Source organism: Glycine max, chromosome 20 (assembly GCF_000004515.6).
Source record: "Glycine max cultivar Williams 82 chromosome 20, Glycine_max_v4.0, whole genome shotgun sequence".
In the NCBI taxonomy this organism is placed as follows: Eukaryota; Viridiplantae; Streptophyta; class Magnoliopsida; order Fabales; family Fabaceae; genus Glycine; species Glycine max.
In genome coordinates, this window is record NC_038256.2 from 16,248,253 (window position 1) to 16,392,431 (window position 144,179).

General features: G+C 40.7%; 1 protein-coding gene across 1 annotated transcript; it reads left to right on the forward strand.

Moving 5' to 3' along the window:
- The first annotated feature begins 19,341 nt into the window (after window positions 1–19,341).
- Window positions 19,342–19,680, forward strand: LOC100809879 (uncharacterized). The gene has a single exon (XM_006606886.1). It carries the CDS (start codon window positions 19,342–19,344, stop codon window positions 19,678–19,680), a length of 339 nt encoding a protein of 112 aa, XP_006606949.1.
- The last annotated feature ends 124,499 nt before the right edge of the window (window positions 19,681–144,179 follow it).

Below are 144,179 nucleotides of genomic sequence, written 5' to 3' on the forward strand. Positions count from 1 at the left end.
CAGTGCTGCTCCCGAGTTTGACAGCCATCGTTTCAAGAGCGCTGAGCAACAGCAGCGTTTCGAGGCCATCAAAGGATGGTCATTCCATCGAGAGAGACACGTCTAGCTCAGGGACGATGAGTACACCGACTTTTAGGAAGAGATAGCTCACCGGCGTTGGACGTCGCTGGTCACCCCCATGGCTAAGTTTGACCCAGAGATAGTCCTGGAGTTTTACGCCATTGCTTGGCCCACAGAGGAGGGCGTGCGGGACATGCGGTCATGGGTAAGGGGCCAATGGATTCCTTTTGATGCAGACGCCCTCAGCCAGTTCCTAGGAGACCCGCTAGTGTTAGAGGAGGGCCAGGAGTGCGAGTATAGTCGGAGAAGGAACCGAGCCGATGGATTTGACGAGGAGGCCATTGCCCAATTGTTATGCATACGGGGTCAGGATTTTGCCCGGACCGCTGCCGGGAGACGGGTGCGGATCATGCACACCAGCATGACCACCTTGACTCCGATATGGATGACGTTGCTGCTCAGCAACATCCTGCCCAACGATCATAATTCCGACCTCCCTCTGCTGAAGTGTCAGCTGGTGTATGTCATCCTGACACGTGCTTAGCACAACAGAAGAATCTAGCAAAGCATCAATATCAAGGTTGTGCGCCAAGCGTGAGATCAGTGCGGTAAGCATAGCAGTTGTCTTCAGCCAGGCTCAGCGCACGACTGGCGCTAAGCTCAAATCCACTTACTCGCGCTAAGTGCGAAGATGGCACTAAGCGCAACATTGCGAATTTCGAGCCTATTTAAAGTCTGTCTTGTGCAGAATTAGGGTACAAAAATTTTACACAGATTTTTACAACATTCCAGAGCACACCACAATGCCTATTTCGGGAAAAGAGCTTTGGAGGCAGCAAGAGGAGCAACTTTTGCAGAGATACCTAGGTTTTGTAATCTCATTATTGTTGGGGTTTCTTTTGTAATGGCTGGCTAAACACCCTTGTTGGGGATTTCTAAAGAACAACTGATTTAATTACTTTAATATCTAATTGATTGTGTTTCTTGTGTTCAATGCTTCTTTCGGTGCTTAAATTATGTATGCTCTTGGTCTGAATTAGTGATGGAGGTACTCACTTCTGCAATAATCAGTTACAGAAGGTTCTGAAACAATATAATGTGACACACAAAGTAACATCACCTTATCACCCTCAGACCAATGGGCAGGCAGAAGTATCAAACAGGGAGTTGAAAAAAGTTTTGGAGAAGACGATAGCTTCTACAAGAAAGGACTGGTCCATTGAAAAAAATTTGGAAGCCTAACCCCATTTGAGCCTAGAAAGTCCTTCGGATTCAATTTTGTGTGTTCATTGCTGTATGATAAGAGATGAAATGCAAAGGTTGGAACTTGTGTTGGTTGTTTATGATGGAATAAGCCTAAATAAACACTTGAGCTTGAGTGAAACAATGACTGTGAGGTTTTGGTTGATGATCCTTCCTTGATTTCTGTCAAGCTTACTAGCTTATTTCAGCTGTGAATCTAATGCATAGCTCCTATCTTTCAAAACCTGCATCCTTGTGAGAAGTGATCGATTTAAGCATTCCATGATATTCAGCTCATATGGTTAAATTCCTTTATGAATCAGCTCATATGGTTGACCACTGTCTTTGTCACTTCAGGACAAGTGAGATGCTCTTTTTTTGCTTGAAGACAAGCAAAGCTGTAAATTTGGGGAAGTTTGTTAGTTGCCTTATATGACTAACTTTTGTATAGAAATCATTTTCCAAAATTTATATAGTTCCCCAATTTATGGTTATTTTTTAGTGATTTTTGTAAATAAATTTTGTTTTATAGATAAAGCTGTCTCTAGAATATGTCCATTGGATTTAATGATGAAATATGTGCAATTTCAGGTGAAAAAGAGGCTAAGTCATGAAGTGCCAAAAGTGACAGTTGAGCTTAGCTCATCAGTGGGCTAAGCGCGCAATAGAAGAATCTGGCAGGGCATCAGCATCAAGGTCGCGCGCTAAGGGTGAGATCAGTGTGCTAAGCGCAATAGTTGTCTTCAGCGAGGCTCAGTGCACAACTGGCGCTAAGCCCGAATCCACTTACTCGCGCTAAGCACGAGGGTGGCGGTGAACACAACGTCGCGAATTCAGAGCCTATTTAAAGCCTGTCTTGTGTAGAATTAGGGTACATAACTTTTACACAGATTTTTACAACATTCCAGAGCACACCACAGTGCCTATTTCGGGAAAAGAGCTCTGGAGGCAGCAAGAGGAGCAGCTTTTGCAGAGATACCTAGGTTTTTTAATCTCATTATTGTTAGGGTTTCTTCTGTAATGGATGGCTAAACACCCTTGTTCGGGATTTCTAATGAACAAATGATGTAATTACTTTAATATCTAATTGTTTGTGTTCCTTGTGTTCAATGCTTCTTTCAGTGCTTAAATTTTGTATGCTCTTGGTCTGATTACCCATTTGTGTGCATAGTTAGGTGACTTTAGCATTGGGAAATGTATTGTTGCCTTAGAACTTGAATGAAGTAGAATTGAAACTTGGTCTTACAAGAGGGATCTACGGATTAAGTTTTGGTTTTAAGTATGCTGTTACAATAATGTTGTTTGGTCTAAGTCTAGTCTAACAAGAGGGATCTGAGGACAAAGCTTAGGCTAAATTAGTCTAAACTTTTGTAAGCTATTTAAGCTAAGTCTAGTCCAACAAGAAGGATCTGAGGAGGAAGCTTAGTTTAAGTTAGTCTGAACCTAGGAGGGTTGTCTAAATTTAGCCTAGCCCAACAAGAGGGATCTGAGGATGAAGCTTTGATTGATTTAGTCTAACTAGGGATTGAGGTTTTGTAATTTAGGCTACAGCATAGAACACAAAAGCATGATTGATTAGAGAAACATCTTTATATACATCAGCTGGTCTGTTAGAAAGACCCAACATCTTTACCTACGACTGTCAATTTTACTTGCATTTTTAATATTTTTAGCCTAGAATTAGTTTAATTATGTTCCAAATCATCAATTATCAATGTTTCTTTCAACAATGCCTTATTCATGAATTTAACCTTGTCTTAGACTAGTTCCCTGAGTTCGATACTCGAATTCATCCATTTTAATTTTAAATACTTGATGATCAGGTGCGTTTTCCGGCAAACCGGATTTCCCTTGAACATATTTGTATAAAGAAAAAGTGGACCAAAAAGTAACTGCAGGGGAAATCCAACAAAGTATTTATGGCGTCGTTGTCGGGGAACTAGATTCAAGAAGAGTTTAGTTCAGTTTTATGGCATTGCTTTATATTTTTTCTTTTTGATTCATTGATTCTTTTGTTCATATTTTAGTTACCGTACATTCAATGTTCTTTTGAACTGGATAATTGCTGTTCTATTTTCTTGTATGCAAAAATGATCTACTGCAGGTGATTTGATTCCCATTGTTTTGGAGATTAGCGCCACTTGTAGAAGGCGTAATTCAGAGAGAATCAGAAATTTTTTGCAGGATTTAGAAGCAGCAACAACTCCAGAAGAAGAACCTTGATCTTTTGAGGCATCTTCTAGTTTTCCTGTTATAGGGCATTCTCATATAGAACCTATTGAAGACACAATTATGGCTGAAGAGCCAAGAAGAGTAACCCTGGAGGATTATTCAAGTTCTACTATGCCACAATTTTTCACTAGTATTGCACAGCCAGAAGTTGAAGCTCAGACAATTACATATCCTCCTTCTTTGATACAACTAATTCAAAATAATTTGTTCCATGGTTTACCCAATGAAGACCCTTATGCTCACTTGGCCACCTATATAGAGATATGCAATACATATTGTTGCTAGTAGTCCCTACTATTGCAATATGTTCTTCGAAGGGGATGATACCTCTAGAGACCATAAAGAGAGATATGACCACCTTGGGAATTATCACTAAAATCCCTTTTAGCTCCCTCCCATGTAGGTCCCTAAAATAGGGGCACGGAGCAAATATGTCACGTGCCACTTTTCACACTGCCATGCATGTAGTCCTAAGTGTGATGTACCCCTTTGCTTATATTTGGTTGTGAATATTGTCGTACTATGTACATCCCCGTGTTTTACCTTTCACATATGCATCATGCATGGGTTCTGTCTTGATCCCCTCTCTTTGGCAAACCAACGGAGGGTCCGTGTCACTTTCTTAAATACATACGTTGGGCACTGTGCTACCCCAAGACGTTGTATCTAAGAAGGAGACAATTTCCCGGGCTCCCGTATTCATAAATTGCATCTGTATCATATGCATTTCTTTATGCATTCATCCATTCAACCCATGATAGATGTCGGAGTTTTGATTCGCACTAGATTTTGTTTCACTTTATTAAAACATGGGATCAAGTCAAACGCCTTCGCTTAAAAAGAGGTTCTATCAAGTCAAGGTCAAGAGCCTAGGAATCACCAGTCTAAAAGAGTTAGGGCAGTTGATGGGTCAGCTCCAGTGGCAAGCTTTTCGTAAAGCTTACGGTAAAATTTGGGACCTAGCCATGGCAAAAGTCTCCACAGAGGTCATTGTCTCCCTCGCCCAATATTATGATCAGCCGTTGAGATGCTTCACTTTTGGGGACTTCCAGCTATCATCCATGGTGGAAGAATTTGAAGAGATCCTAGGATGTCCTCTAGGGGGAAGGAGACCATACCTCTTCTCAGGGTTCTATCCCTCATTAGCTAGAATTTCTAAGATAGTCCAAATCTCGGCATAGGAATTAGACCACAGAAAGCAAGTCAAAAATGGGGTGGTTGGAATACCGAGAAAATGTTTGGAGGCAAAAGCAAGAATTTTGGCAGGTAGAGGCGAATGGGCCCCGTTCATAGACATTCTCGCACTGTTAATCTTCGGAGGAGTCCTCTTTCCAAATGTGGATGGGTTGGTGGACCTAGCAGCGATCAACTTTTTTCTCACCTATCATGACCACAAGGAAAGCCCGGTTGTCGCTATGCTAGCCGACCTATATGACACCTTCGACCGAAGATGTGAGAAGAGCAGTACGAGGATTGTTTGCTGTACTCCGGCTCTTTATGTATGGTTGGTTTCGCACCTTTTTCGCCAAGAGGTGAGGCTTGCTTGCCCGCTAGAAAGCCACCATTCATGCACAGAGAAAGGAGGGGTAAATTGGGACCGACTCTTAGCAAACAAAGAAGGAGCGTCTATCAACTGGTTCCCTTGATGGAAAGAAGGAAGAACCGGGGTTCTTATTTCATGCGGAGGATTTCTGAATGCTCCCTTGATGGGGACAAGGGGTTGCATCAGTTACAATCCCGTTCTTGCTATAAGGCAACTTGGCTACCCTATGAGAGGGGCACCACTAGAGGAAGAGCCCGCGCCTGTCATTTCATGAGGTTTCAATAAGACCAACGTGGTGGCACTTCAGAAGGTTTGCAAGGCATGGGAGGTGGTGCAAAAGAAGGACAAAGAACTCAGAGGAAGTAACAATGGGCCCATCGATGGCTACCATAAGTGGTTGAAAGCCCACGTACAAGGTTTCGATTGGCTCCCGAGTTTGAGAACCGCTAAAAGGGAGGAAGTTGAGGCACCGGAGGAAGACAAAGAGGTGCAGGCCCTTAGGGCAGAACTCGAGCAAGCCCAAACAGTCAAAGAAAGGTTCAAATCAACAGATCTTAAGATCCAAAAGGAGAATGCCGAACTGAGAGATATAAATATAGCAACCACCAAAGCCTTGGAACAAGAGACCAAAACGGCTCGTAGGGAAGAGCACGGCCAGAACAAGTTCCGAGGGGCTCTGTGGGGCAGCAACAGCGAGCTTAAGCTCCAGAGAGAGGAAAGGCACCAATCACGAGTAGACAATTTGATCTTAAAAGATGAGTTGAAGATTTGCTCAAGGTCCAAAAGAAACCTGTCTTAGCGATTATATGAGACAGAGACCAACATGCTAGCCATCGTCAACAAGTACCAAGAAGAACTAAATCTAGCCACGGCCCATGAGCATAAAGTGGCGGACGAGTATGCCCAGGTGTACGCCGAAAAGGAGGCTAGAGGAAGGGTGATCGACTCGTTACATCAAGTGGCAACAATGTGGATGAACCGATTTGCTCTTATCTTGAACGGGAGTCAAGAACTTCCCCGATTGCTAGCCAAGGCCAAAGCAATGGCGGACACCTACTCCGCCCCCGAGGAGATCCACGGACTTCTCAGCTATTGTCAGCATATGATAGACTTAATGGCCCATATAATTAGAAACCGCTTGGAAGTTTGTATTGTCACTCAGATCTTGACTAGCTATAAACTTTCTGAATAAAATGAGTTTATCCCGCATTATTACTCCAAAGATCAGTGTGAATCAAATCACTCCCGCATTTTATCTCTAGCATGCATTCATATCATGCATCGCATAAGCATCTCTTCATGGCATCATAATGAACATATCGTTGCTGCATTTGTCCGTTATCATATTCTAGCATCACATTTTGCATGAGTCATTGCATCATCATGCATATGCGTTCAACATACTTTTTGTTATACAAACTGCATACCTTTTGTTTTCATGTTCGCTCATGCATGATCCTTGCATTTTCCTCTGCAAAACAAAATCAAAAAAGGGAAGCATGAAAATTCATTATGCATTCTTAGTTGCATATATTCGGTACCATGAGCCAACCATGTTGGGATCATAAACCCGTTTCACTTAAAAACAAAATGATTGAACATGGTACCTAATGCATGGTTAACTAGGAAATGATGCCCGAGTCATTCATCCCTATGAAATGTTGTTGAAGTATTGGCGATCAAAATTGCCATTCCTTGGATTATAGGGTTGAACCAAGCTCATGTTTTTACGGAAAGGTTCATCAAGTCGAGTTGAAATATGGAAGTAACCATCTTGCAAAAGTTGGGGCAAAAGATGGATCGAGTTACATCACTGCTTCGTCTACTGCCCAACACATTTAGGATTGTTGATGTCCCTGTTACTTCCAGTTTCACCTTGACAAAGATGTCATGGACCATGTTGAAAATCTAAATTGATTCAACCCCAAGTCCTGCGTAAAAATTTGCAATACTTCAACTGTGCATCATTCACATACATCCATTCTTTTCATTGGTTGCATTGCTCATTGCATTCTTTCCTTGAAAAAGAACAAACTTACTCATTGTTATCAAAAGAAAAGAACATGTTTTACGGTGCCTTTACCGAACCTGTGCTAGAGCTAGAGTAATGGGTGAAGTAAAGGAGGTGCAAAAGCAGATGAAGGCCAACATGGAGGCCATGAAAGAGAAAATGGCCACAATGATGGAGGCCATGATAAGCATGAAGAAGATAATGGAAGCCAATGTGGTTGTAGTTGCCGCTACCAACGCTTTTGCTAAGGTGAACCCGATGCCCCCATCTGGCCTCAACCAAATGAATCATCCAACCTCATCTATGGTAGGCAAAGATTTAGGAAGTACGGGCGACCCTTATTATGTGCAAATTCAAAACAAGCATGCCTTCCCACCATATGGCTTGCCTCCCAATTATACACCACCCAATGTGGCTTACACTCTCGATGAGGATGTCAATAACTCCACTCCCATACTCATTGAGAGCCGACAACCTTATCATGCACATGTCTCTCAACCCATGGGGGACACACATGAAATGCCCCACCACAATCTAGCCGACTTCGAGCCTTGCCTCGGATATGCCACTGAAGCGAAAGCAGTTGGTGGTATACCCCTACAAAACACTTTGGAGGGCCCTCAGTATCACCCACAACCACACCCCTTGCATTCCACAGCGGGTAAAAACCCTCAGGCTATGGCAGAAATGGGAGAAGTTGGATCATCTAAAGGAATGGCTCAGGGCCATTGAAGGAGGTGAAGATTATGCCTTTGCTAAACCTAGAAGAGTTGTTCCTAGTACCCAATATCATCACCCCTCCCAAGTTCAAAGGTGCCGGACTTTGTCAAGTACAAGGGGACTACTTGCCCCAAGAACCATCTAAAGATGTATTGTCGGAAGATGGGGGCTTACACAAAAGATGAGGAACTGCTAATACATTTCTTCCAAGAAAGTCTTACGGGGGTAGCTGTTACCTGGTACGCTAACTTGGAACCTTCCCGAGTCCATTCTTGGAAGGACCTAATGGTTGCCTTCGTTAGGCAGTATCAGTACAATTTTGATATGGTTCCGGATAGGATGCAACTACAGAACATGTGCAAAGAGGGGCACGAATCTTTCAAAGAATACTTCCAAAAGTGGAGAGACCTGGCAGCTCAAGTGGCACCTCAAATGATGGAGAAAAAATGATAACAATGATAGTAGACACATTACCAGTATTCTACTATGAAAAGATGGTGGGCTACACACCTTCAAGCTTTGCTGATTTAGTGTTCGCCAACGAAAGGATCGAAGTGGGTCTGAAAAAAGGCAAATTTAATCATCTTGCTTGGACGAATGAGAAAACTGGGGCAAATGAAGAGGGTGAGAATGAAGGAGAAACCCATGCAGCGACAATGTCATTACTCAGCCAATAACAAACCTTCTCCTTACCCACCACCCAGTTATCCACAAAGGCCATCCCTAAATCAACCACAAAGCCTATCTACCGCACTTCCAATGACGAACACCACCTTTAGCACAAACCAAAACACCAACCAAAAAATGAATTTTGCAGCGAAAAAGCCTATAGAATTCACCCCAAATTTCAGTGTCCTATGCTGACTTGCTCCCATATCTACTTGATAATTCAATGGTAGCCATAACCCCCGCCAAGGTTCATCAACCTCCATTTCTCCGAGAATACGACTCGAACGCAACGTGCGCTTGCCATGGAGAAGCCCTGGGGCATTCCATTGAGCATTGTAGGGCCCTGAAGTGTAAGGTGCAAGGTCTAATTGATGCGGGCTGACTGAAATTTGAGGAGAATCGTGTGTGAGTCCTGACATTGACAAGAGATGCCACACATGGGGCAATTTTGAAAGCTGTTGTTAGATGTCTCTAATGACTCATCAGGATTTTCAAGTTTATACCATTATTGTAAACCACAGTTACAATGCTAAATAAAATGGATAAATTTGATATCTTTATCCCTCATCCTCTCACAAACACATCTTTGTTTATTCAACTTTCACCGGAATGTGGGTGCAAGCCATTGGTCTGTTTACTCAAGCGACCTGCGCTCCTGAGTTTGGACTTCCAAGACCGTTCAATCAGAAATTACTCGTGCTACACATTTGGTGAAGGTGCCGTAAACAACGAGTAAAGCAGAAAAGTTCAAAAAAATAAAAAAAAAGCATTTGATTGACTATGTTTTCAAGTAAAAATATAGACGTTCATGTGACCACATTTTATCATTCTGGAAAGTTTGTCTTTTTTAAGAGAAGTGAGTTATCAAGAATAGGAGTCATTTGACTTAACCCGTCAACTGAAAAAAAAATCCTTCAACTATTTCTCGTCCTTGAAAGTCCATTTTGAGAATCAATCGCTTTTTCATTCTTCCTTGCTACAAGGTTGTGAAAACAAGACAACGATTGATACCTCATAGCCCTACACTGGGGCAATGAGGGGCACCATGCATAAACCTCAAGCAAACCTAGGGGCAGATTAGAAGTTCTCACCCAATATGTTCCCTGCTACAAGGTCATGCCGAAAGACAACGATTGGTACCTCAAAGCCTTACACTGGGGCAATGAGGGGCACCGTGCATGAGCCTCATGTAAACCTAGGGGCAGATTAGAAGTTCTCACCCAATAGGTTCCTAGGTACAAGGTCATGACGAAAGATAACAATTGGTACCTCAAAGCCTTACATTGGGGCAATGAGGGGCATCGTGCATGAGCCTCAAGTGAACATAGGGGCAGATCAAAAGTTCTCAACCATCGATGTTTTTAAACAAAAAAAAAGGGGGACAAACCCTGGAATTTCAATGGATTGATTAAACATCAAACGGCTCCATTGCCGTCACTCCAAAATGGTCAAGTGACTAAATCAAACGGAGCAAACACTCTGAGGGAGTTCCCGGAGAGATTTGCAAAAAGATAGGATGAGGTTGCAAGAATTATCACCTCTTTCAAAAGGACAGTCAATCTGTGTCATGAACATTGTACAACTTTCCATTACATTGCATTGTTTCATATGAAGTCCGCATTTACCAAATTACACAACAAAGGTTGCATGCATCTGCATCCCTAAAAAAAATCATGTTAACTGCATAGATTTCCTACATCTAATGTCCAATCTTTTGAATTTGGGATGACCGGCCCTCTCGATGAGTCTATCTCTTGCTTTCTCATAAGGGTGGACCCTTGGGTACTAGTACCTATCTTCTTCAGAGGACTACACGTCCTCGCCATCAGAGGACTGCACGTCCTCGCCATCAGAGGACTCCACATCCTCGCCTTCAGAGGACTACACATCCTCACCTTCAGAGGACTGCACCTCCTCACCTTCAGAGGATTGCACGTCCTCACCTTTAGAGGACTGCATGTCCTCACCGTCGGAGGGCTACATGCCCTCGCCTTTAGTGGGCTACACGCCCTCGCCTTTAGAGGGCTACACGCCCTCGCCTTCAGAGGACTACACGCCCTCGCCTTCAGAGGACTACACGTCCTCGCCATCAAAGGACTACACGTCCTCGCCTTCAGAGGACTGCACGTCCTCACCGTCAGAGGGCTACACGCCGTCGCCTATAGTGGGCTACACGCCCTCGCCTTTAGAGGACTACACGTCTACGCCATCAGAGGGCTGCACGCCCTCACCTTCAGAGGACTACGCGTCCTCGCCATGTGAGGGATGCACGCCTTCACCTTTAGAGGACTACGCGTCCTCGCCATCAGAGGGCTGCACACCCTCGCCATCAAAGGGCCGCACGCCCTCACCTTCAGAGGACCAAACATCCTCATCTTCAGAGGGCCAAACATCCTCATCTTCAGAGGACTACACGTCCTTATCTTCAGAGGACTACACGTTCTCACCTTCATAGGGCTACACGTCCTCACCTCCAGAGAACTACACGTCCTCACCTTCATAGGGCTACACGCCCTCACCTTCAGAGGACTACACGTCCTCGCCATCAGAGGACTCCACGTCCTCGCCTTCAGAGGACTGCACGTCCGCACCTTCAGAGGACTGCACGTCCTCACCGTCAGAGGGCTACACGTCCTCGCCTTTAGAGGACCTCATGTCCACACCATCAAAGGGTTGCACGCCCTCACCTTTAGAGGACTACGCATCCTCAGCATCTGAGGGCTGCACGCCCTCACCTTCAGAGTACTACGCATCCTCGCCATCAGAAGGTTGCACGCCCTCGCCATCAGAGGGCCGCACGCCCTCACCTTCAGATGACCAAACTAATTTCTAATTCCATCAACTATTTGTAGGGGTCGCGCCTATAAGATGCCCAGTTGACCCGGAGGAGCCCAACAGGGCCCTGGGGTTTCCAGTTCTGGTTGCGGGCCTCTGTTAGTCCTACAGGGTGCCTGTACCCCCCGGCAAGGTCATGCCATCGCGACATAGGTAGGTATGCATTATTTCCAACTAATTTCTAATGTCATCTATTGTTTGCAGGGATCACGCCCGCAGGACACCCAGTGGACCCGAAGAAGTCCAACAGGGTCCTAGGGTTTCCAACTCTGATTACGGGCCTCCGTCAGTTCTACAGAGTACCCGTCGCCCCCAGCAAGGTCATCAGGCCTCCTACTAACCGTGCTTTCATCAAGAAGTATTGCGCCCCCAGGCAGGCAGAGGGCGAGACACCACAACAGCCTGGGGATGGCCAGCAACAGGCTACAAATGCACCGCCGCCTCTTCCAGAGTCCCTCAGCTCATTCACAAAAAGGTTAGAGTATTGCCTACGACACATGGCCGACCAATAGGGGACCAAGTCCAAAGCCAAAGGTAAGCAAAGTACTAGGTCCGTGACCGACAAGTCATCAGGCGTCTCTGCTTGTTATTTGATCACTTTTGTTTCTGAAGTCATAGTAGGACACACCTAGTTGCTCATGATCCTAGGAATTTAAATAAAACAAGCACAAGCTCAGAAGGTAGTCATACCTCACAAAATATATGTATGTGTGTTTAGGTAGCAAGATACCTTGGATATGTATAGCAAACATACCTCACAATATATATATATATATATATATATATATATATGTTTAGGTAGCAAGATACCTTGGACACGCATGTATATAGGAAAATACCTCACAAAAATATACATATGTTTAGGTAGAAAAATATCTCATGGAAAAAGAAAAAGAGAAAAAAAAAGAAAAAAAATAATAATAAGTTGTCAGCTAAAAAACCAGCATGCTTTTGAAAAGAGATAACTTTCAGCTTTTCTTTGAAAAAAAAATCACTAATCATAACCAGTTTTTGAAAGAAAATGTGTATACACTTGAAGGATGAATGCTGTGAAAGTTTTCCCGAACACCCAAAATAGACTCGGATGAATGTACAAATTGATAAAAAAACATATTTTGGAAACACTAGGTTGACTAAAATAGAGAAAATGAATCCTGAGCCCTAGTATCGCATGACTATAAAAACTCGACACTTGAGTGTCCACATAGGTGCATGCATGACCAGTTTTGCATAAAATTTACCAATCATCATTTTTGCATGTGTATCATGGAAATAATGTGAGACATCCCTTTCATCCCTGGACCGCTGGCCAAACCCACACCCTGACATTTATCATGTCCAGCCGTTCTACAAGCCTTGAGCCCAAAATCCCAACTTACCATAAGCCTCGATCCAGGGTGAGAATGTCAATCCTTGCCCTCGGAAGAAAACAAAGAAAGAAAATTCCCAACCAAAAGAGGGGAGAAAGCAAAAAAAAAAGGAAAGAAAATTCTCGATCAAACATCGGAAGAAAACAGAAGAAATATACAGAAAGGTCTTTGGACCAGATAACATCTGAACAATAGAGAGTTGTCACCGAGTAAATAAGAAAAAGAAAGGAAACCGCGATCTAAAGTGGTCCTCTCCCTTTGGTTGCCAACCAAAATCCTGTGCGTTGGTGGCTTGTTCACCTCACACTAAACAAAAACAGAAAAGGAAAAGGCCAAGAACACTCAAAGCCAAATTTCCCACAAGAAACAAACCATTCCCGAGGAAAAGTCCTATTGATCCATGATCACGCATGTAATCTTTGATTTGACAGGAAATGATTTGCAAAATCAAGTTATGACATATCTATGGTTCGAAATTAGGATGAAACACTTACCTGTGTGAGATCGATACACTTTGAGTAATTTTCTTCTATTTTTATTGAACCCAGTGTTTCCTCTAAATGGTCATTTAGAAACGAAAAGCTAACATCCAAAATCTCATTTATGGTTATGAGAAGATTTCATCAGCATACTCTCCTTCCCCGGTAGACACATTTGTTTTTCATCCAAAAAAAGCATATGTTGCTCTGATTAGTTGGAAGCTTTGTCTCTTTACTAAAGCATGTTCGCATTTTAGTACAGAAAACACCGAGATTATTTTAGTCTCACAAGTTATCCAGAACTAAGTAGGTCTGAGTTCCTCATTGAGGATACGTAGGAGCAAGAGCCTTGCTTTTGTCGGCCGCCCCACAATCTCTGTCATACTGACCCTGGGGTCATGTGACGCGCAGAGACAAATTATGGTCATTCTCGCCCTTTTGTCATCCAGAGGCGGCGGGCCCGATGACATGCAGAGACAAATTATGGTCAATATGCACACCTTTTCACCATCCAGACACAGTCGTGTCCGATGGCACGTAGAGACAAATTATGGTCATTCGCCGCCCTTTTGTCATCCAGAGGCAGTGGGCCCGATGACATGCGGAGACAAATTATGGTCCCGCACTTTTCACCTTTTGTCATCCAGAGGCGGCGGGCCCGATGACATGCGGGAACCATTTGGTCCCGCACTTTTCAGCTTTTGTCATCCAGAGGCAGCGGGCTCGATGACATGCGGGAACCATTTGGTCCCGCACTTTTCACCTTTTGTCATCCAGAGGCGACGGGCCCGATGACATGCGGGGACCATTTGGTCCCGCACTTTTTTCACCTTTTGTCATCTAGAGGCGGCGGGCCCGATGACATGCGGGGAACCATTTGGTCCCGCACTTTTTTCACCTTTTTTCATCTAGAGGCGGCGGGCCCGATGACATGCGGGGAACCATTTGGTCCTGCACTTTTTTACCTTTGTCATCCAGAGGCGGCGGGCCCGATGACATGTGGAGATGAATTATGGTCATCCGCACGCTTTTGCTATCTGTAAGACTCGATGAGTGATAAACGCGCAGAGAAAAATTATGGTCATTCTACGCCCTTTGTCATTCAGGAGCAACAAGTTGAGTGATAAACGCGCAGAGAGAAATTATGGTCATTATGCACCCTTTGTCATTCAGGATGATGTGTCGGTACTGATCACTTTCAAAATTTTTGTAGGTTCCACTGGCAGGGAGATTCACCGGCCGAATGGTGTTTCGCTTGAATGAAATTAGTGTCTTATCTTTACTTCCCTTTTATCTTCAATAAAAGACAAGTAAAGAGGGGCAACTTTCATACCCTAATTTCGTCCGGGGACCATCTGTTTGTTGGGATGCGACCTTCGTTTGACCACTTCGAGGTACTTGGCACCCATCATTGTACAATCTGTGAAGTTTCGTGACATGCCGGAAGCCAAAAGAAAGCATTGTTGCACAATCCGTGAAGTTCCGTGACATGTCGAAAGTCAAAAGGAAGTGTTAATGCGCAATCCATAAAATTCCGTAACATTCTGGAAGCTGAAGAAGGGATGATTACGTAATCCGTAAGGTTTCATGACATTACGGAAAGAAAACAAGTATCGTTACGTAATTCATAAGGTTTCGTAACGTTACGGAAAAAGAATCAGCAAAAAAAGGCAAGGGGGTGTATTTAGTAAACAGAGGGGTGCAAATAGCAACCAGGCCCACTTGGGCCTTCCAGGAAGTTCCCCAGAAGGCGGTGCCTTCTGGAGGAAGCAACCTAGCTCACCTGGGCGAGCTGGGTGGCAAGCTCCTCCCTTATTTTCCTATAAATAGGGGGAGGAGGGAAGAACAAAAATGTTCAACCCTCCTGGTATCTGAGAATCACTTAAAATTAGTGAGAAAAATTGTTTTCGTGAAGAAAATCCAAGCCGAGGCGCTTCCGTAACGCTTTCGAGACGTTTCCATGGGTGATTTCGCGAAAATTTTCAACCGTTCTTCGTCGTTCTTTGTTCGTTCTTCATCGTTCTTCGGTCTTCAACCGGTAAGTTCCCAAAATCGAACTTTTCAATTCATTCTATGTACCCTTAGTGGTACTCATTTGTTTCGTGTGCTTTTATTTTTATTTCATTTACTTTCCGTACCCCCTTTTGACGTGCTTTAGTCATTTATTTAAGTCATTTTCTCGCCTAATCAAGAATAAAATAAATTTCCACCGATCATTCATATTGTAACATCTTTTAATTTCTCTTAAAATGAATTCCGACCGTTCGGTCATGCCGTAACCACGTTTAAAACAAAAAAAAGGCAAAATAATAATATACTAATAAAAAAATATCTTTTAGTAAAATAATAAAAAAAATCAATCGGACGTTTTTTCTTTGGGATTTCTCTTTCTTAATCGAATTGACTAATAACCAAAGTGAAACTAAGACTAAAACCAATTCATAAATCAAACTTTTGTCATTACCTAAAAAAGTCATTTTTAAGGTCCAAACGCCTTAAAATGGTCTTTTCCGCTTTTATTAGTTAAACGTAGATTTCTAAAAAAGCCTAAAATCAACACGCAGCTTTATTACCTCTTTTCAAAAATAACAAGAGATCATTAATGGTCCAATGCCTTAATGTTTTCTCTCCTTCCAAAGAGAATCAAAGATTGTTTAATGGTCCAACGCCTTAAATGACCTTTCATTCAATAAAAACATATTTTGCAAAAAAAAAAAGGATAAAAACAAATTAACCACTGTTTGGTTCTCAAAGAACTACGTAGGTCTGATTTCCTTATCACAATTGAGGAATACGTAGGAGCAAGGGAAACACCCTCGTCGACCACAAAAAGATAAAAAAATATAAAAGGCATAAAAAGACATAAAGATGTAAAACGGAACATAAAACAAATTGAAGTCATGTTTGCACATTTGATTAAAGGCTGTCGTCCCTTGTGACAGACGTGTGGGGTGCTAATACCTTCCCTGTACGTAAATACAACTCCCGAACCTTTCACTAAAAGTTCGTAGACCACGTCTTTTCCGGTTTTTCTGACGTTTTCCACAAATAAACGTTGGTGGCGACTCCGCGCGTATTCCTTTCTTGGAATATGCACCCGCGAGTCACGCGTTGCCCTCCCGCCGAAGGGTAGGTTGCAACACTAGCCCTGTCCTATCAAGTTCTGAGAATTAGACTAGTTTCCACTGTTGAATGATCCTAACAAAGCATGCATCTACGTGATCAAGGCAAAAGCACACTGAAATGACGTATTGATAGCACAAAGAACACATAAAACATCATTAAATAGATATACAGGTATTTACATCAAGTACCTACAAGGAAGAACCAACAGAGGATTTAGCTCTCCATATCTGGGAAGCTTCCTTTACAACAAATAGAAGAGAAAAATGAAGGATTGAAGAAATACAAGTAGTGGGGATGTCTCCTCCACCTCTAGAACCTCACAATCACTCACAGACTCATCTCATGCTCTCAGGATGGCTTCCTCTTCATGCTCTGTTCTCTGCCAGTCTTCGCACAACAAACGCTCTCAAAACTCTCTGGAACCTGGACCTTTCTCTCTCGAGAAATCTCCAAACATGCAAAAGCTTTGAGAATTGCCACTCCATTTTTTATTTCAGGCTTAAATAGGTGGCCTTGTTGGTTATTGTGCGCTTAGCCCGAATTTGGACCGCTTAGCACGCATTAGAGAATTTCGGCTTAGCGCGCGTCTTCTCGCTCAGCGGATGGACTAAAGCGGTGCATTTAGCGGGATGAGACCTCGCTCAACGAACATACACAGCTCATCCTTCTTCCAGATTCTTCCTCGCGCTCAGCCAAAAGAGTGTTGTGCTTAGCGGATGGCTCGCTGAGTCGACAGATTGGCTTAGTGAGCAGATCAAAATCAACACTTCATAAACTTGCCTAATTAACCTGAAATTGAGAGGAAATGATTATTAAATACACAAAGTGAGAGTACTAAGTATTTATTACCTATCTTTAACAAAAAGTAATTACAACACTACAAAACAACCATAAATGGGAGGAGTTAGATACAATTTTCATAGATTTCTTACACAAAAGTTAGTCGTATTCATCGACTAACAACTATGGGAAGCTGAATGATGCTAGCCGGAAGGACCATTATCCACTTCCTTTCATGGACCAGATGGTTGGAAGACTTCCAGGGCAATCCTATTATTGTTTTCTGGATGGATATTTTGGCTATAATCAGATTGCTGTAGATCCCAAAGATCAAGAGAAGACTGCTTTCACATGTCCTTTTGGTGTATTCGCATATCGGCGCATGCCTTTTGGCCTTTGCAACGCCCCGACAACATTTTAGAGGTGTATGATGGCTATTTTTTCTAATATGGGGGAAAAATGCATTGAAGTTTTCATGGAAGATTTCTCTGTTTTTGTGCCATCTTTTGAAGGGTGCTTATCCAATCTTGAAAGAGTATTACAGAGATATGAAGAGTCCAATCTAGTTCTCAATTGGGAGAAATGCCATTTTATGGTTCAAGAAGGAATAATGTTGGGGCATAACATTTCAGTAAGGGGAATAGAGGTGGGCAAGGCAAAGATCGATGTGATTGAGAAACTTCCTCCTCCCATTAATGTCAAGGGCGTGAGAAGCTTCTTAGGACATGTTGGGTTCTACAAGCGATTCATAAAAGATTTCTCAAAAGTCGCAAAACGACTTAGCAATCTATTGAATAAAGATGTTGCTTTTGTGTTTAAGGAAGAGTGTATGGATGCATTTAATGATTTGAAAACCAGATTAGTGTCTGCTCCTGTAATTACAACACCAGATTGGGGACAAGAATTTGAGCTGATGTGTGATGCAAGTGATTACGCCGGTAGGTGCAGTGCTTGGGCAAAGGAAGGGAAAAAATTTTCATGTTGTATACTACACCAGCAAGGTTCTAAATGATGCACAGGTGAACTATGCTACCACAGAAAAAGAAATGCTGGCAATTGTTTATGCACTTGAAAGGTTCAGATCTTATCTGGTAGGATCAAGAGTTGTCATCTACACTAATCATGCAACTATTAAATATTTGCTCAACATTGTTGATTCCAAACCAAGATTGAGAAGATGGATCTTGTTGTTACAAGAATTTGATTTGGTGAATCGGGATAAAAAAGGATCGGAAAATGTTGTAGCAGACCATTTGTCTAGGCTGTTAATGAAGAAGTCACATTGAAAGAAGCTAAAGTTAGAGATGAATTCCCTGATGAATCTTTATTTGTAGTGAGTGAGAGACCTTGGTTTGCCGATATGGCCAACTTCAAAGCTGCAAGAAGCATACCAAAAGACTTAAATGGGCAACAGAGGAAGAAATTTTTACATGATGCTCGATTCTATATTTAGGATGATCCACACTTGTTCAAGATAGGAGCTGACAACCTTCTAAGCAAATGTGTGACCCAAGAAGAAGCCAAGTGTATACTATGGCATTGCCATAACTCTTCATGTGGTGGCCATTATGGTGAAGGTAAGAGGGCAGCCAAGGTTTTACAATCCGGATTCTTTTGGCCCACACTCTTTAAAGATGCTCACCAGCATGTGCTACACTGTGATCAATGTCAGAGGATGGGAGCTATATCAAGAAGAAATGAAATTCCTTTACAAAATATCATAGAGGTTGAGGTATTTGATTGCTGGGGGATTGATTTTGTAGGTTCCTTCCCTTCGTCTTTTGGCAATGAATATATACTGGTGGCTATTGACTATGTTTCTAAATGGGTTGAAGCAGTGGCTACCCTACATAATGATGCTAAGACCGTGGTGAAATTTCTGAAGAACAATATTTTCTCAAGATTTGGGGTGCCCAGAATTTTGATTAGTGATGGAGGTACACACTTCTGCAATAATTAGTTACAGAAGGTTCTGAAACAATATAATGTGACACACAAAGTAACATCACCTTATCACCCTCAGACCAATGGGCAGGTAGAAGTATCCAACAAGGAGTTGAAATTTTTTTTGGAGAAGACGGTAGCTTCTACTAGAAAGGACTGGTCCATCAAATTAGATGATGCTTTATGGGCATATAGAACAACATTCAAGACTTCAATAGGCTTATCCCCATTTCAGATGGTGTACGACAAGTCTTGTCATTTACTAGTGGAGATGGAATATAAAGCATACTAGGCCTTGAAATTTTTGAACTTTGATGAAGCCGCATCTAGATGGAAGAGATGAGATTGACTGCTTATGAATCTTCAAAGTTGTATAAAGAAAAGGTTAAAAAGTATAATGACAAAACGTTGCTCAAGAAGGACTTTCAGCTAGGACAACAGGTGTTGCTTTTCAACTCAAGACTTAAATTGTTCCCTGGAAAGCTTAAATCAAAGTGGTATGAACCATTTACTATCAAGAAAGTTCGACAATATGTAGCAGTGGAGCTTTGTGATCCTCAATCTAAAGATCCTGACAGGACATGGGTAGTGAACGGACAAAGGTTGAAACAATACCATGGTGGAGCTATGGAAAGATTGAACACTGTTCTTCGCTTGGATCCTGGATAACAAGACGATGCATCAAGCTAGTGACGTTAAAAGAGCACTTACTGGGAGGGAACCCAACTTTTCTTTCCCTTTCCTGTTTTTCATTCTTATGTCTTGTATGTAGTTAGGATATCTTGCTTGTGATTGTTATTAATTTCAACTTGTTTAGTGATGAACAAGGGGTTTTAAGCTTGTATGAAGAGATAGACAGAAAAATTCTTAGAAATTTTTTGGAAATTGTCTATTCACTAAGCGCAGACCTTGCGCTAAGCGCTCAGTCTTCACGCGCTAAGTCGAGCTTGCTCATGCTATGCGCATAGACCCCTGATTGGTTGGCTGAATAGTTCAGCTAAGCGCACATCACTACGCTATGCCCCACATCTTCATGGTAATTTCACCTTAACCAGTGGGCTTAGCGTGGATGATGTGCTAAGTGCCACTTCTTCTCTGGAAAATTTTTTATTGTAGCAGCACTAAGCGCGCTATCCTATGCTAAGCCCCAGATCCATTCTGTAACTTGAGTTTTTAAGCTAGGCTTAGCGGGCTAGGAAGTGCTAAGCGCCAATCTATAACGGGTTTGGAATTCTTGGAAGTGCGCTTAGCGTGCTTGTTGCGCTAAGCCTGAACAACTCTCTATAAGTTGAAACTTGATGGTACGCTAAGCCTCGCATCTCAGGCTAAGCGCATATTGCAAAAAATATTTTGTGTTGCAGAAAGCGCTAAGGATAGCCTGCCGTGTTAATCCCCTGATGCTTATCGAACTTTACAACTTCAAGTTGGGCTTAGCCCGAGGCTAGGCTAAGCGCTTGGGTTTTAAACTCAAACGTCACGTTGGCACGCTAAGCGCAGCTGTGCGCTAAGCGTGCCATACAATTTTCAGTTTTAAAAATCAAAGGCAGAGGCACTTTGGATGTTTGTTACCTTTGCACCCAAACCTCTGCACCTTCCTAACCTTGAGCACTTGTGTACTTTCTACTTCGTGTGTATTGTTTCTCTGCATCTTCATTGCTGCATTTCAAGAACAATCTAAGTAAGTTAGCACATTTCTATTTTTATTTTTCATTCTTCAAACCTTAGGATAAATGACTTCTTGTTTTCTTAGTTGTATGTTGTTAGGTTAAGGTTAGTAGTTTTAGGGTTAGTCAATGTAGGATTTTAGGTAACTTAGAAGCCCATTTGGGGCAATGTAGCTGAAAGGGGTGAAGACCCCTATGATTTTGTCTAGGAATCGCAATCAACGCCCTAAGCGTGCTGTGCGCTTAGCCTATTCATTAGAGCTGTCAAAATTTTGGATTTCTAGATGAACGCGTTATCCCTGCTGATGAACGTAAGTGATGAGCCCGTTGAGCGCATCTGTGCGCTAAGCGAGACAAGTGTTCAAACATTAAGATTCAGGAAATTTTTGTTCAGCGCTAAGCTTGACCTGTACGGCTAAGCGCCACTTTGCTTCTGTAAGTTTTCCTTTGAATCAGGCTAAGTGCGTCTGAGTGCTAAGCCCTTGTTGTTGTTGAGCTAAGCACCCTACTGCGCTAAGCTCAACTCTCTCACTGTCTTTTAAGTTTTGTAGTAAGGCTAAGCGCGCCTTGTGCGCTAAGCCTGAGTTTCGTTCTGTTGAGGCTGAGCTAAGCGCGCCATGCTGCGCTAAGCTCCAACTCTCTTCGGTTTTGACAATTGTAGACTTAGGCTAAGCTCAGCTGTGCACTAAGCCTATTCTGCAGAAAAAATATTTTCTGTGTCTTTGAGCTAAACGCTAGTCTCCTGCGCTTAGCGCCTGAGTAAAATTTCATAAGGCGCGCTATGCTCAGCCTGCTGCGCTAAGCGCCCAATCAAAATTTCAATTTTATTTTTCTATTTTTGTGAAAATAACCTGTACTAATCTTTTGTGTTTTGTCTTATATTTTGCAGATGGCATCTAAGAAAAGGAAGGCACCTTCTACACCTACCCAAGCCAGATTTGATAGATCTAGGTTCACATCCCAAGAGGCTTGGGAGAGATACATTGACATTGTGGTACCTAGGAAGATTTTTCCTGAAAGGAATGTCATTCTCCATCACACTGAGTTTGATGAATTTACTCAAGAACTCAAGTGTAGAAACTGGCACAAGGAGTTTTATGCGAACCTCTATGACCCTGAGGATAAACCACCTAAGCAGGTGAAGGTGAGAGGTCGTTTGGTGAAATTCGATGCAGACACTTTGAACTCATTCCTGAAGACCCCAGTGATACTTGAGAAGGGGGAGAACTTTCCAGTATACCCTAGGTTCTGTCGTTCGAAGCTAGAACCACAGGAACTGGCAGCTCGATTATGCATCCCTGGAAGGGGATTCGAGTTAAACACTGATAGACTGCCATTAAACTGACCATGCTCGCTCAGACATGGAGCGTTCTTTCCTTTTCTAACCTGGTCCCTACCTCTCACACCTTGGATATCACATTAGATAGGGCCAGGTTGATTTATGGAATCATTCAGAAGATGGATATGAACCTATGCTATATTATTTCAACTGAAATTTCTCTGATCGCCCAACATGACTCTTCTAGGCTTGGGTTTCTAGCCTTAATCATTGCTCTGTGCAAGGCCAAGGGAGTCATTTCTGATTCATTTACATTGGAAAGCCTCGGTCTAGCTATTAATGTGGCTTATGTAAAGAAAAACTGCTAGAACCTAGATGACCTCTCAGTTACCTTTAGAGGGTCACACAAGGCCAAGGGGAAGAGGTCTGAGGCTCCCCCATCTTCTGAGATTCCCCCTTCCTTAGCTGCAGCACCAATTCCATCTACCCCATCTGCATCTACATTTGTTCTTCCAGCTCCTTTATATGCAGGACCCTCAAATTTTTCATTTACACCTCAGATGCTTCATTCCATGCTCCAGAGCCTACACAGGGGGCAGTCCATCATCATGCAGAGCCTTGAGGGCTTAGGCTTGCCATCCATTATGAGCATGGATGAGTTTGATCTGCAGGTGGCTTGGCCAGGAGCCTAGTCTTCTCCTTCTGGAGGGGATGGGGCCTCTATAGCGCAGGAGCCTGCTCTTGAGGAGCCAACAGCAGCAGCAGCAGAGGGGGAGGATGAGCTCACCCCTCCTGAGCCCTTTTATTTTGATGCAGATGCACACATGGATCAAGAGGAGGGGACTTCCATAGATTAGATACCTAAGCCATCTCCTGCACCTGTTCCCGAGGAGACCCAGCCAGCTACACCAGTCACGGAGCCAGAGCAGCCTATCCAGGATTCATCAGCAGTGCCAACACTGGATCTTAATGAAGATCAGCCACAGGATGAGCAGGATGTTTAAATTGTGTTTAGTTTAATTTCTGCAAAGCATGAACATTTTCAGTTCTTTAAATTTCAGTTATTTAAATTTCAGCACTTTGAGTTATTTGCTTGTACCAAAAGTGTGTTTGAACAGTGAATTGATTGGAAATGATATGCAGTGGATTGTTTGGTATGAAATGAGTGTTTGAGAATGATTTGAATGAGCAATTGTATGATTTGAGTGGATTGGAATGATTAGATAATTGTTTTGATCAAGCTTGTAGCCATTAGAAGAGAATGAGCATATGATTTGAAGTATGACTGAAAATGTTAGTCAGTTTGTCAGATTGATTCTGAAGGAATGCATTAACCGTATCTCGGTGAGAGTGTAATCCTTAAATTTTGAGAGAAACAACTATAATTTAGTACATATTTTTGCAAGAATCTCTGAAGTATGGACTGAATGCATGGAATTGAGGATGATGAAGGCCATGTTTGATTGTGATAGACACTTAGCCAAAAAGCTTACCATGTGCTTGAATGAATTATCCCTTGTACCCAGTTTGAGTTGAATGAATTATTGATTGATTGAACCCTGATCCTATACAGTGTTATCTCCTGCTACCTTGACTTAGGTTGTAGGAGACCATCATCTATAGGAAGCGTGGTTCAAAGCATATTTGTCCCAAATTTGGGGGAGTAATTATCAAGGTAAATTTGTTTCCAAATTTGGGGGAGGCACTGGGTAAGAATTGAAATGGTCAAAGTATAGAGCATACACACACTATTTCTGTATATACACATAATGCCTTTGTATATCTTGTGTTTAAAAAAAAAACTATAAATACAAATGAAATTAATAATTGTGTATGCTGCAAAATAATGAAATGAAGCTGAGTGCCTAAATAAAAGGCAAGTATGGGATGTGCATGAATGAAAAAGTGAAGGTTTATCTATGGATGAATGCTCTCCTAGAACCTAAGCTTTTGAATCCTATAAAAACCATGATTTGTTGGAAGCCTAGCCCCAGTACAAGCCTAGAAAGTCCTTCGGATTCATTTTGTGTGTTCATTGTTGTATGATATGAGATGAAATGCAAAGGTTGGGAATTTTGTTAGTTGTTTATGATGGAATGAGCCTAAACAATTGAGCTTGAGTGAAACAATGAAAGTGAGGTTGTGGTTGATGATCCTTCCTTGATTTATGCCATTCTTACTAGCTTATTTCAGTTGTGACTCTAATGTGCATGTTCCGATCTTTGAAAAGCTACATGTTTGTGAAAATCAATTGATTGAAGCAGTCCATGATATTCAGTTCATATGGTTGAATTTCTCTATGAAGCAAACACCATTTTGAGTGATCAATGTAGCTTGTCACTTAAGAACAAGTGAACTGTTCTTTCTTTGCTTGAGGACAAGCAAAACTGTAAATTTGGGGGAGTTTGTTAGTCATATTATAGGACTAACTTTTGTATAGAAAAATTTTTCCAAAACTTGTATAGTTCCCCCAATTTATGGTTATTTTGTAGTGATTTTGTAAATAAATCTTGTTTTATTGTTAAAGTTGTCTCTAGAATATTTCCATTGGATTTAATGATGAAATCTGTGCAGTTTCAGGAGAAAAAAAGGCTACGTCATGAAGTGCCAAAAGTGACAGTTGAGCTTAGCTCATCAGGGGGCTAAGCGTGCATCCACCGCTAAACGAAGCTTAAGGGTGCTTAGCGCAATAGAAGAATTTGATAGAGCATCGATATCAATGTCGAGCGCTAAGCGCGAGATTAGTGCGCTAATCGCAGCAGTTGTCTTCAGCCAGGCTCAGCGCAAGACTGGTGCTAAGCTCGAATCCACTTACTCGCGTGAAGCGTGATGGTGGTGCTAAGCACAACGTCGTGAATTCAGAGCCTATTTAAAGCCTGTCTTGTGCAGAATTAGGGTACAAAACTTTTACACAAATTTTTACAACATTCCAGAGCACACCACAGTGCCTATTTCGGGAAAAGAGCTTTGGAGGCAGCAAGAGGAGCAACTTTTGTAGAGATAGCTAGGTTTTGTAATCTCATTATTGTTAGGGTTTCTTCTGTAATGGCTGGCTAAACACCCTTGTTGGGGATTTCTAAAGAATAGCTGATGTAATTACTTTAATATCTAATTGATTGTGTTTCTTGTGTTCAATGCTTCTTTCATTGCTTAAATTTCGTATGCTCTTGGTTTAATCACCCATTTGTGAGCATAGTTAGGTGACTTTAGCATTGGGAAATGTATTGTTGCCTTAGAAATTGAATGAAGCAGAATTGAAACTTATTCTTACAGGAGGGATCTGCGGATTAAATTTTGGTTTTAAGTATGCTGTTACAATAATGTTGTTTGGTCTAAGTCTAGTCTAACAAGAGGGATCTGAGGACAAAGCTTAGGCTAAATTAGTCTAAACTTTAGTAAGCTATTTAAGCTAAGTCTAGTCCAACAAGAGGGATTTGAGGATGAAGCTTAGTTTAAGTTAGTCTAAACCTAGGAGGGCTGTCTAAATTTAGCCTAGTCCATCAAGAGGGATCTGAGGATGAAGCTTGGATTGATTCAGTCTAACTAGGGATCAAGGTTTAGTAATTTAGGCTACAACATAGAACACAAAATCATGATTGATTAGAGAAACTGTTAGACAAGTGGCCTTAGATATCTTAAGAAGGGGGGTTGAATTAAGATATCACAATCTTTTCCTAATTAAAAATTCTATGATTATTTTAACCCAAATCCCAAGATTCCTTTCAAAAATGAACTCCTAAATAATTATGCAAATTAATCTTACTGAATAGAAACGATAAGCAACAAATAATAAAAGAGTTTAAGGGAAGAAAGATTGCAAACTCAGATTTATACTGGTTGAGCCACACCCTTGTGCCTACATCTAGTCCCCAAACAACCCGCTTGAGAGTTCCACTATCTTGCAAAAGCCCTTTACAAGTTCTGAACAACACAAGGACAACCCTTCCTTTGTGTTCAGATTTCTTTACAACAAGAGACCCTCGGTCTCTTAATCCCTTTTCAGAAATAAGATGAAGAGAAGAATTGAGCACTCAAATAATTCCTTATTGAATTGCAAGTGTATTGGCCAAGGAATTTTTAAGAGGATAAGATGATTTTTCTTTTTGAGAGGATAAGACCTTTTTGTTCTGAAAAACTCTAAGCAAATCCGTGTTTCAAATCACATATAAATAGACCTTTGATGGCCTTTAAAAAATCATGTGAATAGATGTGACTCTTGGAAATTATTTTATGAAATTCTCCTCTGGTAATCAATAACAAGATTTGTGTAATCGATTACAGGCTTTAAAATTTGAATCAAAACGTTCAATAATTGCTGGTAATCGATTACCATGCATGTGTAATCGATTACACAGTGTAAAATTTGAATTCAAATTTCTAATAGTTGTTATAAATCATTTTGGCCACTGGTAATCGATTACATCCTCTGGTAATCGATTACCAGAGAGTAAATCTCTTGAAAAAGACATTCTAGCTTAAATTTCTTGGCCAAACCTCTTGTTGTTTCAATTTGGAATTCCCTCCCTAAATTACTAGAGATCTTATTGATGATGTATCTTGAATCTCTTGGATTTTTTTCTTGATCTTAACTTGAGAAGAACATGTTCATATGGCATCAAAACATCAAAGTCAAAGTATTTGCTTCTACAATCTCCCCCTTTTGGATGATGACAATTTAATTCCTGAAATCAAGATACAAGCAAAGTATATGCAAGATATAATGTTACGTTCACTCATTTCATACTCCCCCTATGTTTTGGAATTAATGATCACTTGATCAGTTGATTTCTAAGCTTCTAAACCACCCTGTTTCTCTCCCCCTTTGGCAACATCCAAAAGCCAAAGTACGTGGTAATCAACACAAGATGGAAGAATATAAATCAAATATAACTAAAGTTCACATAATAAATCATAAGTCAAAACCAAATATAATCCAATCATAAAATACTAAGTGCCAAATATCGAAAGATAACGAAAGTTCAGAAAATGTGATGCAATCCTACCCCCCAAGGGCATTGGATAGAAGACTCCAAGAAGATTGGGCCAAAAATGCAAGAGAAGGCCCTAGAGTTCTCATGAGCCTTAGGGTAGATTTCGGGCCCATGGGCTAAGTATGAGCCCAATTATCTTGGTACATATTAGATTAAGGTTTCATTAATTTTGGGCCTTGTATTTAGGGCTCCATAATGTAGGTAGGGTACCCTAGAAATATAGGATTTTTCAGCCCTTGTATTTTTGGGCACCTAGACTAGTTTTTGTATTAGGGGTAGTTTTGTAATTTTACATGCACTAAGTGGATATTTGATGTGTGTGGTTGGAAATAAATTTAATTGAATTGGTAGAAGCCTAATCCAATTAAATTTTAGAGGGGGAGGTGAGCATTTGCTTACTACACCCCATTGCCACATCATATAGTCACACTTTGTGCATGTCCTTCATGCTTTTCATGCCTCATGACACCTAAGCACACTTAGTGGAGAATCTTGGAATTGATCTTGGATTAGTGGGCTGAACCATAACTAAAATTCACTAATCATAATTAGTGAAATTTTGGCTCCAAAGTTTGGCTCCACAAATTCAATTTCAAATTCAAGTGAAATTTGAATTTCCCTCCAATTTGTGTGACACTTAGGCTATAAGTAGAGGTCATGTGTGTGCATTTTTTTCAACTTTGATCATTTGAATATTAAACTTCAGATTTCAAAGCTCATTTGGAGCACAAAATTTCGTGCTCTTCTCTCCCTCTCCCTTCATTCATCTCCTTTTTCCTCCAAGCTCTTATCCATGGCCTCCTATGGTGGTGAGCTTCTTCTAGACTCATCTTCTCCTTGAAGTGGCATCTCCTCTCTCTCTTCCTTTCTTCATTCCGCTGCCATTTATCTTCCAAGAAGCAAAGGAATCCATTGATGAAGAAGATCCTAGGCCTACAAGCTCCAATGGAGCTTGCATCATGTGGTATCAAGAGCATCTTCATCTAGGTGATGTTCTTTTTCTTCCTCTATCTTTTTGTTCGGTGAATTCTCTTTAATTCCTTGTTCTTCATCTTATTCTCCATGTATATCCTCCATTGTCTTGTGGTTTTCTTCTGTTTAGAGTAGATTCAAAAAAAAAATAAACCGATTAAATCTTAGATCTACACTTGTTCTTGCATTTCTATGGTTCAAATTTTGTAGATCTACTCTTGAATCTTGTTTTTGTGTTGATTTTAGGTTCTATCATTTTTCATTCATAATATTCTTTTGCTGAACCTTAGATCTAAATTTTCTTCCAAAATATTGATTAGAAAAAAAAACACAAAAATCTAAGTGTAAATCACTTAATCCATGTTGTCTTAGAGTCATGTTTAGTCATAGTAATTGTCACATTATGTTCTAAGTTTGTGTTGAATTTTATTTTGTTGATTGAATTCTATATACATTTGTTCATGTATTCTTGTCATTCTTAGCCTATCTTTTGAATTTTGAGTCTAATTCATGCATGTTATTTAGTTCATAACATGTTCTAAATCAATTCCTAGAAGTAGTCTTGTTCTTGAACTTTTTTTTTTGCTTTCTAAGTTTCCTACATGATGCCTATGATGAAGTTGAGTTGTGGTGCTGAGTTGTGGCTGGATTTGTGAATCAAAATAAGTCTTAAGCTCTCTTTAATTGTGTTATTCAAGATAATTGAGCATAAGCAAACACAAATTGTAACTATCCAAGCCTTAAGCAACATAAACACTACTCTTGATTTCTAGGTTGAAATCGCTGGTGCTGGCAGCTTGAACATACGAACTTGTATAAATTGCTGGGAATTGGTCACTACGTTTTTTGAGGTGAAACTTTTACTGAATTTTCTATACATCTGGACCAAAATTATAAAAAAATAATCAAGTGATTTGGATTAAAGGAAAAAATAAGAAAAATCTCACAAGTTGGCAGAAAAATCAGTGTCCAGGAAAAAAAAAAGTGAAAGGAAAGCGTGCTTGTTGTTTTGGCTCAAAATTTGTTCTATAATTGGTGCCTATTTTATACCAATCCTATTTCTGAAATTTCAATTGAAAATTATTGTGAAAACAAGTGCCAAAACTAGAGGTTTCTTCAGTCTTTTGTTTTTAGAGTTTTTCTACTCTACTCTAGAGCCATTCTAGGTTTCTCTTTGAGTCCTAGCTTGCTTTTTTGTGCTTTTCATTGCTTTAATTGTTGAATAATCCTTGGAAATTTGTCTTGTTAAAACTCTATTGGTTCTTGCTTGTCTCTTTGTTTCCTTGCTTGTGAGTTTCCATATAGGGAATTTGAAAGGAGGATTGGTGCCATATCTTGAAGAATTTGAGTCAAGAAGAAAGGGGCCAACCACCTTAAGAGCTATTGGACTAAGAAGCACTTCAAATTGAGTGAAACACTTGGATTTTTCAGCCCTTGTATTTTTGGGCACCTAGACTAGTTTTTGTATTAGGGGTAGTTTTGTAATTTCACATGCACTAAGTGGATATTTGATGTGTGTGGTTGGAAATAAATTTAATTGAATTGGTAGAAGCCCAATCCAATTAAATTTTAGAGGGGGAGGTGAGCATTTGCTTACTACACCCCATTGCCACATCATATAGTCACACTTTGTGCATGTCCTTCATGTTTTTCATGCCTCATGACACCTAAGCACACTTAGTGGAGAATCTTGGAATTGATCTTGGATTAGTGGGCTGAACCATAACTAAAATTCACTAATCATAATTAGTGAAATTTTGGCTCCAAAGTTTGGCTCCACAAATTCAAATTCAAATTCAAGTGAAATTTGAATTTCCCTCCAATTTTGTGTGACACTTAGGCTATAAATAGAGGTCATGTGTGTGCATTTTTTTCAACTTTGATCATTTGAATATTAAACTTCAGATTTCAAAGCTCATTTGGAGCACAAAATTTCGTGCTCTTCTCTCCCTCTCCCTTCATTCATCTCCTTCTTCCTCCAAGCTCTTATCCATGGCCTCCTATGGTGGTGAGCTTCTTCTAGACTCATCTTCTCCTTGAAGTGGCGTCTCCTCTCTCTCTTCCTTTCTTCATTCCGCTGCCATTTATCTTCCAAGAAGCAAAGGAATCCATTGATGAAGAAGATCCTAGGCCTACAAGCTCCAATGGAGCTTGCATCAAAATGATAACTTACAAAGTATACACGGCTTACAATAAAAGATAATAATAATCTAAAAACTAAGAAGGTGGTGGAAGGTCGAAGCACCGACGAAGATAACCCACATCCTCTTCAAGATGGGTGATGCGGGTATCCATACCATCAAAGCGACCATCCAAGGAATCAAATCGTTCACCAACATAGGTGTGGAGGCCCCGTAATTCTGAAAGAACTTCATTCATAAGGTTTGAGGAATCATCTTGTTGAGGAGGAGGAGAAGGAGTACGCTCTTCTTGTGAAGGTAACGTATCCTTCGTCAGCCATTGTCCATCACGATCCTTACGGTAACCAAATGAAGTTACTGCACCAGCACCTATAGCAAAAGATCTCTTGACTTAAACAAAACATTCATCGTCAAGAGGAATTTGAAAATGACGGAGAAAAAGGGTGACCAATTGAGGATACGGAAGAGGTGCATTTGCCCATAATGCCTTGTGCATTCGGTACCTAACCAAGTGAGCCAGTCAATCTGACGACCTGTAAGGAAAGCCCACATCAAAATCAAGTCCTCCTCAGAGGCTTGAGCCAGATTAGAAGAACGGGTGTCATACCCTAATTTCGTCCGGGGACCATTGTTTGATGGCATGCAACCTTTGCTTGACCGCTTCGAGGTACTTGGCACCCATTGTTGCACAATACGTGAAGTTCCATAACGTGCCAGAAGTCAAAAGAGAGCCTTGTTGCACGATCTGTGAAGTTCCGTAACATGCCGGAAATCAAAAGGAAGCATTGTTACATAATCCGTGAGGTTTCGTAACATTCTGAAAGCCAAAAAGGGGATGATTATGTAATCCGTAAGGTTCCGTAACATTACGGAAGGAAAACAAGTATCGTTACGGAATTCATAAAGTTACGTAACGTTACAAAAAAAGAATCAGCAAAAAAAGGTAGGGGGTGTATTTAGTAAACAGGGGTGCAAATAGCAACCAGGCCCACATGGGCCTTCCAGGAAGTTCCTCCAGAAGGCACCGCCTTCTGGAGGAAGCAACCTAGCTCGCCTGGGCGAGCTGGGTGGCAAGCTTCTCCCTCTTTTCCCTATAAATAGGGGGAGGAGGGAAGAACAAAAACGTTCAACCCTCATGGTATCTAAGGATCACTTGAAATTAGTGAAAAAAATCGTTTCCGTGAAGAAAATCCAAGCCGAGGCGCTTCCGTAACTCGTCTGAGACGTTTCCGTAAGCAAATCCGTGAAGATTTTCCACCGTCCTTCGTTCGTTCTTCGGTCTTCAACCGGTAAGTTCCCGAAATCGAACATTTCAATTCATTCTATGTACCCTTGGTGGTCCCCACTTGTTTCGCGTACTTTTATTTTCATTTCATTTACTTTCCGTACCCCCTTTTGATGTGCTTTAGTCATTTATTTAAGTCATTTTCTCGCCTAATGAAAAGATAAAATAAATTTCCATCGATCATTTGAATTGTAACATTTGTTAATTTCTATTAAAATGAAATCCGACTGTTCGGTGATGCCGTAACCACGTTGGAAACCAAAAAAGAGGTAAAATAATAATATAATAATAAAAAAATATCTTTTAGTAAAATAAAACAAAAAAATCAATCGGACGTTTCTCTTTGGGATTTTTCTTTCTTAAATGAATTGACTAATAACTAAAGTGAAACTAAGGCTAAAACCAACTCACAAAATCAAGCTTTGTCCGCAAAAAATACTGAAAAAATGTTTTAAGGTCCAACGCCTTAAACGGTCCTCTTTGCGTTTTATCGGTTAACATGGACCTTTCAAAATCTTAAAATCAACACATCACTGCCTTTTGAAAGAACTACGTAGCTCTGATTTCCTCTTCAATGGAGGGTACGTAGTAGCAAGAGCCCCGCTTTTGTTGACCTCAAAAATAAAAAAGAAATAAAAGTTTAGATATATAATTTCACACAATTCTAATCTAAGGCTGTTGTCCTTTAGGACAAACGTGAGAGGTGCTAATACCTTCCTCAAACGTAAAGATAACTCCCGAATCTGGAATATTCTTCATGACCGGTTTCCTTTGGTTTTTCTAACGTTTTCCTTTCAATAAACGTTGGTGGCGACTCCGCACATTTTCCTCCTATGGAAGACACACCCGTGAGCCTCGCCTCGCTCACCCGCAAAAGGGTAGGTTGCGATAGTTGGCGACTCCACTGGGAACTGTTTTTGTGAGTTAGGCCTATTTTAGGAAAGTGTGGAATTATGAAACTTTGTGTGTGCGTTTTTTCTTGAACTGTGTAAAAATAATAAATGTTGTCTTTTCCACATTTTTACACCGCATTCTAAGCACCCACGGGTTTGAGTTAAAAGGGGCCCTATACCCGGGTTCATGGAAATCTAAGGAGTGGAGGTGGATCTATGGTCATGCTAGGTCTTCGACTTGCTTGATAATAGTGAAACCTCGTCTAGAGCTTTCTCTCTTTATAATGTGTTGTCACTGGTATTCCATACCGTCGCAATATTATTATCTTAAGTGATGATACCTCTAGAAAACAGCCATGTGAGATATGGATCGTTGGGAGTAGTTATTAGAGACCCCTAGATATTATCCTATAGGTCCCCAAATAGGGGCATGGAGCAAGCCCGCTCTGTACCATTTGTTCTCAAGCATTCTTCTGCGAATAGCACATAAATTATAGTTTTGCAGTATATCTAGTGATATCTTGTCTCTTTAGAGTAATGCGTCACTTTTTAATGCATATGTTGGGGCGCCGCAATGCCTAGAGCGTAGTATTAAAAAGATGGATCTTTTTTGGTCTCGTATATGTAAATTACCACTTGTTTTTCTTCTTTTCATTTCATGCATGTGCATTGCATCATTCATATCAGAGCCTTGATTCACCCCTTTTTAGGTAAATGATGGGGACAAATCAAATCGAAAAAAGATTCTATCAAGTCAAGATTAAGGGCCTAGATGTCACCGGCCTTAAGGAGTTAGGGAAGTTGATGGTCAACTCCAGCGGCAAGCTGTTCGCAAAGCTTACGGAAAGATCTTAGAGTTGACCATAGCAGAGGTGTCCATAGAAGCCATTGCATCACTCACCCAATACTACGACCAGCCTTTGAGATGCTTTACCTTTGGGGACTTCCAGCTGTCACCCATGGTGGAAGAATTTGAAGAGATCCTAGGATGTCCTCTAGGGGGAAGGAGACCATACCGGTTGAAGACAAGTAGGTGAAATTAAAGTGAAAGTACACAAAACAAGTAGGGACCACCACTAAGGGTGCATAGAATGAATTGAAAGATTCGATTTCGAGATCTTACCGGTTGAAGACTGAAGAACGGTGAAGAATGATGAAGAACGATGAAGAATTTCCACATAATCGCTTACGGAAGCGTTACAAAAGCACTTTGACTCGATTTTTCTTCATGAAAACGTATTTTTTTGCCCAAAATAGCCGAAATGCATAGCTTAGGGGTCATGAACATTTTGAAACAGCCCCCCCTCCCCTATTTATAGGGAAAAAGGGAGGTGCTTGCCGCCCAGAGGCTTCTTGAGGAAGATTTCTAAGCACACCCCAATTACTAAGTTCATCCTACTTTTTGTACATTATGGAAAAGTTACAGAAGCCTTACGGAAGTGTTTCGGATTTGATTTTCATCTTTTTTCTCTTCCCTTTCACCAATGTTAAGTGAAATATGCTTACCCAAGGTTTTCGGAAATTTTACGGAAGCCACGGAAACCATTTTTCAACAACGTGGAGGAGCTTGCCGCCTAGTTGCTTCCTCCTTAAGCAACCCAACTTCCAAAATAATCCGGAAGGACCAATATTCGAATTGCTATTTACACCCCTATCTTGATAAGTTCACTCCCCATTTTTGTGTTTTAGGCCGTTTTCTTTCCGAAATCTCACAAAACTTTACGGATTCCACTGCAATGAGTGTTAAGCCTTCCGAAGCGATCAACAATGGTCCTCAGATGAAATTAGTGTGTAACAGTATATTTACACACACCCCACTTTGCTAAATACACTCCCGTTTTCATGTTTTTGACCGGTTTCTTCTCGAAACATCTCAGAACTTTACAGATTCCACAACGATGGGTGTTAAACATTTTGAGGTGGTCAAACAAAGGTCGCATGCCAACAAACAATGTTCCCCGAACGAAATTAGGGTATGACAGTTCCCCATCTTTACTTATCTTTTATTGGAGATAAAAGGGAAGTAAAGATAAGACACTAATTTTGTTTGAGCTGAATCTTTACTCGACTGGCCACTAGCGCAAATCCAAGCAGTAAAACCCGTGAAGGCATGAAGATATTGAAATACCTTTTTTTTAAAAAAAATGTACAAACAGAGGACGTCGAGTCCTACGAAGCACAAGGGAAAAGGATATTGAAGTTTTTGAGGTGAAGACATTGTCATCTTCGAAATGTGTGCGGATTATCGTATAGGGCATCTCCACATGGTACCTGACTTCTCACAGGTCGGGGTAGCAGAACTGTGTGTGTACGGATAACCACTTGGGGTATTTCCGCCTGCCACCTGACTTCACGGGTCAGGATCAATGGAAGTGCGTTTGTACAGATAACCACTTGGGTATCTCTGCATGTCATTGGACTCGCCGTCTCTGGATGACAAAGGTGCAGAAGACGATGTTAGTCTCTACGTGTCAATGGGCTCGCTTGCCCCTGGTTGACAAAGGGTGCAGATGATGACTTTAGTCTCTACGTGTCAACGACTCATTTGCCTCTGGTTGACAAAAGGTGCGGATGACCATAAGGTATCTTCGCCTGCCACCTGACTTCTCTGGTCAGGATTAACATAAATCATTTTGTACGGATAACCACTTGGGTATCTCCACCTGCCACCTGACTTCTTGGGTCAGGATTAACAAAAATCGTTTTGTACGGATAACCACTTGGGTATCTACGCCTGCCACCTGACTTCTCGAGTTAGGATTAACAGAAATCATTTTGTACGGATAACCACTTGGGTATCTCCGCATGTCATCAGACTCACCGTCTCTGGATGACAAAGGTGCAGAAGACGACGTTAGTCTCTGCATGTCAACAGGCTCGGTTGCCCCTGGTTGACAAAGGGTGCAGATGACGACGTTAGTCTCTGCATGCTACCGAACTCTGAATCTAACGAATAGAAAAAGAGTGTTTATATGGATAACCACTTGGGTATCTCCGCCTGCCACCTGACTTCTTGGGTCAAGATTAACAGAAATCGTTTATACGGATAACCACTTGTGATGTGAACCTTACGGGGCAGAACGTTTGATACAGGCTATGGAGATTTGGATGACGCCATTTCCAGTGAAGGAAGATAAGTCAGGGTAGACGCCACAAGGATTACCTTGATAAGTTTGAGATTGGTTCAACAAGGAACCCAGAGAGAAGCTCTCACCAAATTTTATCAAAATGCCGAAAGTGCCCTTTATTGAAAACAAAAACCAGTACTTATAGTGTATCTGAACAAAAAGATAAAAATAGACACGGGCCTCAAAACAGTTTAGGCCAAAAAAAATTATAAATAATAAAAAAAAATAGAACATATTTATTATGGGCCTTCAAATTAATCTGGGCCTTCAGCAACAATTAATAGTCTTGATAGTGTCTCTGCCTCTGGGCCTTCATCCTTCTCCACTTGGGCCTTCATCCTTCTCCACTCGGGGGCTTTGTCCTTCTCCACTTGGGCCTTTAGCCTGTATTTGTGGCGTCCCTAAATAATGACCGGTTTAATAGTAATGATTTAAATAACAAAAACCATGGGAATTTTTTTTTTCGTTTCTTTCTCTTTTTCACAGTAATTAAGTTCAGAAGGAAAATCATCACTATAGAGTCCTGAATGGCCAGTTCACAACTCTATTCGGAGTCATTTCTTTCTCATCATGCATAACCTCTAAAATATTTTGCTATTTCAAAATAAAAGTGTACCAGCCATCATTTTAGGTCGTCACGTGTAAAATAATAAAATAAAATACGGTCGGTAAACTCTCTTGCAAATAAAGTTTGTTAACACATTCTTTTCAAATAACAAGATTAAACATAAGTACATTCATCATCTAAAGCTGTCCAAAATATGGGAGTTTTGCAAAATACATAGTGACATCCAGAGCGAAGGTATCCATTGTGGTGGCTTCAACCACATGTATACAATCATCAAATTCCTATACAATAGGTCTACCCATACAAAAACCAAAAGAGTAAACCTAACTATTTGTACTAGATACACCCACCCCCAAAAAAGTATATAAACCTAGTCTAAGTAGCCGTTTGCTATGATGAAGAACCTCCACTAGTCAATATCTCTCCAGGACCGCTCTCCTCCGTAGAGTCTGCCTCAGATGCCGACATGACGTCCTCGGGAGAATCCACCTCAGGGAGTGGGTCCTCATCACCCTCTAGAAAGTCAAGAGCATCCACAGCAGGCTCAGGAGGTAGCTTCTCTGGGTCCTCCTCAGGGTCTTCCTCATATGACGTCACCTCTATCACTTGGACTGACTCCACTAGTCGATATGGAGTAGGTGTAGGTAATATCCACTCTACAGTGCGCTGAAGCGTGCGTGCTGGTTCCTCTGGATGTACCAATGAAGTAGCCGTGAATCGAATCGTGCCCTGGAATCGGCACCTCGCATTGCCTTAGAGGGTCTCCCAAACTCCCTCTAGGCACTCCATCTCCACTCGGTCATGGATTAATTACACTGCCATCGCGATCTACAAGAAACAAAGGAAAGGGGGTAGACTCTTTCACGAGAGATCTAACTACGGTAGCAACACAATGCGTCCCATAACTACTACATGTAATTAAAGGGTGTGCCTCAAGGCTTTTCATCTCTGGTAATCGATTACACAGCATTGGTAATCGATTACCGGAGGCCAAACTCGAGTTACACAGCTTCAGAACATGGAAACCTGCAATATGCACTGTGTAATCGATTACACATAACTGGTAATCGATTACCAGTGACCTGTTACTTTGTGTAATCGATTACACAGTATTGGTAATCGATTACCAGAGGCCTCCTCCACATACTGTCTCTATTTCTAAGCCTGGTAATCGATTACACCCTTGGTAATCGATTACCAGAGGCCATCTTAACTTCCTGACCCCATTTTTAGGCCTGGTAATCGATTACACACCCTTGGTAATCGATTACCAGAGGCCATCTTAACTTCCTGTCTTCATTTTTAAGCCTTGTAATCGATTACACACCCTTGGTAATCGATTACCAGAGGCCATATTCCAAATACCACTCAAGATTCATAGCTGGCCAGCCACCACACAAGCCTCCTTGCTTTGTGGTCTTTGTTCTTTTATCGGTTGACTGCCAAGAGCTCGCCTGTTTAGGTAGGTCACAGGTTCTCACTGACTGACTATGCCCGGGTTGGGTCGGGATTGGTCAAGCTTGGTTTTGGGCAATAGCACCCCACCTGACGTCCCCAAGGTCTCCTGACCCCCGCGACATATCTCCAGGTACCACTCTGTGGTCAACGAATAAAAGTAGGAAGACTGACTCTTCCACACTTTCTCACTTCAAGCTTGTAGGATTATGGGGTACCCGTCATATGTGGTACTAGGTGGCGATCGGGCGATGGTGCAAGTCGACTCTCCACATCCACAAATCACACATAAATCCACCATCCCCAGTTGCCCACCTTCAACTGAGCTCACGTACTGCCACGTAGCCCTTATCCTCGTTCTTCTCAACACCGGGTCCCCATTAATCCCTCCAAGCTTCCACAACATCCAAGCAATTCAACATCCAAACATCATGAACTATCAAAACCAAGAAAATAGGGCAGAGGCAGAAAACTTTGCCCAAAACACAAACCAATACCACAACTTTCCTTACTCAAATACCCCAGTAACATTCTCTTTGTTCCAATTCGTTCACCATTGGATCGACTCGAAAATTTTACTGGAGGTCCCTAGTACATAAGTTTACATTTTGACCGTTGGGATCTGCAAGAAAAAGTCCAGAACCCAATATGTAAAACCATTTCCACAACCAGCCATGCATAAGCATTTTCTGCACAAGCACAAAATTTTGCTGCACATTTCAACAACAAAATTCTGCATAATAGTGCAGATTTTCGAAATCACTCTTGCCTTCATCCAATTTTTCCCAAATTGGATCCTACATGTCCTAAATCAAGTATAAATCATATCTAAACCAAAGACAAGCTTCAGACCAAAGCAACTCAAAATCTAGGTATCTAAAACCCCTCAATTTAGTGGATTTTCAAGGTTTGAGAAGTGAAAATGAGAATGGGGTAATTTTGGAGCAAACTCTCAACTCAAACAAGTCTATAACATTAATCTAAACTCTCTCAAACTGGTTTTACGACGAAAACTCTGCCGAATCAAAATTTGACTCCTCAACACCCAATTTACCCTAGAAATGGCTCTTGCCTTCACTTTGGTCACTCATTTTCCTCCTTTGCACAGCCCAAGCTTTCCCACAGTCCTAAATGACATTTCAAACTAGGATTAACTCACTTTAACCTCCAATTACCACTAAATCCAGATTTAGCTTTTCAAACCCTCAAAGCATCACACTTTTCCACTCATATCACTACATTCTCACTTTTCAACCCTAGGTTAACTCTACCCTTCATCTCTATCAGTTTTTCCATCAGCAATTTCAGCACACAAACATCATCATAAAACCCTAAAACAGAATGGGTAAGCTTGACTCACACCCAACATGACAAGTTTAGCATTCTTTCAACAAATTTCTTCACAAATAACTATCATAAAGCATAAACCTAGTAAAACTACCCATCATATCTCCCAAACACCCCATACCCACGAAATTTATGTGAGAAGAAGTCTACCTAAGCCTGAAATTTGAAGTCCCACAACGTAGAGGTGCGCTTCACAACTCCGAAAATGGCTTCCTTTCGCGATTTGGAGCAGAAATGGTGTGCAAAGGTTGGAGCTTTGATGGAGCTTCAATGGTGAGGAAGAAGAAGGGAATGGCAACGTGAGAGAGAGAGAGGGAGAAAAGCTTCTGAATTTTTTTTTTTGGTTGAGTGAAGAGAGAGAACGTGGCTTTTTAGTTTAAAATGCTTCCTCTTTTTTTAAAAAAAAAAAAAAAGCTGTGCCACATGTCTTCTTTTGAGTGGAGCAAAAAGGGCCCACTTTTTCTCTTGATGTGACTCATACTCAGCCACAAGAAGAGAAAAATCTTACCTTTTGAAATGCTAAAATCCTGCCTCGGTTTGCATGCCGTTTCTCTGGTTCCAGTCCCTCGCGTTTCTCTGCACCTGTCGGGGCCAGTTTTCGAAAGTAAGCAATATATATATCAAAACGCTCAGAATGAAACCCCGAGCGTGGTTTAGAGGTTGGTTTTATTAAATTTTAAGTTGCACGCAAAACGATAATTTTTAGACTAATTAATTGAGAATTAATCTATAACTATCCAGTTATGGATTTCTCTTCGTTAATCAGCCTAACCCGCGTATCTTTCCCCCAATATACCTACTTCTACCAGAAGTATATATATATATATATATTCACTGAATAATACTTATATATAATCATTCAAAAAGCATCGTTTACAAAATCCCGGGTAGAAATTTCCAGGATGTCACAGTATTTGGCCAGTTTTAGGATTCTCATCATTCCCTCCTTCTTCAAAAGCATTTGCCTTCAAATGTTTAGGATCATCACCGGGTTCAAGTAACACTTCCTTTCTGTTCTTGTTGTCTTGCTTGGCATAGCTTTCATTCTTCTTTGCAATTTGCACCTTCACTTGGTCATACAATCTTTTCACATACTCAACTTTGGCCTGTGCATCCTTATGCTGAGTCTCTTGGGGCTTGTTGTTGTAAGTTGGCCTGTTAGGCAATGAAGCATCCGGAAGGAGATCAAGTTGATGTTCTATGCTTCTTGAAGGTGGCAGTCCATGAGGAATCTCATTGGGAAAGACATCTTCAAATTCCTGCAATAAGGGTTGAACACTAGGAGAAACATAAATAGTTAACTGAATAGAATTATCACCCTCTCTCTTTCTTGTGTATCACTCCATCTCTCAAGTGTATCACTCTTCCTTTTTCTATTCCTCTGTGGTGCCTCACTATTGTCTCTCTCTTGTTCTCTTTTTTCTCTCCTTTTGATTTGGTCATCACACACTTCTCTAAGGGATAGTGGTTTAAGAATAATTTTATGGTCATCGTGCTGGAAAGAAATCTTGTAGGCGAAGCCATCATGCACTGCTTTGGTGTCCTCTTCAATGTTGGCCCTCACTAGTGCCATCTCCATCTCCTTGTCCTCAACAATCAAACTTCCCTGGGATAACCTTTGGAGTCTCTGTCGCATGGTTCTACTGTAGCTAGTTGGAACATACCTATTTCGCATAACCCTTCTCATCTCAGTCCATGTATCTATCTCCCGCCCTTCTTCTCTCTTCATCTCTCTTTGATTTTTCTTCCACCAAACAAGGGCATAGTCTGAGAATGTAGCTACTGCCAACTTCACCTTCTGCTCTTCAGGATAATCATTGTAGGAGAATGCATGCTGAATCTTCATCTCCCAGTCAAGGTAGGCGTCTGGGTCACTCCTGCCTTTAAAAGAGGATACATTGAGTTTTACTCCCTCAATTCTGTCTTGCCCCTCTATTTGGTTTGATCCATCATTGACCCTTCTGTTGCCACCATAAGGTCTCCCAGCATTTGGATTCATTTGGTGCTCTAGTCCTTCTATTCGCCTATTGAGCTCTTCATTGTTACGGTTCAACAAACGTTGCATTTGTGTAGTCATCGCGTCCAGTAATAAGCGCTAAAATCCGTCCAGTTGATGATATACACCACCATTGTCACCAGCTCCTGCCATGATTAAGGAACAAAGAATTTTGCAGTAATTTAAAAAAAAAAAGATTCAGGACCTCACCACACTCTACTCACATGTGTCTCTCTTTGATGGTAGTTCACTCGTGCTTGATGCTCTCAATATAGGCTTTTGTGTAATGTATTCCCTCTTGCCTTTTACCACTCATGTTCCCTCTTAAGTTCCTGGATGGACCAAATTAGACACACAAGGTAATATAAAATGAAAGGAAAGACAATATAATTATCGCAGACTGAGTAATAGATTTGATTTGGGATAACAACTTGTACTTGATTTGGATAGCAGATTGGATTTGATTAGGATAAAAGATTAGATTTGATTTGGATAATATATTAGATTTGATTTGAATAATAGATTAGATTGGACTTGGATAATGAATTATATTTAATTTGGATAACAGATAGGATAATAGATAAGATAACAGATAAGATAACAGATATGACCAGTAAACTTCAAATGCTCATAACTTTTGCTACGGTTGTCCGTTTGAGACCCACTATATATCAAAACGCTCAGAATTCAAAGGAGAATCCAGATAAGGGGATTTGGTACACGATTTTCTGCCAAAAAAAAAAGCCTCTAACTGCCTCAATGTCGTGTTCAAAGATCAAACACCCACTTTCTTTCTTCTTCTTTTTTTTAAAAAAATTTCTGCAACCTTTTATTTTTTTTATAATGCTTTCTTTTCAAATTTATTTAGGATAATTTAGGCAATTTATTCAATAGGAAAATAGGCACATAGATTCAAGATTTCACTCAACCCCTAAATTCTTCCAGTAAGCCAAATTGCCCCCAAACAGAATTTGTAACAGAATCTTAAACAAAGTTCCAACAGATTTTTTTTGACACAAAGTCTGAAAGACACATGAAACAAGAACAAGAACACAAATAACAGAACAAGAACAAAAACCAGAACACAACAAGACGCAAACAAGAACGCAAATAACAAAAAAGGACAAAACACAAGCCTGGACAAATTACAAAGAAAAAGAATAGGATATGATAGAACCTGTATCAAGAGCCGAAGCTTTGATACCAGATGATGTGAACCTTACGGGGCGGAACGTTTGATACAGGCTATGGAAATTTGGATGACGCCACTTCCAGTGAAGGAAAATAAGTCAGAGTAGACGCCACAAGGATTACCTTGATAAGTTTGAGATTGGTTCAACAAGGAACCTAGAGAGAAGCTCTCACCAAATTTTATCAAAATGCCGAAAGTGCCCTTTATTGAAAACAAAAACCAATACTTATAGTGCATCTGAACAAAAAGATAAAAATAGACATGGGCTTTCAAAACAGTTTGGGCCAAAAAAAATTATAAATAATAAAAAGAAATAGAACATATTTATTATGGGCCTTCAAATTAATCTGCCTCTGGGCCTTCATCCTTCTCCACTTGGGCCTTCATCCTTCTCCACTCGGGGGCTTTGTCCTTCTCCACTTGGGCCTTTAGCCTGTATTTGGTCAGTTTTAGGATTCTCATCAACTTGGGTATCTCCGCATGTCATTAGACTCGCTGTCTCTGGATGACAAAGGTGTAGAAGACGACGTTAGTCTCTGCGTGTCAACAGGCTTGCTTGCCCGTGGTTGACAAAGGGTGCAGATGACGACGTTAGTCTCTGCATGCTACCTGTCATACCCTAATTTCGTCCGGGGACCTTTGCTTGATGACATGCGACCTTTCTTTGGTCCTTGTGAGGTGCTTGGCATCCATCATTAGGCAATTTGTGAAATTCCAGGACATGCCGAAAAACCAAAAAATATTGATGCACAATCCGTAAGTTTCCGTGACACACCGGAAATCAAATGGAAGCATCGTTGCATAATTAAGTGAGGTTTCGTAACATTCCGTAAGTCAAAAAGGGGATGATTATGTAATCCTCAAGGTTCCGTAACATTACGGAAAGAAAACAAGTATCGTTACGAAATTCGTAAGTTTCCGTAACTTTACGAAAAAAGAATCACCAAAAAAAAGCAGAGGGGGGTGTACTTAGGAAAAATGGGGGTGCAAATAGCACCCAGGCCCACTTGGGCCCTCCAGAATATTCCTCCAGAAGGTTGTTGCTTCTGGAGGAAGCAACCTGGCTCGCCTGGGCGAGCTGAGCTCGCCTGGGCGAGCTGGGCGGCAACCACCTCCCCTATTTTGCTATAAATAGGGGAGGAAGTGAAGAAGAAAAGGGTTCAGCCCCTTTGGCACTTCTCTCTCTTTCGAATTTGCTTGGAAAAATTGTTTCCGTGAAGAAAATCTAAGCCGAGGCGCTTCCGAAACGTTTCCGTAACGTTTTCCGTGAGGAATTTCGCAAAAGGTTTCAACCGTTCTTCGACGTTCTTCATTCGTTCTTCATCGTTCTTCGATCTTCAACGGGTAAGTACCTCGAACCAAGCTTTTCGATTCATTCTATGTACCCGTAGTGGTCCACATTATGTTTCGTGTATTTTTATTCTCGTTTTGTTTACTTTTTATACCCCCTGTTGACGTGCTTAAGCCATTTTACTTAAGTCATTTCTCGCTTAACTTAAAAATAAAATCAATTTCCACCGAACGTTTGAATTGTATTATCCGTTAACTTCGGTTAAAATGAATTCCGACCGTTCGGTCGTGCCATAACCACGTTGGAAATCAAAAAGAGGTAAAAAATAATATAATAATAAAAAAAAACATCTTTTAGTAAAATAAAGCGGAAAATCAATCGGACGTTTTCTCTTTGGGATTTCTCATTCTTAATCGAATTGACTAATAACTAAAGTGAAACCAAGGCTAAAATCAACTCGCCTAGTCAAGCTCGTCCACAAAAATAGGTTTTTGAAATTTGTCATTTCAATTTCTCACTAAGTAAAATGGATCATTTTTAAGGTCCAACGCCTTAAAATGATCACCACTTAAGTAAAAAAGAATCACTTGATAAAGAAAGAACTACGTAGGTCTGATTTTCTCATCCCAAATTGAGGAATACGTAGGAGCAAAGGGAAACACCCTTGTCGACCACAAAAAAGAAAAAAATATAAAAAGGGTATAAAGGATATAAGAACATAAAAGGGAACATAAAAAATCAAAGTCATGTTTGCACATTCGATTAAAGGCTGCCGTCCCTTGGGACGGATGTGTGGGGTGCTAATACCTTCCCCGTGCGTAAATACAACTCCCGAACCTTTCACTTAAAAGTTCGTAGATCGCGTCTTTTCCGGTTTTTCCGACGTTTTCCTCAAATAAATGTTGGTGGCGACTCCGCGCGTATTCCTTTCGTGGAACACGCATCCCGCGAGTCTCGCGTCGCCCTCCCGCCGAAGGGTAGGTTGCGACACTACCAGACTCTAAGTCTGACGTATAGCAAAAGAGTGTTTATACGGATAACCACTTGGGTATTTCCGCCTGCCACCTGACTTCTCGGGTCAGGATTAACAGAAATCATTTTGTACGGATAACCACTTGGGTATCTCCTCTTGCCACCTGACTTCTCGGGTCAGGATTAATAGAAATTGTTTTGTACGGATAACCACTTGGGTATCTGTGCATGTCATCGGACTTGCCGTCTCTGGATGACAAAGGTGGAGAAGACGACGTTAGTCTCTGCGTGTCAACGGGCTTGCTTGCCCGTGGTTGACAAAGGGTGCAGATGACGACGTTAGTGTCTGCATGCTACCGGACTCTGAGTTGGGTGGATAGCAAAATAGTGTTTATACGGATAACCACTTGGGTATCTCCGCCTGCCATCTGACATCTCGGGTCAGTATTAACAGAAATCATTTTGTACGGATAACCACTTGGGTATCTCTGCCTGCGACTTGACTTCTCAGGTCAGGATAGCGAAAGGTGGGGCAGTCGATAAAAGCGAGGCTTTTGCTTCTACGTATCATCGATTTGTGATGAGGAACTCAGACCTACGTGGTTCTTGAGAAAGCGGTGTGAGACTAAAATAGTCTCTACCACAAGATGCTGACATCACCGGAAAGGGTGCAGATGACCACATTGGTCTCTGCTTGTCAATCGGACTTGGGGTCTCCGAATGACGAGGTGAGGATAACCGTAAGGTGTCTCCGCATGCTACTAGACTCTCGGGTCGCTAGATAGAAAAGGGTGTGTGTGGGTTACCGTTGGGTGTCTCCGCATGCCACCAGACTCTTAGGTCACGGTAACAAAAGGTGGGGTGGTCGACAAAAGCAGGGCTTTTGCTCCTATGTATCCTCAATTTGTGATGAGTAACTCAGACCTATGTAGTTCTTGACTTTGTTAGACTAAAATAGTCTCAGTGTTTTTTCACTAAAATGCGAACATGCTTTAGTAAAGAAACAAAACCTCCAACAGATCGGAGCAACATATGATTTTTTGATGAAAAACAATGTGTCTATTGGGGAAAGAGAGTATGCAGATGAAATTTTCTCATAACCATAAATGAGATTTTGGATGTTAGCGTTTCGTTTCAAAACGATCATTTAAAGGAAACACTGGGTCCAACAAAATAGAAGAAAATCACTTGAAGTGTATCAATCTCACATAGGTAAGTGTTTTATCCTAATTTCGAACAATAGATATGTCATGACTTAATTTTGCAAATCATTTCCTATCAAATCAAAGATTACGTGCATGATCATGGATCAATTGGACTTTTTCGGGAATGGTGTTTTGGTGAGGAATTTGGCTCTGAGTGTTTGGGCCTTTTCCTTTTCTGTTTTTGTTTAGTGCGGGGCGAGAAAGTCGCTAGCGCACAGGATTTTGATTGGCAATCAAAGGGAGGGGACCACTTCAAGTCGTGGTTTTCTTTCTTTTCTTGTTTACTTGTGACAATTATGTATTGTTCAGATATAGTCTGGTCTAAAGACCTTTCTGTATATTTTGTTTTCTTCTGATCTTTGATCGGGAATTTTTCTTTCTTTTTTTTTTTGCTTTCTTCCAATCTTGATTAGGAAATTTATTCTTTTTCTTTCTTCCGATCTTTGATCGGAAACTTTCTTTTCTTTGTTTTCTTCTGAGGGCAAGGATGGACATTCTCACCCTGGGTCAAGGTTTATGGTAAGTTGGGATTTTGGCTCAAGGCTTGTAGAACGGCTGGACATGATATATGTCAGGGTGTGGGTTTGGCCAACGGTTCAGGGATAAAGGGGATGTCCCACATTATTTCCATGACACACATGCAACAATCATGATTTGGAAGTTTTATGCAAAACTAGTCATGCACGCACCCATGTGGACACTCAAGCATCAAGTTTTTATGGTCACGTGACACTAGGGCTCAAGATTCATTTTCCCAATTAAGTCAACCCAGTGTTTCCAAAACATGTTCTTTTATCAATTCATGCATTCATCCGAGTCCATTTTGGGTGTTCGGGAAAATTTTCACAGCATTCACCCTTCAGGTGTATACACATTTTTTTAAAAAAAAACCCTTTGTTTGGATCGGTGAATCTTTTTCAATGAAAAGTTGGAAGTTATTTCTTTTAAAAAACATGCTGGCTTTTCAGCCGAAAGATATATTTTTTGTTCTTGTTTGTTTTTGTTTTTGAGGTATTTTGCTACCTAAACATATGTATGTATGTATGTTTAGGTAACAAGATACCTTGGACTTGGTCGCCTGCTGGTCAACCACGGGTCGTAGGCAATGCTCTAGCTTTTGTAGATGAGCTGAGGGGCTTTGGAGGTGGCGGTGGTGCGTCTGTTGCTCGCTGCCGGCCATCCACAGGCTGCTGTGGTGTCTTGCCCTGCGCCTGCCTGAGGGCGTAGTACTTCTTGATGAAAGCTCGGTTAGTAGGGGGCCTGATGACCTTGCTGGGACCCCAGGGCCCTGTTGGGATCCTCCGGGTCCACTGGGTGTCGTGTGGACACAATCCCTGGAAATAGTGGATGGCATCAGAAATTAGTTGAGCCACGTGCATACTTACCTATGTCATGACAGCTCAAACCAACTAATACTTTTGCAGGGGGAGATCGGCAAATTGGTCACTGGGCAGAATGTTGCTAAGTAGCAATGTCATCCATATCTGTGTAAGAGTGGTCATGTTGGTGCGCATGATTCGCACTCGTCTCTTTGTAGCAGCTGGGTGCAATCTTGCCCTAGTATGCATAGTGGTTGCACGATAGCCTCCCTCTGGTTGTGCTTGCACAATTGGCCCTCCTCCGAGGGGGGGTGACCAAGGGACTAATGAAGGGAAACTACTGGCAACTCACTGGGGAGCGCAAGTCTCGGTTAAGCATTAAAGGCAGAGGACCTTAAGTCCACCGAAGGCGCATATGTGGAGCCCTCTAAAAGCGAGGACGTGTAGTCCTCTGAAGGCAAGGGCATGCAGCCCTCTGAAGGCGAGGACGTGCAGTTCTCTAAAGGCAAGGACGTGCAGTCCTCTAAAGTCGAGGACATGTAGCCATCTGAAGGCGAGGACGTGAAGTCCTTTCAAGGAGAGGATTTGTTGTCCTCTGAAGTTGAGGACGTCAAGTCCTTAGAAGGCGAGAGCGTGTAGCCCTCTGAAGGCGAGGACGTGTAGTCCTCTGAAGGTGAGGGCGTGCAGCCCTCTGAAGGCGAGGATATGTAGTCCTCTGAAGGCGAGGGCATGTAACCTTCTGAAGGCGAGGACGTGTAGTCCTTTGAAGGTGACGACATGTAGCCCTATGAAGGCGAGGACGTGTAGTCCTCTGAAGGTGAGGATGTGAAGTCCTCTAAAGGTGAGGACATGTAGCCCTATGAAGGCGAGGACGTGAAGTCCTCTGATGGCGAGGACATGCAGTCCTACGAAGGTGAGGGCATGTAGTCCTCTGAAGGTGAGGACGTGTAGTCCTCTAATGGCGAGGGCGTGCAGCCCTCTAAAGGAGAGGATGTGTATTCATTTGTCGTGTAGCCCTCTTAAGGCGAGGGCGTGTAGCCCTCTGAAGGCGACAACGTGTAGTCCTCTGAAGGCGAGGGCGTGTAGCCCTCTGAAGGCAAGGACGTGAAGTCCTCTGAAGGTGAGCGCGTGCAGCCCTCCGAAGGCGAGGACGTGTAGTCCTCTGAATCCAAAGGCATGTAGCCCTCTGAAAATGATGACGTGTAGTCCTCCGAAGGGGAGGATGTGTAGCCCTCTAAAGGCGAGGACGTGTATTCCACTAATGGTAAGGACGTGTAGTCCTCTGAAGGCGAGGGCATGTAGTCCTTTGAAGGCGATGACTTGTAGTCCTTTGAAGGTGAGGGCGTGTAGCCGTCTGAAGGTTAGGACGTGTAGTCCTCTGAAGGTGAGGATGTGAAGTCCTCTGAAGGTGAGGACATGTAGCCCTATGAAGGGGAGGACGTGAAGTCCTCTGAAGGCGAGGACGTGCAGTCCTATGAAGGTGAGGGCATATAGTCCTCTGAAGGTGAGGACGTGTAGTCCTCTGATGCTCTAAAGGCGACAACGTGTAGTCCTCTGAAGGAGAGGGCGTGTAGCCCTCTGATGGCGAGGACGTGATGTCCTCTGAAGGTGAGGACATGTAGTCCTATGAAGGTGAGGGCATGTAGTCCTCTGAAGTTCAGGACGTGTAGTCCGTTGATGGCGAGGTCGTGCAGCCCTCTGAAGGCGAGGACGTGTATTCATTTGCCGTGTAGCCCTCTAAAGGCGAGGGCGTGTAGCCCTCTGAAGGTGACAACGTGTAGTCCTCTGAAGGCAAGGGCGTGTAGCCCTCTGAAGGTGACAACGTGATGTCCTCTGAAGGTGAGCACGTGCAGCCCTCTGAAGGCGAGGACGTGTAGTCCTCTGAAGGCAAGGGCGTGTAGCCCTCTGAAAATGAGGACGTGTATTCATCCGAAGGTGAAGACGTGTAGCCCTCTAAAGGCGAGGACGTGTAGTCCTATGAAGGCGAGGGTGTGCAGCCCTCTGAAGGCGAGGACCTATAGTCCTCTGAAGGCGAGGGCGTGTAGCCCTTTGAAGGTTAGCACGTGTAGTCCTCTGAAGGTGAGGACGTGTAGTCCATCGAAGGCGAGGGCGTGCAGCTCTCTGAAGCCGAGGACGTGTAGTCCTCTGAAGGTGAGCACGTGCAGCCCTCTGAAGGCGAGGACGTGTAGTCCTCTGAAGGCAAGGGCGTGTAGCCCTCTGAAAATGAGGACGTGTATTCATCCGAAGGTGAGGACGTGTAGTCCTCCGAAGGCTACTGTCGCAACATGCCCTTTCGCGGGCAAGCGAGGCGAGGCTGACGGGTGCGTCTTCCAAAAGGAGGTAAATGCGCAAATTCGCCACCATCATTTATTTGTGGAAAACGTCGGAAAAACCGAAGGAAACCGGTCATAAAGAATATTCCAAGTTCGGGAGTTGTATTCACGTTTGAGGAAGGTATTAGCACCTCTCACATTTGTCTCAAAGGACAACAACCTTATTTTTAGAATTGTGGAAATTGTGTTACCTTAACTTTTATTTTCTTTTTATTTTTGAGCTCGACAAAAGCGGGGCTCTTGCTCCTACGTACCCTCTATCGAAGAGGAAATCAGACCTACGTAGTTCTTTCAAAAGGGGCGAATCAAGCGATTTTTTTACTTGGAAGGTGATCATTTTAAGGCGTTGGACCTTAAAAATGATCCATTTACTTGGTAAGAAAAACTGAGATATTGAACTTTCAAATCCTTTTTTAGTGACTTTTTTGTGGACGAGCTTGACTTTGCGGGTTGATTTTAGCCTTAGTTTCACTTTAGTTATTTAGTCAATTCAATTAAGAACGAGAAATCCCAAAGAGAAACGTTCGATAGATTTTTCCGCTTTATTTTACTAAAAGGTATTTTTGATTATTATATTATTATTTTACCTCTTTTTTTATTTTCAACGTGGTTACTGTACGACCAAACGGTTGAAATTCATTTTAACAGAAATTAACGAATATTACAAATCAAATGATCGGTGGAAATTTATTTTATTTTTTGATTAGGCGAGAAATGACTTAAATAAATGACTGAAGCACGTCAAAAGAGGGTACGGAAAGTAAATGAAAATGAGAATAAAAATACACGAAACAAATGGGGACCACCACGGGTACATAGAATGAATTGAAAAGCTCGGTTTGGGGTACTTACCGGTTGAAGACCGAAGAAAACGAAGAACGAACGATGAATGTCGAAGAACGGTTGAAAATCTTCGTGTAATTACCCACGGAAACGTTACGGAAGCGCCTCGGCTTGGATTTTCTTCACAGAAACAATTTTCCTCAGCAATATCAAGAGAATACGAAGTGCCAAGAAGGCTGAACCCCTTCCTTCTTCATTCCTCCCCCTATTTATAGCAAAATAGGGGAGGAGCTTGCCACCCAGCTCGCCCAGGCGAGCCAGGTTGCTTCCTCTTGAAGGAACCACCTTCTAGAGGAAGAATCTGGAAGGCCCAAGTGGGCCTGATTGCTATTTGCACCCCTTTTTACTAAATACACCCCCTTTGCTTTTTTTGGTTATTCTTTTTCCGTAGCGTTACGAAATTTGTATATTTTCTTTCCGTAAGGCTACGGAACCTTACGGATCATGTATTTACTCTTTTTTAGATTTCGAAGAAGTTACGGAAACTCACGGATTGCGTAACAATACTTCCTTTTGGTTTCCGCCACATTACGGAATTTCACGAATCGCGTAACCATGTTTTCTTTTGATTTCCGGCGCGTCTCGGGACTTCACATATTGTGCAACAAAGGGTGCTAAGTACTTCGAAGCGGTCAATCAAAGGTTGCATGCCATCAAGAAATAGTCCCCGGACGAAATTAGGGTATGACAGTTGCCCCTCTTTACTTACCTTTTATCGGAGATAAGAGGAAAGTAAAGAAAAAAACATTGATTTCGTCCGTCTTTGCCCTTTCCATGATTAGTTTATGACGACTCTCGTGTCTACTTCTTCTTTTTTCTGCACAACACAAAACAAAATACAAACAACAACAAAAACAACAATAACATAATATACATATATACACATGTTTGGCGAAGGAACCAATCGGGAAAATAACAAAAACCACATTTCCCAGTCACCGGAGGCTCCGCACTTGACGGTGGAGGACACATGAACAGCGCTAGGCAATCAATTCATGGGTCTCCGAAAAAAAGTGGAGAATGGAAAATTGGCAAACAACGCTAGGCAATCAATTCGCGGGGCTCCAGACTCGTTGGTGGAGGATGCATGAACGACAATCAATTCATGGGGCTCCGAATAAAGTGGAGAATGGAGAATTGGCGAACAGCGCTAGGCAATCAATTCGCGGGGCTCCAAACTCATTGGTGGAGGATGCATGAACGATAATCAATTCATGGGGCTTTGAATAAAAGTGGAGAATGGAGAATTGGCGAACAGCGCTAGGCAATCAATTCGCGGGGCTCCAAACTCGTTGGTGGAGGATGCATGAATGACAATCAATTCATGGGGCTCCGAATAAAAGTGGAGAATGGAGAATTGGCGAACAACGCTAGGCAATCAATTCGCGGGGCTCCAGACTCGTTGGTGGAGGACACATGAACAGCGCGAGGCAATCAATTCATGGGTCTTCGAACAAGATTTATTGGCAGGACCGAATGGTCCACCGGGTTTTTTCCACCTAAAAAGGAAAACATGCTTTTTGCAAAGAAAAATAAATCATTCGCGAGAGCACCATATCTTAGAGAAACAATATACTCATGCCAAGGGTAATCTTCCTTGTAACCGAAAATGAAGGGCTGGATGTCAACATTTAGCTTTTAAATGAACATTCAGGGGAAACATCGGGTTAAGCTGAAACTGGGAATAAATCACTCATAGTGTATAAAAAACTCACACAGGCAAATGTTTTACCCTAATCCCAAACCATAATTGCACCATGACTTTATTTTGCAGACGATTTCCTATCGAATCAAAGATTAACACGTACGATCACGGATCAATAGGATTTTCTCGAGGGTAGTGTTTTTGGAGAGGAAGCTGGGTGTTTCAGTCTCTTCCTCTTTGTTTATGTGGGGCGGGATATCGCCACTCGAGAATGACTTTGAATGGCAATTCGAAAGGAAGAACCACCAAAAATGGGTTTTCCTATGCCGGCAGTCACTTACCTTGCCGAAAATTTATATGGTCTGAAGATCTTCTGTTCTCTTTCTTTCATTGATCGGGAATTATTCTGTTTTCCTCCGATTTCCTTGTTACTTCCTTCGGATCTTCGATCGGGAATCCTTCTTTTCATTTTTTCCTTTTCTTTCTTTTCATTTTTTCCTTTTCTTTCTTTTTCTTTTCTTCGTTTTCTTTCTTTTCATTTCTCCTTCTCCATTCCTTTCTTTGGGAAATCGGGTTTTAGCTTTCTATTTGCTCTCCCTTGAGGAGATTCCGCTGTCCTTTGCTTCGGAGGAAAGGATGAGGATTATTTTTATAGGACAAGGTTCAAAATAGTCTAAGGTTGTGTCTCAATGGGGTCTTTTATCGTGGGAACCCGATCTTGATATCTGGGGCAAAACAAATTCGTGCGTCAAGGTGTCGGTCTCGGGCCGAACTTCCATACTATTCCAGAAGGCACGTGCAACAATGATGATTTGGAAACAACGTGAAAAATTAGTCATGGCCACAGCCAGGTGGGCACTCAAGCATCCCGTTTATGGCATTGTGATACTACAGTTGGGAATTTACACAAACAGACCCAACGTTTCCAAATTATGTTCTTTCACCAGTTCAATGAATTCATCCATTCTTATCTCGGTTATTCAAGAAAATAAACTCTTAGCGTCAGTCCCTTGTTTCCAGAAGATATGTTTGCTCTCTACGAATGATTTATGCTTCCTAACCATAACATGCCGACCTTCGAGGTCTTTCTTTCTTTTTCCTTTTTGTTTCATTTTTATGTTCACAAAAACTATACATCCATTGCCATCTACGAGAAAAACTTTTCTTTGTACATCTACATTCCTATACATGACGAACTATTTCTGTACTCACACGCATTAAAACTCGTTCTCTTTACATCAACACGGTCTATATACAAACCTTATTCATGTTCAAAGATTTCTTTTTTCGTTTTTTCAAACACACACCCGTAGTTTATACAAAAGTTTCTTTATATACATTCGTCGCTTACACACACAAGAATTTCTTTTCACACATTATTTACACACACAAAATCTTTCTATACACATTTTCTTTTAGATATATAAAAACTCTTTTCTTTTCTTTGTATACATAGGCACGACATTCGTTCACAACGCTTTATTTTTGGCATTATCATGATTTTTTGTTCATTTTATTTTTAGGACGACGTTCCTAAATGAAAAACTGTACACGGTTCCGGAATTTCAACAAACACTATTGACAACAACGAAGTAAGCACTAACGCAATAGTCCAAACAAAATATATGCACAAAACAAATGACAATCGCAACAACAAAAAACAAATGTTAGTCCCTCAAGTCATAGAAATAAAATAACATGTAATTGATAAAGGATGAAACATAAAAAGAACATGAATCTGGGGATCCCACGGTCATATGGCTCCGCATGCCACCGGTCTCTTGGGTCACGGTAACAAAAAGTGGGGTGGTCGACAAAAGCAGGGCTTTTGCTCCTACGTATCCTCAATTTGTGATGAGGAACTCAGACCTACGTAGTTCTTGATAACTGTGAGACTAAAATAGTTTCAGAGTTTTTTTCACTAAAATGCGAACATACTTCAATAAAGAGACAAAAACTTCCAACTGATCAAAGCAACATATCTTTTTTTTTGGATGAAAAACAATGTGTCTATTGGGGAAGGAGAGAATGTTGATGAAATTTTCTTATAACCATGAATGAGACCCTGGATGTTAGCATTTCGTTTCTAAACGACCATTTAGAGGAAACACTAGGTTCAACAAAAATAGAAGAAAATCACTCAAAGTGTATCAATCTCACACAGGTAAGTGTTTTATCCTAATTTCGAACCATAGGTATGTCATGACTTGATTTTGCAAATTATTTCCTATCAAATCAAAGATTACATGCGTGATCATGGATCAATAGGACTTTTTCTTGGGAATGGTTTGCGGGAATTTTGGCTTTGAGTGTTTTTGCCTTTTCCTTTTCTATTTTTGTTTAGTGTGAGGTGAACAAGTCACCGACGCACAGGATTTTGGTTGGCAATCAAAGGGAGAGGGCCAGTTCAGGTCGTGGTTTCCTTTCTTTTTCTTGTTTACTTGGTGACAATTCTGTATTGTTCAGATATTGTCTGGTCCAAAGACCTTTCTTCATATTTCTTATGTTTTCTTTGATCGAGAACTTTCTTTCCATTTTTTTTGCTTTCTCCCACTCTTTGATTGGGAATTTTTCTTTTCTTCTTCTTTTTTTTTTGTTGTTTTCTGAGGGCAAGGATTGACATTCTCACCCTGGGTCAAGGTTTATGATAAGTTGGGATTTTGGCTCAAGACTTGTAGAATGGTTGGTCATGATATATGTCAGGGTTTGGCCAGCGGTTCGGGGATAAAGGGGATGTCCTACATTATTTCCATGATACACATGCAACAATGATCATTAGGAATTTTTATGCAAAACTACTCATGCATGCAACCATGTGGACACTCAAGCATCAAGTTTTTATGGTCATGTGACACTAGGGCTCAGGATTCATTTTCCCTATTTCAAGTCAACCTAGTGTTTCCAAAACATGTTCTTTTATCAATTCATGCATTCATCCGAGTCCATTTTGGGCGTTCGGGAAAATTTTCACAGCATTCACCCTTCAGGTGTATACACAATTTTTCAAAAACTGGTTAAGATCAGTAAAATCTTTCAAAGAAAAGTTGGAAATGATCTCTTTTCACAAGCATGTTGTTTTTTAGCTAGACAACTTTTTATTATTTATTTATTTATTTATTTATTTTCTACTTTTTTTTCCTTCTTATTCTTTTCTTGCTCGCTCTCTCTCTTTTTTTCATGAGGTATTTTGCTATATACATGTGTGTCCAAGGTATCTTGCTACCTAAACATACATATATATGTTTTGTGAGATATTTTTGCTATATACATGCATATCCAAAGTATCTTGCTACCTAAACATACATATATATATTTTGTGAAGTATTTTTGCTACATACATGCATATCCAAGGTATCTTTCTACCTAAACATACATATATATATTTTGTGAAGTATTTTTTGTTACATGCATGCATATCCAAGGTATCTTTCTACCTAAACATACATAAATATATATATATATATATATATATATATTGTGAGGTATGACTACCTTCCGAGCTTGTGCTTGTTTTATTTAAATTCCTAGGATCATGAGCAACTAGGTGTGTCCTGCTATGACTTGAGAAACAAAAGTGATCAAATAACAAGCAGAGATTTAAAAGGTACTAGGTTGCCTCCTAGTAGCGCTTCTTTAACGTCTCGAGCTGGACGCGTGATGGCTTGTCGGTCACGGACTTAGTACTTTGCTTATCTTTGGCTTTGGACTTGGTCGCCTATTGGTCGGCCGTGGGTCGTAAGCAATGCTCTAACCTTTTTGTGGATGAGCTGAGGTGAACTCTAGAGGTGATGGCGGTGCGTCTGTTGCCCGCTGTCGACCATCACCAGGCTGCTGTGGTGTTTCACCCTGCGCCTGCCTGGGGACGCAGTACTTCTTGATGAAAGCTCGATTAGTAGGGGGCCTGATGACCTTGCTGGGGGCGACAGGCACTCCGTAGAACTGAAAGACGCCCGTAATTAGAGCTTGGCAACTCCAAGACCCTGTTGGACTTCTTCGGGTCCAATAGGTGTCTTGCGGGCGCGATCCCTGCAAACAATAGATGACATCAGAAATCAGTTGAGCGATGTGCTTACTTACCTATGTCATGATGATGTGACCTTGCCGGGGGGAACGGGCCCCCTGTAGGACTACAGAGGCCCATAACCAGAGCTGGAAACCCCAGGGCCCTGTTGGACTTCTTCGGGTCCACTGGGTGTCTTGTGGGCGAGATCCCTGCAAACAATAGATGACATCAGAAATCAATTGAGTCACGTGCATACTTACCTATGTCACAATGGCATGACCTCGCTGGGGGGATGGGCACCCTGTAGGACTAACAGAGGCCCGTAACCAGAGCTGGAAACCCTAGGGCCCTGTTGGACTTCTTTGGGTCCACTGGGCGTCTTGTGGGCGTGATCCCTGCAAACAATAGATGACATCATAAATCAATTGAGCCATGTGTATACTTACCTATGTCATGACGGCACAGACCAACTGATACATCTGCAGGGGGAGATTGGCATTGTGGTCGCTGGGCAGAATGTTGCTAAATAGCAACGTCATCCATATCCATGTAAGAGTGGTCATGTTGGTGCGCATGATCCGCACTCGTCTTTTTGCAGCGGCACGGGTGAAATCTTGCCCCAGTATGCATAGTAGATGCGTGATAGCCTCCCTCTCTGGATGTGCTCGCACAGTTGGTCGCCCTCCAATATCAGGGGGTGGTCCAGGAACTGATAAAAGGAAACTACTGGCCCCTTAACCGGGAGCGCAAGTCTCAGTTAAGCATCTAAGGGCAAAGGACCTTATATTCTCTTAAAGTGTGGATATGGAGCACACTGAAAATGAGGACGCGTAGCTCTCTAAAGGCGAGGGCGTGCAGCCCTCTGCAGGCGAGGATGTGCAGTCCTCTGATGGCGAGGACATATAGTCCTCTAAAGGTGATAGGTACTAGTACCCAAGGGTCCACCTTTATGAGAAAGCAAGAGATCGACTCATCGAGAGGGCCGGTCATCCAAAAAGATTGGACAATTGATGTAGGAAATCTTTGCAGTTAACATGATTTTTAGGGATGCAGACGCATGCAACCTTTGTCGTGAAATTTGGTAATGCTGACCTCATATGAAACAATGCAATGCAATGGAAAGTTGTACAATGTTCATGAGATTCTTTCCCTATTTTGTGATTTTGATTTAATTTTTTTGGAAAACACAGATTGACTGTCCTTTTGAAAAAGGTGAAAATTCATGCAACCTTATCCTATCTTTTGCAAATCTCTCCGGGAACTCCCTCAGAGTGTATGTTCTGTTTGATTTAGTCACTTGACCATTTTGGAGTGACGGCAATGGAGCCGTTTGACGTTTAATCAATCTATTGAAATTCCAGGGTTTGTCTCCCCCTTTTTTTTCTTGTTTAAAAGCATCAACGGGTGAGAACTTTTGATCTGCCCCTATGTTCACTTGAGGCTCATGCACGATGCCCCTCATTGCCCCTGTGTAAGGCTTTGAGGTACCAATTATTATCTTTCGTCATGACCTTGTAGCTGGGAACCTATTGGGCGAGAACTTCTAATCTGCCCCTAGGTTCGCTTGAGGTTTTTGCATGGTGCCTTGCATTGCCCCAGTGTAAGGCTTTGAGGTACAATCGTTGTCTTTCGTCATGACCTTGTGTCGCAACATGCTCTTATGTGGGCAAGCGAGGCGAGGCTCATGGGTGCGCTTTCCAAAGGAGGAAAGATGCGCGGAGTCGCCACCAACGTTTATTTGTGGAAAACATCGGAAAAACCGAAGGAAACCGGTCAAAACGAAAATTCTAAGTTCGGGAGTTGTATTTACGTTTGAGGAAGGTATTAGCACCTCTCACATTTGTCTCAAAGGACAACAGCCTCATTTTTTAGAATTGTGGAAATTGTGTTACCTTAACTTTTATTTCTTTTTATTTTTTTGAGGTGGACAAGAGCAGGGCTCTTGCTCCTACGTACCCTCCATCGAAGAGGAAATCAGACCAACGTAGTTCTTTTTTAAGGGCGAATCAAGCGATTCTTTTTACTTGGAAGGTGATCATTTTTAAGGTGTTGGACCTTAAAAATGATCCATTTACTTGGTAAGGAAAACTGAGATAATAAACTTTCAAATCCTTTTTTAGTGACTTTTTTGTGGACGAGCTTGACTAGGCGGGTTGATTTTAGCCTTAGTTTCACTTTAGTTATTAGTCAATTCAATTAAGAATGCGAAATCCCAGAGACTCTTCCTCCACCATGACTTAGGGAGTTTTTCTTTTCCTATCTCCTTCTTTGCTTTTATTACACTTGTCTGATTCTCTTTGATGATTTAGTTGTTTTTAATCTTTTAATTGTGCTACATTGAGGACAATGTGTTGTTTAAGTATGGGGGGGAGTGTTCTTTGGTTTTGCTAGTTTTGTTGGTTTTGTTAATTTGTTAGTTGTGTTAATTTGTTATTGTTGTTAGTTTCGTCGGATTTTTAGTTTAATATTTTGGGTCAATTTTGTGTGCATGTATGATTTTGCATGTTTTTCTTTGAATTATAGGATATGTTCAAGAAATGGGTAATTGTTTTGAAAATAAAAGTTCTTGACATTTTGTGACTTGAAATCCTTGATTCTCCTCTACATGTCATGATAGTTTTGAAAGCTCAATTTGAAAGTGATGAGTTTACCTTTGTGAGAATTTGAGCCATCCGTCATCATAATCATTTGGTGTGTTTTGCCCCATTGATTGCTGCACAATAGCCTTGGCTTGATTCTTGTTGATGCTTCCTAATTCACATGCATATTTGGAAATGATTGAGGCAATTTTGTTCTTTTAAGCTTCTAGCCAAATGGACTTACCTTGAATTAATTCCTTTGATAGCCCTTTTGAGCCTTGTTTCCCTTTCCTTGTTTTGAAGCTCACTACAAGCCTTAAATGAAAAACCATGATATCACCATATCCTTAAGGAATTTTGGAGCCTTGGAATTGTTTTGGGAATAAGTGTGGGGGGTTTTTGTTTCATTGGATAACTTGTTTTGTTGGCTATGCTTCATGATGTATTTTGGGCCATACTTGATGTACATTGTATATTGGTTAAATGTTGGACATGCTGAATGAAATGTTGTTTCTCAAAGGCAAAAAAAAAAAAATATCAAAAAAAAAGAAAAGCAATAAAGTTGAGTGAATAAGATCTTAAATGGCACAAGAATGATGAAACTCTTGGTTCTACTCTTTATGTTAAATTTTATCTTTACTTCTTTTTATTTTCTTATTTTTGCCTTAATATGCACTTATTCCCCATTGCTCCTCTATTCCTCTGGGATTTAGCCACTTATTCCATATTTCTCCATACCTTGTCCTTGGCCCCATTACAACCTGAAAAGACCTTTTGATCCTCATGTGCTTGTGTTTGTGGGTTGATTGTCAATTTTAGAATCTTGCCAAGTTTATGTGGTGTTTGCTTTCATGGGTGCTTTGAGGGTAAATAATAGCCTAGACACTTGAGAGATAGAGTGTATATCTTGTGAGCTTTATCACTTTTCATTCTTGAGATGATTAACTATTTTGCCATGATTGGGTTGCTTGGATGATTTTCATGAATCCCTTGACTTTTTTATCTCCTTACGTTAGATGTTACCCATTCCTTTCATTCCTTGATGTTTGTAACATCCCAATTTTTCGTAAATAAATTTAAAAAGCTTTTTAGTAATAAATAAATAAATATAGAGCAAATAATAGGCTGAGTACCCTAAGTATAAATAGTTATGTTAAGTCAGCTGTCTCCTTTTGGCCTCATTTTCGTTTTTCCCCTTCTCCTCTCAAAACCCTTTCTTTTTCCCGCAGCCCACCAAATCAGTCTCAGAAAAACGACGATCTCGAACCCGTTCACCGTTGGATCGTCGTGAAATTTGAGTATCATGTTCGCAACACAATTTCGAGAATTCTCACCGTTGGGAATTTCGATATCATGTCTGAACTGAGAGAAAAACCCTTTGCATTGTAGCCTTTTTCTTTCCCGCAGAAACCCAGAGCTGTCTTGGTAAAACTACAATCCAGGTTTCGTTAACCGTTGGATTATTGTGAAATTTGGATATGTTGTTCGAAATTCAATTCCGCACGCGTCCACCGTTGGGATTTGCGAGATAATATTCGTGGAGGGAGAAAAAGGAATCGTATGAAGACAGTACAAGTGGAGGTTTCAATCTCTTCTCCGTCTCTCTGACGTTTGGGAATTCTATCGGAGCAGTCGGATGAATAATTGAAAGAATTTCTGGGAACCGCTAGAGATGTTGCTATCGCTGGCTGAAGACACATGAGCCCGCTTAGAGGTAAGGGATGAGTTATTCACAGTTGGGGATTAGTGAGAACATGTGTAGGGATCCTTAGAGGATTAAATTGGGATTTTATTTTGGGATGTTTGTTAAATTGCAATTTTTCCTTTATGATTATAAATAAAATATTAATGTCCTGATGAAAATTGCTTGATAAATTGTGCTCTTGATATTTGTATATTTGGACCTATGATTTGGATATAATTATGTAATATTATTTGAGGGGTTTTAGTCCTCATGTTGTGATAGTCTTTTATATAAATTGTTATATTGAGGATATGAAATGATAATTCAAATTGTGAGTATGTGATGAATTGTAGAATAACATGTTGCTTTGAGATTATAATATTGTTATTGAGATTGAGTATAAGTGTAAAGTTGAACATGTGTTAATTTGTGAGATACGTGTAAACATGTGATGGTGGATTGTGACACTATGAGATGTGAAATTGTGAATGAGTTCTAGTTGTGGATAAGTGTGTAGTTAACACTTGATGTGAAATTACTTGTGTTGTAAGCTATGAATTGTACAATACCCGACCAGCGTTATCTTGAGAAAAGCGTTGATGCGCAGTGTTAAAGAGAAAATGTAGGTTTCCTATTTAGGAACTAGTGTTAAATCGTAGCGCAATTGTGTTGAACGTGTTTAAAACACGAGTGTAAGGTCATGGGTATTGTATAATTCATGAGCAGTGTCTGCATGTAAAAAAAATTATTTTAGGGGTTGGACCTGAATCAGGAGGGAGAGGCCCTGACGGACTCTTCGGAGTGTAGGCCTTGGGGGTCACCGGGTTTGAGTGCTCCTTTAAGTCTATGCTGATCTCATATGGTTGGAGCATTCTCGCAAAACATCGTGACCCTGACTGGTCTCCCTATGATCTTACTTAGTGAGAGTGACCTGACAAACCCATTGTGTGGTGTGTCTTGTTATGTACTCCTAAGCGCCCCAGGGTGGTTTTTCACTGACATGGTACCACATTGCATATAGAATTGAGTCTTAGCATAACTATTGCATATGCTTGCTAATTGATGTGTTATTATATCTTGATCAAAGTGTGGGATTCTTGTGTAATGTGATTGATAATTGAAAAGTGAATTTTGAATGACGAAGTGGTGAAGTTACGTGAGCTATGTTTAAGCAAGTGGTATCTCATTTATATAATATGTATATTTAATTGTCTTGTTTCTCTATTAGCTAGGAATGTGATAACTCACTCCCTGTGTGTTGTTTTGTTTGGATCCTGTGATGATCTTGAACTTGTGTTCGGGGGAGCAGATGAATAGGTGGATGACTATGAAGAACCTCATGCTAGAGGACACGGGAACACCACGCTCTGATAGGATGTGACATTAGGATATAGGTTCTATATTAATTGTATGAGACTTATATGACTTTCTTTGAGTCAAGATGACTTTATTATTTATTTGGACAAGTTTGAATATGATGTAGAAGAAAGTGAATGTGAGCCTTTTACCCATTTGAAAAGCTTGTATTTAAAAATGTTTTAAAAATACTTTTAATTAATATTTGAATTTTTATTCCTTTATTAATATATATGTGAGGGGTAGAGGGTGTCACATTTAGTGGTATCAGAGCAGGTCGAACCTTTCGGCCAGTGTGTTATGTGCTTACCATATTCTGGTGTGCACTCTGTGTGGTTACTTATGAGTACTTTTGTTGAGCATGCTTGAATTTTTATTTGTATTTTCTCCTACATGATTAAATAAGACTTAATAATAATGCTTGTATGTGCCTTGCATCCTTAATGTCTGTTATACCATAAATCCACTGTTGAGTCATGAGTTATGAGACTGGCCATCTCTATAATTTGTGAAGTGCGGTTCGACATTATGGTAAGCCGTTAGGTGATGCAAGAAGCCTTGATACTGATGGATAATGCTTTAATGAGCCCTTATCTTCTTGCTTGTATGTTGTTAATAAACTTATTTCTATCTTGATGTGTGGATTAGTGTTGTGAAAACCTTTTGAACCATATATATGTCTTGGATGAGTATGCCTTTCTTGATGTGTAAACGCATGACTACTTAACTCACTTTATTTTGTGTGTAGTCGTGAATGTAGTAGTTGAAGTTTGTGATTCTTTAATACATCCTTATTAACTATTAAATTCTTACTTCTTATATGTACGTTGTATACTTATTATAAGAACCTTATAATTCTGGGTATGTTAGTAGTATGGTGTTTTGCCTTAATTGCATAGATAGTATGGTTGTTCGTGATTTCTTGTTCTTAGCAATGTTGATACTCTATAGTTCGAGGACTCGTATCGAGATATATTTTATATAGAATACTCTTTTGACCATACCTTTTTATTCTAGTGTAAACTATTCTTTGTGTTGCGTACTTAAGTCGAGTAATTCGATTTCACTTGCAAGCTTGAGTATAATTCATTGTTTGTGTTATGAGCCTACATCAAATAATTGGATTATTGATGTTTCTGTCATGATCAAGTGATAGTTGATATCTCCATATGTGCGTACACTGTGATTATGTTTTCGTTTCTAGAATTCATTTGGAGTATCTACTGTTGATTCTAGATGAGTGATCCTTCTTGATTTAAAATTATTGTCTCCTAATCAATCGAGTGTTCATCTTATTATTGGCTGCTCATCTTCCAATCATGTCTAGTTAAACTGCTTGATAATCTTTCTTATTGTTACTTCTAATACGAATAAAGAGAGACTTCGCCTTTGACAATCATGTTAAGATGTTTTGAGAGGAAATACTTGAGTAGACATGATCATTGTTACCTATAGATGAAAGTCAAACTTAGTAAGACGTGTACCTATGTTCCTTGAGGATATGCTTAGTTACCACCTAAGTGCAAGATTGAGAATCTTATAAGTGTAGTACCCATAGAAACTTGTAACCGTAGTTCGTGGGAAATATCTAGTGTAGAGTTGTTGGAGAACATAGTCTAGTTGGAAAAGTTATGAAGTATAGTTAAGAGGTTTAATGTGGAACCTTAAGAAGAGAGTAAGGTAGTTAGTAAGACATTAATTGTTAAGCATAGAAGGATTCAAGAGTGAGTGTTCTTGCGTAAGGTAGGTGACCTAAAAGATTATTAATGATAGTTGTATGATTAGCAAGATAAATATTAGTTCTTTTTACCTTAATATGGAAAAAGTTTGTTGATGCTTTAAGAAATACCTTAGTACCTATTGTGACCTCTATGTGTACCTGGTCATGTCATAATATGATTGATGTCTATGTGTGTTTGTGGAATGCGTGATAGGATCTCTCACCCTGAGTTTACTTGTTCTGCTCTTTAATCACAAAACAAACAAACCCCCCTAATCGTTACTGTTACTGCAAGTATATTATGAACATTTGGTTTGTCACTGCTCGTTGGGAAACGACCTAGGATCACTTCCTAGTTACTGCATTTTCATGTTTATTTGATTCGGGTATGGCCTCGATCAGTAGCCCTCAGAAGGCAAGGGCGTGTAGCCCTCTGAAAATGAGGAAGTGTAGCCCTCTGAAGGTGAGGACAAGTAGTGCTCTGATGGTGAGGGTGAGTAGCCCTTTGAAGGTGAGGAAGTGTAGTCCTCTAATGGTGAGGACGTGTAGACCTCTGAAGGTGAGGACGTGTAGTCCTCTGAAGGTGAGGGCGTGTAGCCCTCTAAAGCTGAGGACGTGTAGCCCTCTGATGGCAAGGACGTGTAGTCCTCCGAAGGGGAAGACATGTAGTCATCTGAAGGCGAGGACGTGTAGTCCTCTGAAGGCGAAGGCGTCTAGCCATCTGAAGTTGAGGATGTGTAGTCCTCTGAAGGTGAGGATGTGTTGTCCTCTGACGATTAGGACTGTAGTCCTCTGAAGGCTAGGACGGGTAGTCCTCTGAAGGCGAGGGCGTGTAGCCCTCTGAAGGTGAGGACTTGTAGCCCTTAGATGGTGAGGATTTGAAGTCCTCCAATGGCGAGAACGTGTAGTCCCCTGAATGTGAAGGCGAGTAGCCATCTGAAGGTGAGGACGTGTAGACCTCTAAAGGCGAGGATGTATAATCCTTTGAAGGCGAGGCGTGTATCCCTCAGAAGATGAGGACGTGTAGTCCTCTGAAGGTGAGGACGTGCAGACCTCTAAAGGAGAGGACGTGTAGTCCTCGGAAGGTGAGAACGTGTAGTCCTCTGAAGGTGAGGACATGTAGACCTTTGAAGGCGAGGACGTGTAGTCCCAACATCCTATTCTTGATAACTCACTTCTCTCTAAAAAGACAAACTTTCTGGAATGATAAAATGAGGTCACATGAATGTCTGTACTTTATTTGAGACATAGCCAATCAAATGTTTTTTTTTTACTTTTATTTTGAAACTTATTGTTTTGAACTTTACTCGTCATTTTACGGCACCCTCACCAAATGCGTAGCACGAGTTATTTCTGATTGAACGGTCTTGGAAGTCCAAACTCAGGAGTGCAAGTCACTTGAGCAAACAAACCAATGGCTTGCACCCACTTTCCAGTGGAAGCAAAGATGTAATTACGAGAGGATGAGGGACAAAGATGTCAAATTTATCCATTTTATTTAGCATTGTAACTGTGGTTTACAATAATGGCATAAACTAGAAAATCCTAATGAGTCATTGGAGACATCTAACAACAGCTTTTAAAATTGCCCCATGTGTGGTGTTGCTTGTCAATGTTAGGATTCACAAGCGATTCTCCTCAAATTCCAGCCAGCCTGCATTAATTAGACTTTGCACCTTACGCTTCAAGGTCATACAGTGCTCAATGGAATGTCCTGGAACTCCTCCATGATATGCACATGTTGCGTTCGAGTCGTATCCTCAGAAAAATGGAGGTTGAGCAACCTTGGCTGGGGTTATAGAAACCATTGAATTATCGAGTAGATATGGGAGCAAGTTAGCATATGACACCGGAATTTGGGGTGAATCCTACAGGCTTTTTGGTTGGTGTTTTGGTTTGTGCTAAAGGTGGTGTTCGTCATTGGAAGTGCGGTAAACAAACTTTGTGGTTGATTTAGGGATGGCCTTTGTGGATGATTGGGTGAGAGGGACTGTTATTGGCTGAGTAATGACATTGTTGGGCTGATGGGAAATTTGACCATGTATGAATGGCAGTCATAGGAAGGGTTTCTCCTTCATTCTCATCCTCTTCATTTGCCCCATCTTTCTCACTCATCAAAGTAGGATGATCAAATTGCCTCTTTTCAGACCCGCTTCGATCCTTTTGCCGGCGAAGACCAAATCTGCAAAGCTTGAAGGTGCATACCACACCATTTTTTCATAGTAAAACACTGGTAATGTGTCTACTATTATTGTGATCATCTCTTTCTTCGTCATTGGAGGTGCCATTTGAGCTGTTAGGTCTCTCCACCTTTGGGCGTATTCTTTGAAAGATTCATGCCCTTTTTGCACATGTTCTGTAGTTGCATCCTATCCAGAGCCATATCAGAATTGTACTGATACTGCCTAACGAAGGCAACCATTAGGTCCTTCCAAGAATGGACTCGGGAAGGTTCCAAGTTAGTGTACCAGGTAACAACTACCCCAGTAAGACTTTCTTGGAAGAAATGTATCAGCAGTTCCTCATCTTTTGCGTATGCCCCCATCTTCCGACAATACATCTTTTGATGGTTCTTGGGGCAAGTAGTCCCCTTGTACTTGTCAAAGTCTGGCACCTTGAACTTGGGAGGGGTGATGATATTGGGTACTAGGAACAACTCTTCTAGGTTAACAAAGCCATAACCTGCGCCTCCTTCAATGGCCCTAAGTCTTTCCTCTAGATGATCCAACTTTCCCATTTCTGCCATAGCATGAGGGGTTTTAACTGCTTTGGAATGTGAGGGGTGTGGTTGTGGGTGATACTGAGAGCCCTCCAAAGTGTTTTGCAGGGGTGTCATACCCTAATTTCGTCCAGGGACCATCCGTTGTTGGGATGCGACCCTCGTTTGACCACTTCGAGGTACTTGGCACCCATCGTTAGGCAATTAGTGAAGTTTCGTGACGTGCCGGAAGTCAAAAGAAAGCATTGTTGCACAACCCGTGAAGTTCCGTGACATGCCAGAAGTCAAAAGGAAGTGTTAGTGCGCAATCCGTAAAGTTCCGTAACATCCTGGAAGCCAAAAAAGGGGATGATTACGTGATCCATAAGGTTTCGTAACATTACGGAAAGAAAACAAGTATCGTTACGTAATTCGTAAGTTTCCATAATGTTACAGAAAAAGAATCAACAAAAAAAGGCAAGGGGTGTATTTAGTAAACATGGGGTGCAAATAGCAACTAGGCCCACTAAGCAACCTAGCTCGCTGGGGGAGTTGGGTGGCAAGCTTCTCCTTCATTTTCCTATAAATATAGGAAGGAGGGAAGAACAAAAATGTTCAACCCCCCTGGTATCTGAGGATCACTTAAAATTAGTGAGAAAAATTGTTTCCGGGAAGAAAATCCAAGCCGAGGCGCTTCCATAACGCTTCTGTGGGTGATTTCGCAAAGATTTTTCACCGTTCTTCGTCGTTCTTCATCTCTTCTTCGTCGTTCTTCGGTCTTCAACCGGTAAGTTCCCTAAATCAAACTTTTCAATTCATTCTATGTACCCTTAGTGGTCCTCATTTGTTTCGCGCGCTTTTATTTTCATTTCATTTACTTTCCGTACCCCCTTTTGACGTGCTTTAGTCATTTATTTAAGTCATTTTCTCGCCTAATCAAGAATAAAATAAATTTCCACCGATCATTCGTATTGTAACATCCTTTAATTTCTATCAAAATGAATTCCGACCGTTCGGTCATGCCGTAACCACGTTTAAAACAAAAAAAGAGGCAAAATAATAATATAATAATCAAAAATATCTTTTAGTAAAATAAATCAAAAAAATCAATCGGACGTTTTTTCTTTGGGATTTTTCTTTGTTAATCGAATTGACTAATAACCAAAGTGAAACTAAGGCTAAAATCAATTCATGAATCAAACTTTTGTCATCAGCTAAAAAAGCCATTTTTAAAGGTCCAACGCCTTGAAATGATTTTTTCCGCTTTTATTGGTTAAATGTAGATTTCTAAAGGCCTAAAATCAACATGTAACTTTATTACCTCTTTAAAAAAAAAAAGATCATTAATGGTCCAATGCCCTAATATTCACTCTCTTTTCAAAAAGAATCGAAAGATCATTCAATGGTCCAACGCCTTAAATGACCTTTCATTCAATAAAAACATATTTTGCAAAAAAAGATAAAAACAACTTAACCAAACACTTTGTTCTCAAAGAACTACGTAGGTCTGATTTCCTTATCCAAATTGAGGAATACGTAGGAGCAAAGGGAAACACCCTTGTCGACCACAAAAAGATAAAAATATAAAAAGGCACAAAAAGACATAAGAACGTAAAAAGGGAAAATAACATAAGTTAAAGTAATATTTGCACATTTGATTAAAGGTTGTCGTCTCTTATGACGGACGTGTAGGGTGCTAATACCTTCCCCGTGCGTAAATACAACTCCCGAACCCTTTACTTAAAGTTCGTAGACCACGTATTTTCCAGTTTTTCTTACGTTTTCCTCAAATAAACGTTGGTGGCGACTCCGCGCGTATTCCTTTCTTGGAACACGCTCCCGCGAGTCACGCGTCGCCCTCCCGCCGAAGGTAGCTTGCGACAGTTGGCGGCTCCACTGGGGACTATTTTTAGAGAGTTAGGCCATTTAATCTTGTGCAATGTTTTATCATGACTTTCTCTTTTGCTGGTTTCCCTTTATTTTTCTTATGTTCTTGTATATATAACTCTTTGATGGTTTTAATGCATTTTAAAATGTATGCATGAGGTAAATATTTATTTATTTGATGCACACAAACACCAACACTATTTGCACACACGGTGAGCTGAAAAAGGGCCCTATACCCGGGCTCGTGGGAACATAAGGAGTGGAGGTGAATCTGTGATCATGCTAGGTCTCCGACTTGCTTGATTACAGTGAACCCTCATGTAGAGTTTTTCTCTTTGATAACATATTGTTGCTAGTAGTCCCTACTGCTGCAATATGTTCTTCGAAGGGGATGATACCTCTAGAGACCATCAAGAGAGATATGACCACCTTGGGAAATATCACTAAAAGCCCTTTTAGCTCCCTCCCTTGTAGGTCCCTAAAATAGGGGCACAGAGCAAACACGTTGCGTTCCATTTTTCACTCTGCCATGCATAAGTGTCATGTACCCTTTTGCTTATATTTGTTTGTGAATATTGTCGTACTATGTACATCCACATGTTGTGCCTTTCACATATGCATCATGCACGGGTTCTATCTTGATCCCTTCTCTTTGGAAAACCAACGGAGGGTCCGTCTCACCTTCTTAAATACTTGCGTTGGGCATTGTGCTACCCCAAGACATTGTATCTAAGAAGGAGATAATTTCCCGGGCTCCCGTATTCATAAATTGCATCTGTATCATATGCATTTCTTCATGCATTCATCCATTCCACCCATGATAGATGTCGGAGTTTTGATTCGCACTAGATTTTGTTTCACTTTAGTAAAACATGGGATCAAGTCAAACGCCTTCGCTTAAAAAGAGGTTCTATCAAGTCAAGGTCAAGAGCCTAGGGATCACCAGTCTAAAAGTGTTAGGGAAGTTGATGGGTCAGCTCCAGCGACAAGCTTTTCGCAAAGCTTACGGTAAAATCTGGGACCTAGCCATGGTAGAAGTCTCCACATAGGCCATTGCCTCCCTCGCCCAGTATTATGATCAGCCGTTGAGGTGCTTTACCTTTGGGGACTTCCAGCTGTCACCCATGGTGGAAGAATTTGAAGAGATCCTAGGATGTCCTCTAGGGGGAAGGAGACTATACCTCTTCTCAAGGTTCTATCCCTCATTAGCTAGAATTTCAAAGATAATCCAAATCTCGGCGCAGGAATTAGACCACAGAAAGCAAGTCGAAAATGGGGTGGTTGGAATACCGAGAAAATGTTTGGAGGCAAAAGCAAGAAACTTGGCAGGTAGAGGAGAATGGGCCCCGTTCATAGACATTCTCGCACTGTTGATCTTCGGAGGAGTCCTCTTTCCAAATGTGGATGGGTTGGTAGACCTAGCAGCGATTAACGCTTTTCTCGCCTATCATGACCACAAGGAAAGCCCGGTTGTCGCTATGCTAGCCGACCTATATGACACCTTTGACCGAAGATGTGAGAAGAGCAGTACGGGGATTGTTTGCTGTACTCCGGCTCTTTATGTATGGTTGGTTTCGCATCTTTTTCGCCAAGAGGTGAGGCATGCTTGCCCGCTAGAAAGCCACCGTTCATGCATAGAGAAAGGAGGGGCAAATTGGGACCAACTCTTAGCAAACAAAGAAGGAGCGTCTGTCAAGTGGTTCCCTCGATGGAAAGAAGGAAGAACCAGGGTTCTTATTTCGTGCAGAGGATTTCCGAATGTTCCCTTGATAGGGACAAGGGGTTGCATCAGTTAAAATCCTGTTCTTGCTATAAGGCAACTTGGCTACCCTATGAGAGGGGCACCACTAGAGGAAGAGCTCGCGCCTGTCATTTCACGAGGTTTCAATAAGACCAACGTGGAGACACTTCAGAAGGTCCGCAAAGCATGGGAGGTGGTCCAAAAGAAGTACAAAGAACTCAGGGGCAGTAACAATGGGCCCATCGGTGGCTACCGAAGGTGGTTGAAAGCCCACGTGCAAGGTTTGGATTGGCTCCCGAGTTTGAGAACCGCTAAAAGGAGGAAGTTGAGGTAGCGGAGGAAGACGAAGAGGTGTAGGCCCTTAGGGCAGAACTCGAGCAAGCCCAAACAGTCAAAGAAAGGTTCAAATCTACAGCTCTGAAGATTCGAAAGGAGAATACCGAACTGAAAGATATAAATATAGCTACCACCAAGGCCTTAGAACAAGAGACCAAGAGGGCTCGTAGGGAAGAGCATGGCTGGAACAAGTTCCGAGGGGCTCTGTGGGGAAGCAACAGCGAGCTTAAGCTCTGGAGAGAGGAAAGGGACCAATCACGAGTAGACAGTAAGATCTTGAAAGATGAGTTGAAGGTTTGCTCAAGGTTCAAAAGAAACTTGTCTCAGCGGTTATGCGAGACAGAGACCAACATGTTAGCCATCACCAGTAAGTACCAAGAAGAATTAAATCTAGCCACGGCCCACGAGCACAAAGTGGTGGACGAGTATGCCCGAGTGTACGTGGAAAAGGAGGCTAGAGGAAGGGTGATCGACTCGTTACATCAAGAGGCAACAACATGGATGGACCGATTTGCTCTTACTTTGAATGGGAGTCAAGAACTTCCCCGATTGCTAGCCAAGGCCAAAGCAATGGCGGACACCTACTCCGCCCCCAAGGAGATCCACGGACTTCTCAGCTATTGTCAGCATATGATAGACTTAATGGCCCATATAATTAGAAACCGCTAGGAAGTTTGTATTGTCACTCAAATCTTGACTAGTTATAAAATTTATGAATAAAATGAGTTTATCCCGCATTTTTACTCCAAAGATCAATGCGAATCAAATCACTCCCGCATTTTATCTCTAGCATGCATTCATCGCATAAGCATCTCTTCATGGCATCATAATGAACATATCGTTCCTGCAATTGTCCGTTATCATGTTCCAGCATCACATTTTGCATGAGTCATTGCATCATCATGCATATGCGTTCAACATACTTGTTGTTCTACAAACTGCACACCTTTTGTTTTCATGTTTGCTCATGCATGATCCTTGCGTTTTACTCTACAAAACAAAACAAAAAAATGGGGTAGCGTGAAAATTCACACTACATTCTTAGTTGCATGTGTTAGGTACCGTGAGCCAACCATGTTGGGATAGGTACCGTGAGCCAACCATGTTGGGATCATAAACCCATTTCTAAAAAAAACAAACAAACAAAATGATTGGGCACAGTACCTAATGCGTGGTTAACTAGGAAATGATGTTTCTTTGGGCATCTCAATCTCATAATTACATTTTCCATGCATAGTACCTAATCCCGAGTCTTTCATCTCTATGAAATATTGTTGAAGTATTGGCGATCAGAATTGCTATTCCTTGGATTACCGAGTTGAACCAAGCTTGTGCTTTTACGAAAAGGTTCATCAAGTCAAGTTGAAGTATGGAAGTAACCATCTTGCAAAAATTGGGGCAAAAGATGGATCGAGTTACATCGCTGCTTCGTCTACTGCCAAACACATTTAGGACTGTCGATGTCCCTGTTACTTCCAGTTTCACCTTGACGAAGATGTCATGGACCATGTTGAAAATCTAAAATTGAGTCAACCCCATGTCTTGCATAAAAAATCACAATACTTCAAACTGTGCATCATTCACATACATCCATCCTTTTCATTGGTTGCATTGCTCATTGCATTCTTTCCTTGAAAAAATGAACTTAATCATTATTATCAAAAAGAAAAAAACACGCTTTACGGCGCCCTTACCGAACCTGTGCTAGAGCTAGAGTAATGGGTGAAGTAGAGGAGGTGCAAGAGCAAATGAAGGCCGACACGGAGGCCTTGAAAGAGAAAATGGCCACAATGATGGAAAAAGACGTCTTGATATTCTTCAAGAAGGGTTATCAAGCCTTGGCGGATAGGTGCGGTCATACCGGTTCCTACTTTCACTTCTTTCTTTCTATCTCCGGTCCCTAAGTTTATCAGTTCGGTATCCTCTTGGTGAGGCTTCATTTCGCGCTCTTCCTGAGCGATCAACCTCTCCAACTCTGGTGAAAGGACGTCCTCTTCCTCTTCTTCATTTATTGTTTGGCTTACTTCTCGGTCAAAATCGATTATCAAACCCTTGTTGTTAGGATCCTCAAAGAATCGACCCTCATATCTATAACAATCAAGACAAAAGAAACAAAACATGCAAAATGATATGAGAAAAGGCGGAACTGCAAGAACAGATGAAACAAGATCTCTTTGTTATTTAATAAGGTAGGTTTCACAAAACAAAAGAGAAAGGAATCTATAGCCTCTAATTACATTGAATCGGCGGTATAGACCTCTAACTGGCTTATCATGCGCCTGTTACCCACTTGGGAATCGGGATGGCATGGTCACACAAAACTTGACGGGTGTCTTGACGGGCCATGCCCTATCTGCCCGGAGTCTTGACGGCGCATTCCTCCTTCCTGGCATCCCGGTTTCATACCCCAACCCATATTTGTATGGGTTTCCCCTAATATCGACCACATTGGCATTCCCGAGGCCGTCCTTGCCCAGACCCATTCCGGGCTCATAACCGTGATTGAGCATCACCCGTGCCACCATTATGGCCGCATTAGAGAAAGAAGGTAGCAACGGACTCGTTTCCACAGAGGCACAACTAACCACCTCGAAGGATTGGAAAGCTGTTTCCAATGATTCTTCCGCTGCTTCTACATATGGTGCGGAGGAGGGGCAGCTCACCAACATATCCTCTTCGCCTGACACTATTACCAAAAGTCCACCAACCGCGAACTTCAATTTCTGGTGAAGCGTCGAAGGGACCACTCCTAGCGCATGAATCCAAGGTCTCCCCAGGAGGCAGCTGTAGGCGGGATTTATGTCCGTCACTTGAAAAACCACATTGCAAGTGTGGGGGCCTATCTGAATGGGGATGTCGATTTCCCCCATCACTTCCTGCCGACTACCGTCAAAGGCTCGTACCACCATCGAACTTGCTTTCAGACGTGACACATTAAAAGGAAGCTTCTCCAAGGTGGTCTTTGGCATCACATTTAAACTTGAACCATTGTCGATGAGTACCTTAGCGACGACATGGTCCATACATCTGACAGACACATGTAGAGCCTTGTTGTGCCCTCTCCCCTTAATGGGAATCTCTTCTTCCGCAAACGCGATATAGTTATTGGTGGTTATATGATTAACAATGCCTTCAAAACACTCAACTGAGATCTCGTGTGCTACGTGGGCTTCATTGAGGACCTTTATCAATAGTGCACGATGAGGCTCGGAGTTTATGAGCAGTTCGAGCAAAGAGATCCTTGCCGGAGTTCTATTGAGTTGCTCAACTACTTTAAACTAACTTTGTTGGATGAGATGAAGGAACTCATGAGCCTCTTCCAAAGTCACCGCCTTTCCTTGAAGACCGTCTTTCTTTTCAGCTCCTTTTACCACCTGAGGATCCACTTCTTTTGAGGGGGTGGCTACGTCTGTGGGCTCTTGGATCATGGGTGCTTTCGCCTTGGAGGGCAATTCCGCCGAGTGAGGGGGAGCGAACACCCGGCCACTGCGGGTTACGCCACTAAGGTCGGTGATGTTGGTCACCTTGGTTGACAAGGAGTCAACTTCGGTTGCAACTCTTTCTCCAAAAGCGGGAGGGGTATACTTCCACGGAACGACCTTATTGCTTTGATATGCAAACGGCGTTGGCTTGGGCGCTGTCGGGGGGTACATGGGTGTCGCAACCTACCCTTCGGCAGGAGGGCGACGCGTGACTCGCGGGATGCGTGTTCCACAAAAGGAATACGCGCGGAGTCGCCACCAACGTTTATTTGAGGAAAACGTCGGAAAAACCGGAAAAGACGCGATCTACGAACTTTTTAAGTGAAAGGCTCGGGAGTTGTATTTATGCGCGGGGAAGGTATTAGCACCCCACACGTCCGTCACAAGGGACGGCAGCCTTTAATCGAATGTGCAAACATGACTTTGATTTTTAGTTCCCTTTTATGTCCTTATATCCTTTATACCCTTTTTATATTTTTTTCCTTTTTTTGTGGTCGACAAGGGTGTTTCCCTTTGCTCCTACGTATTCCTCAATTTGCGATGAGGAAATCAGACCTACTTAGTTCTTTCTTATCAAGTGATTCTTTTTTACTTAAAAGGTGATCATTTAAAGGCGTTGGACCTTGAGAATGATCCATTTTACTTAGTAAGAAATTGAAATGACAAACTTCAAAAACCTATTTTTGTGGACGAGCTTGACTAGGCGAGTTGATTTTAGCCTTAGTTTCACTTTAGTTATTAGTCAATTCAATTAAGAATGAGAAATCCCAAAGAGAAAACGTCCGATTGATTTTCCGCTTTATTTTGCTGAAAGATATTTTTTGATTATTATATTATTTTTTACCTCTTTTTGATTTCCAACGTGGTTACGGCACGACCGAACGGTCAGAATTCATTTTAACCGAAGTTAACGGATAATACAATTCAAACGTTCGGTGGAAATTTATTTTATTTTTAAGTTAAGCGAGAAATGACTTAAGTAAAATGGCTTAAGCACATCAAAAGGGGGCATAAAAAGTAAATGAAACGAGAATAGAAATACACAAAACACAATGTGGACCACCACGGGTACATAAAATGAATCGAAAAGCTTGATTCGAGGTACTTACCCGTTGAAGATCGAAGAACGATGAAGAACGAATGAAGAACGTCGAAGAACGGTCGAAACCTTTGCGAAATTCCTTACGGAAAACGTTACGGAAACGTTTCGGAAGCGCCTCGGCTTAGATTTTCTTCACGGAAACAATTTTTCCAAGCAAATTCAAAAGAGAGAGAAGTGCCTAAGGGGCTGAACCCTTTTCCTTCCCACTTCCTCCCCTATTTATAGCAAAATAGGGGAGATGCTTGCCGCCCAGCTCGCCCAGGCGAGCAGGGTTGCTTCCTCCTGAAGCAACAGCCTTCTGGAGGAATATTCTGGAGGGCCCAAGTGGGCCTGGTTGCTATTTGCACCCCCATTTTTACTAAGTACACCCCCTGCCTTTTTTTTGGTGATTCTTTTTTCGTAAAGTTACGGAAACTTACGAATTTCATAACGATACTTGTTTTCTTTCCGTAATGTTACGGAACCTTGTGGATTACATAATCATCCCCTTTTTGACTTACGGAACGTTATGGAACCTCACTTATTTGTGCAACGATGCTTCCATTTGATTTCCGGTGTGTCACGGAACCTTACGGATTGTGCATCAATATTTTCTTTCGTTTTTAGGCATGTCCCGGAATTTCACAAATTGCCTAATGATGGGTGCCAAGCACCTCACAAGGACCAAAGAAAAGTCGCATGTCATCAAGCAAAGGTCCCCGGACGAAATTAGGGTATGACAGTTGCCCCTCTTTACTTGTCTTTTATTGGAGATAAAAGGAAAGTAAAGATAAGACACTAATTTTGTTCCTCTCAGTTGACGAGAGTCGCGGGTGACCATAAAATTTCCGCATGCAAATGACTTGTTGTTCCCGGGGGAACAAAAGGTGCAGAAGACTATGTCAGTCTCTGCATGCTATCAAGCGTTCTGTCTTACAGATAGCAAAAGAATGTTTATACGGATAACCACTCGGGAATTTCTGCCCGTCAGCATGACTCAAAAGTCAGTATGACAGATCTTGTAAGTGCAGAAGATGATGTAAATCTCCGCATGTCATCGGGCCCGCCGCCTCTGGATGACAAAGGGTGCAGAATGACCAAATTTTGTCTCTGCGTGCCATCGGACACGACTGTGTCTGAATGGCGAAGGGGTGCGGAATGACCAAATTTTGTCTCCGCGTGTCATCGGGCCCGCCGCCTCTGGATGACAAAGGGTGCAGAATGACCAAATTTTGTCTCTGCGTGCCATCGGACACGGCTGTGTCTGAATGGCAAAGGGGTACGGAATGACCAAATTTTGTCTCCGCGTGTCATCGGGCCCGCCGCCTCTGGATGATACAAGGGTGCAGAATGACCAAATTTTGTCTCTGCGTGCCATCGGACACGACTGTGTCTGAATGGCAAAGGGGTGCGGAATGACCAAATTTTGTCTCCGCGTGTCATCGGGCCCGCCGCCTCTGGATGACAAAAGGGTGCAGAATGACCAAATTTTGTCTCTGCGTGCAATCGGACACGATTGTGTCTGAATGGCAAAGGGGTGCGGAATGACCAAATTTTGTCTTCGCGTGTCATCGGGCCCGCCGCCTCTGGATGACAAAAGGGTGCAGAATGACCAAATTTTGTCTCTGCGTGCCATCGGACACGACTGTGTCTGAATGGCAAAGGGGTGCGGAATGACCAAATTTTGTCTCCGCGTGTCATCGGGCCCGCCGCCTCTGGATGACAAAAGGGTGCAGAATGACCAAATTTTGTCTCTGCGTGCAATCGGACACGATTGTGTCTGAATGGCAAAGGGGTGCGGAATGACCAAATTTTGTCTTCGCGTGTCATCGGGCCCGCCGCCTCTGGATGACAAAAGGGTGCAGAATGACCAAATTTTGTCTCTGCGTGCCATCGGACACGACTGTGTCTGAATGGCAAAGGGGTGCGGAATGACCAAATTTTGTTTCCGCGTGTCATCGGGCCCGCCGCCTCTGGATGACACAAGGGTGCAGAATGACCAAATTTTGTCTCTGCGTGCCATCGGACACGACTGTGTCTGAATGGCAAAGGGGTGCGGAATGACCAATTTTTGTCTCCGCATGTCACATGACCTCAGGGTCAGTATGACAGATCTTGTGGGGCGGCCGACAAAAGCAATGCTCTTGCTCCTACGTATCCTCCAATGAGGAACTCAGACCTACGTAGTTCTAGATAACTTGTGAGACTTGAAAAAGTCTCGGTGTTTTCTCCACTAAAATGCAAACATGCTTTAGCAAAAAGACCAATATTCCAACCGATTAGAGCAGCACATGCTTTTTTGAGTGAAAAACAATGCGTCTACCAGGGAAGGAGAGTCCGCTGATGGAATCCCCCATAACCATAAATGAGATTTTGGATGTGAGCATTTCGTTTCTAAATGACCATTTAGAGGAAACACTGGGTTCGACAAACATAGAAGAAATCCACTCAAGGTGTATCAATCTTGCACAGGTAAGTGTTTTATCCTAATTCCGAACCATAGATATGTCATGACTTGACTTTGCAAATTATTCCCTATCAAATCAAAAATTACATGCGTGATCATGGATCAATAGGACTTCCCTTGGGAATGGGTTCTTTTGGTGGGTTTTTCGGCTTTTGTGTGTTTTCGGCCTTTTCCTTTTCTGTTTTTGTTTGACGCGAGGCGAACAAGTCACCGACGCACAGGATTTTGGTTGGTAATTAAAGGGAGAAGACCAGTTTAGGTCGTGGTTTCCCTTCCTTCTTTTTGTTCATTTGGTGACAATTCTGTATTGTTCAGATATTGTCTGGTCAAAAAGACCTTTCTGCACATTTCTTCTGTTTTCTTTCGATCCTTGATCAGGAACTTTCTTTCCTTCCCTTTTTTACTTTCTCCCATTCTTCGGTTGGGAATTTTCTTTCTTTTCTTTTTTCTTTCTCCCACTCTTTGATTGGGAATTTCCTTTCCTCTTCTTTTCTTTCTCTTTGATTGGAAATTTCCTTTCCTCTCTTTTTTTCTTTCTTTGATTGGAAATTTCCTTTCCTTCTTTTTTGTTTCCGAGAGTAAGGATTGACATTCTCACCCTGGGTCAAGGTTTATGGTGAGTCAGGATTTTGGCTCAAGGTTTGTAGAATGGCTAGACATGATACATGTCGGGGTTTGGTTTGGCTCAAGGATAAAAGGGATGCCCCACATTTTTTCCATGACACAAATGCAAAAATGATGATTTGGAAACTTTATGCAAAACTGGTCATGCATGCACCTATGCGGACACTCAAGTGTCAAATTTTTATGGTCAAGCGATGCTAGGGCTCAGGATTCATTTCCTCTATTTTAAATCAACCCAATGTTTCCAAAATATGTTCTTTTATCAATTTGTGCATTCATCCGAGTCCATTTCGGGCGTCCGGGGAAATTTCATAGCATTCACCCTTCAGGTGTACACATTTTTCCAAAAACTAGTTATGATCAGTGAATGTTTTTTTCAAAGAAAAGTTGGAAGTCATCTCTTTTCAAAAGCATGTCGGTTTTTCAGCTAGACAACTTATTTTTCTTTTTCCATCTTTTTTTTTTCTTACTTGCTTTCTTTTTCCTTATTTGCTCTCTTTTTCTTTACTTGCTCTCTTCTTTTCTCATTTGCTCTCTTTTCCTTTACTTGCTCTCTTCTTTTCTCATTTGCTCTCTTTTCCATTTCATTTTTTTCTTTTCTATTTTTATTTTTATCATGATTTTTGTTTGTTTTACATATATTTTTTGGACGATGTTCCTAAACGAAGAACTCTACACGGTTCCAGGATTTCAAACATCATCGATAGTAATGATATATAAACACTAACGCAACAATCTAAACAAAATGTATGCGCTGTACAAATGACAATCGAAACAACAAAAACAAACATTAGTCCCTCAAGTCAAAACAATAACATAACATAAAAATGATAAAAGAAATATGAAAGAAAACATGAATCTTGGGGATCTCCCAGTCATGTATCTCCACTCCCTCCCAAGAAGTCAAGCAAATCGCCCATCTCCTCGTCCTCGTGGGCCTCTTCTCCATCGCCGGGAACTTCTGGGGGCGCCTCTCCCGCTTGGGCCTCGGGCCAATCTCCGGGCCATGCAACCTCTGCCCTGAAACTGGTCTGGAGTAGGGCATGAAAAAGAAGCGAAGCCCTGGCTCTGCATGCTGAGGCTCATCTGGTACAGACAATCATGGGTCTGTACATGTGCTCGGTGGTTGGCCGCCTGCTGGCGAACCAAATGCCGTAAATACTGCTCCATGTCAAATGCCCCAGCCTGGCCAGCCTGATGAGGTGGTGGTGGCGCGCCTGCGGCCTGTGGAGCATCACCCTGAGCCTGTCTCTGGGTACAGTACTTCTCAATAAAAGCTCGGGTGATAGGCGGCCGAATCACCTTGGTAGGTGCAACGGGGACTCCGAACGACTGGCAGAGTCCTGTGATCAGTTCGGGAAATCCCAGGGCCCTGTTGGACTTATCTGGATCCAAAGGGTGCCTGGTAGGCGCCATACCTGCAAAAATATAAATGGCATCAACGATTAACTGAGCCACATGGACGCTCATCCGCGTCAGGATGGCGTACACCAGCTGACACTTCGGTAGGGGGAGGTCAGAATTATGATCGCTGGGCAGGATGTTGCTGAGGAGCAACGTCATCCATATCTGGGTCAGGGTGGTCATGTTGGTGCGCATGATTCGCACTCACCTCCCTGCAGCAGTCCGGGCAAAATCCTGCCCCGGTATACATAGCAGTTGGGCGATGGCCTCCTCATCGAACCCATCAGACCGGTTCCTCCTCTGGCCATACTCGCACTCCTGGCCCTCTTCCAGCACTAACGGATATCCCAGGAGCTGACCGATAGCATCTGCATCGAACGGGATCCACTGACCCCTTACCCAGGACCTCATGTCACGCACGCCCTCCTCTGTTGGCCAAGCATTGGCATAAAACTCAAGGACTATTTCTGGATCGAACTTGGCCACGGGAGTAACCAGTGATGTCCATCGCCGGCGCCCTATTTCCTCCTGGAAATCAGTATACTCGTCGTCCCTGAGCTGGACGCGTCGCTCCCGGAGAAACGACCATCCCTTGATGGCCTCAAAGCGCTGCTGGTGTACCGCGCTCCTAAAACGGTGACTGTCATACTCAGGAGCGGAACTAGTTCCTTCGGCCACCTTATCCTTCCTGGACCTCTTTGAGGCAAGCTTCCTCGGGGCCATTTCCTGCGAGAGCAAACATTTGGAAAGTTAGTTTTACCAAGAAATGCTACTCTTAAAACAAAAATGGCATACAACATACAAACATCAATGTAAATTTAGAGTAAACTTATGCACATACTTTTTTACGAACGTTCACTTGCACAAGACATTCTTATAACTAAGAAAAATGCACCCATGTACAATCAAGACACATCCATTACCTAGATTATTTATATGTACTTCCAAGGTGTATTTGCTACCTACATCACATGCACTTCCTTGGCTAAATTTACATACATGCATACTCAAAGCATTTGGGGTACCAAAAATTGCACATGTGCACATTCCGGTATTTCTAATATTTATGCATATACAAACTTTGTGATGAATCATGGCTATCTACACAATAAGGTGATACATTTCATGCTTTATTCAAGTGTTTTTGCTACCTAAAGCCGTATGTAGATGCAATTGGCTTTGATGTTTTGATGATGATCATGATGATGTGTTGCAATTGATGCAAATGGGCTTTTCAAGATTAAAATTCAAGACAATACTTCAAGATTACAAGTCACAACATCAAGATGATCACTAGAATATTAGGAAGGGAATTCCTAATTGAATTAGCAAAGGTTTGGCCAAGTGATTTAAATTAAAAAGTGTTTCTCAAAGGTTTTACTCTCTGGTAATCGATTACCAGAGGATGTAATCGATTACCAGTGGCCAAATACGTTTTATAACAGCTACAAAAATTTGAATTCGAAATTTTAGACTGTGTAATCGATTACACAATTTTGGTAATCGATTACCAGCAGTTAGTAAACGTTTTAATTCAAATTTTAAAAGCTGTAATCGATTACACAATTACTGTAATCGATTACCAGACAGGATTTTCAGAAAAATAATTTCAAGAGTCACAACTTTTCGAAGGCTTTATTCATGACCACCAATGGTCTATATATATGTGACTTAAACACGAAATTGCTCAGAGATTTTCAGAACAACAAAGTGTTTATCCTCTCAAAGAGCAAATTCATTTTATCCTCTTAAGAATTCCTTGGCCAATTCAATTGCAATTCATTAAGGAATTATTTGAGTGCTCAATCTGTAAAATCCATCTCTTTCTAGAGAGATTTTTTCTTCTTCTTCTTCTCATTCTCTAAGGGATTAAGAGACTGTGAGTCTCTTGTTGTAAAGGATCTCTAAACACAAAGGAAGGATTGTCCTTGTGTGTTTAGAACTTGTAAAACGAATTTACAAGATAGTGGAACTCTCAAGCGGGTTGCTTGGGGACTGGACGTAGGCACAAGGGTGTGGCCGAACCAGTATAAAACTGAGTTTGCATTTTCTCTTCCCTTAATCTCCTTTATTTATTATTGCTTTATATTCATATTCAAATTGTTTCATTTGAATTAATATTTAAGAAGATTGTCATTAAGGGAATTCATAACTTGAGTAAAAAGTGAAATAGATTTTTAATTAGGGGAAATAGTTTGGAATATCTTAATTCAACCCCCCCCCTTCTTAAGATATCTGAGGCCACTTGTCTAACACCGCATGCGAATTCAAGTATATTTCCTTTTGCTGACTAAAATTGTATTCAAAGGTATATTTTTTTTGTAATGTATTTTCTTTACATAACATGCAATATGTATATATTTTTTGTGAGACATTTTGACTACTCAAAATTTCATGTACATACACCCTAGTATTTTGCTACCATATCCAAAGTGTAAATTGCCAAAGGTATTTTGCTACCTATTTTAAACCTACACATTTATGATGAGCAAAATTCCTAAACATCTAGACGTAGGGAAATTATTGTAGCGTGGCCCATAGCTGATTGCTGGCCAAAAAGGGTAACTTTACCCAATATGCACCTCCTCTTGTGTTTTTTTGCATAAAACTTTGGTTCCTAGGCCTAGGATATATGTGGGGCAATTACTCTAACCTTTTTCGGAAATGAATGCATGTCCCAACAAATAGAAAATATGTGCAAACCAAAATGCCCCATGGGTTGTTTCCTTACAAAGGTCACGCGCTAATGCCATTGAGGCATTTCACCGAACACTTGGTGGGCGCGCGTTTAGGTATCAATAGCAAGAGAATGGGGACAATGTGGCATGTCCCATTGCTTCAAAATGAATTATAGGCCTAGGGCCATCCCATACAAACCCCCAATCCAACCCAATCAAGCAAGAAAACAAACCAAAATTGCCCCACATATTTGAGCACATTCCCACATTTTAGAGCACCAAAAGGAGATCAAAATACACCAATGAAAAGCTAGAAAGCTTAGGGATGGAATACTTACTTGTTGGTGATAAACATAAGCACGAAACGGAATCAAAAAATGCGAAAAATGATGACCCTAGGGCTGCAAACTCGTAAATCCCGTGGGTATGGCTTTTGAAAGGGGGGAAAAGAAGTTCTTGAATGCAAAAACGTCCCCCCTTTCGTCATCCTTATATTTTGGTGCAGGGGTGGCTCGCCCAGGCGAGCTAACCTGCATTTTTTTTTTTTTGAGGGAAACATTAACCATGTCCCCTCCTTCCTCATGGATTAGCGTCTTGCCTAACTTGATCTTACTTAAGTTAGAATTAGGCGTTGATTACTTATTTTTAAAACAAACAAATAGTAAAAGAAAACTGCGAATACAAAGGATACGGGGCTGCCTTGCAGTGACGTTCTCTACTTGTTTAGCGCGGGGAAGGGGCGACGATCAGTCGGTTATGACCCCGTCCCCACTTGCATCCGTCCCTGTGTACCTGCAAGTAAGAAACAACCAGGTATGGCCAATCCTGACCGCGTCGTTGTCTTACCTTGGGTTGGTTTCTGCTGTTCATGTTTGGTCCCCACCCCAGAAGGTAGCTCAAGATGATCCTGCCCCTGTTTTACCACAACAATATGCATGCGTATGCGTATGCATGAATGTTTTCAAATGCAACAAATTTGAGCGAAAGTTGGTTTAGGTTCAATTTTAATTAAGCACCTGGGGCATCCCATGAACCGAGCGGAAGGGCTCAGGTGATCACAAATCAATGCAAGGTTTGAAACCAAGGTGAGGACTAAAGCCTCAAATCCACGTTCATTTCTTTGAAAGATTGTAACGAGAGATAAAGAACATGCAGCGACATCCTTAATTGCCTCGAATCCGTGGGGGAAATCCAGAAAACGCATAAAGATAAAGAACATGCAGCGACATCCTTAATTGCCCCAAATTCTAAGCGTAATATCGCTTGACGACATCAGAATTCACGGGTGAAGGTAGCTCTTCGCCATCCATGTTGGTAAGCACCAGGGCTCCTCCGGAAAAAGCCCTCTTCACAACAAAAGGCCCTTCATAGTTTGGGGCCCGTTTCCCTCGATTGTCCTTGACAGCATGGGACATTTTCTTTAGCACAAGGTCTCCCTCATGGAACTTGCGCAAGCGTACTTTCTTGTCGAATGCACTCTTCATTCTTTGCTGGTACACGCGCCCATGACTCATGGCCGTTAAGCGCTTACCCTCAATGAGGTTGAGCTGGTCATAGCGCGTTTGAGCCCACTCTGATTCCTTTAATCCGGATTCTGCCAAGATCCTTAATGACGGGACTTCTACCTCAAACGGTAACACAGCCTCCATCCCATATACTAATGAGCAGAATGACGGGACTTCTACCTCAAACGTTCCTATCAGCGGAATGTTTGGGTATCCTCCACATGAGAAAAGGACTCCTTCTTTTGCTTCCTTCCATCAGGGGAACCAATTGATTGTTCCACCTCCTATCTCGGCCAAAAGCTGGTCCCAATCTATTCTCCTCTTTTCAGTACACGAGCGATGGCTCAGGAGCGGACATGGATTCCTTGTGTCTTGTTGGAACAAGTGCGAAACCAACCAAACACAGAGGGCGGGCAAGCAACAGATGATCCGTGCGCTACTCTTTTCGCACCTTCGGTCAAATGTGTCAAATAAATCTGCCAAGACAGCTACCACCGGACTTTCCTTGCTATGGTGGTATGCAAGGAAAGCGTCGATTGCTGCTAGGTCCACCAAACCATCCACGTTTGGAAAGAGGACGACCCCAAAAATTAGCAAAGCTAACACATCCATAAACGGGACCCAATCTCCTTGATTGGCCATACCCCTCGCCTTGTCTTCTAGGTACCTCTGTGGTAGGCCCGCTATGCCATTCCGAGTCTGTTTTATGCGGTCCAAACCTCTTGCTGAATCCTTGACCACAGTTGCGATTCTGCTCAAAGAGGGGAGACACCCGGAGGAAAGGTATGGTTTTCTTCCCCCGAGAGGACACCCTAGAATTTCCTCAAATTCTTCAATGGTTGGTACCAATTGGAAGTCTCCGAATGTGAAGCATCTCAAAGGCTGGTCGTAGTATTGGGTGAGTGATGCAATGGCTTCTATGGATACCTCTGCTAAGGTCAACTCTAAGATCTTTCTGTAAGTCTTGCGGAAGGCTTGCATTTGGAGAGGTCCCATCAACCGCCCTAATTCCTTGATACTGGTGGTATCTAGGCTTTTAACCTTGACTTGGTAAAACCTCTTGCCGGCTTGAATTGTCCCCATGCTTACTAAAGTGAGACAAAAAGCTGGTGCAAATCAAAACTCCGATATCTCATGGGTGGAATGGATGAATGCATGAAGGAATGCATATAACACAGATGCAATCTAGGAATGCGGGGGTCCAGGGAATTTGTCCCCTTCTTAGATACAACGACTAGGGGTAGCAAAGTGCCCCAACGTACGTTTTTAAGAAGGCGACACGGACCCTCCGTTGGTTTGTTTACAGAAGGGATCAAGACAGAACCCAAATGCGATGCCTATGCAAAAGACACAATGCGGGAATGTACATAGTATGACAATATTCACTGAACATAAGCAAAAGGGTATATGATACTTATGCATGGCAGTTGTGAAAAATGGCACGCAGCGTATTCGCTCCGTGCCTCCATATTTAAGGGACCTATAAGGGAGAGAACTAACTAGGCATTTAGTGATAACCCCCAAGGTAGTCATATCTCTTTTGATAGTTTCTAGAGGCATCATTCTCTTCAAAGAACATATTGCAGCAGTAGGGACTACTAGCAACAATAAGTTTTCAAAGAGAAAAGCTCTAGATGAGGGTTCACTGTAATCAAGCAAGTCGGAGACCTAGCATGATCACAGATTCACCTCCGCTCCTTATGTTCCTATGAACCCGGGTATAGGGCCCTTTTTCACTCACAGTGTGTGCAAATAGTGTTGGTGTTTGTGTGCATCAAATGAATAAATATTTACCTCATGCATACATTTTAAAACACACTAAAAGCAATAAAGAGTTTATATACACAAGAACATAATGAAGGGAAACCAACAAAGGGGTAAGTCACGGTAAAACTTTGCACAAGATTAAATGGCCTAACTCTCTAAAAAAAGTCCCCAGTGGAGTCGCCAACTGTCGCAACCTACCCTTCGGCAGGAGGGCGACGCGTGACTCGCGGGATGCGTGTTCCACAAAAGGAATACGCGCGGAGTCGCCACCAACGTTTATTTGAGGAAAACGTCGGAAAAACCGGAAAAGACGGGATCTACGAACTTTTTAAGTGAAAGGCTCGGGAGTTGTATTTACGCGCGGGGAAGGTATTAGCACCCCACATGTCCGTCACAAGGGACGGCAGCCTTTAATCGAATGTGCAAACATGACTTTGATTTTTAGTTCCCTTTTATGTCCTTATATCCTTTATACCCTTTTTATATTTTTTCATTTTTTTGTGGTCGACAAGGGTGTTTCCCTTTGCTCCTACGTATTCCTCAATTTGCGATGAGGAAATCAGACCTACGTAGTTCTTTCTTATCAAGTGATTCTTTTTTACTTAAAAGGTGATCATTTTAAGGCGTTGGACCTTGAGAATGATCCATTTTACTTAGTAAGAAATTGAAATGACAAACTTCAAAAACCTATTTTTGTGGACGAGCTTGACTAGGCGAGTTGATTTTAGCCTTAGTTTCACTTTAGTTATTAGTCAATTCAATTAAGAATGAGAAATCCCAAAGAGAAAACGTCCGATTGATTTTCCGCTTTATTTTGCTGAAAGATATTTTTTGATTATTATATTATTTTTTACCTCTTTTTGATTTCCAACGTGGTTACGGCACGACCGAACGGTCGGAATTCATTTTAACCGAAGTTAACGGATAATACAATTCAAACGTTCGGTGGAAATTTATTTTATTTTTAGGTTAAGCGAGAAATGACTTAAGTAAAATGGCTTAAGCATGTCAAAAGGGGGCATAAAAAGTAAATGAAACGAGAATAGAAATACACAAAACACAATGTGGACCACCACGGGTACATAAAATGAATCGAAAAGCTTGGTTCGAGCTACTTACCCGTTGAAGATCGAAGAACGATGAAGAACGAACGAAGAACGTCGAAGAACAGTCGAAACCTTTGCGAAATTCCTCACGGAAAACGTTACGGAAACGTTTCGGAAGCGCCTCGGCTTAGATTTTCTTCACGGAAACAATTTTTCCAAGCAAATTCAAAAGAGAGAGAAGTGCCTAAGGGGCTGAACCCTTTTCCTTCCCACTTCCTCCCCTATTTATAGCAAAATAGGGGAGATGCTTGCCGCCCAGCTCGCCCAAGCGAGCTCAGCTCGCCCAGGCGAGCAGGGTTGCTTCCTCCAGAAGCAACAGCCTTCTGGAGGAATATTCTGGAGGGCCCAAGTGGGCCTGGTTGCTATTTGCACCCCCATTTTTACTAAGTACACCCCCTGCCTTTTTTTTTGGTGATTCTTTTTTCGTAAAGTTACGGAAACTTACGAATTTCGTAACGATACTTGTTTTCTTTACGTAATGTTATGGAACCTTGTGGATTACATAATCATCCCCTTTTTGACTTACGGAACGTTACAGAACCTCACTTATTTGTGCAACGATGCTTCCATTTGATTTCCGGTGTGTCACGGAACCTTACGGATTGTGCATCAATATTTTCTTTTGTTTTTCGGCATGTCCTGGAATTTCACAAATTGCCTAATGATGGGTGCCAAGCACCTCACAAGGACCAAAGAAAAGTCGCATGTCATCAAGCAAAGGTCCCCGGACGAAATTAGGGTATGACAATGGGCCTGGAGCCGGTGCCTTTCCTAGCGAAACATATTACTAGGGCTTTGGGGGTTGGGGGAACCTTCTTTTCTTCCGACTGCATGCAAATCTGTGGTTCTTCCCTATCTCCTTTGGACACTTCGAGCTGCCCCCTGTCCATGAGTCGTTGAATTAACTCTTCCACCGCAGGATAGGTTTCCATGTCGTGTGATTCCCTGAGATGAAACAAACATTTGTCCCTTTCGTCTCCGCCACGAGAGACCATGCATGCTGCTTGCAACGACTGGTAGATGAACTGTCTTGATGTAGCCACATCTTCTAATCTCTTTGCCCCTGATGGCCCATCCTCTTCGATGGCGTTTACGCTAGCCCCTCCATGACTGGCTAGTGGATTGGTTTTAACTTTGGGGCCCTCCTCTTGGAATGATAGCCAGTCGACATTTATTAGGTGTTGCACCTTATACTTGAACGGCATGCAGAAGTCAATGTTGTGTGGTATGCACACTTGGCATTCGAGTTATACCACTTGGGGTATGGTGGCTGGAAGACCTTCCCGGGTATGGCCACCACCAAATGATTTTCCAATAATGAGGGCCACAACTCGGAGTATGCCATGGGAATAGGAGAGAAATCGTCTTTCGGGGGGGGGGGGGGGGCATGCATTGCTATAGCTCGCGCCAGGAGTTGTATTATTGGCTGGCCGGGGAGTGGCTGGAGCTGTGTGATGGGCAGGCGTTTTTTCTGTTGCGGGAGGCCTTTACACTCGAGTTGGGAGGGAACTTCTAGCTCGGATCGAAAAGTTTGGATGGTTGTGCAGGTATGAGTTTTGGGCATTTTGGGGCGCTTTCATCCATGTTGGGGCGGTGGTGACCGGGTGGGTATCTCCTTCCTTTTTCGCGTGCCCACCACTGGGGCTCTTCTGTTGTTGTTGGGGGAAACATTAGAGGCATATTCAAACTTGCCTTTTCTCAGTCTGGACTCGATTCTTTCTCCGACGAAGACGAGGTCCGCAAAGTTAGCTGGCATGTATCCTATCAGCTTCTCATAGTAGAACGTAGGCAACGTATCTACCATAATTGTGATCATCTTTCTCTCAGTCATGTGCGGGATGACTTGGGCTGCTAGGTCTCTCCACCTTTGGGCATATTCTTTAATGGACTCATGTTCTCGCTTGGTCATGCTCTGAAGCTGGTTCCAATCAGGAGCCATATCCGTGTTGTATTGGTACTGCCTAATGAAGGTAGTTGCCAAGTCTTTCCATGACCGGATCTGAGAAGCTTCCAGATTGGTATACCATGCCACTACTGCTCCGGCTAAGCTGTCTTGAAAGAAATGCATCAACAGCTTTTCGTCCGTAGAATATGCCCCCATCCTTCGGCAATACATCCAAAGATGACCTTTTGGACATGTCGTCCCTTTGTATTTATCAAAATCTGGTACTTTAAAATTGGGAGGGATGACGATGTCAAGTACCAGACACAGATCCGCTAAATCCGAGAACGGGTAGTTGCCGAGGCCTTCTACTGCTCTCAGCCTCTCTTCAAGTAAATCAATCTTTCCCTTATCTTTTGCAAAGGGAACGAATTCTTTAACGGGTGCGGGTGGAGACAGGACATGGTGGACTATGTTTGGTTGGGGCAATTCATGGGGGGCCGGATCTTTGAGGGGAAATAGAGGGCCTAGATGGGCATCTCCTTCATCATCTTCTTGCAGAGGATAGTCGGCATAAGGAGGGAGTTTCCCCTCGAAGGTAGGGGCTTCGCTCAAATCGTCTGGAGCGGTACGGGGAGTGAAGTCCGGAGGCAAACCATAAGGGTAGGCTTGAGGACTATACCTCCGACCAAAAACCGTCGTGTTTCTGTCTCGGCCCAAGTTTATTGCAGGCTGTAGCACCGGTTCTGCTGCCCTAGCTGTATTGGAAGCGGTCGCCGTAGCATTATCTTCTATAGTTTTCTGAAGCTTTAGCATGGGCTTCGTGATAGAAGTCATTTGATCTTTTAAGGCTGATAGGTCGGCCTTCATCTGTTCTTGCACTCCCTCTTCATTATCCATTTTTATGGATCGAGTGTTATAGGGGTGCCTTTGCGCTTTCTTAGTTATGGTTAGTTCCCTAAAGAAACAAACAATGGTGAGTATGCCACCAAAACATGAATATGCTAATGAATGATCAGAGCACTTGGATCCACCTCAAGGCCTTTTTTAGATAACGTGATGAGTTTCAGAACTTCTCTTTTTATAAAAAGGAACAAAGCTTTTATCTAGCCAAGATCATACAAAAGTGTTACAACAGAACCTAACGATTTCTAATTATATGGGCCATCAAATCTATCATGTGTTGACAGTAATTGATTAGCCCATGAATTTCCTCAGGGGCTGAACACACTTCAGCGATGGCCTTTGCTTTGGCTAGTAGTCGCGGGAGATCTTGACTTCCATTTAAGGTCAAGGCGGACCTATCCATCCACATGGTCACTTCTTGATGCAATGCATCAATCACCCTCCCTTTTGCTTCCTTTTCGGCGTACGCTTGTGCGAAATCCTCTACTAGCTTTTGTTCATGGGTCAAAGACTAGTTTAACTCTTACTTGTACTGCCCTATGATAGCTAGCATGTTTCGCTCCGTGGCTTCCAAGTGTTGAGCCAAACTCCTCTTGGATCTTGAGCAAGCAGCTAATTCTTCCTTTAAGATCATGCCATGTACCCGTGACTGGTCTCTTTCCTCTCTCCGGAGCTTGAGCTCATTGTTGCTACCCGTGACTGGTCTCGAAGTTCTCCTCATTGATAACTTTCAACTTAGAGAGCCAATCTAACCCTCGCATATGAACTCTTAGCCATTCATGATAACCACCGATGATGCCATTACGGATGCCCCTAAGTTCTTTATCTTTCCTCAACGGACTTCTCCACGCCTTGTGGACTCTTTGTACAACCTTGAGACTTTGCGCCCCGAAATTTCTCACAAGGAAAGGAAAAAGGCTCTCTTCCATTGGTGCTCCCCTCATGGGGTACCCTAGCTGTCTTATGGCAAGTGCGGGATTATAGTTAATACAACCCCTTGTCCCTATCAACGGAACGTTAGGGTAGTCCCCACATGAGAAAAGAACTCCCTCCTTTCCTTCCTTCCATCGAGGAAACCAAATGATTGTGCTACCTCCTATCACAGCCAAGTGTTGGTCTCAATCGACTCTTCTCTTTTCGACGCACGAGCGATAACTTTGAAGCGGACACGGGTGTCTTATGTCTTGTTGGAATAGGTGTGAAACCAACCACACACTAAGAGCGGGTAAGCAGCAGACGATCCGTGAGCTGTTCTTCTCGCACCTTCGGTCAAATGTATCAAATAAGTCTGCCAAAATAGCCACCACTGGGCTCTCCTTGCTATGGTGATATGCAAGGAAAGCATCAATTGCGGCTAGGTCCACCAAACTGTCCACGTTCGGAAAGAGGACAACCCCAAAGATTAGCAAAGCTAGTATATCCGCAAACGAGACCCACTTTTCTTGACTTGCCATATCCCTTGCCTTGCCTTCCAAGTATTTCCATGGTAGGCCCACTACGCCGTTTCGAGTTTGCTTCATATGATCCAACTCTCTCGCCAAATCTCTGACCACAGCTGCAATCTTGCTCAAGGAGGAAAGAAACCTGGAGAAAAGATACGGTTTTCTTCCCCCAAGAGGGCATCCAAATATCTCCTCAAATTATTCAACAATCGGTACCATTTGGAAGTCCCCAAACGTGAAGCATCTCTACGGCTGGTCATAGTATTGGGCGAGGGATACAACAGCTTTCGTAAATAACTCCGCTGCGGTCAAATCTAAAATCTTTCCCTACACTTTGCGAAAGGCTTGCCTTTGGAGAGGTCCCATCAATCGTCCCAACTCCTTAAGGCTGGTGATATCGAGACCCTTAATCTTGACTTGATAAAATCTTTTTCCATTTTGATTTGTCCCCATCATTTACCTAAAAAAGGGGTGGATCAAGACTCCGATATGAATGATGCAATGCACATGCATGAAAACGTAAAGAAAACAAAACAAGGGGTAATTTACATATACGAGATCAAAAAAGATCCATCTTTTTAATACTACGGTTCTAGGCGGAGACCAATTATGGTCATCCGCACGCTTCTGCTATCTGTAAGACTCAATGAGTGATAAACGCGTAGAGAGAAGTTATGGTCATTTTGCTCCCTTTGTCATTCAAGAGCAGCAAGTTGAGTGATAAACGCGCAGAGACAAGTTATGGTCATTTTGTGCCCTTTGTCATTCATGGACGGTAAGTCGAGAGGTGGGCGGAGACAAATTATGGTCATTCCCTACACCTTTTCGCCATCTAGAGGAGATCATGTCCGGTGGCACGCAAAGACAAATTATGGTCATTCTGCGCCTTGTGTCAACCAAGAGGAACGAATTCGACAGTATCAGGATGATGTGTCGGAACTGATCACTTTCAAAAATTTTGCAGGTTCTACTGGCAGGGAGATTCACCGGCTAAATGGTGTTTCGCTTGAACGAAATTAGTGTCTTATCTTTACTTCCTTTTTATCTCCAATAAAAGACAAGTAAAGAGGGGCAACTGTCATACCCTAATTTTGTTCGGGGACAATCCGTTGTTGGGATGCGACCCTCGTTTGACCACTTCGAGGTACTCGGCACCCATCGTTAGGCAATGAGTGAAGTTTCGTGACGTACCGAAATCCAAAAAAGGGGATGATTACGTGATCCGTAAGGTTTCGTAACATTACGGAAAGAAAACAAGTATCATTACGTAATTCGTAAGTTTACGGAACGTTATGGAAAAAGAATCAGCAAAAATAGGCAAGGGGGTGTATTTAGTAAACAGGGGGTGCAAATAGCAACCAAACCCACTTGGGCCTTCCAGGAAGTTCTCCAGAAGGTGATGCCTTCTGGAGGAAGCAACCTAGCTCTCCTGGGCGAGCTGGGTGGCAAGCTTCTCCTTCCATCTGAGGATCACTAAAAATTAGTGAGAAAATTGTTTCCGTGAAGAAAATCCAAGCCGAGGCGCTTCCGTAACGCTTCTGTGACGTTTCCGTGGGTGATTTCGCAAAGATTTTTCACCATTCTTCATCGTTCTTCGTCCGTTCTTCGTCGTTCTTCGGTCTTCAACCGATAAGTTCCCTTAATCAAACTTTTCAATTCATTCGATGTACCCTTAGTGGTCCTCATTTGTTTCGCGTGCTTTTATTTTCATTTCATTTACTTTTCGTACCCCCTTTTGACGTGCTTTAGTCATTTATTTAAGTCATTTTCTCACCTAATCAAAAATAAAATAAATTTCCACCGATCATTCGTATTGTAACATCCTTTAATTTCTGTCAAAATGAATTCCGACCGTTCAGTCATGCCGTAACCACGTTTAAAACCAAAAAAGAGGCAAAATAATAATATAATAATAAAAAATATCTTTTAGTAAAATAAATCAAAAAAATAAATCAGACGTTTTTTCTTTGGATTTTTCTTTCTTAATCGAATTGACTAATAACCAAAGTGAAACTAAGGCTAAAATCAATTCATAAATCAAACTTTTGTCATCACCTCAAAAAGCCATTTTTAAAGGTCCAACACCTTGAAATGGTCTTTTCCGCTTTTATTGGTTAAATGTAGATTTCTAAAGGCCTAAAATCAACATGTAACTTTATTACCTCTTTCAAAAATAAAGAGATCATTAATGGTCCAATGCCTTAATATTCACTCTCTTTTCAAAAAGAATCGAAAGATCATTTAATGGTCCAACGCCTTAAATGACCTTTCATTCAATAAAAACATATTTTGCAAAAAAAAAAGATAAAAACAACTTAACCAAACACTTTGTTCTCAAAGAACTACGTAGGTCTGATTTCCTTATCACAATTGAGGAATACGTAGGAGTAAAGGGAAACACCCTTGTCGACCACAAAAAGATAAAAATATAAAAAGGCACAAAAAGATATAAGAACGTAAAAAGGGAAAATAACATAAATTAAAGTAATATTTGCACATTTGATGAAAGGTTGTTGTCTCTTATGACGGACGTGTGGGGTGCTAATACCTTCCCCGTGCGTAAATACAACTCCCGAACCCTTCACTTAAAGTTCGTAGACCACGTCTTTTCTGTTTTTTCTGACGTTTTCCTCAAATAAACGTTGGTGGTGACTCCACGCGTATTCCTTTGTTGGAACATGCTCCCACGAGTCACGCGTCGCCCTCCCGCCGAAGAGTAGGTTGCGACAAGGGGTATACCACCAACTGCTTGCCCTTCAGTGGCATATCCGAGGCAAGGCTCAAAGTCCACTAGATTGTGGTGGGGCATTTCATGTGTCTCCCCCATGGGTTGAGAGACATGTGCATGATCAGTTTGAGGTTGTCGGCTTTCAATGAGTATAGGAGCAGAGTTATTGACATCCTCACTGGGAGTGTATGCCACATTGGGTGGTGTATAGTTGGGAGGCAAGCCATATGGTGGGAAGGCGTGCTTGTTTTGAATTTGCACATAATAGAGGCCGCTCGTACTTCCCAAATCTTTGCCTACCATAGCTGAGGTTGGATTATTCATATGGTTGAGGCCAGATGGGGGCATCAGGTTCACCTTAGCAACAACGCTGGTAACGGCAACTGCAACCGCATTGGCTTCCATTATCTTCTTCATGCTCATCATGGCCTCCATCATTTGGCCATTTGCTTTTTCATGGCCTCCATGTCGGCCTTCATCTGCTTTTGCACCTCCTCTACTTCACCTATTACTCTAGCTCTAGCACGGGTTCGGTAAGGGCGTCGTAAAGCGTGTTCTTTCCTTTTGTTAACAATGATTAAGTTCGTTTTTTTTTCATGGAAAGAATGCAATGAGCAATGCAACCAACGAAAAGCATGGATGTATGCGAATGATGCATAGTTGAAGTATTGCGAATTTTTACGCAAGACATGGGGTTGAATCAATTTAGATTTTCAACATGGTCCATGACATCTTTGTCAAGGTGAAACTAGAAGTAACAAGGACATCAACAGTCCTAAATTTGTTTGGCAGTAGACGAAGCAGTAATGTAACCCGATCCATCTTTTGCCCCAATTTTTGCAAGATGGTTGCTTCCATACTTCAACTTCACTTGATGAACCTTTTTCATAAAAGCATGAGCTTGGTTAAACCCCATAACCCAAGGAATGGCAATTTCAATTGCCAATAATTTGACAACATTTCACAGAGATGAATGACTCGAGCATACTTTAGCTATGCATGGCAAATGTAATTATGAAATTGAGATGCATGAAGAAACATCTTTTCTTAGTTAACCTTGCATTATGTACCATGTTCAGTTATTTTGTTTTTATGTGAAACGGGTTTATGATCCCAACATGGTTGGCTCATGGTACCAAACATATGCAACGAAGAATGCAGCGTGAATTTTCATGCTTCCTTTTTTGTTTTTGTTTTGCAGAGTAAAATGCAAAGATCATGCATGAGTAAACATGAAATCAAATTGTATGCAAAAAACATGTTAGATGCAGATGCATGGTGATGAAGTGAATTATGCAAAATGCAATGCATGAATATGGTAAGTGACAAATGCAGGAACGATGCCATGAAGAGATTCTTATGCGGTGCATGATATGAATGCATTTACGGACATGAGAGACCAAAAAATCATATCTTCTTACTTGGGCATTTGGGGGCACAGTGCCCCATGTGTACAGTTAAGAAGGTGATATGGACCTTCCAGCTTCCTGTGACAAAATATGAGACCAACATACAACGCATGCGTGACGACATGATGCAGATGCACAAAAGCGCAATAGGGGGATGTACACAACATGGCAATATCCTCAAATAATCATACAGCAAAGGCGTACATGACATTTAGGTTATATGCATGGCAGTGTTTAAAACGCACGCAGCGTGTTCGCTTCATGCCCCTATTTTAGGGACCTAAATGGGAGGAACTAAAAGGCTTTTAGTGATAATTCCCAAGGTGGTCATATATCTCTTCATGGTTTCTAGAGGTATCATCCCCTTCAAAAAACATATTGCGGCAGTAGGGACTACCGACAACAATATGTTATCAAAGAAAAACTCAAGATGAGGGTTCACTGTTATCAAGCAAGTTGGAGACCCAACATGACCACAAATTCACCTCCACTCCTTATGTTCCCATGGACCCGGGTATAGGGCCCCTTTTCAACTCACCGTGCGTACAAATAGTGTTGGTGTTTGTGTGCATCAAATGAATAAATATCTATCTCATGCAAACATTTCAAAAACACACTAATATCATCAAAGAGTTATATATAAGAACGTAAGAGAAATAAAAGGAAACCGACAAAAGAGGAAGTCATGATATTGAATGAGATTAGAAGGCCTAACTCTCTAAAAATAGTCCCTAGTGGAGTCGCCAACTGTCGCAACCTACCCTTCAGTGGGAGGGCGATGCGGGGCTCACTGGTGCGTCTTCCATGGGAGTAAAATGTGCGGATTCGCCACCAACATTTATTCAAGGAAAACGTCGGAAAAACCGAAAAAGGTGTGGTATACGAACTTTAATCGTGAAAGGTTCGGGAGTTGTTTTTACGCACGGGGAAGGTATTAGCACCCCATGCGTTCTTCACAAGGGACAACAACCTTTAATCAAGTGTGCAAATATGACTTCAAAATGTTTTATTTTCCCTTTTTTATGTCTTTTTGGGTTTTTATGCTTTTTATGTGTTTTGTATTTTTTTGTGGTCGACAAGGGTGTTTCCCTTGCTCCTACGTATCCTCAACTGCGATGAGGAAATCAGACCTACATAGTTCTTTTTGAACTAAACGTTGGTTAAGTTGTTTTGATCTTTTTCCGCAAGATCGATTTTAATGGAACAAAAGTTGTTTAAGGCGTTGGACCATTAAACGATCTTTTGATTTTTGGAAAGGAGAGAAACATTAAGGCGTTGGACCATTAACGATCTCTTGGTTTTGAAAGGAGAGAAACGTTAAGGCATTGGACCATTAACGATCTCTTGGGGTGGTCGACAAAAGTGGGGCTTTTGCTCCTACGTATCCTCAATTGCGATGAGGAAATCAGACCTACGTAGTTCTTGCAAAAGTGGTAAAGTTACATGCTGATTTTATGCTTTTGACGGTCCATGTTAACCGATAAAAGCAAAGAGGATTGTTTAAGGCGTTGGACCTTAAAATGGTTTTTAGTGATTTTTGCGGACAAAGCTTGATTTGTGAGTTGATTTTAGCTTTATTTTCACTTTGGTTATTTAGTCAATTCATTCAAGGAAACTTTCAAAGAAAAACGTCCGATTGATTTTTTTGATTATTTTATTCGATGATATTTTGATTATTTTATTATTATTTTGCCTTTTTGGGTTCAACCGTGGTTACAGTGTGAACGATCGGTTAGATTTTGTAGCAGTGATTAAACGAGATTACAACACAAATGATCGGTTGAAATTCATTTTATCATTTATTAGGTGAGAAAATGACTTAAATAAATGGTTAAAAACTTGTTAAAGCGGAAGAAAAGAAAACTGAAAGTAAGCGAAATTAAAGTGAAAGTACACAAAACAAGTAGGGACCATTAAGGGTGCATAGAATGAATTGAAAGATTCAATTTTGGGAACTTACTGGTTGAAGACTGAAGAACGACCGAAGAACGGTGAAGAACAATGAAGAATTTCCACAGAATCGCTTACGGAAGCACTTCGACTCGATTTTTCTTCACGAAAACGTGTTTTTTTTGCCCAAAATAGCCGAAATGCATAGCTTAGGGGTCATGAACATTTTGAAACAGCCCCCCCCCCCCTCCCCTATTTATAGGGAAAAAGGGAGGTGCTTGTCGCCCAGAGGCTTCTTGAGGAAGATTTCTAAGCGCACCCCAATTACTAAGTTCACCTCCCTTTTCATACTTTACGGAAAAGTTACAGAAGCCTTACGAAAGTGTTTCGGATTTGATTTTCATCTTTTTTTCTCTTCCCTTTCACCAATGTTAAGTGAAATATGTTTACCCAAAGTTTTCAGAAATTTTACAGAAGCATTAAGGAAACCACGAAAGCCCCAGAAACCATTTTTCAAGAACGTGGAGGAGCTTGCCGCCCAGTTGCTTTCTCCTTAAGCAACCCAACTTCCAAAATGTTCCGGAAGGGCCTAGATTCGAATTGATATTTACACCCCTATCTTGATAAGTTCACCCCCATTTTTGTGTTTTTGGCCGTTTTCTTTCCGAAATCTCATGAAACTTTACGGATTCCACCGCGATGAGTGTTAAACCTTCCGAAGTGAAATTAGAGTGTAACAGTTTATTTACACACCCCACTTTGCTAAATACAATCTCGTTTTTGTGTTTTTGACCAGTTTCTTCTTGAAACATATTGGAACTTTACGGATTCCACAACGATGGGTGTTAAACATTTTGAGGTGGTCAAACGAAGGTCGCATGCCGACAAACAATGGTCCCCGGATGAAATTAGGGTATGTCAGACTCTAACTAGTTCAGGATAATAAGGCAATTTTAAGGACATAAAATCAACTAATCCAGAGTTTTAAAACACTTGATAACAATCAAATGTCTCATCATTAAAGAAATCTATGTCTAGGTACTTAGGGACTAAGATGATCCTAGAAGAAAATTGAGAATTATACTGTAGACATTGATCATAAGAAGAAAATAGAGTAGATGATCGTGGGGATGACAAGGAAGGAGGAATTGGTGTTGTGGGTGCTTCAGATGGTCCGTGGTGGCGATGGCCAGTAGAAGTGGTGATGGAGGACGTTCCCTTTTGCTTCTTCGATGATTCTGCCATTAGATAGTTTTAACAAATTTCAATCGGTGGAATCGAAAGAGGAATGAAAATGATGAAGATTGGGCTTTGTGGGTCATGATTTGGTTAAGAATTGAGGGAGATATGAAGGTTTGAAGATTAGAGAAAAAGAGGCACGTCGAGAGGAGTGTGGCTGCGCAACGCAACTGGTTTACGTGAGTATTTGTAGAAGATGATGTTGTGTAATCAATTACAAGGTTTGGTAATCGATTACAAGGTCACTTAGCCTTCTGGTAATCGATTACAAGATGTTGTAATCGATTACAGGCTATCTATTCTTGTGTAATCGATTACACGTAATGGTAATCGATTACCAGAACACTAACTAGGCTTGTTCCTCTAAAAAATATCTATGTCTATGCTAAAAACATCTAACTATATCAATCATCAACACTCATACGTATTTAATTCAATCAATCAAGCATCAATCACACAATAATACATCAATCAAACATAATAACAAGAATTTCTAGTAGTTAAGCAAAATCAAGCAAAATAGCTTACTTAACACAAACAATCAATCATTAAGCATAGATGTTTCAATCAATCAATCCTTATTTATCCAAATCACTAACATCTAAGAGACCTAATTCTCTTCTAATGGCAAAGTATGTTTCTTTGGGGAGAGGTTTTGTAAAGATATCAGCAAGCTGATTCTTTGTATCAACAAATTCTAGCACACGATCTCCCTTTAGAACATGATCTCTTAGAAAATGATCCCTAATTTCTATATGCTTGGTTTTAGAGTGTTGAACTGGATTTTTGAAGAGATTGATTGCACTTGTATTATCACACCTAATGGGTATATGGTCAAGAAGGATTCCATAATCAGAGAGTTGTTGCTTCATCCATAAAATTTGTGCACAACAACTACCGGCAGAAATATATTTCGCTTCTGCAGTGGATAAAGCAACACTATTTTGTTTCTTACTATGCCAAGAGACTAGAGCAGACCCAATGAATTGACAAGTTCCACTTGTGCTCTTTCTATCTATTTTAGAACCGGCAAAGTCTGAATCAGAGTATCCTATTAAGGTGCATGTGGAATTTCTAGGATACCATAAACCTATATTCATAGTACCTAATAAATATCTTATGATTCTTTTAACGGCACTAAGGCGTGATTGTTTGGGATTTGATTGAAATCTAGCACACATACACACACTAAACATTATATCAGGTCTGCTAGTAGATAAATAAAGAAGGAATCCGATCATACCTCGATATTTCTTAACATCTATTGACTGACCGGTTTCATCTTTATCTAAATAACAAGCAGTGCTCATTGGTGTAGCCATGTGCTTCACATTTTCCATGTCGAATCTTTGAATTAACTCTTTGCAGTACTTGGATTGATTGACAAAAATTCCATCCTTGGTTTGTTTAATTTGTAATCCAAGAAAGAAATTAAGTTCTCCCATCATTGACATTTCAAATTCACTTTGCATGTCATGAGAGAATTCCTTGCACAATAATTCATTAGTAGATCCAAAAATAATATCATCAACATAAATTTGAACCAATAAAATATCATGTGATTTTCTCTTTATGAAAAGAGTAGTATCTACTTTTCCTCTAGAGAAATCCTTTTCTAAAAGGAACTTACTCAGGTGCTCATACCATGCCCTAGGGGCTTGTTTCAAACCATATAAAGCCTTTTTCAATCTATAAACATGATTTGGCTTATCTAACATTTCAAAACCGGGGGTTGTTCAACATATACTTCTTCTTGAGTTAAGCCATTTAGAAAAGCACTTTTAACATCCATTTGATAAAGCTTAAAATTCATTATGGATGCATAAGCTAAAAGCATTCTAATGGCTTCCAATCTTGCAACTGGAGCATATGTTTCTTCATAATCTATTCCTTCTTCTTGATTATATCCTTTTGCAACTAATCTAGTCTTATTCCTAATGATTATGCCATGTTCATCTAACTTATTCCTAAATACCAATTTTGTTCCTATGATGGGGTAGTTTTCAGGTTTCTCTACTAGTTCCCACACATTGTTTCTCTCAAACTGATTTAGTTCTTCTTGCATAGCAACTATCCAATGATCATCTATTATGGCTTCATTTATATTTTTAGGTTCAATCATAGACACAAAAGCCATATTATTGCATAAATCTTTAAGAGAATGTCTAGTTGTTACCCTTTTTGAGATGTCATCAAGAATGTTGTCAAGGGGATGATCTCTTGAAGCTTTCCACTCTCTTGGAAGATCATTATTTGCTTTGACTTCTACTGGAGGATCTTCATTGCTTCCTTCTCCTTTTCCTTTAGAATCTTGTCTATGAATGTGCATTTGTTCTAAAGATTCTACAATATCATCTAAAATATCCTTTCTTGGAGAAATAGCATTAGACTCATCAAAGGAAACATGAATTGATTCTTCAATTGTCATTGTTCCCTTATTATATATTCTATAGGCCTTACTATTCATAGAATATCCAAGGAAAATTCCTTCATCTGACTTAGCATCAAACTTTCCTAAGTTTTCTTTTCCATTGTTTAATACAAAACATTTACAACCAAAAACATGAAGATGTGATATGTTCGGTTTTCTACCATTGAATAGTTCATATGGAGTTTTCTTTAAAATGGGTCTTATTAAAGCCCTATTCATGATATAGCATGCAGTATTAATGGCTTCAGCCCAAAAATATTTTGGAAAAGGAGTATCATTTAATAAGGTTCTAGCAATTTCTTCCAAAGACCTATTTTTCCTTTCAACAACTTCATTTTGTTGAGGGGTTCTAGGTGCAGAAAAGTTATGTTCAATGCCATGCTTTTCACAAAATAGATCAAATTCTTTATTTTCAAACTTACCCCCATGATTACTTCTAATAGATATAATTTTGAGATTTTTCTTATTTTGAATAACTTTTGCAAGTTTCTTAAATGCTTGAAATGCATCATTCTTATGAGTGATAAATAGTATCCAAGTATATCTAGAATAATCATCAACAATGACAAGTGCATAATAGCTTCCACCAAAACTCATAATTCTAGATGGACCAAACAAATCCATGTGTAACAATTGTAATGGTTGAGTAGTAGAAACAATGTTTTTAGATTTGAAAGAAACTCTAGTTTGTTTTCCCTTTTGACATGCATCACACAATCTATATTTTTCAAATTTCAATTTAGGCAAATCAAAACCTAAATCTTTTGAAATTAATTTATTTAAGTGTTCCATGTTTATGTGAGCAATACGTTTATGCCATAGCCATGGATCATCATCTTTGCTGAGAAAGCATTTATTATTATCTAGTTTTTGGCTTAAGTCTATCATATAACCATTGTTGACTCTATACCCTATATGCTTTATATTAGTATCATGTTTATGTTCAATGAGACATTTTTGAGAATCAAATGATACTAGATAGCCTTTATCACATAATTGACTAACACTAAGCAAGTTGTGCTTAAGGCCTTGAACAGGTAGAACATTTTCAATGGAGTTTGAAGAATTCATACCTATTTTTCCAACTCCAAGAATTCTACCTTTGTTGTTGTCACCATAAGTTACATGCCCGCTTTTCTTGGGAGAGATATGTGTGAACATTGATGAATCTCCCATCATATGTTTTGAACAACCGCTATCTATGTACCATTTCTTCTTCAAGGATACCTACATGATCAAGTTTGTGACTTAGGTACCCAAACTTTATTGGGTCCTTGGGTGTTAGTGTTAACTAAAGATCCTTTTGGGACCCATATCATTTTGATATTGTTGCAATTTTTCTTAAAATAACATGTAGATGTGCCATGCCCTTTTCTTCCACAATAAAAACATGTAATGAAAGGAGAATTATATTTTTGTGAGGATGAAAAGAAACTTTTGTAAAACTTTGGTTGTTTTTCTGGTTTGTATCCAATTCCTACTTTATCAAGAATACATCTTTGATTTCCTAATATGACATCTAGGTTATTCTTGCCAATAGAAAATTTTGCAAGTGAGTTTTTCAAATTTTTAATTTCTTCTACATATTTGCTACAACATTTACATGAATTTACTTTTTCATTAGTCATAGTAGAAACATGAACTTTATCACTAGATTTAGAGATTGAAACTTCAGTTTTAAGAATATCTATTTCTCTGTTTAATTTTGAAATTTCTTTCTCTAAATCTGAAATTGTTTTCTTAGATGAAGAAATAAGTTTTGCTAGTTTAATTGATTCACTATGTAATTCAGCAAATGCATCTTGTAACTCATCAAAAGAAATAGATTTGTTAGAAGATGTTACCTCTTTGTCGCTTTCATAATTTTTGCCCATTAGACATAGATTAATCATTTCTTTTTCAGAATCATCAGATGATTCTAAGTCGTTATCATCCCATGTGATATAGGCCTTTGCCTTCTTATCTCCAATAGTCTTCTTTTCAGACTTCTCTATCTTTTTCTTAAAGATTGGACAATCAGCCCTCAGATGTCCAGGTTGATTGCACTCAAAGCATTTTGGGATTTGAAATGACTCTCCAGTCCTTCTTTTAGGTTTGAAGTTTTGTCTTCTTTGATTTCCTCTCATTCTAATAAATTTGTTGAATCTTTTGACAAAGAGGCTAAGATCTTCATCTTCATCAAAGTCAATTGAATCTTCTATGTCACTTTCCTCTTGGATTGAAGATGAGGCTTTAAGAGCAATTCCCTTCTTCTTCTTATCATTTTCTTCATGTTGATTTAGTCTTTGCAACTCCATCTCATGTTCCTGTAATTTTCCAAATACTGTAGCAAGAGACATAATAGACAAATCTCTAGATTTTGTGATGGTTGTTACTTTTGGTTGCCACTCTCTACTTAGACATCTTAACACTTTATTTATGAGATCCTCGTTTAGAAAAATTCTTCCTAATGATGCAAGATAATGTGACACACAAAGTAACATCAGCTTATCACCCTCAGACCAATGGGTAGGCAGAAGTATCAAACAGGGAGTTGAAATTTTTTTTGGAGAAGATGGTAGCTTCTACAAGAAAGGACTGGTCCATTGAAATTTTTTTGGAAGTCTAACCCCATTACAAGCCTAGAAAGTCCTTCGGATTCAATTTTGTGTGTTCATTGCTGTATGAGATGAGATGAAATGCAAAGGTTGGAACTTGTGTTGGTTGTTTATGATGAAATAAGCCTAAACACTTGAGCTTGAGTGAAACAATGACTGTGAGGTTTTGGTTGATGATCCTTCCTTGATTTCTATCATGCTTACTAGCTTATTTCTGCTGTGACTCTAATGCATATGCTCCTATCTTTGAAAAGCTGCATGCTTGTGAGAAGTGATCGATTTAAGCATTCCATGATATTCAGTTCATATGGTTGAATTCCTTTATGAATCAGACACCATTTTCTTTTGATTAACCACTGTCTTTGTCACTTGAGGACAAGTGAGTTTTTCTTTCTTTGCTTGAGGACAAGCAAAGCTGTAAATTTAAGGGAGTTTGTTAGTCACCTTATACGATTAACTTTTGTATACAAATCATTTTCCAAAACTTGTATAGTTCCCAATTTATGGTTATTTTTTAGTGATTTTGTAAATTAATTTTGTTTTATGCATAAAGTTGTCTCTATAATATGTCCATTGGATTTAATGATGAAATATGTGCAATTTTAGGTGAAAAAGAGGCTAAGTCATGAAGTGCCAAAAGTGATAGTTGAGCTTAGCTCATCAGTAGGCTAAGCGCGCATCCACTGCTAAGCGCAGATTCAATGCTCTTAGCACAACAGAAAAATCTGGCAGGCCATCAGCATCAAGGTTGTGTGCTAAGCGCGAGATCAGTGCACTAAGCGCAATAGTTGTCTTCAGCCAGGCTCAGAGCACAACAGGCACTAAGCCCGAATCCACTTACTGGTGCTACGCACGAGGGTGGCGCTGAGCGCAACATTTCAAATTCAGATCCTATTTAAAGCCTGTCTTGTGCAGAATTAGGGTACAAAACTTTTACACAGATTTTTTCAACATTCCAGAGCACACCACAGTGCCTATTTCGGGAAAAGAGCTCTGGAGGCAGCAAGAGGAGAAACTTTTGCAAAGATACCTAGGTTTTTTAATCTCATTATTGTTAGGGTTTCTTCTATAATGGCTGGCAAAACACCCTTGTTGGGGATTTCTAAAGAACAACTGATGTAATTACTTTAATATCTAATTGATTGTGTTTCGTGTGTTCAATGCTTCTTTCAGTGCTTAAATTCCGTATGCTCTTGGTCTGATCACCCATTTGTGTGCATAGTTAGGTGACTTTAGCATTGGGAAATGTATTGTTGCCTTAGAACTTGAATGAAGCAGAATTGAAACTTAGTCTTACAAGAGGGATCTGTGGATTAAGTTTTGGTTTTAAGTATGTTGTTACAATAATTCTATTTAGTCTAAGTCTAGTCCAACAAGAGGGATTTGAGGACAAAGCTTAGGCTAAATTAGTCTAAACTTTCATAAGCTATTTAAGCTAAGTCTAATCAACAAGAGGGATCTGAGGATGAATCTAAGTCTAAACCTAGGAGGGCTGTCTAAATTTAGCCTAGTCCAACAAGAGGGATCTGAGGATGAAGCTTGGATTGATTCAGTCTAACTAGGGGTCGAGGTTTAGTAATTTAGGCTACAACACAGAACACAAAAGCATGATTGATTAGAGAAACATCTTTATATACATCAGCTCGTCTGCTAGAAAGACCTAACACCTTTACCTACTGCTGTCAATTTTACTTACTTGCATTTTTACTGTTTTTAGCCTAGAAATAGTTTAATTCTATTCCAAATCATCAATTATCAATGTTTCTTTCAACAACGCCTTATTCCTGAATTTAACCTTGTCTTAGACTAGTTCCCTGAGTTCGATACTCGGATTCATCCGTTTTAATTTTAAATACTTGACGATCCGGTGCGCTTTCCGATAAACCAGATTTCGCTTGAACATATTTGCATAAAGAAAAAGTTGACCAAAAAGTAACTGCAGGGGAAATCCAACAAAGTATTTATGGCGTTGTTGCCAAGGAACTAGATTAAAGAAGAGTTTAGTTCAATTTTACGACATTGCTTTATATTTTTTCTTTTCTGATTCATTGATTCTTTTGTTCATATTTTAGTTATCGTACATTCAATGTTCTTTTGAACTGGATAATTGTTGTTTTATTTTCTTGTATGCAAAGAAGATCTGCTGCAGGTGATTTGATTCCCATTGATTTGGAGATTAACGCCACTTGTAGAAGGCGTAATTCAGAGAGAATCAGAATTTTTTTGCAAGATTTAGAAGCAGCAGCAACTCCAAAAGAAGAACCTCGATCTTCCAAGGCATCTTCTAGTTTTCCTATTGCAGGGCATTCTTATATAGAATCTGTTGAAGACACAATCATGGCTGAAGAGCCAAGAAGAGTAACCCTGGAGGATTATTCATGTTCTACTTTGCCATAATTTTTCACTAGTATTGCACAACCAGAAGTTCAAGCTCAAACAATTACATATCCTCCTTCTTTGATACAGCTAATTCAAAATAATTTGTTTCATGGTTTACCCAATGAAGACCCTTATGCTCACTTGGCCACCTATATAGAGATATGCAATACTATTAGGTTGGCGGGTGTGCCTGCGGATGCAATCAGGTTGAGTCTGTTCTCATTTTCTTTATCTGGAGAAGCTAAGAGGTGGCTTCACTCTGTTAAAGGAAACAGTATGAAGTCATGGGATGAAGTGGTAGAAAAGTTCTTAAAGAAGTACTTCCCTGAATCAAAGACTGCAGAAGGCAAAGCTGCCATCTCTAACTTTCATCAATTTCCAGATTGTCATACCCTAATTTCATCTGGGGACCTTTGCTTGATGACATGCGACTTTTCTTTGGTCCTTGTGAGGTGCTTGGCACCCATCATTAGGCAATTTGTGAAATTCCGGGACATGCCGAAAAACAAAAGAAAATATTGATGCACAATCCGTAAGGTTCCGTGACACACCGGAAATCAAATGGAAGCATCATTGCACAAATAAGTGAGGTTCCGTAACGTTCCGTAAGTCAAAAAGGGGATGATTATGTAATCCACAAGGTTCCGTAACATTACGAAAAGAAAACAAGTATCGTTACGAAATTCGTAAGTTTCCGTAACTTTACGAAAAAAGAATCACCAAAAAAAAGGCAGGGGGGTGTACTTAGTAAAAATGGGGGTGCAAATAGCACCCATGCCCACTTGGGCCCTCCAGAATATTCATCCAGAAGGCTGTTGCTTCTGGAGGAAGCAACCCTGCTCGCCTGGGCGAGCTGGGCGGCAAGCATCTCCCCTATTTTGCTATAAATAGGGGAGGAAGTGAAGAAGAAAAGGGTTTAGCCCCTTAGGCACTTCTCTCTCTTTCGAATTTGCTTGGAAAAATTGTTTCCGTGAAGAAAATCTAAGCCGAGGCGCTTCCGAAACGTTTCCGTAACGTTTTCCGTGAAGAATTTCCCAAAGGTTTCAACCGTTCTTCAACGTTCTTCATTCGTTCTTCATCGTTCTTCGATCTTCAACGGGTAAGTACCTCGAACCAAGCTTTTCGATTCATTTTATGTACCCGTGGTGGTCCACATTGTGTTTTGTGTATTTCTATTCTCGTTTCATTTACTTTTTATGCCCCCCTTTTGACGTGCTTAAGCCATTTTACTTAAGTCATTTCTCGCTTAACTTAAAAATAAAATAAATTTCCACCGAACGTTTGAATTGTATTATCCGTTAACTTCGGTTAAAATGAATTCCGACCGTTCGGTCGTGCCGTAATCACGTTGGAAATCAAAAAGAGAAAAAAAATAATATAATAATAAAAAAATATCTTTCAGCAAAATAAAGCAGAAAATCAATCGGACGTTTTCTCTTTGGGATTTCTCATTCTTAATTGAATTGACTAAATAACTAAAGTGAAACTAAGGCTAAAATCAACTCGCCTAGTCAAGCTCGTCCATAAAAATAGGTTTTTGAAGTTTGTCATTTCAATTTCTTACTAAGTAAAATGGATCATTTTTAAGGTCCAACGCCTTAAAATGATCACCTTGTAAAAAAGAATCACTTGATAAGAAAGAACTACATAGGTCTGATTTCCTCATCGCAATTGAGGAATACGTAGGAGCAAAGGGAAACACCCTTGTCGACCACAAAAAGAGAAAAATATAAAAAGGGTATAAAGGATATAAAGACATAAAAAGGGAACGTAAAAATCAAAGTCATGTTTGCACATTCGATTAAAGGTTGCCGTCCCTTGTGACGGACGTGTGGGGTGCTAATACCTTCCCCGTGCGTAAATACAACTCCCGAACCTTTCACTTAAAAAGTTCGTAGATCGCGTCTTTTCCGGTTTTTCCGACGGTTTCCTCAAATAAACGTTGGTGGCGACTCCGCGCGTATTGCTTTCGTGGAACACGCATCCCGCGAGTCACGCGTCGCCCTCCCGCCGAAGGGTAGGTTGCGACAGTTGGCGACTCCACTGGGGACTGTTTTTAGAGAGTTAGGCCATTTAATCTTGTGCAAAGTTTTGCCATGACTTACTCCTTTGTTGGTTTCCCTTTATTATGTTCTTGTATATATAACTCTTTGATGCTTTTAGTGCATTTTTGTATGCATGAGGTAAATATTTATTCATTTAATGCACACAAACACTAACACTATTTGCACACACGGTGAGTTGAAAAAGGGCCCTATACCCGGGTTCATGGGAACATAAGGAGTGGAGGTGAATCCGTGATCATGCTAGGTCTTTGACTTGCATGATTACAGTGAACCCTCATCTAGAGTTTTTCTCTTTGAAAACATATTGTTTCTAGTAGTCCCTACTGCTGCAGTATGTTCTTCGAAGGGGATGATACCTCTAGAAACCATCAAGAGAGATATGACTACCTTGGGGGTTATCACTAAAAGCCTAGTTAGCTCTCTCCCTTATAGGTCCCTTAAATAGGGGCACGGAGCAAACACGTTGTGTGCCATTTTTCACACTGCCATGCATAAGTATCATATACCCTTTTGCTTATATTTGTTTGTGAATATTGTCCTACTATGTACATCCCCGCGTTGTGCCTTTCGCATATGCATCATGCGTGGGTTTCGTCTTTGATCCCCTCACTTTAGCAAACCGACGGAGGGTCCGTGTCGCCTTCTTAAAAGCATACGTTGGGTGCCACGCTGCCCAAACGTTGTATCCAAGAAGGAAACAATTTCTTGGGCTCCCGTATTCGTAAATTGAATCTGTGTCATATGCATTTCTTCATGCATTCATCCATTCCACCCATGATAGATGTCGGAGTTTTGATTCGCACTAGATTTTATTTCACTTTAGTAAAACATGGGATCGAGTCAAAAGCCTTCGCTTAAAAAGAGGTTCTATCAAGTCAAAATCAAGAGGTTAGAGGTCACTAATTTACGAGAGTTGGGGCAGTTAATGGGTCAACTTCAACGGCAAGCCTTCTGCAAAGCCTACGGTAAGATTTGGGACCTAGCTATGGTAGAAGTCTCCATGGAACCGATTGCATCCCTTTCCTAGTATTATGACCAGCCCCTAAGGTGCTTCACATTCGAGGACTTCCAGCTAGTGCCGACTGTGAAAGAGTTTGAAGAAATCCTGGGATGCCCACTGGGAGGAAGGAAGCCATATCTTTTCTCTAGGTTCTATCCTTCCACGACAAGAGTTGCCAAGGTAGTGAAAATCTCAGCACAAGAGTTGGACCGGGTAAAGCAAAACAGGAATGGGGTAGTCGGAGTACCAAGGAAGTATTTGGAGGAAAGGGCAAAGGCCTTGGAAAATCAAGGCAAATGGGCTTTCTTTTATTGACATCTTGGTGCTTTTGATCTTTGGAGTTGTCCTCTTTCCGAATATGGAAGGGTTAGTGGACCTAGCAGTGATTGACGCTTTCCTCGCCTTTCATCATGGCAAGGAAAGCCCGGTCGTCGCCATTTTGGCCATGTATGACACGTTCGACCGGGGAGGTGAAAAGAGTGGCGCAAGAATTGTTTGTTGTGCACTAGCTCTCTATGTGTGGCTGGTTTCACACCTTTTTCTCCAAGAAGGAAGGAAGAATTAGGATTCTATCTTCATACGAAGGATGTCCAAATGTTCCCTTGATGGAACAAGGGGTTGTATTAATTATAATCCCGTCCTCGCCATAAGACAGCTTGGCTACCCCATGAGAGAAGTGCCATCAGATGAAAGCATCACGCCTTTCATCGCACGGGGTTTCAGTGACCACAACGCAAGGGTACTCCAAGGAGTTCGCAAGGCATGGGATGCGGTGTGAAGAAAGGACAGAGAGCTTAGGGGAAGCAGTAATGGGATCATCGGCGGCTATCATAAGTGGCTGAGAGTCCGAACACAAGGATTGGATTGGCTCCCAAATCTAAAGACTGTGAGAGACGATGAGGTTAAAGCTTCAAAAGAAAGTGATGAGGTACAAGCCCTAAAGGCAGAGCTTGAAAGAGCCCGAGTAGTCGAAGAGAAGTTCAAGTCCATAGCCATCAAAGTCTGAAAAGAGTATGATGAACTAAGGGACGTCAATATGGCCATAGCTGAAGCCTTGGAACGAGAAACCAAGAAGGCCCGAAAGGAAGAACACGACCAAAGCAAAGTTTTGAGGGGCTTTATAGGGCAGCAATAGTGAGCTCAAGCTCCGAAGAGGTGAAAGGAATCATCACGGGTCAAAGGCATGATCTTGAAGGACGAGCTAAAGGTTTGCCTTAGGTCGAAAAGAAATTTGTCCCAACAGTTAAGCGAGACTAAAGGGAATATGTGGGCCATCATCGATAAGTGCAAAAAGAAGCTAAATCTAGCGGCGACTCACGAGCAAAGGCTAGAGGATGAGTACACCAAGATATCAGCAGAAAGGGAAGCAAGGGAAAGGGTAATTGATTCATTGCACCAAGAGGCAACAATGTGGACGGACCGATTTGCTCTTACTTTGAACAGGAGTCAAGAACTTCCCCGATTGCTAGCCAAGGCCAAAGCAGTGGTGGACACCTACTCCGCCCCCGAGGAGATCCACGGACTTCTCAGCTATTGTCAGCATATGATAGACTTAATGGACCATATGATTGGAAACCGCTAGGAAGTTTGTATTGTCGCTTAGATCTTGACTAGTTTTAACTTTTTGAATAAGATGAGTTTATCCCACGTTTTTACTCCAAAATTCAGTGCGAATCAAGTCACTCCCGCATTTTATCTCTACCATGCATTGTATGTTGGTCTCGTCCTTTGTCACGGGAAGCCGGAAGGTCCATATCACCTTCTTAATTGTACACATGGGGCACTGCACCCCCAAATGCGCAAGTAAGAAGAGATAATTTTCCGGGCTCTCGTGTCCGTAAAATGCATTCATATCATGCACCGCATAAACATCTCTTCAGCATCATAATGAACATATCGTTCCTGCATTTGTCCGTTATCACATTCCCATTTTGCACGAGTCATTGCATCATCATATGCGTTCAACATACTTTTTGTTTGCTCATACATGATCCTTGTATTTTCCTCTACAAAACAAAAACAAAAAAAAAAGGGAAGTACGAAAATTCACGCTGCATTCTTAGTTGCATATATTCGGTACCATGAGCCAACCATGTTGGGATCATAAACCCATTTCACTTAAAAACAAAATGATTGAACATGGTACCTAATGCATGTTTAACTAAGAAAGGATGTTTCTTCGGGCATCTCAATTTCATAATTACATTTTCCATGCATAGCTTAAAGTATGCCCGAGTCATTCATCCCTATGAGATGTTGTTGAAGTATTGGCGATCAGAATTGCCATTCCTTGGATTATAGGGTTGAACCAAGCTCATGCTTTTACAAAAAGGTTCATCAAGTCAAGTTGAAATATGGAAGTAACCGTCTTGCAAAATTGGGGAAAAAGATGAATCGAGTCACATCACTGCTTCATCTACTGCCAAACATATTTAGGATTGTTGATGTCCTTGTTACTTCCAGTTTCACCTTGACAAAGATGTCATGGACCATGTTGAAAATCTAAATTGATTCAACCCCATATCCTGCGTAAAATTTCGCAATACTTCAACTGTACATCATTCGCATACATCCATGCTTTTCATTGGTTGCATTGCTCATTGCATTCTTTCCTTGAAAAATAAAATAAAATAAAATAAAATGAACTTAATCATTGTTATCAAAAAGAAAAGGACACGCTTTACGGCGCCCTTACCGAACTCGTGCTAGAGCTAGAGTAATGGGTGAAGCAGAGTGTAGATGCAATTGGCTTTGATGTTTTGATGATGATCATGATGATGTGTTGCAATTGATGCAAATGGGCTTTTCAAGATTAAAATTCAAGACAATACTTCAAGATTACAAGTCACAACATCAAGATGATCACTAGAATATTAGGAAGGGAATTCCTAATTGAATTAGCAAAGGTTTGGCCAAGTGATTTAAAATAAAAAGTGTTTCTCAAAGGTTTTACTCTCTGGTAATCGATTACCAGAGGATGTAATCGATTACCAGTGGCCAAATACGTTTTATAACAGCTATAAAAATTTGAATTCAAAATTTTAGACTGTGTAATCGATTACACAATTTTGGTAATCGATTACCAGCAGTTAGTAAACGTTTTAATTCAAATTTTAAAAGCTGTAATCGATTCCACAATTACTGTAATCGATTACCAGACAGGAATTTCAGAAAAATAATTTCAAGAGTCACAACTTTTCAAAGGCTTTACTCATGACCACCAATGGTATATATATATATGTGACTTAAACACGAAATTGAAGAGAGATTTTCAGAACAACAAAGTGTTTATCCTCTCAAAGAGCAATTTCATTTTATCCTCTTAAGAATTCCTTGGCTAATTCAATTGCAATTCATTAAGGAATTAATTGAGTGCTCAATCTGTAAAATCCATCTCTTTCTAGAGAGATTTGTTCCTCTTCTTCTTCTTATTCTCTAAGGGATTAAGAGACTGTGAGTCTCTTGTTGTAAAGGATCTCTAAACACAAAGGAAGGATTGTCCTTGTGTGTTTAGAACTTGTAAAAGGAATTTACAAGATAGTGGAACTCTCAAGCGGGTTGCTTGGGGACTGGACGTAGGCACAAGGGTGTGGCCGAACCAGTATAAAACTGAGTTTGCATTTTCTCTTCCCTTAATCTCCTTTATTTATTATTGCTTTATATTCATATTCAAGTTGCTTCATTTGAATTAATATTTAAGAAGATTGTCATTAAGGGAATTCATAACTTGAGTAAAAAGTAAAACAGATTTCTAATTAGGGGAAACAGTTTGGAATATCTTAATTCAACCCCCCCTTCTTAAGATATCTGAGGCCACTTGTCTAACAAGTGGTATCAGAGCTTCATTCTTGTACAAGGTTTAGAAGCTTCAAGAAAAAGATGGCCTCAGCAAATTCCTTATTTCCAGAAGGAAATTCTATCAACAGACCTCCAATCTTTAATGGAGAGGGTTACCACTACTGGAAAACCCGAATGCAAATTTTTATCGAGGCAATAGATCTAAATATCTGGGAAGCCATAGAAATAGGGCCTTATATACCCACCACAGTAGAAAGAGTTTCAATAGATGGTAGTTCATCAAGTGAAAGCATAACCATAGAAAAACCTAGAGATAGATGGTCTGAAGAGGATAGAAAACGAGTACAATACAACCTAAAAGCCAAAAACATAATAACATCTGCCCTAGGAATGGATGAATATTTCAGAGTTTCAAATTGTAAGAGTGCTAAGGAAATGTGGGACACTCTTCGATTAACACATGAAGGAACTACAGATGTTAAAAGATCTAGGATAAATGCACTAACTCATGAGTATGAATTATTTAGAATGAATGCAAATGAAAATATTCAGAGTATGCAAAAGAGATTTACACATATAGTAAATCATCTAGCAGCCTTAGGCAAAGAATTTCAAAATGAAGATCTTATAAACAAGGTGCTAAGATGTTTAAGTAGAGAATGGCAACCCAAAGTAACGGCTATTTCTGAATCAAGAGATTTGTCTAACATGTCTCTTGCCACTTTATTTGGTAAGTTGCAGGAACACGAGATGGAACTATTGAGATTGCACCAAAATGAAGAAAATGACAAGAAAAAGAAAGGAATTGCTCTTAAAGCATCATCCTCAATTCAAGAAGAAAGTGATCAGGATAATGATGCAGACGATGATGATGATCTAAGTCTCTTTGTAAAAAGATTCAACAAATTTCTTAAAGTAAGAGGAAATCAGAGGCGACCAAATTTTAAATCAAAGAGAAGGACAGAAAATTCATCCTCTACTCTAAAATGCTTTGAATGCAATCAACCTGGACATCTGAGGGTTGATTGTCCCATCTTCAAGAAAAAGATGGAAAAATCTGAAAAGAAAAATCATAGTGAGAAGAAACTAAAGAAAGCATACATCACATGGGATGAAAATGATTTGGAATCCTCTGATGATTCTGAAAATGAAGAGATAAATCTTTGCCTTATGGCAAAAAGTTACGAAAGTGATGAAGAGGTAACATCTTCAAACAACTTATCTATTTCCTTTGATGAATTGCAAGATGCATTTGCTGATTTGCATAAAGAATCAATTAAACTTGCAAAATTAGTTTCATCATCAAAGAAAACAATTTCAAATTTAGAAAATGAAATTTCAAAATTAAACAAAGAATTAGATCTTCTTAGAAATGAAGTTTCAATCTCTAAAAATGAAAAAGTTAATATCTCCACTATTAATGACAAGAAAATAACAGATTCTTGTAGTTGTTGTGATAAATATGTAAAAGAAATTAAAGAGTTAAAAAATTCTCTTGCAAAATTTTCATGTTATATTAAGTAAACAAAGATATGTGTCTAATAAAAATGGACTAGGATATAAATCTGAAAAACTACAAAAGGTTCATAAAAACTTTTTCACTTCCACACAAAAATGTAATTCTAATTCTATCACTTGTTTTTACTGTGGAAGAAGAGGACATGGCATATCAACTTGCTACTTCAAGAAAAATTACAGTAACATGAAAATGATATGGGTCCCAAAAGGATCCTCAGGTTATACTAACATGCAAGGACCCAATAAAATTTGGGTACCTAAGTCAAAAACTTGATTATGCAGGTATCTTTGAGAAAGAAGTGGTACATAGATAGCGGATGCTCAAAACATATGACTGGAGATGCATCAAATTTTACACACATATCTCCAAAGAAAAACGGGCATGTAACATATGGTGACAACAACAAAGGTAGAATTCTTGGAGTGGGTAAAATAGGTACAAATTCTTCAAACTCCATTGAAAATGTTCTACTTGTTGAAGGCCTTAAGCACAACCTGCTTAGCGTTAGTCAACTATGTGACAAAGGCTATCTAGTATCATTTGATTCTCAGAAATGTCTTATAGAACATACGCATGACATTAATATAAAGCATGTAGGACATAGAGTCAATAATGTTTACATGATAGACTTAAGCATAAAACAAGAAAACAATCATTGCTTTCTTAGTAAAGATGATGATCCATGGTTATGGCATAAAAGAATTGCTCACATAAACATGGATCACTTAAATAAATTAATTTCAAAAGATTTAGTAGTTGGTTTGCCTAAATTGAAATTTGAAAAAGATAAACTATGCGATGCATGTCAAAAGGGCAAACAAACAAGAGTCTCATTCAAATCTAAAAATGTTGTTTCAACCACTCGACCATTACAGTTATTGCATATGGATCTATTTGGTCCATCTAGAACCATGAGTTTTGGAGGAAATTACTATGCTTTAGTTATAGTTGATGATTTTTCTAGATATACTTGGACATTATTTATTACACATAAAAGTGATTCATTCCAAGTATTTAGGAAACTTGCTAAAGTCATACAAAACAAGAAAAATCTCAAGATTGCATCCATTAGAAGTGATCATGGGGGTGAATTTGAAAATAAAGATTTTGAATTATTTTGTGATGAACATGGTATTGAACATAATTTTTCTGCACCAAGAACCCCTCAACAAAATGGAGTTGTTGAGAGGAAAAATAGGTCATTGGAAGAAATTGCAAGAACTTTATTAAATGATACTTCTCTTCCAAAGTATTTTTGGGCTGAAGCTGTCAATACTGCATGTTACATCATGAATAGAGCCTTGATAAGACCTATTTTAAAGAAAACCCCATATGAGTTATTTAACGGTAGAAAACCCAATATTTCTCATCTACATGTTTTTGGTTGTAAGTGCTTTGTACTTAATAATGGTAAAGATAATCTAGGAAAATTCGATGCAAAATCTGATGAAGGCATTTTTCTTGGATATTCTTTACAAAGCAAAGCATATAGAATATTTAATAAGAGAACTATGAATATAGAGGAATCCATTCATGTTACCTTTGATGAATCTAATGCTATATTGTCAACAAAGAATATGCTAGATGACATTGCAGATTCTTTAGAACATATGAACATTCATGAACAAGATTCCAAAGGAAATGACAAAGGAAACAATGAAGATCCTCCAGAAGAAGGCAAATCCAATGATGCACTCCCAAGAGAATGGAAAACTTCAAGAGATCATCCCCTCGACAACATTATTGGTGATATCTCAAAAGGGGTAACAACTAGACACTCTCTTAAAGATTTATGCAATAATATGGCTTTTGTATCTATGATTGAACCTAAAAATATAAAAGAAGCCATAGTAGATGATAATTGGATCATTGCCATGCAAGAAGAACTAAACCAATTTGAAAGAAACAATGTGTGGAAATTAGTAGAAAAACCTAAAAATTATCCTATCATAGGAACAAAATGGGTTTTTAGAAATAAATTAGATGAACATGGTATAATCATTAGAAATAAAGCCAGGTTAGTAGCAAAAGGGTATAATCAAGAAGAGGGAATAGCCTATGAAGAAACATATGCTCCTGTTGCAAGATTAGAAGCCATTAGAATGCTTTTGGCATATGCATCCATAATGAACTTTAAACTTTATCAAATGGATGTTAAAAGTGCCTTTCTAAATGGCTTAATTCAAGAAGAGGTATATGTTGAACAACCCCCTGGTTTTGAAATTTCTGATAAACCAAACCATGTTTATAAATTACAAAAGGCTCTTTATGGTTTGAAACAAGCCCCTAGGGCATGGTATGAACGATTAAGTAATTTTCTTCTTGAAAAAGAATTCTCCAGAGGTAAAGTGGATACCACATTATTCATAAAGAGAAAGCAAAATGATATTTTGTTGGTTCAAATATATGTTGATGATATAATTTTTGGATCCACTAATGATTCATTGTGCAAGGAGTTTTCCCTTGATATGCAAAGTGAATTTGAAATGTCAATGATGGGAGAACTAAAGTACTTTCTGGGATTTCAAATCAAGCAAACTCAAGAAGGTATATTCATCAATCAATCCAAATACTGCAAGGAATTGATCAAAAGATTTGGGATGGATAGTGCAAAACACATGTCTACACCGATGAGCACTAATTGTTACTTAGATAAAGATGAATCTGGTCAGTCTATAGACATAAAACAATATCGAGGTATGATCGGATCTCTTCTTTATTTATCTGCTAGTAGACCTGATATTATGTTTAGTGTATGCATGTGTGCTAGGTTTCAATCCAACCCCAAACAATCACATCTAAGTGCAGTAAAGAGAATCATGAGATATCTATTAGGAACAATCAATTTAGGATTATGGTATCCTAAGAATTCAACATGTAACTTAATAGGATATTCTGATTCTGATTTTGCCGGATCTAAAACTGATAGAAAAAGTACAAGTGGAACTTGTCAATTTATTGGATCGGCTCTTGTCTCATGGCATAGTAAGAAACAAAACAGTGTTGCTTTATCTACTGCTGAAGCAGAGTATATCTCTGCCGGTAGTTGTTGTGCACAAATTTTATGGATGAAGCAACAATTATCTGACTATGGCATCATTCTTGATCGCATACCTATTAAGTGTGATAATACTAGTGCCATAAATCTATCCAAAAACCCAGTTCAACATTCAAGAACTAAACATATAGAGATTAGACACCACTTTCTTAGAGATCATGTCTTAAAGGGAGATTGTGTATTAGAATTTGTTGATACTAAGAATCAACTTGCTGATATTTTCACTAAACCTCTCCCCAAGGAAGTGTTTTTCTCTATTAGAAGAGAATTAGGTCTCTTAGATGTAAGAGATTTAGAAAAATAGAAATTGATTGGTTGATTGATTGGTTGATTGATTGGTTGATTTACTTTTTACCTTTTGATTGTAGATTATTTTGTTTGATCTTGTTTGAATTCTTGTTTTTATGATAGAATTTATGATTTCTTGTGTATATAGTAATTGAATGATTGAATTTAGTGTATTAGTAGTGAAAATTAGTCATATAGGATGTAATTGAGCATAAATATAGATATTCTCTTAGAAACTAGCCTAGGATAGGCTCTGGTAATCGATTACCATCCAGTGTAATCGATTACACATGAACAGGCAGCCTGTAATCGATTACAACATCCTGTAATCGATTACCAGAAGGCTTATTGGGCATGTAATCGATTACCAATACCTGTAATCGATTACAATGCGTCATCTTCTATAAATACTCATGAAATCAGAGCTGCTGCGCAGCCAAAGCTTCCTCCACGTTTTCCTCCATACCTAGAACTTCAAACCTTCGATTCTTACTCAATTCTTCACCAAATCACGTCCCGTAAAGCCCAATCTTCCTCTTTTTCACTCCTCTTTCACTTCCACCGATCAAAATCCAGAAAAACTTCATCAAATGGCAGAGCCATCAAAGAAGAGAAAGGGATCATCCTCCACCGCTACCGCTGCTGCCCATCGCCGTCACGGCCCATCCGGAGCACCCACAACATTGTTTAAGAATAATCTTAGACCCTAAATACCTAGACGTAGAGTTCTTTAATGATGAAACGTTTGATTGCTATCAAGTGTTTCAAAATTCTGGTCTTGTTGATTTCATGTCATTTAAATTGCCATATTATCCTGAACTTGTAAAGGTCTTCTACTGCAATTTAAAAATTCAGGATGGTATTATTATGTCTGAGGTGCATGATACTTCTATGGTCATTGATCAGTCACTTTTCTTTTCTTTGACTCATTTACCCAGTCAAGGTGCACCTTTTGAGGGCACCATTGTTGATGACTGGAAATTCGATTATTCGAGTCATGATGCTCGTCGCATGGTCTGCAATGATCAAGCTGAAATGACCGGTAGATTGTTGGCCGGGTCATTAACTTTTGATAATCGCATCATGCATTATATCATTGTTAGAATTTTGCTTCCTCGGTCTTCAAATTTAGCACAAGCCTCTGAGGAGGATTTGATTCTTATGTGGGCTTTTCTAACCGGTCGTCAGATCGACTGGGCCCATTTGGTTCGGTACCGAATGCATAAGGCATTACGGGCCAATGCACCTCTTCCTTATCCACACTTGATTACTCTGTTTTTGCGTCATTTTCAAATTCCGCTTGATGATGAACCCTTTGTTCAAGTCAAGCGTTCCTTTGCAATTGGTGCTGGTGCAGTGACCTCCTTTGGGTATCGTAAAGATTGGAATGGACAATGGCTGAAGAAGGATGCACTCCCTCCTCAAGATGAACGTACTCCTTCACCTCCTCCTCAACGTGAAGATTCTGCACTCATGAATGAAGTCCTCTCCGAATTACGGGGTCTTCGTTCGTATGTTGGTGACCGCTTCGACTCGTTAGATTCACGCTTTGCCGGTATGGACATTCGTCTTACACAGCTTGAAGAGGATGTCGGATACATTCGTCAGAGTTTCGATCTTCCACCACCACCTCCGTCTTCTTAGATTTTAGATTCTGATTATTTATCTTTTATAAGCCGTGTATTTTGGCTTTTAGTTTCTTAGAATTTATATTATTATGCTAAGTACTTTGCTTATTTATCTTGTGTTTTTAAATTTCAGTCTTGGATGTTTTGTGGTTGTTGACATTTTATGTTATTTGAATTCTGGTTTGATTATTTCTTGTTTATGAGTTTGGCTTATTGTATTTAATACTCTGATACTTATATCTTGCTACTCCATTGTTATAACTGTGTTGATTTCCGAGTTCTTTGGCTTTTTGATGTTGCCAAAGGGGGAGAAAAGGTAGTAGCAAAAGCTTAAGAAAAAGCTTAACAAACTTAGAAATCAAGTGATCATGTATTCCGAAATATAGGGGGAGTAAACGGATGCACATTTTATCTATATACAATTATTTGTTGCTTGCTTGAATCTTGATTTCAGGTATTGTATTGTCATCATCAAAAAGGGGGAGATTGTAGATGCAATTGGCTTTGATGTTTTGATGATGATCATGATGATGTGTTGCAATTGATGCAAATGGGCTTTTCAAGATTAAAATTCAAGACAATACTTCAAGATTACAAGTCACAACATCAAGATGATCACTAGAATATTAGGAAGGGAATTCCTAATTGAATTAGCAAAGGTTTGGCCAAGTGATTTAAAATAAAAAGTGTTTCTCAAAGGTTTTACTCTCTGGTAATCGATTACCAGAGGATGTAATCGATTACCAGTGGCCAAATACGTTTTATAACAGCTATAAAAATTTGAATTCGAAATTTTAGACTGTGTAATCGATTACACAATTTTGGTAATCGATTACCAGCAGTTAGTAAACGTTTTAATTCAAATTTTAAAAGCTGTAATCGATTACACAATTACTGTAATCGATTACCAGACAAGAATTTCAGAAAAATAATTTCAAGAGTCACAACTTTTCAAAGGCTTTACTCATGACCACCAATGGTATATATATATATGTGACTTAAACACGAAATTGAAGAGAGATTTTCAGAACAACAAAGTGTTTATCCTCTCAAAGAGCAATTTCATTTTATCCTCTTAAGAATTCCTTGGCTAATTCAATTGCAATTCATTAAGGAATTAATTGAGTGCTCAATCTGTAAAATCCATCTCTTTCTAGAGAGATTTGTTCCTCTTCTTCTTCTTATTCTCTAAGGGATTAAGAGACTGTGAGTCTCTTGTTGTAAAGGATCTCTAAACACAAAGGAAGGATTGTCCTTGTGTGTTTAGAACTTGTAAAAGGAATTTACAAGATAGTGGAACTCTCAAGCGGGTTGCTTGGGGACTGGACGTAGGCACAAGGGTGTGGCCGAACCAGTATAAAACTGAGTTTGCATTTTCTCTTCCCTTAATCTCTTTTATTTATTATTGCTTTATATTCATATTCAAGTTGCTTCATTTGAATTAATATTTAAGAAGATTGTCATTAAGGGAATTCATAACTTGAGTAAAAAGTAAAACAGATTTCTAATTAGGGGAAACAGTTTGGAATATCTTAATTCAACCCCCCCCCCCTTCTTAAGATATCTGAGGCCACTTGTCTAACACAGAGGAGGTGCAAGAGAAGATGAAGGCCGACATGGAGGCCATGAAAGAGCAAATGGCCACAATGATGGAGGCCATGATGAGCATGAAGAAGATAATGGAAGCCAATGCGGTTATAGTTGCCGCTACTAGCATTGTCGCTAAGGTGAACCCGATGCTCCCATCTGGCCTCAAGCAAATGAATCATCCAACCTCAAATATGGTAGGCAAAGATTTGGGAAGTACGAATGACCCCATGATGTGCAAATTCAAAACAAGCACGCCTTCCCGCCATATGGCTTGCCTCCCAAACTATACACCACCCAATGTGGCGTACATTCCCAATGAGGATGTCAATAACTCCACTCCCATACTCATTAAGAGCCAACAACCTCAATCTGATCATGCACATGTCTCTCGACCCATGGAGGAGACACATGAAATTCCCCACCATGATCTAGCCAACTTTGAGCCTTGCCTCGGATATGCCGCTGAAGGGCAAGCAGTTGGTGGTATACCCCTGCAAAACACTTTGGAGGGCCCTCAATATCATCCACAACCACAACCCTCACGTTCCACAACGGTTAAAAACCCTCATGACTATGGTAGGAATGGGAAAGTTGGATCATCTAGAGGAAAGGCTCAGGGCCATTGAAGGAGGTGAAGATTATGCCTTTGCTAACCTAAAAGAGTTGTTCCTAGTACCCAATATCATCACCCCTCCCAAGTTCAAGGTGCTGGACTTTGACAAGTACAAGGGGACTACTTGTCACAAGAACCATCTAAAGATGTATTGTCAGAAGATGGGGGAATACGCAAAAGATGAGGAATTGCTGATACATTCCTTCCATGAAAGTCTTACTAGGGTAGCTGTAACCTGGTACACTAACTTGGAACCTTCCCGAGTCCATTCTTGGAAGGACCTAATGGTTGCCTTTGTTAGGCAGTATCAGTACAATTTTGATATGGTTCCGGATAGGATGCAACTACAGAACATGTGCAAAAAGGGGCACAGATCTTTCAAAGAATACGCCCAAAGGTGGAGAGACCTGGCAGCTCAAGTGGCACCTCAATGACGGAGAAAAAATGATAATGATAGTAGACACATTACCGATATTCTACTATGAAAAGATGGTGGGCTACGCACCCTCAAAGCTTTGCAGATTTGGTCTTCGCCAGTGAAAGGATCAATGTGGGTCCGAAAAGAGGCAAATTTGATCATCCTACTAGGACGACTGAGAAAACTGGGGCAAATGAAGAGGGTGAGAAAGAGGGAGAAACCCATGCTGTGACTGCCATTCCTATACGGCCAAGTTTCCCACCAACCCAACAATGTCATTACTCAGCCAATAACAAACCTCCTCCTTACCCACCACCCAGTTATCCACAAAGGCCATCCCTAAATCAACCACAAAGCCTGTCTACCGCACTTCCAATGACGAAGACCACCTTTAGCACAAACCAAAAAACACCAACAAAAAGGAATTTTGCAGCGAGAAAGCCTGTAGAATTCACCCCAATTCCAGTGTCCTATGCTGACTTGCTCCCATATCTACTTGATAATTCAATTGTAGCCATAACCCTAGCCAAGGTTCATCAACCTCCATTTCTCCGAGAATACGACTCGAATGCAACGTGTGCTTGTCACGGAGAAGCCCCGGGGCGTTCCATTGAGCATTGTAGGGCTCTGAAGCGTAAGGTGCAAGGTCTAATTGATGCGGGCTGGCTGAAATTTGAGGAGAATTGCGTGTAAATCCTGACATTGACAAGAGATGCCACACATGGGGCAATTTTAAAGGCTGTTGTTAGGTGTCTCTAATGACTCATCAGGATTTCCATGTTTATGCCATTATTGTAAACCACAGTTACAATGTTAAATGAAATGGATAAAGTTGATATCTTTGTCCCTCATCCTCTCACAAACGCATGTTTGCTTATTCAACTTTCACCGGAATGTGGGTGCAAGCCATTGGTCTATTTGCTCAAGCGACCTGCGCTCCTGAGTGTTGACTTCCAAGACTGTTCAATCAGAGATTACTCGTCTTGCACGTTGGTGGGGGTGCCGTAAAACAACGAGCAAAGTTCAAAACAAATAAGTTTCAAAATAAAAAATAAGTTTAAAAATAAAAAATAAAAAGGCATTTGATTGACTGTGTTTTAAAGTAAAAATATAGACGTTCATGTGACCTCATTTTGTCTTTTTAGAGAGAAGTGAGTTATCAAGAATAAGATGTTGGACAAATGGCCTCAGTTACCTTAAGAAAAAGGGGGGTTGAATTAAGATGCAAAGACTATTCCCCAATTGAACTATCACTCTTTCTTTTTGGATTAACAATGCACCCTTAACATGAATTAACCAAAAGACAATTCAAAATAAACTTCTTTAAAGCAAAAGATAAATAGCAATAAATAAAAGAAGTTTAAAGGAAGAGAGGAATGCAAACTTGATTTATACTGGTTCGGCCACTTCTCGCGCCTACGTCCAGTCCTCAAGCAACCCACTTGAGATTTTCCACTCTCTTTGTAAAACTCCTTTTACAAAGTCTGAACCACACAGGGACAACCCTTCCCTTGTGTTCAGCAATCCTCTACAACAAGAGACCCACGGTCTCTTAATCCCTTTTCAGAAATAAGAAGAAGAAATCTCTCTTAAAAGAGATAGATTGTACAATGAAGATCAATCAAAATTCCTTATTGAATATGCAAGTGGTTGACCAAGGAATCTTTTGAGAGGATGAGACATTTCAATTCAGAAAAACTCTTGATCTTTCGAGAGGATAAAACTGTTTGGGACATGAAAACTCTCTTTAAAACATTTGAATGGCCGTTCATAAAACATTTGAATAGATATGTCTCTTGGAAATTATTTTCTGAAAATCCCCTCTGGTAATCAATTACAAGACTTATGTAATCGATTACAGGTTTCAAAAATTTGAATTAAAACATTTTCAACTGCTGGTAATCGATTACCAGAGAGAAAATCTCAATTTGAAATGATAGAATTCTTTGGTCAAACCTTTTGTTTGTTTCAATTTGGAAACTTCTTCCTAAAGATTCTAAGTGATCAAACTTGATCATATATCTTGATTTTCTTGGATTCTTGTCTTGAATAAAACTTAGAAGCACTTGATCCTTTAGCATCATCAAGACATCAAAACATCTTGCTTCTACATAGGAGTCATTTGACTTAATCCATCAACTGAATGACACTTCAGCTATTTCTCGTCCTTGGAAAATTCTTTTTGCAAGAATCAACTGCTTCTTTCATTCTTCCTCACTACGAGGTCGTGAAAACAAGACAACACTTGGTACCTCTAAGCCCTACACTGGGGCAACGAAAGGCACCATGCAAAAACCTCAAGCGAACCTAGGGGCAGATTAGAAGTTCTCACCCAATAGGTTCCCTCCTACAAGGTCATGATGAAAGACAACGATTGGTACCTCAAAGCCTTACACTGGGGCAATGAGGGGCACCGTGCATGAGCCTCAAGTGAACATAGGGGCCGATCAAAAGTTCTCACCCATCGATGTTTTTAACAAAAAAAGGGGGACAAACCCTAGGATTTCAATGGATTGATCAAACATCAAACGACTCCATTGCCGTCACTCCAAAATGGTCAAGTGACTAAATCAAACAAAACACACACTCTGAGGGAGTTCCCGGAGAGATTTGCAAAAAGATAGGATGAGGTTGCATGAATTATCACCTCTTTTAAAAGGACAGTCAATCTGTGTTTTCCAAAAAAATTAAAACAAAATCAAAATCAAAAAATAGGGAAAGAATGTCATGAACATTGTACAACTTTCCATTACATTGCATTGTTTCATATGAAGTCCGCATTTACCAAATTTCACGACAAAGGTTGCATGCATCTGCATCCCTAAAAATCATGTTAACTGCATAGATTTCCTACATCTAATGTCCAAATCTTGTGGATTTGGGATGACCGACCCTCTCGATGAGTCGATCTCTTGCTTTCTCATAAGGGTGGACCCTTGGGTACTTGTACCTATCACCTTTAGAGGACTACACGTCCTCGCCTTGAGAGGACTACACGTCCTCACCTTCGTAGGGCTACACGCCCTCACCTTTAGAGGACTACACGTCCTCGCCAACAGAGGGCTGCACGCCCTCGCCTTGAGAGAACTACATGTCCTCGCCATCAGAGGACTGCATGTCCTCACCTTCAGAGGGCTACACGCCCTCGCCATCAGAGGACTGCACGTCCTCGCCTTGGGAGGGCAACACGCCCTCACCTTGGGTACTAGATACCTTCACCGTTGAGAGGACTACATGTCCTCGCCTTGAGAGGACTACACGCCCTCACCATCAGAGGGCTGCACGCCCTCACCTCCAGAGGACTACATGTCCTCGCCTTGAGAGGGCTACACGCCCTCACCTTGGGTACTAGTTACCCTCACCGTTGAGAGCACTACACGTCCTCGCCTAGAGAGGACTACACGTCCTCACCCTCAGAGGGCTGCACGCCCTCACCTCCAGAGGACTACACGTCCTCGCCTTGAGAGGACTACACGTCCTCACCATCAGAGGGCTGCACGCCCTCACCTCCAGAGGACTACATGTCCTCTCCTTGAGAGGGCTACACGCCCTCGCCATCAGAGGACTACACGTCCTCGCCTTGAGAGGGCTACACGCCCTCACCTTGGGTACTAGTTACCCTCACTGTTGAGAGGACTACACATCCTCGCCTTGAGAGGACTACACGTCCTCACCATCGGAGGGCTGCACGCCCTCACCTCCAGAGGACTACATGTCCTCGCCTTGGGAGGGCTCCACGCCCTCACCTTGGGTACTAGTTACCCTCACCGTTGAAAGGACTACACGTCCTCGCCTTGAGAGGACTACACGTCCTCACCATCGGAGGGCTGCACGCCCTCACCTCCAGAGGACTACATGTCCTCCCCTTGGGAGGGCTACACGCCCTCACCTTGGGTACTAGTTACCCTCACCGTCAGAGGACTACACGTCCTCGCCTTGAGAGGACTACATGTCCTCACCTTCAGAGGACTACATGTCCTCACCTTCGTAGGGCTACATGCCCTCACCTATAGAGGACCACACGTCCTCACCTTTAGAGGACCACACGTCCTCACCTTGAGAGGGCTACACGCCCTCGCCATCAGAGGATTGCAGGTCCTCACCTTCAAAGGGCTACACGCCCTCGCCATCAGAGGACTGCATGTCCTCACCTTCAGAGGGCTACACGCCCTCTCCATCAGAGGACTGCTCGCCCTCACCTCCAGAGGACTACACATCCTCGTCTTGAGAGGGCTGCACGCCCTCACCTTTAGAGGGCTATGTGTCCTCATTTTCAGTGTGCTCCACATCTACACCTTAAGAGAATTTAAGGTCCTCTCTCCTTAAATGCTTAACCGAGACTTGCACTCCCGGTTATGGGGCCAGTAGTTTCCTTTTAACGGTTCCTAGGCCACCCCCTGATATTGGAGGAGGGCCAACTGTGCGAGCACAACCAGAGAGGGAGGCTGTCACACAGCTACTATGCATACCGGGGCAAGTTTTCACTCGTGCCGCTGCAAAGAGACGAGTGCGGATCATGCGCACCAACATGACCACTCTTACACAGATATAGATGACATTGCTACTTAGCAACATTCTGCCCAGCGACCGCAATGCCAATCTCCCCCTGCAAAAGTATCAGTTGGTCTGTGTCGTCCCGACATGGGTAAGTATGCATATGGTTCAACTGATTTCTGATACCATCTATTGTTTGCAGGGATCGCACCCACAAAGACACCCAGTGGACCTGAAGAAGTCCAATAGGGCCCTGGGGTTTCCAGCTCTGGTTACGGGCCTCTGTCGGCCCTACAGGGCGCCCGTTCCCCCCAGCAAGTTCATGTCATCGTGGCATAGGTAAGTATGCACCTCCCCCAACTGATTTCTGATGTCATCTATTGTTTGCAGGGATTGTGCCCGCAAGACACCTAGTGGACCCGAAGAAGGCCAATAGGGTCTTGGAGTTGCCAGCTCTAAATACGGGTCTCTGTCAGTTCTACGGAGTGCCTGTCGCCCCCAGCAAGGTCATCAGCCCCCCCTACCAATCGAGCTTTCATAAAAAATTACTGCGCCCCCAGGCAGGCGCAGGGCGAGACACCACAGTAGCATTGGGATGGACGGTAGCGGGCAATAGACGCACCGCCACCACCTTTAGAGTTCACCTCTGCTCATCCACAAAAAGGTTAGAGCGTTGCCTACGACACATGGCCGACCAATAGGCGACCAAGTCCAAAGCCAAAGGTAAGCAAAGTACTAGGTCCATGACCGACAAATCATTAGGCGTCCAGCTCAAGACGTTAAAGAAGCGCTACTAGGAGGCAACCTAGTAACTTTTAAATTTCTGCTTGCTATTTGATCACCTTTTGTTTCTCAAGTCATATTGGGACACACCTAGTTGCTCATGATCCTACGAATTTAAATAAAACGAGCACAAGCTCGAAAGGTAGTCATACCTCACAAAATATATATATGTATGTTTAGGTAGAAAGATACCTTAGATATGCATGTATGTAAACAAAAAATACTTCACAAAATATATATATGTATGTTTAGGTAGCAAGATACCTTAGATATGCATGTATGTAGCAAAAAGATACCTCACAAAATATATATATGTATGTTTCGGTAGCAAGATACCTTGGATACGCATGTATATAGCAAAAATACCTAAAAAATATACACATGTTTAGGTAGCAAAATACCTCATGGAAAAAAAGGGAAAAAAAAACAAAACAAAAACAAACAAGAAAAAGAAATAAACAAATAAAAAAAACAAAAAAAAACAAAAAAAAAAGAAAAAAGAAAAATAAGTTGTCTAGCTGAAAAACCAACATGCTTTTGAAAAGAGATGACTTCCAACTTTTCTTTGAAAAAATTCACTGATCATAACTAGTTTTTGAAAAAATGTGTGTGTACACCCGAAGGGTGAACGCTGTGAAATTTCCCCGGACACCCAAAATGGACTCGGATGAATGCACAAATTGATAAAAGAACATATTTTGGAAACATTGGGTTGATTTAAAATAGAGGAAATAAATCCTGAGCCCTAGCATCACATGACCATAAAAATTTGACACTTGAGTGTCCACATAGGTGCATGCATGACCAGTTTTGCATAAAGTTTCCAAATCATCATTCTTGCATTTGTGTCATGGAAATAATGTGGGGCATCCCTTTTATCCTTGAACCAAACCAAACCCTGACATGTATCATGTCTAGCCATTCTACAAGCCTTGAGCCAAAATCCTGACTCACCATAAACCTTGACCCAGGGTGAGAATGTCAATCCTTACCCTCGGAAAAAAAAAAGAAAGGAAATTCCCAATCAAAGAGAGGGAGAAAGCAAAAAAGAAAAGAAAGGAAATTCCCAATCAAAGTGTGGGAGAAAGCAAAAAGAAAAGAAAGGAAATTCTAAATCAAAGAGTGGGAGAAAGCAAAAAGAAAAGAAAGAAAATTCCCAATCAAAGAATGGGAGAAAGTAAAAAAGGAAGAAAGAAAAGGAAAGAAAGCTCCTGATCAAGGATCGAAAGAAAACAGAAGAAATATGCAGAAAGGTCTTTGGACCAGACAATATCTGAACACATACAGAATTGCCACCAAATGAACAAAAAAGAAGGAAAGGAAACCATGACCTAAAGTGGTCTTCTCCCTCTGATTACCAACCAAAATCCTGTGCGTCGGTGACTTGTTCGCCTCGCGCAAAACCAAAACAGAAAAGGAAAAGGCCAAAAACACGCAAAAGCCAAAAAACCCACCAAAAGAACCCATTCCCAAGGGAAGCCCTATTGATCCATGATCACACATGTAATTTTTGATTTGATAGGAAATAATTTGCAAAGCCAAGTCATGACATATCTATGGTTCGGAATTAGGATGAAACACTTACCTGTGTGAGATTGATACACTTTGAGTGGATTTCTTCTATTTTTGTCGAACCCAGTGTTTCCTCTAAATGGTCATTTAGAAACGAAATGCTAACATCCAAAATCTCATTTATGGTTATGGGGGGGTTTCATCAGCAGACTCTCCTTCCCTGGTAGACGCATTGTTTTTCACTCAAAAAAGGCATATGCTGCTCTAATAAGTTGGAATGTTTGTCTCTTTGCTAAAGCATGTTTGCATTTTAGTGGAGAAAACACCGAGACTTTTTCAAGTCTCACAAGTTATCCAGAACTACGTAGGTCTGAGTTCCTCGTTGGAGGATACGTAGGAGCAAGAGCCTCGCTTTTGTCGACCACATCGCCTTTTGTTGCCATGACCCAAGAGCAGGTAGCCCGCGGAGACACCTTACGGTTATCCGCGCCTCGTCATTCAGTGACCCCAAGTGTGATTGATGAGCAGAGGCCAATATGGTCATCTGCGCCCTTTCCGGAGATGTCAGCATCTTCCGGTGGAGACTTTTTCAAGTCTCGCAAGTTATCTAGAACTACGTAGGTCTGAGTTCCTCATTGGAGGATACGTAGGAGCAAGAGCCTTGCTTTTGTCGGCCGCCCCACAAGATCTGTCATATTGACCCTGAGGTCATGTGACATGCGGAGACAAAATTTGGTCATTCCGCACCCCTTTGCCATTCAGACACAGTCGTGTCCGATGGCACGCAGAGACAAAACTTGGTCATTCTGCACCCTTTGTCATCCAGAGGCGGCGGGCCCGATGACACGCGGAGACAAAATTTGGTCATTCCGCACCCCTTTGCCATTCAGACACAGTCGTGTCCGATGGTACGCAGAGACAAAATTCGGTCATTCTGCACCCTTTGTCATCCAGAGGCGGCGGGCCCGATGACACGCGGAGACAAAATTTGGTCATTCCGCACCCCTTTGCCATTCAGACACAGTCGTGTCCGATGGTACGCAGAGAGAAAACTTGGTCATTCTGCACCCTTTGTCATCCAGAGGCGGCGGGCCCGATGACACGCGGAGACAAAATTTGGTCATTCCGCACCCCTTTGCCATTCAGACACAATCGTGTCCGATGGCACGCAGAGACAAAATTTGGTCATTCAGCACCCTTTGTCATCCAGAGGCGGCGGGCCCGATGACATGCGGACATTTACATCATCTTCCGCACTTACAAGATCTGTCATACTGACTTTTGAGTCATGCTGACGGGCGGAAATACCCGAGTGGTTATCCGTATAAACATTCTTTTGCTATCTGTAAGACAGAACGCTTGATAGCATGCAGAGACTGACATAGTCTTCTGCACCTTTTGTTCCCCCGGGAACAACAAGTCATTTGCATGCGGAAATTTTATGGTCACCCGCGACTCTCGTCAACCGAGAGGAATGAAATTAGTGTCGTATCTTTACTTTCCTTTTATCTCCAATAAAAGACAAGTAAAGAGGGGCAACTGTCATACCCTAATTTCGTCAGGGGACCTTTACTTGATGACACGCGACTTTTCTTTGGTCCTTGTGAGGTGCTTGGCACCCATCATTAGGCAATTTGTGAAATTCCGGGACATGCCGAAAAACAAAAGAAAATATTGATGCACAATCCGTAAGGTTCCGTGACACACCGGAAATCAAATGGAAGCATCGTTGCACAAATAAGTGAGGTTCCATAACGTTCCGTAAGTCAAAAAGGGGATGATTATGTAATCCACAAGGTTCCGTAACATTACGGAAAGAAAACAAGTATCATTACGAAATTCGTAAGATTCCGTAACTTTACGAAAAAAGAATCACAAAAAAAAAGGCAGGGGGGTGTACTTAGTAAAAATGGAGGTGCAAATAGCACCCAGGCCCACTTGGGCCCTCCAGAATATTCCTCCAGAAGGTTGTTGCTTCTGGAGGAAGCAACCCTGCTCGCCTGGGCGAGCTGAGTTCGCCTGGGCGAGCTGGGCGGCAAGCATCTCCCCTATTTTGCTATAAATAGGGGAGGAAGTGAAGAAGAAAAGGGTTCAGCCCCTTAGGCACTTCTCTCTCTTTCGAATTTGCTTGGAAAAATTGTTTCCGTGAAAAAAATCTAAGCCGAGGCGCTTCCGAAACGTTTCCGTAACGTTTTCCGTGAAGAATTTTGCAAAGGTTTCAACCGTTCTTCGACGTTCTTCATTCGTTCTTCATCGTTCTTCGATCTTCAACGGGTAAGTACCTCGAACCAAGCTTTTCGATTCATTTTATGTACCCGTGGTGGTCCACATTGTGTTTTGTGTATTTCTATTCTCGTTTCATTTACTTTTTATGCCCCCTTTTGACGTGCTTAAGCCATTTTACTTAAGTCATTTCTCGCTTAACTTAAAAATAAAATAAATTTCCACCGAACGTTTGAATTGTATTATCCGTTAACTTCGGTTAAAATGAATTCCGACCGTTCGGTCGTGCCGTAATCACGTTGGAAATCAAAAAGAGAAAAAAAATAATATAATAATCAAAAAATATCTTTCAGCAAAATAAAGCGGAAAATCAATCGGACGTTTTCTCTTTGGGATTTCTCATTCTTAATTGAATTGACTAAATAACTAAAGTGAAACTAAGGCTAAAATCAACTCGCCTAGTCAAGCTCGTCCGTAAAAATAGGTTTTTGAAGTTTGTCATTTCAATTTCTTACTAAGTAAAATGGATCATTTTTAAGGTCCAACGCCTTAAAATGATCACCTTGTAAAAAAGAATCACTTGATAAGAAAGAACTACGTAGGTTTGATTTCCTCATCGCAATTGAGGAATACGTAGGAGCAAAGGGAAACACCCTTGTCGACCACAAAAAGAGAAAAATATAAAAAGGGTATAAAGGATATAAAGACATAAAAAGGGAACGTAAAAATCAAAGTCATGTTTGCACATTCGATTAAAGGCTGCCGTCCCTTGTGACGGACGTGTGGGGTGCAAATACCTTCCCCGTGCGTAAATACAACTCCCGAACCTTTCACTTAAAAAGTCCGTAGATCGCGTCTTTTCCGGTTTTTCCGACGTTTTCCTCAAATAAACGTTGGTGGCGACTCCGCGCGTATTCCTTTCGTGGAACACGCATCCCGCGAGTCACTCGTCGCCCTCCCGCCGAAGGTAGGTTGCGACACAGATGAATCGCTAAGTGAGGCACTTGAAAGATTCAGAAGTTTATTGCGGAAGACTCCAGATCATGGTTTTTCAGGACCGATACAGCTCAACATATTTATAGATGGGTTGAGACCACAATCTAAGTAGCTCTTGGATGCTTCAGCTGGGGGTAAGATCAAAAGGAAGACCCCTGATGAAGCAATGGACTTAATTGAAAGCATGACTTAATTGAAAGCTCAACATATTTTCAGAGGTGTATGATGGCTATTTTTTCTGATATGTTCGAAAAATGCATTGAAGTTTTCATGGATGATTTCTCTATTTTTGTGCCATCTTTTGAAGGGTGCTTATCCAATCTTGAAAGAGTATTACAGAGATGTGAAGAGTCCAATCTAGTTCTCAATTGGGAGAAATGCCATTTTATGGTTCAAGATGGAATAGTGTTGGGGCATAAGGTTTCAGTAAGGGGAATAGAGGTGGACAAGGCAAAGATTGATGTGATTGAGAAACTTCATCCTCCCATGAATGTCAAGGGCATGAGAAGCTTCTTAGGTGCAGTGCTTGGCCAAAGGAAGGGAAAAAATTTTCATGCTATATACTACGCCAGCAAGGTTCTAAATGATGCACAGGTGAGCTATGCTACCATAGAAAAAGAAATACTTAAAAAGTTCAGATCTTATCTGGTAGGATCAAGAGTTATCATCTATACTAATCATGCATCTATTAAATATTTGCTCAACAAGGCTGATTCCAAACCCAGATTGATAAGATGGATCTTGCTGTTACAAGAATTTGATTTGGTGATTTGGGATAAAAAGGGATCCGAAAATTTTGTAGTAGACCATTTTTCTAGACTGGTGAATGAAGAAGTCACATCGAAAGAAGCTGAAGTTAGAGATGAATTCCCAGATGAATCTTTATTCTTAGTGAGTGAGAGACCTTGGTTTGCCGATATGGCCAACTTCAAAGCTGCAGGAATCATACCAAAAGACTTAAATGGGCAGCAGAGGAAGAAATTTTTACATGATGCTCGATTCTATAATTGTGATGATCCACATTTGTTCAAGATAAGAGCTGACAACCTTCTAAGAAGATGTGTGACCCAAGAAGAAGCCAAGCGTATACTATGGCATTGTCATAACTCTCCATGTGGTGGCCATTATGGTGGAGATAAGACGGCGGCCAAGGTTTTGCAATCCGGATTCTTTTGGCCCACACTCTTTAAAGATGCTCACCAGCATGTGCTACACTGTGATCAATGTCAGAGGATGGGAGGTATATCAAGAAGAAATGAAATGCCTTTACAAAATATCATGGAGGTTGAGGTATTTGATTGCTGGGGGATTGATTTTGTAGGTCCCTTCCCTTCGTCTTTTGGAAATGAATATATACTGGTGGCTGACTATGTTTCTAAATGGGTTGAAGTAGTGGCTACCCTGCATAATGATGCTAAGACTGTGGTGAAATTTCTGAAGAAGAATATTTTCTCAAGATTTGGGGTACCCAGAATTCTGAATAGTGATGGAGGGACACATTTTTGCAATAATTAGTTACAGAAGGTTCTGAAACAATATAATGTCACACACAAAGTAACATCACCTTATCACCCTCAGATCAATGGGCAAGCAGAAGTATCAAATAGGGAGTTGAAATTTTTTTGGAGAAGACGGTAGCTTCTACTAGAAAGGACTGGTCCATCAAATTAGATGATGCTTTATGGGCATACAAAATAGCATTCAAGACTCTGATAGGCTTATCCCCATTTCAGATGGTGTACGACAAGTCTTGTCATCTACCAGTGGAGATGGAATACAAAGCATACTGGGCCTTGAAATTTTTGAACTTTGATGAAGCCGCATCCAGAGAACAAAGGAGGCTACAGCTCTTGGAGTTGGAAGAGATGAGATTGACTGCTTGTGAATCTTCAAAGCTGTATAAAGAAAAGGTTAAAAAGTATCATGACAAAAAGTTGCTCAAGAAGGACTTTAAGCTAGGACAACAGGTGTTGCTTTTCAACTCAAGACTTAAATTTATAGAAGCAAATGACTTTGATGTTTTGATGATGATCATGATGATTTGATGCAAATGATTCAAGAATACAAGCCACAACATCAAGATGGTCACTAGTATTTTAGGAAGGGAATTCCTAATTGATTTAGCAAAAGGTTTGGCCAAGTAATTTGAGTTAAAAAGTGTTTTTCAAGAGATTTACTCTCTGGTAATCGATTACCAGAGGATGTAATCGATTACCAGTGGCCAAAAATGGTTTACAACAACTACTAAATATTTGAATTCAAATTTTAGACTGTGTAATCGATTACACCATATTGGTAATCGATTACCAGCAGTTAATAAACGTTTTAATTTAAATATTAAAGCCTGTAATCGATTACACAATTATTGTAATCGATTACCAGAGGAGATTTTCAGAAAATAACTTTCAAGAGTCACATCTATTCAAATGGTTTATGAATGGCCATCAAAGGCCTATTTATATGTGACTTGGAAACACGAATTTAGAGAGAGTTTTTTGATTGCCCAAAATGTTTTATCCTCTCAAAAGATTAAGAGAGTTTTTCTAAATTGAAATGTCTTATCCTCTCAAAGAATTCCTTGGTCAAACACTTGCATATTCAAATAAGGAATTGTGATTGATCTTCATTGTACAATCTATCTCTTTCAAGAGAGATTTCTTCTTCTTTTCTTTTTACTTATGAAAAAGGGTTAAGAGACTGAGGGTCGCTTGTTGTAAAGGATTCCTGAACACAAGGGAAGGGTTGTCCCTGTGTTATTCAGACTTTGTAAAAGGATTTTACAAAGAGAGTGGAAAATCTCAAGTGGGTTGCTAGAGGACTGGACGTAGGCACAGGAAGTGACCAAACCAGTATAAATCAAGTTTGCATTTCTCTCTTCCCTTAAACTTCTTTTATTTATTGCTATTTATCTTTTGCCTTTAAAGAAATTTATTCTGAATTATCTTTTGAGTAATTCATGTTAAGGGTGCATTGTTAATCTAAAAAGAGAGAGCGAAATTTTAAATTGGGGAATAGTTCTTGTTATCTTAGTTCAACCCCCCCCCCCCCCTTCTTAAGATAACTGAGGCCATTTGTCTAACAAGTGGTATCAGAGCAGGATTCTTGTATAAAGTTTAAAAACTTCAAGAATAGAAATGGCCTCATCCAACTTTCCATTTCTTGAGGGAAATTCTATTAATAGGCCTCTTATGTTCAATGGCGAGGGTTATTACTATTGGAAAACCCGAATGCAGATCCTTATCGAGGCCATAGATTTAAATATATGGGATGCCATTGAAGTTGGTCCTTTTGTTCCTACAAAGGTAGTGGGAAATGCAACTATAGAAAAACCAAGAAAAGAATGGAATGATGATGAAAGAAGAAAGGTTCAATACAATTCAAAGGCCAAAAATATAATCACTTCTGCATTAGGCATGGATGAATTTTTTAGAGTCTCAAATTGTAAAAATGCAAAAGAAATGTGGGATACATTGCAAGTAACCTATGAAGGCACAACTGATGTCAAGAGATCTAGAATAAACACTCTCACACATGAATATGAACTGTTCAAAATGTTTCAATATGAGACCATAGAAGATATGCAAAAGAGACTTACTCATATAGTTAATCATCTTGCATAATTGGGAAAAATATTTCCTAATGAAAATCTTATTAACAAAGTGTTGAGATGTTTAAGCAGGCAATGGCAACCAAAAGTAACAGCAATTGCAAAATCAAGAGATCTCACTAATATATTTCTTGCCACTCTCTTTGGAAAACTTCAAGAACATGAAATGGAACTTATGAGACTCCATCAACATGAAGAGAATGATATAAAGAGAAAAGGAATAGCACTCCGAGCCTCATCATCTTTTATTCAAAAAGAAAGTGACAAAGAGGACTTGACTGAAATAGAAGAAGATGATGATGATTTCAGACTCTTTGTGAAAAGGTACAATAAACTTCTGAGAAACAAAAGAAATAAAAGGAAATCAAACATCAATACAAAGAAGAAAGAAGAAGACTCCTCCTTAGCCCCATCATGCTATGAAAGTAATCAACCTGGGCACATGAGATCCGATTATCTTGTCTTTGAAAGAAGAATTGAAAAATCCGACAAGAGGAATCTCAAAGAAAAGAAAGAAAAGAAAACATAGATCACTTGGGAAGAAAATAAAAAAAAAATTCTTCAAGTGATTCAGAAAAATAAAATCATAAATCTGGGTATCATGATGAAAGACTATGAAAACGGAGAAGAGCAAAAGCGATACATTGATAGCAATTTCTCCAAACACATGGCATGCATCAAAGTTTATTCAACAAACAAAGGCCACTTGATCAACAAGCCCAACAAGTAATATCAAATGATACAAACAGGTCACTTGTCTTTGATTGATTACTTTGAAGATCTTTGATTGATTACTTTGATGACTTTTGTTAACTTTTGAATGAGTTTTGATGCTTGTTTACTCCTTAAATATTTGATTTTCATTAATATTTTTTTTATAGTTATGTAGAAAAACCTGAAAATTATCCTGTCATAGGAACAAAATGGGTTTTTAGAAATAAATTAGATGAACATGGCATAATTATTAGAAATAAGGCTAGGTTAGTAGCAAAAGGGTATAATCAAGAAGAGGGAATAGACTATGAAGAAACATATGCTCCAGTTGCAAGATTAGAAGCCATTAGAATGCTCTTAGCATATGAATCCATAATGGATTTTAAGCTCTATCAAATGGATATTAAAAGTGCTTTTCTAAATGGTTTAATTCAAGAAGAAGTATATGTTGAACAACCCCAAGGCTTTGAAATCCCGAATAAACCAAATCATGTTTATAAATTGCAAAAGGCTCTTTATGGTTTGAAACAAGCCCCTAGGGCATGGTATGAACATTTAAGTAATTTTATCCTAGAAAAAGAATTTTCTAGAGGAAAAGTGGATACCACATTATTCATAAAGAGAAAGCATAATGATATTTTGTTGGTTCAAATATATGTTGATGATATAATTTTTGGATCCATTAATGATTCATTGTGCAAGAAGTTTTCCCTTGATATGCAAAGTAAATTTGAAATGTCAATGATGGGAGAACTAAAGTACTTCCTGGGATTACAAATCAAGCAAACTCAAGAAGGTATATTCATCAATCAATCCAAGTACTGCAAGGAATTGATCAAAAGATTTGGGATGGAAAGTGCAAAACACATGGCTACACCAATGAGTACTAGTTGTTACTTAGATAAAGATGAATCTGGTCAATCTATAGACATGAAACAGTATCGAGGTATGATCGGATCTCTTCTCTATTTATCTGCTAGTAGACCTGATATTATGTTTAGTGTATGCATGTGTGCTAGGTTTCAATCCAACCCCAAACAATCACATTTGAGTGCAGTTAAGAGAATCATGAGATATCTATTAGGTACAATAAATTTAGGATTATGGTATCCTAAGAACTCAACATGTAACTTAATAGGATATTCTGATTCTGACTTTGCCGGATTTAAAACTGACAGAAAAAGCACAAGTGGAACTTGTCAATTCATTGGATCCGCTCTTGTCTCATGGCATAGTAAGAAACAAAACAGTGTTGCTTTATCCACTGCTGAAGCGGAATATATTTCTGCCGGCAGTTGTTGTGCACAGATTTTATGGATGAAGCAACAATTATCTGACTATGGTATCCTTCTTGATCACATACCTATTAGGTGTGATAATACTAGTGCCATAAATCTATCCAAAAACACTGTACAACATTCTAGAACGAAACATATAGAAATTAGGCACCATTTTCTAAGAGACCATGTTCTAAAGGGAGATTGTTTGCTAGAGTTTGTTGATACAAAGAATCAGCTTGCTGATATCTTTACAAAACCTCTCCCAAAGGATATATTCTTTTCAATAAGAAGAGAATTAGGCCTTTTAGACCTTAGTGATTTGGATAGGTAAAGTTTGTTGATTGTCTTTGATTATGTTTTGATGATTGCTTTTGTTTGATTGTGTTTAATTGTAAGTATTTGATTATATTTGATTGGTGTGTGTTAATTGTTTGATTAATACTTGTTTGAATGAATTAAATACATATTAGTGATGATGATTGATAGTATTAGATGTATTTAGCATAAACATAGGTTATTTTAGAGGAACTAGCCTAGTTTATGCTCTGGTAATCGATTACCATCTAGTGTAATCGATTACACAAGAACAGGCAGCCTGTAATCGATTACAACATCTTGTAATCGATTACCAGAAGGCTTATTACTCCTGTAATCGATTACCAAGCCTTGTAATCGATTACAACTCGTCCTCGTCTATAAATACTCACGAAATCAGAGCTGCTGCGCAGCTACGGCCTCCTCTCACGCCTCCTCCATACCTAAAACTTCAAATCTTCGAATCTCACTCAATTCTTCACCAAATCACATCCCGTAAAGCCCAATCTTCCTCTTTTTCACTCCTCTTTCACTTCCACCGATTAAAATCCACTAAAACTTCATCAAATGGCATAGCCATCGAAGAAGAGAAAGGGATCATCCTCCACCGCCGCTGCTGCTGCCCATCGCCGCCACGGACCATCTGAAGCATCCACAGCACCTATTCATCCATCTTTATCATCTCCAAGATCATCCACATTGTTTTCTTCCGATGATCAGCGTCTACAGTACCTCTCTCAATTTTCTTCTAGGATCATCTTAGACCCTAAGTACCTAGATGTAGAGTTCTTTAATGATGAAACGTTTGATTGCTATCAAGTGTTTCAAAATTCTGGCCTTGTTGATTTCATGTCATTAAAACTGCCACATTATCCCTGAACTTGTAAAGGTCTTCTACTGCAATTTGAAAATTCAGGATGGCATTATTTTCTCTGAGGTGCATGATATTCCTATGATCATTGATCAGTCCTTATTCTTTTCTTTAACTCATTTACCCAGTCAAGGTGCACCTTTTGAGGGCACCATTGTTGATGACTGGAAATTTGATTATTCTAGTCATGATGCTCGCCGCATGGTTTGCAATGATCAGGCTGAAATGACCGGTAGATTGCTGGCCGGATCATTAACTTTTGATAATCGCATCATGCACTATATAATTGTTAGAATTTTACTTCCCCGGTCTTCAAATTTAGCACAAGCCTCTGAGGAGGATTTGATTCTGATGTGGGCTTTTCTCACCGGTCGTCAGATCGACTGGGCCCATTTGGTTCGATACCGAATGCATAAGGCATTACGGGCTAATGCACCTCTACCTTATCCACATTTGATAACTTTATTTATGCATCATTTTCAAATTCCGCTTGATGATGAGCCATTTGTTCAAGTCAAGCGTTCCTTTGCTATTAGTGTTGGTGCTGTGACTTCCTTTGGTTACCGTAAGGATCGGAATGGTCAATGGCTGAAGAAAGACGCACTTGTCATACCCTAATTTCGTCCGGAGATTATTACTTGATGACATGCAACCTTTGGTTAGCCGCTTTGAGATACTTGGCATCCTTTGTTGCATAATAAATGAAGTCCCGAGACGTGTCGAAAATCAAAGGGAAGCAGGCTTACGCGATCCGTGAAATTTCGTAATGTGGCGGAAATCGAAAAGAGGTGTTTTTGCGCAATCCGTGAGTTTCCGTAACTTCTTCGAAAGCTAAAAAAGAGTAAATACATAATCCGTAAGGATTCGTAACCTTGCGGAAAGAAAATAAGTATCGTTACGAAATTCGTAAAGTTTCGTAACGTTACGAAAAAAGAATTACCAAAAAAAAGTAGAAGGGGGTGCATTTAGTAAAAAGGGGGTACAAATAGCAATCAGACCCACTTGGGCCTTCCAGATTCTTCCTCCAGAAGGTTGTTGCTTCTGGAGGAAGCAACCTTGCTCGCCTGGGCGAGCTGGGTGGCAAGCTCCTCCCTTATTTTGCTATAAATAGGGGGAGGAGTGAAGGGAGAAGGGGTTCAGCCTTCTTGGCACTTCTCATTCTCTCGAAATTGCTGAGGAAAATTATTTCCGTGAAGAAAATCCAAGCCGAGGCGCTTCCGTAACGTTTCCGTAACGTTTCCGTGAGTAATTACGCGAAGATTCTCGACCGTTCTTCAACATTCATCTTTCGTTCTTCATTTTCTTCAGTCTTCAACGGGTAAGTACCTCGAACCGAGCTTTTCAATTCATTCTATGTACCCATGGTGGTCCACATTTTGTTTCATGTATTTTTATTCTCGTTTTCATTCGCTTTCTATACCACCTTTGACGTGCTTAAGTCATTTATTTAAGTCACTTTTCGCCTAATCTAAAAATAAAATAAATTTCCACCGATCGTTAGAATTGTATCATTCGTTAATTTCTGTTAAAATGAATTCCGACCGTTCGGTCGTGCCGTAACCACATCGGAAATCAAAAAAGAGGTAAAATAATAATATAATAATCGGAAAAAATACCTTTTAGTAGAATAAAGCGAAAAATCAATCGGACGTTTTCTCTTTGGGATTTCTCATTCTTAATTGAATTGACTAATAACTAAAGTGAAACTAAGGCTAAAATCAATTTGCCTAGTCAAGCTCGTCCACAAAAATAGGGTTTTGAAAGTTCATCATTTCAGTTTCTTACCAAGTAAAATGGATCATTTTTAAGGTCCAACGCCTTAAAATGATCACCTTTCAAGTAAAAAGAATCACTTGATTCACGCATAAGAAAGAACTACGTAGGTCTGATTTCCTCTTTGATGGAGGGTACGTAGGAGCAAAAGCCCCACTTTTGTCGACCTCAAAAAATAAAAAGAAATAAAATTTAAGGTAACACAATTTCCACAATTCTAAAAAATAGGTTGTTGTCCTTTGAGACAAACGTGAGAGGTGCTAATACCTTCCTCAAGCGTAAATACAACTCCCGAACTTAGAATTTTCATTTTGATCGGTTTCCTTCGGTTTTCCCGACGTTTTCCACAAATAAACGTTGGTGGCGACTCCGCGCATCTTTTCTCCTTTGGAGAGCGCACCCGTGAGCCTCGCCTTCGCTCGCCCGCAAAAGGGCACGTTGCGACAGCACTCCCTCCTCAAGATGAGCGTACTCCTTCACCTCCTCCTCAGCGTGAAGATTCAGCACTCCTGAATGAAGTCCTTACCGAATTACGAGGTCTTCGTTCTTATGTTGGTGACCATTTCGACTCATTAGATATACGCTTTGCCGGCATGGATATTCGCCTCACACAGCTTGAAGAGGATGTAGGTTACATTCGTTAGAGTTTCGATCTTCCACCGCCTCCTCCACCTTCTTAGATTTTAGTTTTTAATTATATGTCTCTTTTAAGCCATGTATTTTGGCTATGCTACTTAGATCATTATGTTCAGTACTTTATTTATCTTGTAGTATTTGGATTTCAGACTTTTTGTGCTTTGATACTCTGTGATTTTGGTTTTAAATTGTTTGGATTCTGGTTTGATAGTGTCTTATTTGTGAGTTTGATGGGTTATGCTTTATACTTTGATATTGATTTGTTTTCACTTCATTTTATATCTGGTTTGATTCCCATGTATTTTGTCTTTTTGATGTTGCCAAAGGGGGAGAGAACTTGAGAGAAATTGGGTTAGAAATCAATTATCAATTAGAAATTTATCATTAAGTTAAGTTAGGCATACATGCCAAAAGATAGGGGGAGTAAGGGTTGTGTGAACGTGCTATCATCTTGTATATAACTTGTTTTGATTTCAGGGATTGTCATCATCAAAAAGGGGGAGATTGTAGAAGATCTTTGGTGTTTTGATGATGATCAAAAAGCTTAGAAATCAAATGATAAAAGTTAGAAATCAAGTGATCATCAATTCCAAAACATAGGGGGAGTAAACACAAATTTTATATATATACATTTTTTGCTTGAATCTTGATTTTAGGACTTATATTGTCATCATCAAAAAGGGGGGATATTGTAGAAGCAAATGACTTTGATGTTTTGATGATGATCATGATGATTTGATGCAAATGATGCAAATGATTCAAGAATACAAGCCACAACATCAAGATGGTCACTAGTATTTTAGGAAGGGAATTCCTAATTGATTTAGCAAAAGGTTTGGCCAAGTAATTTGAGTTAAAAAGTGTTTTTCAAGAGATTTACTCTCTGGTAATCGATTACCAGAGGATGTAATCGATTACCAGTGGCCAATAGTTTACAACAGCTACTAAATATTTGAATTCAAATTTTAGACTGTGTAATCGATTACACCATATTGGTAATCGATTACCAGCAGTTAATAAACGTTTTAATTCAAATATTAAAGCCTGTAATCGATTACAAAATTATTGTAATTGATTACCAGAGGAGATTTTCAGAAAATAATTTTCAAGAGTCACATCTATTCAAATGGTTTATGAATGGCCATCAAAGGTCTATTTATATGTGACTTGGAAACATGAATTTAGAGAGAGTTTTTTGATTGCCAAAAAGTTTTATCCTCTCAAAAGATTAAGAGAGTTTTTCTAAATTGAAATGTCTTATCATCTCAAAGAATTCCTTGGTCAAACACTTGCATATTCAAATAAGGAATTGTGATTGATCTTCATTGTACAATCTGTCTCTTTCAAGAGAGATTTCTTCTTCTTTTCTTTTTACTTCTGAAAATGGGTTAAGAGACTGAGGGTCTCTTGTTGTAAAGGATTCCTGAACACAAGGGAAGGGTTGCCCCTGTGTGATTCAGACTTTGTAAAAGGATTTTACAAAGAGAGTGGAAAATCTCAAGTGGGTTGCTTGAGGACTGGACGTAGGCACAGGAAGTGACCGAACCAGTATAAATCAAGTTTGCATTTCTCTCTTCCCTTAAACTTCTTTTATTTATTACTATTTATCTTTTGCCTTTAAAGAAGTTTATTCTGAATTATCTTTTGAGTAATTCATGTTAAGGGTGCATTGTTAATCTAAAAAGAGAGAGCGAAATTTTAAATTGGGGAATAGTTCTTGTTATCTTAATTCAACCCCCCCTTCTTAAGATAACTGAGGCCATTTGTCTAACAAAATTGTTTCCTAGAAAGCTTAAATCAAAGTGGTCTGAACCATTTACTATCAATAAAGTTTGACAATATGGAGTTGTGGAGCTTTGTGATCCTCAATCTAAAGATCTTGACAGGACATGGGTAGTGAACGGACAATGGTTGAAACAATACCATGGTGGAGCTATGGAAAGATTGAACATTGTTCTTCGCTTGGATCCTGGATAACAGGACGATGTGTCAAGCTAGTGACGTTAAAAGAGCGCTTACTAGGAGGGAACCCAGCTTTTCTTTCCTTTTCCTATTTTTCATTCTTATCTCTTGTATATAGTTAGGATATCTTGCTTGTGATTATGATTAATTTCAGCTTGTTTGGTAATGAACAAGGGGTTTTAAGCTTGTGTGAAGAGATAGACATAAAAAGTCTTAGAAATTTTTTGGAAATTGTCTATCCGCTAAGCGCAGACCTTGTGCTAAGCATCCAGTCTTCACGCGCTAAGCCAAGCTTGCTCGTGCTAAGCGCATAGACCCCTGATTGGTTGGCTGAATAGTTCAGCTAAGAGCACATCACTGCACTAAGCCCCACATCTTCACGGTAATTGCACTTTAACCAGTGGGCTTAGAGTGGATGATGCGCTAAGCGCCACTTCTTCTCTGGAAAAATTTTATTGTAGCAGCGCTAAGGGCGCTATCTAGTGCTAAGCCCCAGATCCATTCTATAACTTCAGTTTTTAAGCTAGGCTTAGCGGGCTAGGAAGCGCTAAGCGCCAATCTCTTACGGGTTTGGAATTCTTGGAAGTCCGCTTAGCGCACCTATTGCGCTAAGCCTGAACCACTCTCTGTAAGTTGAAGCTTGATGGTACGCTAAGCCTTACATCTCAGGCTAAGCGCATATTGTAGAAAAAATTTTGTGTTGCAGAAAGGAAGAGGCACTTTGGGTGTTAAACTCAAATGTCACTTTGGCACGCTAAGGGCAGCTGTGCGCTAAGCGCGCCATACGATTTTCAGTTTCTAAAAATCAAAGGCAGAGGCACTTTGGGTGTTACCTTTGCACCCAAACCTCTACACCTTCCTAACCTTAAGCACTTGTGTACTTTCTGCTTCGTGTGTACTATTTCTCTGCATCTTCATTATTGCATTTCAAGAACAATCCAAGTAAGTTAGCACATTTCTCTTTTTATTTTTCATTCTTCAAACCTTAGGATAGATGACTTCTTGTTTTTTTGTTGTTGTATGCTATTAGGTTAAGGTTAGTAGTTTTAGGGTTAGTCAATGTAGGATTTTAGGTAACTTAGAAGCCCATTAAGGGCAATGTGGCTGAAAGGGGTGAAGACCCCTGTGATTCTGTCTAGAAATCGTGATGAACGCGGTAAGTGCGCCTGTGCACTTAGCCTGTTCATCGCAGCTGTCAAAATTTTGGATTTCCAGATGAACGCCCTAAGCGGACCATGTCGCGCTAAGCGCATTCATCCCTGCTGATGAATGTAATTGATGAGCCCGCTAAGCGCATCTGTGCGCTAAGTGGGACAAGTGTTCAGACATTAAGATTTTGGAAATTTTTGTTCAGCGCTAAGCCTGACCTGTACGGCTAAGCGCCACTTTGCTTCTGTAAGTTTTCCTTTGAATAAGACTAAGCGCGTCTGAGCGCTAAGCCCGTGTCGTGTGTTGAGCTAAGCGCCCTGCTGCACCAAGCTCAACTCTCTCACTATCTTTTAAGTTTTTGTAGTAAGGCTAAGCGTGCCTTGTGCGCTAAGCCTGAGTGTCGTTCTGTTGAGGCTGAGCTAAGCGCGCCATGCTGCGCTAAGCTCCAACTCTCTTCGGTTTTGACAATTGTAGACTTAGGCTAAGCTCAGTTGTGCACTAAGCCTATTTTGTAGAAAAAATGTTTTGTGTCTTCGAGCTAAGCGCCAGTCTGCTGTGCTTAGCGCCTGAGTAAAATTTCATAAGGCACGCTAAGCTCAGTCTGCTACGCTAAGCGCCCAGTCAAAATTTCAATTTTATTTTTCAGTTTTTGTGAAAATAACTTATACTAATCTTTTGTGTTTTGTCTTATATTTTGCATATGGCATCTAAGAAAAGGAAGGCACCTTCTACATGTTGGATCAAGTGGCCTCGGAATAATTAAGAAGGGGGGTTGAATTAATTATTACTGAATCCTTACTAATTAAAAATCTACCCTTCTTTGGCTTTTACTATAACGTTAAGAAAGTAAAGAACAAAAATAAAAACTTAAACCAAAAGTAAATGCGATAATTAAAGTGCACAACAGAAATTAAAAGAGTAGGGAAGAAGAAGACAAACACACAAGAGTTTTATACTAGTTCGGCAACAACCCATGCCTACATCCAGTCCCCAAGCAACCTGCGGTCCTTGAGATTTCTTTTCAACCTTGTAAAATTCATTTACAAGAAAAGATCCACAAGGGATGTACCCTCCCTTGTTCTCTTTGAACAACCTAGTGGATGTACCCTCCACTAGAACTGATCCACAAGAGATGTACCCTCTCTTGTTCTCAGTCACAACAACACAAGTAGATGTACCCTCTACTTGTACCACAAAGGATGTACCCTCCAATGTGTTAAGACAAAGTTCCCAGGCAGTTAGTCCTTTGAAACTTTGTGAATGGGGAAACAAAAAAATTCTCAGGCGATTAGTCCTTTGAAATCTTTTATTTATGGGAAAGGGAAGAATCAAAAG

What these genes read in the sequence shown, in the direction of transcription:
- LOC100809879 (XM_006606886.1), top strand. Translation starts at nt 19,342, where the DNA reads ATGGAAGAGATGAGATTGACTGCTTATGAATCTTCAAAGTTGTATAAA.